We start from the raw sequence: 140,460 nt of genomic DNA, 5'->3' as shown, positions 1-140,460 counted from the left end.
CTGAGGGCTGACTCTCCCAACAGAATCGCTAATGCCACACGTCTGTACAAACACGTCAGCTCACCGCGCACCTTCTAGATCACCATCTCGTTTCTGCCTCATCACAGTCCTTGACCACGGGGATCACTGTCCCTATTTTGCAGACGAGACTGACATTACTCAGCTGGGTGGTAGAGGAACCAAGTCTCAAAACCAGATGTCTGAGCTCCAAATCCCTTGTCATACCACTGGGACTCAACTTACAAATGGGCCCGTGTGGGTGACGGCCAGAGCTGATCGTGCTGGAGTGTCATTACATTCACCTGTCTGTCCTGTGAGCAGGGATGGGGTCAGACTGCTCTTTATGCCCTTGGAGCTGGGCACTGGGGCTGGCACAGAGCGGGTACTATAGGAAGATGTATCAGGCATTCAGAACGCTACCACTTCACCAAAGGACACCTCTTAACCTTTCCACTGCCTCAGCCGTGATCTGTTCAGTCACCCCGCAAGATCAGCTGGTTAGGTGGCCCTGTGTCTATCTTACAGCTACGTGAAGAGACCCAGAGGGGTTCGGTGATCTGTCCAGAGTCACACAGCCTGTGAGGACAAGGGCTGGACTCAGGATCCAGGTACTCTGACACCCAGTGCCTGGCCTCCTCTATGACATTATCCCTGGTGCAGTTGGGCCCAGCAACCTTGGCCAAGGAGGATGATCTACAGGGAAATGGGCAAGGCTCCTAAGACTATTTCCTCCGTCTGGCGTGTCTTCTTCCCAAAGCTTGCCGAGATCCCTTCGGTGGAAGGCAGCGTGTGTAGACTCACGGGGAGGCAGTTTGGGGCAGAGGAATGCATTTTGCAGCCAGGCAGACCAGGCGCCAACCCCAGAGTGCCTCTCCTGCCAGGAGGCTTGCGTGAGCCCTCACCCCTGAGTCTGAGCCTTCCTCTGTAACATGGTGAGAATTCTGGTATTGCTCCCAGCAGGTCACTGGATGATTACACAAGGTAAGATGAAGACTCAGTCCCAGGCCTGGCACGTATTGGTGCTCACTGCATGTGGGTTCCTGTCCCCTAAAGGCTGCTTTCAGGGGCCAGGAAAGAAAAAGGAGCTGCAACACCAGCAGATCTGAAGGTGAGGCAGGGGCAGAGTTTAAAGAATCTAAAATGCACCTGGGAGCCTTGGATTCTTTCCTAAGGCACCGTCCAGGGCCCTTCCTGGGCTACAAATGCTGACTAGGATTTAGCAGGGAATTGGGAAGGGGGTTTTGGAAAGGTTGCAGAAGCCAAAGTAGGCTGAAGCAGGTGTGTCACCTATGACAGAATGAGGACAGAATGAGAATCGGGTAGGTGGGTCACCATCTTCCCCTCTTTCACCCCCCAAGCCAGGCAGTGACCTCGCCCTGCCCAGGTTCAGCTCAGGAGGCGTCCTGGCCTGGACTGCTGTAACAGCCTTGTTCCTAGCCCCTGCCTCCAACCGTCAGCCTTACTGGGCAACCACAGTACAATCCCAACAGAAGAATAGGACCTACCATTGCTCCCACTTAAAACCCATCCTACAAAGATGGCTTGCCAGACTAGAAGCCCATTTTGCTTCCAGGGCCCCATGCCTTTGCACAGGTTGCTCCCTCTGACGAAGACGACAGAGATGCCCTTCTTTTCTTTGACCATGCATCGTCCCCCTAGGCTCCCATGGCCTCTGGGTTGCTCACATCAAAGTATGATGCACTTTGTGGTTTGTGACCATCTTTGGATCTGTGTCCTGCTCATCTCCTGTATGGGGCCTGGCCACGTGAAAGGGGATAAACCAGATGAATGACATGTCCTGGACAGAAAGCTTCCTCCTGCTTGGTGAGGACAACACTGGCCCCAGCTTGCAGGAGACTTCGGGCTTTGCCAGGTGGTGAAATCAGGTTTAGGACCACAGTTGAAGCTGCCTCTGCTTTCTGTTGTCAGTGCAATCCCACACCACAGGCACACCACAAACCTCGTCTCATTTCGTTAGCACATGTAATTCATCATCTTATTTGGCATTCGCCACAGATCAGTGAGACAGGAACTACTACTCTTCACATCTGAAGGATGAGAAGACTGAGAATCAGAGGTAAAGTTACTTGGCCAAGGTCACAGAGCTAGGAAGCGACGGAGTGGGAGTAAAATCTAGGTTCTTGACTCTAACTCTGCCTGCAGACTGGTCTCCCAGTCTCCAGCACCGCCCACAAGCCAGAGGAAGTTTTCTTGGAATTACCAATCCCACGCTATTATGCCTGCTTAAACCCACCAGCAGCTCTCCACCACCTGCAGATTCAAATCCCAGCTCCTAGGCCCGGCATTCAAGGCCCTCATATCTGCCCCCTCCCTTCCCTCCCAGGGGAATTCCAATTCCCACCCCACCCCAACACCCACCTTGCATTGAGTCCACAATGCTGACCACCTCTGTGCTGTTATCAGAATACACAGCCACGCAGTGCTGTCCCCTCTGTGGGAGACACTTCCTGCTTACCCCTGCTGCTGCGTTCCAGCCTTCCCTTCCCGGGATGCAGGGGCTCCAGGCCCACCTCACCTCATCCCTCCCTAACTTCAAAGCCACCTCCCCTCCCCCCATTCAATACAGCAAATTACTGCCCGGGGAAAGCTCGAGACAGAATGGAGGTGCGTGTCAAACATCAAAGTGTTTCCAGGTTCTGTGGTCTCAAGCAGTCAGCCACAACAGAAAGGGAGGGGTGAAGTTGTCAACACCTTCCTTTCCAGAAGGGAAACTGAGGCAGAGAAAGGAAAGCGCCAATGTCTGCCTCCTTCCCAGATGAGTGGCTTGTGGCCCTCCTTCACATCTGCAGCATCCCCAAAACTCTAGGTTAAAGACTGGGTGGAGGGGGGTTGGGGGGGGCAGGGAGGGAAGGTGTTAGGGCTGTATCTCCGAGACTCAGGATCAAAGGCGCAGCAGGCTTCCACTGAGCGCTCCCTCTCGGGTCAGACCTAGGCTCCGCAAGTCTGGACTTATCTGAAGGGTAGAGCAGGCAGGAAGGAAGGAAGGATGGGGAAGTTCCTGAGTCACCTCCTCGTCCCGGCCAAGTGTGGGCGGCACCGCTCTCAGGCCGAAGCCCGCAGCGCGGGTAATCCCGACTGCACGCTCGGCGCCCAGAGGGAGTTCTCTCGCCCCCATCCAGAGCAGGGCGACCGCGACTCCGAGGGGCTGAGCAACTCGCCCAGGGCCGGACTGGGGGCCCGTGGCCGTCCCATTGGGAACCAGTAGGTGCCGGGATCCCAGAAGCCGTCGCCTCCCCACCTACCGGATCGGAGGGCTGGTCCCCCCATCCCCCGGGGGCGGGACGCCAGCGGAGAGCGGATCTCAAAGCGGAGCCGGGGGTTGGGGCCGGCCTCTCGCCAAGCAGACACGTCTCTCTCGGTCACATACACTCCCTCGGAGAAGCGCCCGGCGGGCAACACCGGCTGCCGTCTCCTCTCCTGTCTCCAGCCCCCACGCCGGGGCCCAGGACTGGCCGCTTACCTCTCTTCTCCTAGCTGGGTCGGCTGGGGTGTCCCGCACGCCCCGCCCAGCCGTGGCCTGGGCGAGTCCCCCAGCGCGGCTGACCCCCGCCCCCATCCTATCCCATCCCCTCGCGGCTCTAAGAACCCCAGGAGGTGAAGGAGGGGCGGGCTGCCAGCGCCCCGGCCCCGGCTGCAGCGGGAGGAGGACGGGGGCTGTTGCCGGAGGAACCAGGAGAAAAGTTTGAAGTCAAGTCGGGGGCCCGGGTGGACAGCAGGGGAGCGAGGAGTTGGGGCGGTGTCTGGCTCTCGGCGCGCACACACTCCACGGACATCCAACCCAGACACGTCGACAGGCACAGACCACGTACACGGACACACGACGATGAGCCCACCCACACCCACAACCAAATGCGGGCCCACAAAACGTGGACATAGGCACTAAACAGCCAGACAAAGCCACGGACACACAAAGGCTCAGGCAGATGCACGTCCCCGGATCCAAATCTACAAAGACCCACAAACGCGTGATGCACGTGTCCGCACAAAGACCCCAGAGGCGCCGGCCCCCGGCCGGCGTCCAGAGCCTTTGTCTCCTGGAAGCCCTCACCCCTTGGTACGTGTTCGCTACCCCGGCCCAGCGCCAGGCACCCCGCAGCCGCTGCCGACGCCCTGGATCCAGGAAAAGTTGAGGGGCCCGGGGCCCGCCCCCAGAGTCCAGCGCCGCCCGCCCGCCGGATGGGGCGGCGAGGTCGGGGTCGGCGGCTCCGGACCTTCGCCCTCAGCGCGACTCCCGCTCCTCCCGGGACCCACACCCACCTGGAAGCCTGCACCGCAGCCGCCTCGGCGCGCTCACAGAGGCGGCCCGGCCGCGGGCTCTCCGGCCGGCGCTTTTCTCCGCGCGGCGCGGCCCGCCCCCCGGCCCCCGGCCGCCGCTGGGAGCCCCCCGCCCCCGCCTGCCCGGCGCCCAGTGGCGGCTTGGGCCCGCCGCCCGACGACCTAGGGAGTGTCGCCAAAGTGCTGGCTTTCCCGGCGCGCGCCCGCCCCGCCCCCCGCCCCCCGCCCGCCTGCGAAGCCCTAGCGAGCCCGGGTTCCACCCTAGGGAGCGTCTCAAAAGTGCGCACGCAGCTCCCGCCCACTCCAGTCGGCCTCGCTCCCAGCTTCCTGCAACCCGGATCCCTGCCCCCTTCCCCAGAGCGCCTGAGCAACCTCAGCAGATGGCCGCACGGTCGGGAACATCTGGAGGTCGCAAGAGTGCGTGTGTGCGTGTGTGTGTGTGTGTGCGCGCGCGCGAGCCAAAGAGAGGGTGGGGGGACGTTAGTGAGAAAGAGATTGGGTGGGTAAGGGTTCCCTCTTCTCGAGTTCATCCTCTCGTTTTTTTAAATGAGTGAAAGAGGTCCAGAGACATTGGTGAGAAGTAGACCAGGAATCTGAAACCGAGCAAGACTGGCTGAAAGACGAACCCGCAGAGGGGAGAGAGACAGGCTTGGGCAGAAAAACTAGCAGGAGAGGAGAGGGAGAGCAGCAGACTTATTTGCTCTGAAGGGAACCGTGCACTTTGGTTGGATTTCTAAGAAGGGAAACTGCGTGTGTGACTAGGCACCACTTATTCCTCTGCAGCTCATCCTCTCTTCACACCTCTTTATGTTTATAAGGTCAGGAAGACATCCAAAAAAAAAAAAAAAACCATTAAAACATGGGGATTGGGAGAGGAATTGCCTGGTGGATGCATTCCCAATGTGGGGCTTGCGTGAGTTTGAGTCTCCCAGTCTACACACCTAGACAGGGGTAGGGGGCAGTTGTCAGGCAGCCCAGAGCTATCTGGCCCAGGGCTGGAGGGAGGCTTTGGTCTTGAACCCTGGACCTCCCAGGAACCCCCTGTTGTGGAGAGGGCCCCTGGGTGCAGAGATTGGGCAGTGTTCCCCCTGCAGTGGCCCAGATTTGCACTCCCAGTCTTTTTGCTTCTTATTGATTACCTTTTTTTTCTTTAAATTAGAAAAGTTGCTTGGGCTTGTGTGTATGTGCCTGCCTGTCTACCTGGAAGGAGGGAGGTACGTAGAGGGCTGGGGAAGGAGGAGTGGGGGCCGCGACCCCAGCCTCAGGGCAGCAAAATTGAATCTGCTACACGGAGCCAGGGTGCTCTTGCAAGTCCTCCCCTGCACCCAGTGACCGTGCAGGTCCTGCAGACGGTGCTCGCCTGGGCTGAGACCCCCAGACCCTGCCCGTTAGGGAGGGGAGGGGAGAAGGCTGGGAGCCTGGTCTTCTCAGTGTGGGACGGGAAGAGCTCTCCTGTCTCCTCTGCCTCTGGCCCTTGTCCTCCCCCAATTAGAAACCCAGCTGCCAGAACCGGGAGGCCAGAGGGCCAAGCAGCCAGACTCCTCATCAGTCTTTGAAATTGTACCCCAGGCTCCTTTGCATCCAGTCACCTCCTCACAGTCGAGCTCAGAATAAATGGGCCGCTGAGATTCAACTCTGCACCCCGTAATTGTTCTCTGTGCAGCCTGGTGCCCTCAGCAGGAGATGGAGCCCTTCCCAGCCCTTCTCCCTGCCTGGGGAGGAGACCCCCAAAAAGCATTTGGTGAGGGCCCTGAGCTTGGACAGGGTTTGGGTTCCAGCCCTGCCACTTCCCAGCTTTGGGTAATCTTAGGCAAGTCACCTATCCTCTCTGAGGTTCTGCGCCGCAAGAGAGGCTGTGATGAGAAGTAAACAGGGTAACTTAGTAAAGCAGTAAAACTTGTCACCGGAAGCACCATCCCGCAGTGTTAATCGCCAGTAGTATTATACCTAGATGTCTCCCACCAGGGATGGTGTAGAGGCTGGAAAGCCCAGCAGGCTTGAGGGGGAGGGGCGCGGGGAATGGCCATCTGACTCTCTGGCCCCCTTCCCTGTGGGGGAGAGGGCTTTCTTTCAGTGCAATCTCCCTGGGCCCTGGCCTGGAGACTTTCATCCTCCCCTCCCTTGATGTGGAGCTCTGGAGTGAGACTCCTGCTGAGCATCTGAGAAATGGAGATAAATACTCAATCAACTCCCAGGGAACTCAGGGGGGTGGGGGGGAGGGGGATGCTAACTCCCACTGCCCTTTGTATGCAGGGTCTACCGGCTGGGCTGGAGAATCCAGGCTCCCCCAAATGGCTTTTCCCCTAACGTACACATGATGAACAGCCCTTCACACCTTGGTTGGTGGCTGCAGGCAGTTTCGAAGCACTTCTGCATTCATCATTTCCCTGATCTTCCCTAACTTGGGCTTTGAATGGGAATGTCCGTCAGCCCCACCCACCTCCCTTGTCTGCTGTCTACACTGCAACAAAAATAACCTTCCTAAACTGCAAAACTCCAAAACTGATCATGACACTTGTCTACTTAAAACCTTTCAGTGGCAAAAGCCAAACTCCTTGGCTTGGCATTCAAGGCCCATGAGATATGCCCCCCCTCTTCAGCCTCGTTTCTGGCCACCCCCTCTTACACATTTAAAACTCTAGTCCTCTAGTCATCTTGAACTGGGGGAGGGAGACGAGGGAGGGGAGCACCTCTACATTCTTCAAGTCTCTACCAGATTCTCCTCCCCCAGGAAGCCCTCTGCCTGGCGAAGTTGGTCCTTCATTCTATTACGTTGCCCCTCCCTTTGTACATAGGCACTATCACTTTCCCGTTCCCTTCACCCTTCTGTAGTCATCCTGACCGTTGTCACAGGCCAGGGACTGTGCTGGTTGCTTTAAAGGTCACTACATCACTTAATCCCTGTGTGGTTGTTAATCACTTAACAACCCCACAGATAGATAGTGGTGAGGCCCAGAGAAAGAGATCTGTCCAGTGTCACACAACCTGTTTTCTGCAGAGCTAGAACAATAGTTAGGGCCCCAGTGCTCCTTGTACAATCCACACAAAAGCAAAATGTGGTATAATAAGACAGACCTCGGGACCAAAGTGTCCCAGATGCAAACCATTGCTCTATCCTCGGCTACCAATGGACTTCCTTCGCCTGAGCCTGTTTCCTTACCTGTAAAATGGGAATAAATAAGAAGCCCTACCTCACTGGGATGGAGGGAGGATCAAATGAATTAACACAGATGCAAAAATGTTGTACTCTGTCGGGTGCTGTGTACTTTTAATTGATTCCCTTGACCAGCCGTACTGCAACTGAGTTCTTTTTTCTCAGACCTCTCCAGACTGGAGGTCAAAGGCACCAGTAGTCCCTTCGATTGCCTTGCTCATTTCCCATGTTTTGAGAAAGCTAAAAGGTCTTTTTCTTTCCCTTATCGTAGCTGTCAAGCCCTGACCAGAAAACCCGCCAAATCCAATGTATTTCCATGAACCTCCCGGATCTCTAATTATTTTTCTTGCTGCATTTTCTTCTTTCCAGCTGTCAGAAGCTGGCAGATCTAAAGTTAATAGAGCCACGCGAGGCAATAATAGAAAAGAAGAGCTGGAAGACAAAGACTGCCTGTCCAAGCCCCTTCTGATTCCATAGGGCTGAGTTGGCTGGTGCTATGCTGTGTTTTTTAAAAGCTCGTGTGGTGATTCTGATGTTAGTACAGGGACTGGGGGACATGGCAGAACTCCCTAGGGTTTGCCAAGTCCTTCCACACACGTTTTCATTTTTGAGCCTCTGAGCACCCTTCTTAGGTCGTCTCTTAGCTCTGTTTTACAGATGTGGAAACTGAGCCTCAGAAGTGACCGCCCCAGGCAGTGGGAGAGAGCCAGGGCCTCAAACTGCCTCTGACAGAACTCCAGCCAGTGCTTGGCGGGGCAGAATCCTGTGCCTGGCCTTTGCCGGTGTCTCAGCAGTCACTGTGCCATGAACACTCTTCTCCTCCTGCCAAATCAAATGCTTCCCTAAATATTTCTCTCCCACTCTCCCACCTCCGTGCTTTTTCCCCTGCCTGGAATGACTTTCTCAGCTCAGTCTGCCAGCTGCAGTCCTCATGGTCTTCCAAGCCCGGCTGCCTCCTCCACAAAGACATTTTCATTTCCCCCAGTTTCTCTTCCTTTGAGCCTGGAAGCACTTGGTCTGTGCTTCTACGCAGCCCCTTCTCCAGCCCCGCCCCCTGCTGCCACTGGATGCCCCAACATCCCCAGCTGTTGGGGTTCCCTGCAGGTTCTGGCCGTGCCTCGCTGCCTCCCTGACTCTGTTCCTGCTGTGCCCCCTTACAGAAGTGCCCCTTACTCCACCCCATCTCTCACTGATTCAGAGTCCAGCCGAGTATCACCTTCTCCAGGAAGCCTCACCTGACTTTCCCAATCCTTGACTTGACCCTTGGAGGCCCTCCTTGGTGTGTCCTGGCATAGCGATGTTACCTCTGCCATGAGCAAGGTTGTTCTTTCATTTGTTTATTCATTATGGCAAGGGGCAAACTTCTGGGCTGAACTGCGGAGGTATGAATCCCAGCTTTAGAGTAGGGAAGTTCTAAAACTTCTCTCTCTGCCTTACATTTCTTCTTTTTCTCAAAGAGGATTTTATTTTTAAGTAATCTCTACACCCAATGTGGGGCTCAAATCTACAACCCTGAGATCGAGAGTCGAATTGAAGATTTCACCGACTGAGCCAGCCAGGAAGCCCCTGCCTTACATTTCTTATCTGTAAAGTGAGAAAAATAGTCTCTACCTCAAAGGTTATTGTAAGAATTAAATGAATTAATCCATGTAGACTGTGTAGAACGGTGTCTGGAATATAGTGAGCCCTTGATGAATGTTGGCGACTACTATTATGATTTATTCATTCATTCTTCAGCAAACGTTTGTAAAATGAGACAGGGAAGCTGAAGCGGGAGTCTGATTGTATGGCCCAGGAGAACCCAGTGTGCGGTATGGGAAGTTTGGCAGGCACAAAGATTTGTTTTCCCCCTGCAGAGGAAAAAAAAAAATGGAAGGTGGCATTGGCCTTGGGAGTGGGGAGGGGACCCAGTAGAGAGGGAGGCTCCCTCTACTGGACCCATGGATCTCTGGTGGGCCCTCTCAGCAGGAGACCCTGGTTTGCACAGAGGCCCAGGACTGTTAGTGAAACCTGCCAGGGCCTCAGCCTCCAGAGTTCCCAGTTTGGTGTTAGTGGTAAGGGGTCAGGAACAAATTGTCTCCTGAGCAGCTGCCAGAGTTGGTCTTCTGCCAGGAGGCCCAGTCCACATCTCAAGCGCTGCCTTTCCCTGCCATGGCTTCCAGGCTTCCTCTGACCCCATCCCTGCCTCCAGGGGCTAAGCTGACCTGCATGTTCAGACAGAAGGTGATGCACCTGTCACTGGAGAGTCAGCATGGAAGCCGAAGGGCCCTTGGGGATCAGAAACCAGGCATTCTACCCTATTGCCTCCCTCATTTTACAGGTGGGAGACTGAGGTCCAAAGAAGGGGAATGACTTGTCCAAGGTCACAGAGCTAATGAACAGGAAAGCTTCTAGACTCCCAGTCAGGAGTCTTTTAATCTCTTTACATTGCCACTATAACTACATATTTTTCCATTGCCCGTGCCATCCTTCCATCCCTCTATCCTACTGTCTTTACTCTCTGTCCATCTGCCCACCCACTGTCCATCCAACCATCCATCCATCCACCCATCCAGCCAGCTAGCCAGCCAGCAAGTGTTTACCTATCGAACTGACACATCAGGTCTGGTGCTGGGCTCCAGGAACCCACAGCTGGGGTGGGGAACACTGACACAGACATCTTTTGTTCCAAAGAGTTTTGGATGCTCTGATAGAAATCCGTGCAGAGCACTCACAGCAGAGGGGGCCAGATTCTAGTTGGAGCAATGAGGAAAAGTGTCATCAGAGAGGGGATGGTTGAGAGAGCGCTGCTGGGGATAGAGGGGTTGGGAATATGGGGTTCGGGAAGAAGTTAAGGGCATTCCAGCTAGAGGGGAGAGTGTGAAGCAACAGTGCTTCAGTGTGACTGGGGTACCAGGCATGAGGGGGCCTGGTCTGAGGTCTGAGAGAAGGCAAGTGAGTCACAGGGCCTGGGGCCCTATGTGTCGGCCAAGATGTCAGTCCTTGGTGCCACATGCATGGGAACCTCAGATGGTCTATTCCATTGTCAGGTGCTTATCTGAGAGCCCCAGTGAAGGGTGCTCAGGGAGGAGGGAAGTCTCTGGGGACTTTGTCCCCTTCCTGTTAGCCTATCTGTCTCCTTGACCTGCCCTACCCCCCATACTCATTTCTTCCTCCTCCTCTGCCCTTCTCTGTCCCTCTCTCTCTCCTTTTAGCCTATTAGTCCTTATCAATGACCTGGACCCTCCCCCCTTTCCTCTCTGTCTTCCTGACAAGAAACAGGTTGTATCCCACCACCACACTGTGCCGGCAAAGAGCCCCTGCCTGGAGGTCAGGACATGGGATTCCAGTCCTGGCTTTGTCACCAACCGACCTCTTAATAACAACATATTTGCAGGGCCGTTATCCAACCGGTGTCTCCTGGGCCCCTCGCTACAGCGCCCTCTATAGGGAAGATGTCTCATTTACACCAGGGGGCAGAAGGCTTCAGGACCAGGTCCTGTCCCTGAGGGCCAGTGAACTCTGGAGAACTTTGTTATCAGGCTTGGGTTACATGATTACGTTATTGCGTGCAAAGGGCTGTGTGCACAATTTATTACCTTCTGCCCCAGGACAAACAGAACCACAGAATGCTACCCCCACAAGTTGACTCTCAGAGAACATCAGAATCGTTCCTATCCATAAGCAAACAAGTTCTCTGTCAAAGGGGTTTTCAGAGTTTTTTTTTTTTTTTTTTTAATGACAGCCTATCATAAGAAATGCATAGTATCACACAATCAGGGACACAGGTACATATATGTATACGCAAAGCAGAAGCAAATGTTTGACAGAACAGTACTTACCCTTACCACATTTAATATACTCTGATATTTTCTTTTCTATCTTATTCTATTCCATTAGCTATAACAATGGTGGTCACAACCCTGTAAATTGATTTCACATCCCACTAACAAGTTAAAATGGGAAGTCTGAGAACCTCTGTTTTAGTGTCTCTGGAGTTTAAAGCCAAACAAGCCAAGAGAACAAAAGAATACCTTCCCCAGACTAGCTGCTCCGCACTCACCGCTCGCTCTCCCCAACTGATGCATTCACTTAGGGATATTTGCTGAGCATTTACTGACGATCCTGCCTTGCATCCGTTAAATTTCTTGAATGACAGTCTAGTTTCATTGTTTCCACTTTCTCACTCCCATTCATGCCCTCTAGAAAACCATAACCCGGCCTTTGCCACTGCTAAGCTGCCGACAGCGGCTCACCAACCCTCACTGAGTGACGTCTGTCATAGCTGACTCTGTCTTTCTCCTTGGCTTGCCCCTCTACGTTGTCCCCCACCACGGGCTGCCCCGTTGGTCCCCAGCTCTGCGGTTCCCCAGGCTCTGTTCTGCATTCCCCTCTGCCTCTCATTCGGCAGGGTTTCCCGGGGCGGCTCACCCCTGCCCTGCCCCATGCCTCCCGTTGCTGCCCGATGCTGAAGAACGCATTGTCTGGCGGCGCCGTGCGTGCCAGCCTCTCAGCCACCTGCCTGCTGGTCATCTCCATGAGGGAGTCCTATAGGTCTCACACTCCATTCGCTGGAGTCAAAGCTCCGGCTCGTACCCAAACCTGCCCCTCCTGAGCCCCCATCTTAGGCAAAGGTGTCACCACCCACCCAGGGGTATAAACACCGAGCCTGGGACCCATCCCAGACTCCTTACTCTTCCTCGTCCCCACAGTTGGCGCATCCCTGAGCTTCTCAAATCTGTCCCCTTCTCTCTGTTCACCTCATCTGAGCCGAGTCCAGGTGACAGTTTTTCTTGCCTAGACCGTGGAAATCACCTCCTTGAGGTCTCCTGCCTGCACGTCATCACCGTCAGACCAAGCTCTTTGGAACCGTGAGAGGGTTTCTTTTATTTATTTACACATTTAAAAAATTTTTATTTTAGTTTCAGAGGTGGAGGTGAGTGATTTATCAGTGTTATATAACACCCAGTGCTCATTACATCACATGCCCTCCTTAATGTCCATCACCCAGTTACCCCTCCCCCTCACCCCCGTCCCCTCCACCAACCCTCAGTTTGTTTCTTATGATTAAGAGTCTCTTGCGGTTTGTCTCCCTCTCTGATTTTGTCTTGTTTTTTCCTCTCTTCCCCTACGATCCTCTGTTTTGTTTCTTAAATTCCACACGAGTGAGAATATATGATAATTATCTTTCTCTGATTGACTTATTTTGCTTAGCATAATACGAGAGGGTTTCTTTTATTTTTTATTTTTTTAAAAGATTTTGTTTGTTTATTTATTTATTTGACAGAGAGAGAGAAACAGCATGAGAGGGGATAGGGTCAGAGGGAGAAGCAGGCTCCCCGCTGAGCCGGGAGCCCGATGTGGGACTCGATCCCAGGACTCCGGGATCATGACCTGAGCCGAAGGCAGTCGCTTAACCAACTGAGCCACCCAGGCGGAGAGGGTTTCTTTTAAATTGCAATAATGACCTTGCCTCTACTTGGTTTTAAAATCTTCCCATGACTGTTGCTTTTATGATGAGGTTGCAATTATTTACCATGACACATAAACGCTGTTTATGTTGCCCCGGCCTACTCCTCTGCCTCACCTTTCGCCTGTATCTCTGAGTTCTGGGACACACATGACCATCTTCAGTTCCTTGGACAAGGTGCCCTCCCTGCTCCCGGCCGCTGTCGCTCCTGTTCTCTAACTGGAACACTGGCTGAAGCCCATTGCCTCCTCTAGTCCCAGCTTAGCTGATGGTCGTTCAGGACGCCATCTCTGGCCCACCACGGCTGGTTCCCCTGTTCTGCTTCACGCTTCCGTAGCGCCTTCTGCTTCTTCTGTCATGGGCTTTACCACACTTTGTCATCATTGGCTCACGCTTGTCCTCTCTACCTCCCGACCGTAAGCTCTGAGAATCTAGGGGCATCGCTGTGCTCGCTGCTGTGTCCCTAGCCCTGAGCTCAGGACCTCGCATATAGTAGGCACTCAGTGAGTATCTGTAAAAGAATGGCCTTTTAGGGGCATCTGGGTGGTCAGTTAAGTGTCTGCCTTCGGCTCAGGCCATGATTCCAGGGTCCTGGGACCCAGTTCCGCATCAGGCTCCCTGCTCAGCCAGGACCCTGCTTCTCCCTCTGCCGCTCCCCCTGCTCGTGCGTGTGCTCTCTCTTTCTCTCTGATAAATAAATAAATAAAATCTTAAAAAAAAGAACAGGCTTTTAGACTTAATGTTGGAAGCAAAACAGAATCACCATGGTGTTAGGAAGGGACAGTAACCAGATGTTTGGTTACTGTCGATGGACTGTGACAATCAGAGTCCCAGGACATTAAAATCATGGAAGTATACTGCATGGATTCACAGAATGTGGATGCCTGGGACCAGAGGATATTTCAGTCCCTACCACTTGCCAGCTGTAATCTCAAGCAAGCTGATGAAGCCCTTTCTCTTCACTTTCCATTTGATTTTTTATAAAGTGCTGATAAGAGGCCCTGCCTGCCCTGTCTGTAGGGTGTGAGCAATGGGACCACGGAGACCGACTGTGAACGTATACCACTTGCTCCCTCTGATGGGGGCATTGGTGGTGGTGTCTGATCTGAGTCTCTTTGTAACCAAACAACTCTCCTGGGGTCCTGACTGGGAGACCTTGGTCGGGTTATTTTACCTAACCTGACTGTGCTTTGGGGGCCTGTTTTCCTCAGGGCCAAGAGGACAGAGCTCCTGTGCCCTGGCCTGGATACAACAGTGCTCAGGATTAGGGCCTGGGGGAGAGGACAAGCACAAGAATTCAGGAAGAATTCTCCACAATCAGGACAGGCTGAACGGTCTTAGAAACCTGGATTTTACAGATGGGGAAACTGAGGCTCAGAGAACGTAAGGGCTTGTCCAGGGTCACAGAGTATGTTGGGGCAGAGTCACAACTAGAATCCACTCCTATGGGCTCTGATTCTTCAGGCTTCTTCTTAAATTCCCAACCTCCCTAGGTCTAGACTATCTGAAGGCATGAAATAGCGTGCACTTCCATCGGGGTGCGGGCCCAAGGCCAGTGCTGGCTGGAACTCAGGTGTCGGGCCAGTTAGGTGAAGAAAGTTCATCAGCCATGGGCTTTGTGCTATCAGAGCAGATATCCTGGGAATGATTACACAAAGAAGGGGTGCTTCAGGCCACAGTGACCTCTGTGAGCCCGTGTCAGTGACCTGCCTGTGGTGGAGGCAGTGACCTCCCTCTCACCCCAGCCAGCTCCGAGCCCCACTATTTGGAGCTGCAGGGCAGGCCCGATGCCACAGAGGAAAAAAGGATACTTGTCCGTGAGCGTGCTTTCATTTTAATTTTCTGGTGGCAGTCATAGGAATTAAACACGTGTAGAGTATTTCTCAGGGTTCATGCTGTGGCCACCTGGATCTCACAACACAATGACCCTGGGAGGGGGGCTCGTGCCCTCATTTTACAGACAGAGGCTCAGAGACAGGAAGCAGTTGTCCAAGGTCACACAGTGAAGAAGAGGCAGCACTGGGACTTGAGGTTAGTTTTTGTGCTCCTGGCACCTGCGGGAGTGGCTCCAGTAAATAAAAAAAGTTAATGACTTAGCTGAAGCTTATAATGGGCTTGGTTATGGCAGCCCTTAGTAAACTAATATTCTCCTTATGCATCATGGAACATAGCCCCTTAACCTTTCTGTGCTTCAAAGTAGATTAAATGAGGTAATGCCTGAGAAAGCACCAGCACATAGTAGGTCCTTAGCAAATGCTGGTGTTGCGCCCCCCCCTTAGCATGGGGACAGCAGCTGGCTCTCTCGGTGGGGGCGGGGGGAGTTGGGATGTTACTGAGTCATCATGCCTCAGCATGAACCTGCAGGACCCCTGACCCTTGACCTGGCACTCATCTTTCCCCAGATTGGCAGTCCTGCTCTCAGCACCGCCCTTGGCTTTGACACTGGCTTTCTGACAGGCTGTGAGGTCATCAGGGTTCCCCGAGGCTTTTGCCTCTGCCTAAGCTCAGCAGCAAACCTGCTGTGAGTTGGTGGCTAGCTTGGCTTAGGCCCCAACACCAGGGCCGGGTTGGAAGGATAGGGAGGGTGGCTCAGGGGGCCCTCGGGGAGGAGGGGTTGACTGTTGCGTTGTGGTGGTATTTCCTAAAATACTTGCATAATGAAGCTCATCTGATACTCATAGCAAGACTTTCAGGTGAGCTGGGCTAAGGGGCTCCTGTTGACACGAAGAGAAACTGAAGCCCAAAGGAGTTAAGAGGCTCCTCCTAACTCAGCAACCCCATGCTGGAATCCAGACTCAGGCCCTGGTTCTTTCCATCAGGGGGACCCCTTGCTTGGGGGGCTGTGGGCTGTGGTGGGAAGTACATGGAGCCTGGCGTCACCAGATCGAAGCCCAAATCCCAGCCGGGTCAGGGACTAGCTGTGTGACCCTGGACAAGTCAGGGACTAGCTGTTGAGAGGCTCCAGGAGAGAGGGAGGCCATCTCTGCCCCTGGAACTCTCCAGGCCCGCAATAAATGGCAGCCATTGTGACTGTTTCATAACTAACTGCTCAGTAACTGTTGCTGAATCGAATTCCTGGAGAGCCAGGAAGTGTGTCTGTGGGTGGGAGAGACGTCTGGCACTTCCAAGGGGCCCTCAAGCCTTCCTTCCTACATGCCTGCTTCCCCCAGCGCCCAGCAACCCGTGAGAGAAAATGCAACAGACGGACCTACAGGTGAGCGGGTCTGGAATTTACCTCCCTCCGGCCCCTGTGCTGGCACCCGCCGTCCTCTCTGCAGTTCCTGGTTCGAGAAGCACTGTGTTACCTTCTTCACAGAGCCTGTCACCATCCAAACTTGCTTGGACTATTACATTTTCACTACTGTTTACCTCCTACCACCACTCCCCCCTACAGTGATGATCCTGCAGCAGGAATTTTGTCCGTTTTATTCCTGTTCTGTCTCCGGCACATGGAACTGTTCCTGGCACATGGCCAGAGTTTGGTCGTTATTTGTGGAATGAATGAATGAATGAGTTGATCCTTTGTGGTCAGCTCTTTGCTGCATCTGACGACGTTGCCTAAATCAGAGCCCAACCCTGTTTTCTAGAGGCTTCTGTTCCAGTCTTTTGGGGGTGGCAGACACAGTGACCATGGTGTGACCTGTGCTGTGACAGAGGGAAGGAGCCACGTGGGCTGGGGGAAGCTAGAGCAGGTGGCATCTGATCCACGTCAGGAGGGGCCGGGTTGGAGGGCCAGGGAAGCCTCTCAGGGAAGCCTCAGCTGAAGGAGTAAAAGATGAGTGAGACTTAGAGGGACAAAGGAGGGAACAGTTTTCCAGGCAGGGAACAGCATGTGGAAAGCATGGAGTCATGAGAGACCATGTCGAGTTAGGGTTGTTTGGTGCTGTAGAGACAGGATAGGGCCAATGAATGCCACGACTGGGAGGATGGGTGCTGGGGGTGGCAGGGGGTCCCTGAGGGGACAGCAGGGGGTCTAATGGGAGCCCAGCTGAGGGATGGGCACATCTGAGCTGTTTCCTCTCCCAGCTCTCAAAGGCCTCCCACCTGTTGAGAGGCAGACCTGCCCCCCTCCTGTCTGACTTTCCCAGGTCAGCATAATCTCCCCTCTGTAATGGTGTCTGTCTCTGCCTCTCTCCTGAGAGAGACCGGGCTTGGGGTCAAGGCCCATCTGGCCAGGCTCCTGTTGTGGTGAGGTCCCAGAACAGCCACTCTCCATTCTGAGCCCGTTTCCTCCTCAGACTCTCTGTGGACGGGTAATGAGTGCCTTGCAGGCCTCCCCTCCTGGAGTTTTGGTGTTTGAGCCAATGGAGCTGGGCCGGGAGTATGTGGTAGCTTTTCTAGCCAGAAGACATTGCCCCATGGCCCAGGAAATATGACTTATTCCAGCCTTGCTAAGGGTGGGGATCAGCCTTCTGGCTCCTTCTCCTCCAGCCAAAAACCTTTCAGCCCAGACAGCCATGGCAGAGCCCTGAAGCCAGAGAGATGGATGCGGTCTATCACACACTCTCTTGGTGACCTCCGCAAATTTCTGCCCCCTTCTGGGCCTCACTCTCCTCTTTTGTAAAATGGGTGTAACCGTACCCACCCTCTCTCTGCAGAGCCAGGAGACCTGCTCCTCTGCCTGGATGTAGTATTGGCCCACCTTGCGTACCTAGGGGCCTCAGTCTCCCCATCTGTCTTTTGAGGAGTTTGGGCTTGAGGGCCTCTGACTGGCTTTCCAACTCAGACCTTCTCCCCAGGCTCAGAGATTCTATGGATTCAGTTGGTCCTTGGTGATCACACCACTGCCAAATATCCACCCAGGTTCTGCTTGAATGCTCCCAGGAAACTCACAACATCTGCAACTCCCTTCTGCCTTTGGAGAGTTCTAGCAGAAAGGCCATCCTCACATGGTATCTGCCTTCCTCCATCCCCCAACCACTGGGGTCAGTCTGTCTTCTGAGGCTACAAAACTCCACTTCAATGGACCCCGGGCATTGGGCACCCTGGCAAGCTCTTGTGCTGGCTTCCAGGGACACAGAAGAACCAGAAACAGTCTTGGTCCTCTAGGGGATCATTGCCAAGTTGGGGAGACAGACCAGAAAGCAAACATGTACTTTCAGTAAAAGCTAATGATATGACAGAGAATTCTGGAACTGCTGGAGCAAGGCATGAGGGAGCAGAGGTGAAGAGGCAGGGTAGGAGTCCTAGGTGTCAGGCCAAGAAGTTTCCGTGTTGTCTGTGCTTGTCCAGCCAGGACTGGAGAAATGTGGACAAATCTACTGGCTCTGTCTGACCCCAGATTCAGTTATAATCCAACTGCCACCTACCTACCTCTCCTTCTGGGCACCAGGCCTGTTGCCTCATCAAATGTTCTCAATATCTGTCTTGTCGAATCCCCATAACAGCCTTGCCGAAAGGAAGTCTCATTCCCATTTTGTAGATGAGAAAACTGAGGCCCACAGCAATCAGATATCCTCCCAGAGTTCACATGATCAGTACACTTGGAGCCTGCTTAAAACCAGTTTGGTTAAATCCTCTCACTAGGTTGTGTTGCCTCTTATTTGTCCATCTGTCCCTGTCACGACCACATTTGGGGTTTCCTCACCCCCAAAGCCTGGCTGCTTGTGTATACCCGGAGCCGAGGGAGCTGGGCGGGTGGCTTCCAGTTGGGGTGGAGACTTTGGGCCTAAGTCAAGGGTCAGGAGGCTCATCACCCTAGAGGGATTCCAGGCATCTCTGCAGCCTGGGGAGGTAGGCCTTTGTGTGGGTGAGGAGGGGTTCTTCCCTGTACCCTCAAATTCTCCTCCCCCTGCCTTTGTAAAGATTTTATTTATTTATTTGACAGAGGAGAGCACAAGTAGACAGAGCTGCAAGCAAGGGGGAGAGGGAGAAGCAGACTCCCCGCTGAGCAGGGAGCCCAATGCGGGACTCGATCCCAGGACCCCAGGATCATGACCTGAGCTGAAGGCAGACGCTTAACAACTGAGCCACCCAGGCTCCCCTCGTCAAATTCCCCTTTGAAGGTGGCCCGGTCTGGGAGCCCGGAGTCCAGGCTTTAACCTGGCTGGCCCCTGACACACAGTGTGACCCTCAATGGGGCTCTTTCCCTCAGGGCTTCAGATGCCGTTTTTGCAGACAAGAGGAGGGGACCGGGTCTCCAAGCAGCACTCACGGCCGGAGCTGAATCAAACCCCATCTTGGTCTGATCTAGAAGGGCAGATGTGATTCTGAGTGTGCTCCCCCACCGTCTCCCAAGACCCCTCCCCAGTCTCTTGGAGATGCAGCTGGGCCCACCCTACATCTCAGCGGGCTGTTCTTTCATTTAGGAAAAAAGTTCCCGCAGACAGTGACGGGGACGGGGACGGGGATGGGAGGGGCAGGAAGGGATGAGATCAGTGTGGCCAGCTGCCTGCTGGTGAGGTGAATAGTCCTTGGGCCAGACAGACCATTAACCAGCTGTTTGACCTTGGACAGAGCTGTTAACCTTCCTGAACTTAATAATAGTACCTACTGTTGGGGGTTATTAATAGTGAGTATAAACCCGGGTTAAAGCGAGTGTGCCTGCAAAAGCCTTGGCCCAGAGCCCGGGATGTAGTAAGCACTCAACAGTGTGGTCTTGCTGACACCATGCTGATGGTGGTGATGGCGGTGGGGGGAGAAGGATGACAAGGACAGTCATATTGGACAGTACGAGACACCGTGAAGCCCTCCCCCACTCACGCCCCTGGGCTCTTCACTTTCTGTTTCTTCTCTCTGCCTGCCCTTCCTAAGACTCTCCTACTCCGGCTCCACAGTGCGTCTTGGGCTGCCGAGGGCCCTGGATCTGGGCCTGGATGAGGATCTCAGCGCCCTTGGACATGTTGGGAGCAGCATGTGCGGAGGAATGAGTAGAAGTTTTCCCGGGGGGGAGGTAGAGCTTGGCTAGAGTCTCACTAGAGGAGCAGGGAGGGGCTGGAAGAGGAGAGGAGGATTTCTTCTTCCATTTAAAGGCATTGCAGGCAGATGAAATAACGTGTGTGAAAGCAGAGGTGTGAAATGGCATGTGGGGCTTGGGAAACTGCGAGAAGCACAATATGGGAAGAGAGTGGAGAGCAAGCGGGGAGGGGGGAGATGAGAGCCCAGTGGAGGGGATGTCTGGGGCAGATCATGAGGGGCCTTGTGTGCCGATTAAGACATTCAAAATTCATCTTGAAGGCAATGGAGGGTTATTCTTTTCATCATGCAACAACATTCCTGAAGATCTACTCTACCCAGAGCACCTTTAGTGGGCACCGTGTACACTGCTCAGATGCCCACGCCTCCCCCCTCAGACTGGAGCCGCCATCCCGCTGATGGCTGACAGCTCACGGGCTGAGACTCCCCTCCCTGCCATTGCCTTAGGCAGAAGGGACCCTCCTCATCTAATGGCACTCCCCTTCCTGGGACCGGCCCGTATCTACTGACTGGTCCATAGGGGGGTCTACTGCCCAGAGCCCATGCCTCAATTTGGCCCAACTGTGAAAATTCATTCCAACTGAGGAGCTCCCTGAGAGGGTGGCTGAGGCCTAGGTGGGGTCTGCCTCACAGCCCAACTTGTCCCTCTGCCCAGTCCTGCTTAGGTCATTCCCCCACAGGTGTTGATTTTGAGCTCAATCCCCAATAAGCCTCCTGTCAGCCCATATTCATGCCAGAATCTCCTTCCCCAGGAACCCGACCTGTGACAGCCATCACTGAGGGATGTCAATGCGTGAGAATGAAATGTCGGGGGGGGGGGTGCGGTCCACGTGCAGAGGCCAGTGAGGAGGCTGTTCTGATTCAGCAGAGGACTGAGGAGGGCAGGAGGTGGGTGGGGGCAGGAAGGAGGGATGGATCTGGGGGACTTAGGGAATACAGAATCGTCAGACAGGGACAGACTGGGTACGGAAGCGATGCAGAGCAGCTGGGCAGAGGTGAGGCCAATCTCTGCACTGGGTTTAACGGGACCCAGTTTAATCTGGGAGTGGAGAGCATGCCATGCCCACGGGCCATCCAGATGGGGGTCCAGGAGGCAGGGCGGACTATCCACGATCAGGAGACGGATCTGGGATGAAGGTGTGGATCTAGGGGATAGCCAGCACCAGGCAGTTTATAAAGCATTTTCTCATACCCCTTAGTTTAATATGGGCACCAACTGATCAGAAGGGTCACCGGATCCTGGAGATCCTCTATGGAGCTAGAAGTTAACCCTTCCATTGCTGAATCGTGCTGGGCGTGGTGATGTGTTGGATGGAAGGGGCACTCAGGGGGCTCTGAGCACCAGCAACTTACCAAGCAGTAAGTTAGAATCTTTGCATGCCAGCTGAATATCTGGTTCCTCACATAATCCTCAGAGGAATCTGCTGAGGCAGATACTATAGTCCCTTCTTAAAAAGAGGAAACCAGGGCTCAGTGAGGGGAATGGCTTGCCAGGAATCGGCCAGCTCCCAAGCGGGAGGGCTGGAGTTGAACCCAGGTCCATCCGATCCCGCAGCCTACATCTGTAGTTGCTGGAGCGGGCATCAGAGCCTGAAGCTCTTGGCTCTGCAGTCAGGGCTCTCTTCCCATTGTTCAGATGGCCACTTCCTGTAGTGAATTCCAGAACTTCTCATCGTAAGCCAGTATCTCCTTCCAAGAAATGGTGCTGAGAATGTCCAGGCCTGTGGGGGAGGTGGGGCAGGATGGGAAAGTCTAGCACCAGGCACGAGGGATTTTCCAGACCTGGGGATCCCCCAGCTCCTGGTTTGAAGCCCAGGCATGTGTGGGAAGGTTGGTGGCCTCTCCAGTGCATAGCGCCTCCCCGGGGGTGGAAGGAGACCTGGGTGGCCGGCCGTGCCTGCCTTGGCTGGGGCCTCCCACTTCGAGCCTGTTTCCTTCAGGGAAACGGGCTACCTGGGAAGCAGTGAGCCTGGTTCCCGAAAATGCTCCTGTAGAGCCTGGCTGTTCACTCATTTGTTCACCCATTCATTTAACACTGAGCAACTGTTTAGGGAGTGCTTGCCACATGCTCTGTGTCACCTGGGTCCTGCCTCACCTGGGTCTAGCCTTAGCCTGTGTCCAGGCTGGTAGAGAAGTTGTGTGCTTGACCCAGTGACGCAGACTGGGGAGTGGACAAGGGAGGGATGCTCTGGTGGTCCCTGCGTCCCCTGGGCCAGCACATGGAGATGCGACTAAGGGCTATTGATTGATGGGTCAAGGGAGGAAGGGCTGAGGCTGGACAAAAGGGAGGCTTCCTGGCTGGCTTCCTGGAAAGCCCTACAGGGGATGAGAGTTGGGGTGGCGTCTCTATCCTTGGGGGTGCAGCCTCTGCCCTCAGGGTCTGACAGCCACCCATTTAGAGGCAGGAGGCTGAACTCAGAGACGAGGGGCCTTCCCAGATCTGGAATCTTCAGTTCTGCTATGGCTCCAGGTGGCCTCCAGCTGCCCAAAGGACATTCTGGCGATTTGCTCAGCTATGACCCAGAACACACTGAACTGTCTTGCTAAATCCTGCTCAGGGAGGAGGCGGGGAGTGGAGGAGGGAGTTTCTACCTGCAGTGCTCTGGTCTCCTGTCCCTGACGCCTAAAGTCCCAGGCACGGCTTCATAGGGTTGCACGGTGTCAGGTGTTTGAAAACATGACCTGGTAAGTTTTTCTTTTAACTTTTCCCATTTCCCCGTGAAAATGATTTTAGAAGCCAGCTCCTTACTCTTCCCCCGTCTCTCAGTCACGATCTCATCCTCATCCTCACGGGGCTCTGGTACTCAGCAGGGAGGACCGGTCCCCCTGTGACCTCCCACAGAGGACGTGACTGCATGAGGAGGGGAAGACGTCGAGGAGACCAAGCTCCAGGGAGCACCTACTATGTTCCAGGGCTTATGCAATGTGCTTTGCTTATCAGCTTCCTTTTTTGGAGGAGGAGACCGAGAGAGAAGGGGATATGTGCAAGAGCACACAGTTGATAATAATTACACTAAGACCAATAAAAATGATAATTATGAGTGAAACCATCATTTGAAAATCTGACAGTTTCTTACATTCAACCTAACACATGTTATTCAGGCACAAAGCCGGAGATTCTCTCTATATATTCTTGCAGGAGGAAACTCTCTGATTTCAAAGCTGAGAAATTGAGGCCGAGAGAGATCAGGTGACTTGCCAACATCTCCCGGCAAGCCAGCCGTGGGGCCAGGCTTTGAACTCAGGTCACTTTCCAAAGCCCCTCAATTCCCTGGCCCCAAGCCATGACCCACTTTGTCTCCTTTCCTGAAACTCTCGCTGACTCAGGCGATGGAAAGACACTGGCCTGGTAGTTGGAAAACTGGGTTGGAACAGGCTCTGCCCCAAAGTGGTAGGTGGCCTTGGGCAGGTCTCTCCCCTCTCTGGGACTCACGGTCCACATCTGAAAAATGTGGGTTTGAGTTCATCCATTTCCCACTGTGACCATCTCTGGATGTGTGCCATGCGTTTGGAAGGCTGGGACCTCGTCTGCCTCATTTGGGCCCCTAGTGCCTGGGGTGGCCATTCACTCAGAGGGGACCTCAGTGAACTTTCACTGACCATGGGGGCCGGAGGGAGCGAGTGTGGCTGCGCTGGGGGTGGGCGGCTTGCAGGTACCACGGGAGGGGCAGGGAGTTCAGGGCTGCTCCTTGTGGAGTAGAAGGCTGCCCGCCTGGTGACAGGGCCATTCCTCCCTGCCCAGGCTTCTAAAGAGGGAGATTCTGGGGACTCCTCTCAGCCTCGCTGGGGGGCTCATAGCCTGAGATGCCCCTCACCACAAAGGCCTGTGGCTCTTGAACTTTACTGGGCCTCCTGAAAGGTAGGGGGTGGGAAGCTTGCTAAGGGGCTGCTGTGTCTAGAGCTGAACTGCTACAGTCATTGAGGTCACCCAGTAGTCAGCCATGCCCCCCACTCCCACGCCAGAGAAAGCGGAGCAAGACCATGGGAACGCCGAGCAGGAGACAGACAGAGCTGCTGTCTGCCCACCTCAGATAACCACCCACCCAGCTCTGGGAGAAGAGCGAGAACAACACCAGTGCTTTCCACAGCCAGGCTCGGGGGAGGGAGGGAAGTCTGCCCCCCCCCAACCCCAGGAAAGAACTCACAGATGTTTTACACCACAACCTGTGTTGACCTAATTCATGAACTTCACGTGGGTCAAGTTGAGGGAGGCAGTGTGGGCCTTCGTCTTACCATCTGACTGGCCAACCATAGTAGCAGTGGCGACCATTTATTGGGCACTTACTGTGTGCCAAGCAAGATGCTTAATTCTTTGCATTTATTATCACATTTGATCCTCATGACAGTTCTGTAAGTTACTATTTTTATTCCCATATTACAGCTGAGAAAACAAAATCTTAGAGACATTATATAACTTGTTCAAGTTCACACATCTAGTAAGTAGTAGAGCTAGTATACAAATCCAGGCTATAAGACTTGGGCTCTTAACTACTCCATTATGCTAGTTTTATCCACCCATTTCTCCATCCACCCATCCATCCATTCATCCATCCATCCATCCATCCATCCATCCATCCATCCATCCTTCCATCCATCCAACCAGTTACCCATTTGTATCAGACAGAATCCCAGTAGAAAACAGATTTACACTTAAAGTAGGAGAGTTCAAGGTGGGCTTAATAGGGGCGCCTGGGTGGCTCAATCATTAATAGTCTGCCTTTGGCTCAGGTCATGGTCCCAGGGTCCTGAGATCGAGCCCCACGTCAGGCTCTCTGCTCAGGGGGAAGCCTGCTTCTCCCTCTCCCACTCCTCCTGCTTGTGTTCCCTCTCTCTCTGTCAAAATAAATAAATAAAATATTTTTTTAAAAAGGTGGGCTTAATAAAGGGACTATTTATTAAGATGAGGAGGTATGGTTTGAAGGGAAACCACTCTAGTGTCCTAGAGTTAGGAACAGCAAGGTTGATATTACCTAGAACCTGAAGGAATGAGGAGAGGGAGACATTGATGGAACTTGGGGAGAGAGGACCTGAGAGGAGCAGTTCCCTTTGTCAAGAGATATGTCAGTCTGAGACACCACACAGAGAGGGGGGCCTGAGGAATAAGTACCCCAGCTTCTTCCCTTCTTCTCTCTTCCTTTCTATCTCCTGCTGGGCTTCCCTTCACTGGCCCAACCAGAACCCAAAGGGCACTGCGGCCGGTTGATGCAGTCCCTTCAGGTCAGCCTCCGGGACACGGAGCAGATGTGGGAATGTGGTGAGCAGAGCTGGAGGGACAAACGGAAGACGTGCAGCACACCATCCATCCATCCACCCTCCACGTCTCTCCTGGCACTGTGCCATGTCACATGTGCTCTCTTATTGGTATGGGGATATTATTCCAGGCAAAACAGACATGGTTCATTCATTCATTCATTCATTCATTCATCAGGTACCCTTGAGGCCTCTGTGAGAAGCTCTGTTCTGGGTGCTGCAGACCCACAGAGGGGTGGGGTCCAATCCTGCCCTTGAATTGCTCACAAACCACTGATAGGTCAACCTGAGACGAGCTCTGGGCTGCCTGCTTCCTGGCATGGGTCTGGAGAGTTGGGGTGGGGGCAGTCAGAGGATATGAAAGCAGTCCAACTGTCAGAAAACCTATCTGCTGAATTTGACCAACTATTCTTAAGATTGTGTCTGTCTTTTGGGGATAGGAGCTGTCGTCAGGGGAGGAGAGCCCAGCCTAGGGACAAGGCTCAGTGCCTTGGTCTCACTAACAGCATTATGTTGTGACGAAGAAACAAAGCCCCGGCCACGTGGGAGCAAGTCACGAGCCTGGAGCTTCCATGGCTCCTGCAGGGTGTGGGGAGGTAGGAAGAGTCCTCTTACCAAAAGACCTGGCTTCTACTCCAGCTTAGCTCTGTACCTTTGAAGTGATCCCTGCCTCCACCCTGGACCTGCCTCCTCAGCTGTCCTACAGTTCCCTGCCTCCTAGAGGCTGCCAGGACCCACAGTGCTACAGTGTCCCAGCTGTGCTGTCCCCAGAGCTCTGACCAGGGAGGTCCCAGGTGAGTGCCTCTGGACTTCTGTTTTCCTTCTGGACCTTGCAGTTACTGCTTTACTTCCTGCACTCAATTCCCCCCCTCCTCCTGGCCCTGATTTAATTACTGTGCCAAACCCCTTGGAGGGGTGCTCAGACTTGCTGTGAGGCTAATAATGGTGCCAGCCATGTGGATCCAAGGTTGTCCGGGCAGGCTGGGGGCAGCTGAGAGCCCACCTGGGTATGTGAGGGGTGAGGGCTCTGCCTCTCCAATGCACTCTTACCTCCTAACACTTCAGTGTGTCTGATGCAGGGAGGCGTGATGCTCACAGAGTGATGTAGCCTCAGCCCTGGGGCCTCTGGCCAAGCACAGATGGGGACAATTTGTCTCTGACTTCCATCTCTGGTCTTCTTGTTTGCTCAGTCAGTTAATGGGCTTCCAAAATAATTTCTTACTATCTGCATCTCTATACCTGTATTTCAGTCTTTGTGATGTGCATGAGCCTCTAGAGCACAGGGCCCAGGCAGGGGCCCCTTTTGCCCAGATCTAAGATGGGTCTGATCAGATGGGAATGTGTGCCCTTCAACAGATGCCAGTGGGGACGGATGCTGGTGACCAGGGCCGCCAGCAGGAATGAGGGGACAGCAGGGGTGTTGCTATCACAGAATGTAGCGGACCAAGGATGGGTGGCTCCTTGCCATTGCCCTAGCACTATGCACCCTATCCACCTCCAGAACTCTGGCACCCCACGGCCCTGAATCATCTGAGAGAACCTTACCTGACCGGAGTTCTGTCCAGCAGGAGGAGAAGTGAAGCATGGAGGTCACACCCCTGCACCCAGGAGCATGGCTGAGGCAGCCCATCCCTCTCTCCAACCTGAGCCTTGTGTCACAGCTCTCCAAGGTGAGTGCCTCCCACTTACTCTATTGTAAGGAGCATCAAAGCCCCTCCCACCTGAAAGCATCACTCCCTTTTTGGAGTGGGGGTGCTGACACAGAACCCCTTTGGGCAGGACCATGACATCTCCTTTGTCACAGAGTTCTGCATCCTACCTGCTGGCTGCCAACAGCACCCTCCCCTCAATTGGCAGTAGGTGACTCCTCGGGGTATATACTCTTGGCTATGAGTGTGTGTGTGACTGTGGGCTTGATTGTGACCATAAGTGTGAGTGGGGCTTGCGTGTGAGAATATGTGTCCACAGGAGGAACCTCATTGAATTAAAAAGTCAGAGAACACTGGATGAAGACCCGTCAGGCGCTACTGGCCCATCAGCCTTTGAGTCAAGGTGTGCATTTCAAATGAGGACCCCAGCAGTTAAAATGAGGACCCCAGCAGTTAACCTGCTCGGTAGGCTGGTCCAGTGGCTCTGAGCCAACACTCCAGCCCTATTTTTTTTTTTTTTTTTGTAAGGTCTGTCAGTGTCAGGCAAGGAACCCCTCAGGCTGAAAGGTTTTGGGGGATGTTAATGTCAGGGTCCAAGGCGATATTCTGGGTTACCCAAAGCAAACATGAGCCCTTGTTCAGATTACACAGCAAAGACCATCACTGGAGCTGTCCATGTAAACGACCAAGCCTCTGACAGGAAAGGGAAGAGGGAGATCCAAACATGGAAACCAGAGGAAGGAGTGACCAGAACCCGATGGACTGTTGACTCTGAGACATCTGCACTTGGTCCTTCATGTACAACTCAAGTTTCTCTTCACCACCACCCTGGCAGGTTAGATTATTATCCCCACTTTTTTATAAAGAAAAGAGGCCGAATGACTTGCCCAAGGTCATGCAGCCAGTAAAAAATTCCACCCTATCACAGTGGCCCTTTTGTTCCCGAATGCACAGCAGAACTCCTACTTCAGGAAGTGGAGAGGAAAGGGGTGGGTCTGGGCCTTCCCAGAGGATGGAGTGGGGGTCAACATGACTCCCGAGATTCAAAGAGCCTGGGTGCAGAAGATGGACTGGGTGGGGGTTAGAGCACCCAGAGGCTTTGGAGTCAGTGTCTGCAGCCTCCTGGCCGGTATTCTTGGGCAGGTGAATTTACTTCCCCCGGTCTCAGTTTTCTCGCCTGTAAAATGGGGGTAATGATACGCTCCACTCTCTTCAGCAGATCCCCTTGAAAGTTGAAAGAGAGGCTGTGAGGAAAGCACTTAGCACGGGGGCCCGGCTCGGTGCTCATCTGTGGCTGTCATCATTAGTGCTGGGAGGGAGGTCCCCTGGGGTTGGCATGAGTGCCGCACCTGGGGAAGGGAAAGGGCAGGGTGTCCCCAGGAAGGAGAGGACCTGGACGGGGACCCAGGCTGCTTTGCTTTGTTCTCATTCTCATCTCAAGAAGCGATTCCCATTTCTACCCCCTCTAGTAACCTTTAAGCTTCAGATAAACAACGGAGCTGTTGAGAGATTTGCCTGGCCCTTCAGGCTTAACCCCTTGGCACCATCACCTTCTCCTCCTCAGCCTGGGCCCTGAGGACAACTCCTACTGAAGCTCGGGAGGGTGCTGGGGAGAGGGGAGACAAAGGGAGGAGCAGACCGCACCTGCCCCTTGCGGGAGGCGGCACCCAGCCTCCAGGGGGAATGAGTTCAGTAGGACGGATGTCAAGCTTCCAGATGCAGTGCTGAGCCCTTTAAGCCTGTTGCTTATTTCTCCTGCTTCATCGTGTGGCAGCCCAATGTGCAGACTGGCGTGCACACCAGCACCACTGACCATGCCCTCCGTCAGGTCCCCCGCACGCTCTCATCAAATTCAGTGGACACCTCTCGTTCGGTCCTAATCAGTGGCCCTCTTGGTGTCTCCGGTGCTCTAGACCTGCCCTTCTTCCTCAGACCCTCCCCTTAGTGCCTATGATTTGTCCCCCTCCCCTGGCTGGCTCTTCCCTCTTTCCTAGGCTATGACTTCTCGGTAGCCTCGAAGGCTTCTCTGTCTCCACGGCTCCCTCACCATGGCTGTGTCCAGGGCCTGTCTCTGGTCCCAGTCCTTCTCCACAGCACACGGTCTCTGTCCTCCTTGCTCTGACCACTCCCTGATCTCCCTCTCCGGCCGAGATGGCAATCTGCCCAGCTCCATACCCACCAGCCACCAGCCTCAGGGCAGCTCCCCTGCGATGTCCCTGCGCCCCTCACACTCCGCCTTTTCCGAGACGGGTTGCCTCATCCTGCCTTTTCTTTGCTCAAAACTTTTCACCTACGAACACTCTGGAAAACTATTTGGCACCACGTATTAAAGCTGAGCCAGATTCCACTCTTTGAAATACTCCCCCAAATGTGTACATATGAGCTCTAAAAGATACGCACAGGAACGTCCGCAGCACTATGCCACAGCGCCCAGACCGAGACTGCGCACGCGTCCGGACCCGTGACCGCACGCGCCTGGACCCGAGTCTGCGCACGCGCCTGGACCCGAGACTGCGCACGCACCCGGACCCGAGACTGCGCACGCGCTTCGCTCAAGCTACTGCTCTAGCAGCTGTTCCAATGACTCTCAGAGACACCAGGGAGTTCATACTGTACGATTCTACCTTCATCAAGTTCAAACCCGGTGAGATGAAACTATGGTGCTGGAAGGCGGGACAAGTGGTTAACCTTGGTGGGGGCGGGGGGGAGTGCATAATGACCGGAAGGGGCCTGGGGAGTACTTCTGGGTAGTGAAAATGTTCTGTATTTTGCTTGGGATGCCGGTTTACATGGGTGTACTTCCTGTAAAAATTCATCGACATGGACGCTTAAGATATGTGAATCTTTCTGTAAGTGTGTCAATAAAATATTCGAAAGAAAGAAAGAAAATCTTCTGTGGGCTCTTGATTGCGATCAAGATAAAACCCACAAGCTCCTTTCTGGCCTGGTAAATGCCAGGCCCTTCGTGATCTGGCCCCTGTCTTGCTGCCTCCCTCCGCTCCTCCACGCACCCTGTCCTCTGGCCCTAACAGCACCAGGGGCTTTGCCGTTCCCCAGAAGCAAGATGCTGTCTCTGGCCTCTGGGCTTTTGCACAGCTGTTACATCTGTGTGAATGCCCTTGACCGTCTATTCCATATGGCTACATCCGGAGGTCCTTCGGGACGTTCCCCTTTGCCTCAAGCAGTTAGTTACCCACCTCGCTGGCTCCAAAGTGCTTGGGTCAAACCTCTGTTCCAGCAACTTATCTTCTGTAGGATACAGTTGTTGCCCACCTGTCCTCTCCTGTGGCCATGAGCCTCATCTTGAATCAATGTCCAGCGTCTTCGTGCTTGTATCCCTAGCTCTAGCTCAGGGCCTGGGACAAGGTTAAGTGTGAATGACTTACAAAATTTAAACCATAGGTAGTCACACACGTAATAAATAATTTCATTGAAAAAAATAGACTCACATAAAGGGAGTACAAATTTTGGTTACGCACATATCAATAAAATATTTTAATATTTAGAATCAGGATGTCCCTGGAAAATCTGGGCTGTCTGGTTGTCATAGTCTTTCTTGTCACAGGGGGACCCAATGATAATCTAATTCATACTAAAGCATAAAGAGTGGAATATGTTTGCATTTAAAGAAAGCTCCCCAAAAAGGCATTTTACACAAGGGAATGACATTGTGACATACATATGGTGACACTTCAGGCACAGCGGCTGATGGGTGCTACTCTGAATGTCTATATGTACCTTAGTGGTCACCCTAGAATTCAGATGGGCTATGGGCTCAGGAGGACTGTCCTGTAAGGAACGAAGTTATATTGTCTTTAATGAGAGAAGCTCTAGGCAGAAAATGACCTTGGAATTCACGAGTGTGGCCTTTTTAAGAATGTGCTGCAGGGAAGGCCCCCAGATGTCCTACAAGAATGTGGGGTCCTCAGGGGGAAGGGGCAGTGGATCAGCATTTTCAAGAAGGCAGACACTGGAAACAACCTGGATCCCTGGCTCTGCGGTTACCTGGGAATGAGAAGTGGGAAAGGGGACCCTGAAAAGCTGCACAGCATGGGCTCAGGCTGTCAGGTTGTGAGGGGCTGCGAGGGAGGGAGTGAGGCAAATGCCAGAGCATGCATCTTCTGCCCGGCTCTGGGAAATGCAGCCACCCCTGGGTGGGGCCAACAGGGTGGTCAGGGATAGGGAGTGTGACTAGAGTGTAATTAGAGTGTTTTGTGGGCTGAAAAGGAAAAGCTGCCAGATCCCAGAGGAGAAAAAGGGACCAAAGTCATATCCACAGGAAGGTGGAGGCTGTACCCTGCCCCACCAGGACTGCCCATGGCCTTGGGCCAAGCAGACCTGCCAGGCAAGGAGCCCGGGCACCATGCACCCTTATCTGAGCTTCAAGTGGAGACGGTGGGGTGGCCCCTTGGAGGAACATGGGGCCTGGCAGAGGGCCCTGCTTTGGCTGTTGGATCAGGGACGGGGGGCAGGTGACGCCGGGTGGCAGACAGGAGTGATGGTGGCAGTGGCTGCTTGGGCACAGGGCTCTCTCACTGTGGGGAAAGTTGGGTTAAATCCTTTGTGGGTCAGTCACTAAGTCCCTTGTGTGGGAGACCATTTGGGATACCTGAGCAACTTTATACTTTAACTTAGAAAAAACAAAATATAAAATAAAAGACGATAGCTCTAAAGGAGAGGTTTGCTACATTTGACCGCCTCTCAGTTAGGAACTTTTTGTAAAAGGAGACAGCGTAATGGCAAAACTCGAATGACAAATCAAGAGAAATATTTGCCACAGAGGAAGAGATCAATGTCTGGAAAATAGGACTTCTGTAAATCAACAAGAAACGATAGGCAACCTGATAGAAGACCGGGCAAAGTGTTGGAACAGGAAAGTCATAAGAGAAATAAAATGGATTTATGCCTGCAAAGATGCCTGCCTTGCAGCTCCTCAGAGAAATGGAAGTTAAAGGGGAATATTGCTTGGGCAATGCCAAATGAAATTCATTTGGCAAATAAGAAATTTTGGAAAAATTTCAAAAATTTGACAAATTTTGAAAAATATCGATGATATCCAATGTTGATGAGTGGCAATGTAAGTTGGTGTAGACTTTTTGGAGGCCAACTCACAGACTCAATTCAGAATTTAGAATACTCATACCTTGGTGTATTTGACCTGGTGACTCACCTCTCGGTATCTACCTCAGAGAAACATTTGCATATGTGCACAAAGAAAAAGGTTCAAAGACGTGTATTACAGGATTGTTCATAATAGTGAAAAATTGGAGGTAAATATACAAGAACAGGGTATGATGCATTCATTCTCTGCAATACCATGCAGGAACGGGGGCATGCAGCCTCACACTGTGGTCCAAGAGAGGGAGTCCTGAGCGCTTGTTTTCCTGGGCTGTCCTGCATTCCAAGTAACCTGGAGGCTGAACTGAGAACAAGTGAGCAAATAGTCCTGGGAGGGTAAAGGACCTGGGCAGCAGAGGTTGAGGGGAGACCACGGGGCAGGAGGTCAGATGGGGAACAAGCGAGAGACTGTGGTTTTGTGAGCACCACCAGCCAAGGTGCAGCCAGACCAGCCAGGGCCACCACTGGGCCTGGGCTGGAGACCTCCTGTGAGGACCCCATCATCACCCTGGACAGGGAGATGGTATGGATTCCATCTGCCCTTCAGGGCAACCCAGCATCTGCCTGGTTGCTCACATTAGAGCCCCCTACACACACACACACACACACACACACACACACACACACACACACACACACACACACACACACTAGAGCCCCCTACACACACACACACACATTAGAGCCCCCTACGCACACACACACCTGGGGAGGCAGGTGGAGGTAGAAGAGACCTGAAAGATGGAACATTTTTACACAAGACAGACTGAGCATTACCTGAAGAGATCATTTACAACGGATCGGACCCAGCTTTAAACCACATTAGATGACATTATGTCATAGTTTCCTGCTAACCAAGGCAGGGTGTGGTTTGGGAGGAAAGTCAGATTAGTAACAAACAAAATAACTGAGCTTCGAATTTTGTGACCTGGATGCAATGCACTTTGTTCATTCTGTTGCCTCTGCCGGGCATGTCTCCCCTCCCCTCATCCCCCCCTCCCCACCTTCCTGGTTGGCTCCTACTCAACTTTTCAATTTAGCCCTATTATTCCTCTTTGGGGAACTACCCTTGAACTCCCAGACTGGCTCCACACCCCAGAGTTCCCCTTCATCACAGCATTAGCACAATGCGTTGTCATGCTTGCCTCTCTCTGGGGAAGGAAGGCCATCTACTATTCATCAATGTCCCCTTATACCTAGCACAGTACTTAGCACATGGCAGTTGCTCAGCCAATGCTTGTGGAATGATTCAGTGAATCACTGAATGAGTGACTGAGGGGCTGCTGTTCTAGAAAACCTGGAAACTGTGTGACCTTTGGCCAGACATTTTCCCTCCCTGGGTCTCTGTTTTCCATCTGCAAGGGAGTGGTGGTGAGGGAGCCAGGCTTCTCTCTCGGACAACCTTGCCCACCCAGTCCTTCTCCTATGCAGCCCAAGACTGCCTGGGGCTCTGTCCCTTCTGCCCACTGTGAAATATCAGACCAGAGAACCCAGTCTGCGTAACCGCCCTGCCCAGAGCCAGTTCAGGCCTTTGCAAAATCCTGCTGTTTTCTCTTTTCAGACGTGGCTCATGTCTGGCTTCCTCCCCACACCCTCCTCCTTGAGGGACCCTGACTGCTTCCAGAGGGGTGTGGTCCCTGCCTCTTTCCCAGAGTCCAGCAGGCTGTGGCCAAACCCCAGCTGAGGAGCTGCCTGAGGCCTCTCCCCATCCTGGAGGTGGGGGGAGTCCCTCTTCCCTTCTCTCAGCCTCTTCCTCTCCTTTTTCTCTGTGTGTCTGTCTCTTGGCCTCTGTGCTCTTTGTCTTTTTTCTCTCTATGTGTTCTTTGCATCTGTGTTTTCTTCTCTGTCCCTCTCTCCTTGTCTTGGTTTTTCTATGTTCTTCTTTTCCAGGCCCCTTTCCCACCCTAGTGGCCCCCTTAGTCTTCCCAGCCAGGTGGAGTGGTGCTTTAAGTTTCTCCCAGAGCTCCTTCCTGGCTCCTGACTCAACCCAGCCCAGGCCTGGCAAGCTTGAATTCTCACCCCACCCCTCTGCCAGGCAGGTGCTCCAGGATGGTGAAGGGCACCAGCACAGCCAGGGGGAGCCTGCTGGACCCATGACATCTTGGGGGAAGGAGGGAGTGGCTGTGACCCCTGGTCTGGGTTGACTTTTCAGGCCTGGAGATACCCCACCCCCACCCTGTGCAGAGTGGAGCAGCCTGGCCCCCTTCATGCCCCTGACTGCTCCAGGGCCCTGGCCGGGGAGCGGTCCCCCAAACAAGGGCTGCACTCATGGGCTCCCCAAGGGGGCTGCTTCCCTCTGCCACCTTCCTCCCACAGAGCCTGCTGGGAGCTGGGCTATTAGATACCAGGGCTGCTTCTGTTGAGAGGAATAAGAGCCCAGGACCCACCAGAGTGGCACGAGGGAACGCAAGAGCAAATGTGAGACTGGAATGTGAAACCTGAGGTGGGGATTGAGCACATGGGGTTTGTTGGGTCCTGGGCTCTGCCCCCTACCCATGGGGTAGTCTTAGGCCAACCATTTTTTTCTGAGCCTGTAAAATGAGACAGCAGATTCCCTCCCGGTGTACTGTTGCAAGAATTAAGTGTTAAGATACGGATCAAACACCTGACACTGAAGCCTCCCAATAAATGTTACCTGAGACGGAATCTGCATTCCAATCCCACCTGTGCCCTGTCGGGCTGGCACGGGGGTGAGCAGAGGAGGAAGCTCAGAAAGCCTCCATGTATAAATAAAGGAAGGGAGGAAGGGATGAATGCCTGAATCTCAGTCACCGACCAGTGGTGGCCTTGCATAAACAGCAGGTCCTCAGTAAAATGGAGAGGTCATCTTTACTTTGCAAGGTTGTTATAAGGATGAAATTAGGGACACCTGGGTGGCTCAGTCATTAAGCATCTGCCTTCGGCTCGGGTCATGATCCCGGGGTCCTGGGTTTGAGCCCCTGTGTCTGGCTCCTTGCTCAGCACAGAGTCTGCTTCTCCCTCTCCCTGCACCCCCCAACTTGTGCTCTCTCTCACTCTTTCTCTCTCTCTCAAATAAATAAATAAAATCTTAAAAAAAGAGAAGGCAATTAAGTAGGGAATGTAAAAGTACATAGTCAGTGTTCAATAAATCTCAATCCTTATAAATTATGATAATCATGGCGCAAGAATTACAAGGAAACATTCAGTATATAAGGATCAATCCTTATCCTTATATATGGGGCCAGTTGCCCCACTGAAACCAAACTGCTAAGGAGTGTGGGGAAGGGTCTGGCTTGCTTTTTAGTGTCCTTCAGGTTCACAGCAAACTGAGTGAAGGTGCCTGGGAGTTGTTTCTGTAGGCTGTTGACCAGGGCGGCTGCTGAGGAGCCAGAACTCTAAACCCAAGGAAGCTACAGCCTGGAGTAGACCCAAGTAGGCCAGGGTCGGGGGCCGTTCCTGCCAGTGAAGCTGGAGGCCAGGGGGGAGGCTATTTCTGTAACTCGCAAGCTTTGTCCCGTCTTGGTAGTGAGCTCGGTGGGCACATCCTGTCTCCAGGCTGGGCACCGACCCCTGCTCACCTGAGCGGGGGTGGGGGAGGCCCCACAGTGGCAGGCCAGATAGATCTGCCCTTACCTGATTTCTGGCTGCCCTTGAACACATCCCCCATGCAAACATACCTGTGCCTTGGGGCCCGCTGGCCTTGCCACCTGGGATGTGCTGTCCAGCCTTCTCTTTCTGTGACTCTCCTGCTAACCCTTCAGCGGCCAACTCTACTGTAACCGTCCCAAGAGCTCCCGGAGTCAGATGAGTCACTCCTTAGCTAGACCTTGGGCAGTTTACCTGACTCCGTGAGTTTAGTGTACTCACTTGTAAGATGGGACTGTTCATACCTACCTGTGGGTCACATGAGCATTTAGTGAGAAAACTCACGAGAAAGTGGGAAATCCTTGAGGACAGGATTTTCATCCCCAGTGCCTAACAGAGGACCTGACCCAATACAATGCGTGCAAAGGGAAGTGGCCCCCGGCCCCCAACAGCCACATTCTCTGAGCACTTACTATGCGCCAGGCAAGGTGGGGAGCATTCTCTGAGCATCATTCAACCACCTAACAAATACCTGGTGAGCTTCTACACTGTGTCAGGTCCTGTCAGCAGCACTTAGGTAATATCGATGAGCCAAGGGCACAAATCCTGTCCTCGGAGAACTTGCCTTCTGGCAGAGGGAGCAGATGACAAAGAGCAAACATGAGCGTTAGATGGTGACAAGTGCTGTGAATAAAAATAGAGCAGTGCTAGGGGGAGTGTGGGGAAAAAGGAATAGGTTACGATCTTAAATAGGATGGTTGGTGTATGACTCCTTCAAAGAGGAACTTTGAGCCAAAGCTTGAAGGAGGTGAGGGACTTGGCCAGTTTTACCTGTAGGGGCAGGGAGGGGGTTGGTTCTTGACCAGGGGAAGAGCTGGGGCAAAGGCCTTAAGGTGGAGCTGACCTGGTTTGTTGGGGGCGGAGAACGGAAACAGGAGAACATTAGGGCATGAGGCCAGGGTGGTTACTAGGCTAGTTCACCAGCCCTTATAGGCTATCAGAAGGACTTTCATTTTTGCCCTGAATGAGTTAAGGAGCCATGGGAGGTTTTGAGCATAGGAATGACATGATTTGATTTGATTTGATTTATCTAATACTTATTTTTGTAGAGATATACTTGGCATACGATATTGTAGTTTTAGGTGTATAATCTAATAATTTGATACATGCCAAATGATTATCACAATAAATTTAATTAACATTCATCGCCACACATAGTTACAAAAAATTGTTTTTTCTTGTGATGAGAACTTTTTTTAAAAAAGATTTTTATTTATTTATTTGAGAGAGAGAGAGAGAGAGACAGAGCAAGAGTGGGGAGGAGAGGGAGAAGCAGGTTCCCGGCTGAGCGGGGAGCCCGATATGGGGCTCGATCCCAGGAACCCTGGGATCTCGACCTGAGCCGAAGGCAGACAGACCCTTAACCAACTGAGCCACCCAGGGACTCTGTGATGAGAACTTTTAAGTTCTACTCTCTTAGCAACTTTCCAAATATACAACACAGTATTATTAACTATAGTCACCATGCTGTGCACGCCTTCCCCTGACTCGTTTATCTTACAACTAGAAGTTTGTACCTTTTGACCCCCTTCACCCATGACTTATGTTTTAAAATGATCACTCTGCATGGCTGTTTTGTGGGTTCAAATCCCAGCTCTGCCTCTTCGTAGCTCTCACTGGGCAAGACGTTTTACCACTCAGCTTCATTCTTCTCCTCTCTGTAAAAAAGCAGATTAAGAATATGCCTCCAACAGATCCTTGGCATAAATTCTTGTCTGCTTTCAGGCCTAAGAATAGCAGTCCTTCTGAGCTGATGGTCCCTTTCACTCTCGGGAACTTTGGCGGCGCTCCTCGTGCTGATTGGCTGCTGCGGAGCCCGACCCAAAGCACGTGACCAGCCAGAGCAGCGCATTGACCTTCAGGTAAGGGCAGCTTTATTTCTGTGCTTGTTGCTTTCCTACCTGCTTGAGAATTGTTTTCGAATGTCATGCCTCTTCCATAATTTCCTTTATAATAACAATTTTCCCTCAATTACAAAAATAATACATGTTCAGGTCAGGTATTTTGGAAAATGGACATGTAGAATACGGCATGGGGAAAATACGTGACTCAAAGATAACTACTGTAAGTCTTGTTTCTGGTAGAATTTCCATTTGATTATATATATGTACATATATAGACAAATTATATATATATATACACATATATACGACATATATGTAAGATATGTGTAGCAGTGAGCTACTAAACGTTTATTTTCCTTCTCCCACAATTCCTTTAATCCCATGCCCTTTCCCTCACCCAGGCTCCCAGGGGACTGAACCTTCATGCCACAGTGGAAAACAAATAATAAAGGAAGCAAATATTTGGCTTTTGAGGTTTGAGTATAAGCAACACATTGGAAGAGTAGAGGAAGAGTCCAGACCGGGCAGGAATGCTCTAACGGAGCGGGGGGACAGTGATGGAGGGAAGGCGAGGAAGTGTGGGTGCTGAAAAAGGGCCCTGTCTGTCTCCCTCCTGTCTGTCCCATCTGTCCCCCCGCCCCTGCTTCGTCCCAGGAAGTGGAGGTGTGGGGACCTGCCCCAGCATGGCAGAAGGGTGCTGTCGGACTCCATGAGCAGGGAGGACCTGTGCCCTCCCTGTCTACACATCCTGTGGAGGCCAGGGCACCTGAGTTCCTGGCGTCGCGCTGAGGTGCTGGACAGCAGAGCAGAGCGGAGATGACTGGGAGTCCAAGCAGATGGGTGGTGAGAGCCCTGCAGAATGTTCCCCAGCCCAGGAGAGGCTAGGGGAGGGAGAGGGAGGTCCTGGGCCCCCAGGAGGTTGTGGGGCATGATGGAGAGCTCCCGGGGTTCCCCTTGGCTCACGCACACCAGCGGGACCTTCACGGCGCCCTGATGCGGGGCTGTACCAGTTTCCTGTGGCTGCTGGCTATCCCACATTGCCACACACTTGCTGGCTTGAAACCACAGACATTTATTCTCTCACAGTTCTGGAGGCCAGAGCTCCAAAGTCATTTCGCTGCACTGAAATCAAAGTGCTGGCAGGGCCACACTCCGTCTGGAGGCCCCGGGGGAGAATCTTCTTGCCCCTGCCAGCCCCTGGTGGCTGTTGGCATTCGTTAGCTTGTGGCTACCCCTCTGTGCTGTCTTCATGCCTGTCTAATCTCCCTCTGGCTTACAAGGATACGTATGATTGCAGTTCAAGTCCATCTGGGTAGTCCACGATAAGCTCCTTCCCTCAAGATCCTTATCTTAAACAGAAGGAAAAATAAAACAATACATCAAACTAAAAGCCTTCTGCACAGTGAAGGAAACCATCAACAATGTGAAGAGGCAACCTACTGAATGGGAGAAAACATTTGAAAGTCATATATATGATAAGGGGTTAATATCCAAAATATATTACACCCACAACAACAAAATATGTAACTCCTACAACTCAGTGACAAAATGAAACAAAACAAAAAAACAATCTGATTAAACAGTGGGCAGAGGATCTGCACAGACATGTTTCCAGAGAAGACATGCAGATGGCCAACAGACACATGAGAAGATGTTCTATATCACTCATCATCAAGGACATGAAAATCCAAGCATAGGATTCATGAAATATCACCTCACACCTGTTAGAATGGCTATCATCAAAAAGATAAGAAATAACAAGTGTTGGCGAGGCTGTGGAGAAAGGGGAACCCTCATGCACTCGTGGTGGGAATGCAAGCTGGTGCAGCCACTGTGGAGGCTCCTCAGAAAACTAAAAATAGAACTACCCTACAATCCAGCAATTCCACTTCCGGGTATTTATCAGATGAAAAGGAAAACACTAACTTAGAAAGATATATACATTCCCGTGCTCGTTGCAGCAGTATTTATAATAGCAAAGATATGGAAGCAACCTGAGTGCGCTGATGGATGAACGAATAAAGAAGATGTGGTGGACGTGTAAAAAATGGCATATTTTTTGGCCACAAAAAAGAAGGAAATCTTGCCATCTGTGACAACATGGAGGGACTTGGAGGGCATTATGCTAAGTAAGTCAGACGTAGAAAGACAAATACTGCATGATCTCGTTTATATGTGAAATCTAAACCCCCCCCCCCAAACTGAACTTATAGATACAGAGAACAGATTGGTGATTGCGAGCAGTGGGGGTAGGAGGTGGGTGAAATGGGTGGAGGTGCTCAAAAGGTACAAAATTCCATTTATAAAGTCCTGGAGATAATAATGTACAGCATGGTGACTATGGTTAACAATACTGTATTGTATATTTGAAGGTTGCTAAGAGTAGATCTTAAAAGTTCTCATCACAAGAAAAAAATTTTTGTAACTATGTATAGGGAAGGATGTTAACGACCTATTGTGGTGATCATTGCACAATATGTACAAATACCAAATCATTATGATATAGACCTGAAACTAAAATAATGTTATATGTCAACTATGTCTCAATAGAAAAACTTACCTTATAAATAATAAGATAAAAATAATTAAGGGGCACCTGGGTGGCTCAGTCTGTTAAGCGTCTGCCCTCTGCTCAGGGTCCTGTGATTGAGCCCCTTGTGTGTGGGGGCTCTGCTCAGGGGGGATCCTATTTCTCCCTCTCCCTTGGCCCCTCCCCCCTTGTTCTCCACCCTCTCTCTTGGTCTCTCTCTCTCAAATAAATAAATAAGTAAAATCTTTAAAAAAATAATTAAATACAATTTTAAAAATAAGTAAAATTAAAATTGTAAACAATAATTTAAAATAGGCAAATCATTAAAAATCGTGAATAAGTAATAATTTAAATACACCAGTAAATTTCTGTCCTAGGTGAGAATGAAATAAAGATATCAGTCTTACGCTCTTCTCCGTCTCTATCCATGTGCGCACGCGTGTGCATCGTCCTTACATGTCTTGTCTCTGGTACAGGAACCAAAGAAGAGCTGAGTGAGGTGGGGCTCCAGTCGCTGCTGTTCTTTTGGTCTGTCTCTGCCTGAGTTAAGGCACCAGACTGAATGCATGAAATACACACAGAATAAAGGACAGAGAACGTCTTATTGGCCTCTGATGGGTCAGAGAGGCATCTGTAGGGTTTTTGGATAGAACAAACTGACTGAACAAAGGTTAGGAAGATTCCTTCTCTGTACGGGAACCTAAGTTCAGTGAGGGCCGGGGTCCACGAGCCCCAGCGCTTAGCAGAACTTGTGGTATATAGGTTCTTAGTAAATGCTGAAATTATCAGTGAATTCAGTTTGCCCACTGATGGCACTTTTCTACATTATCATGCCCCGTTATGTTTTATTCTGATGTGAAAAAGGGAAGGGGAAAAATCAGGAGCCTCTAGGGATGATCTGCGGTAGGGGAACTCATTCCTTTGGACCTCAGTTTCCTTTTTGAAATTATGGGATGGGATTTTTAAAAAAAGATCTTTATCTGAATCACATATTTTTCTATATAATGCAATATTCCTCTTTTGCCATATAAGGTAATATCCACAGGTTCGGGGGGATTAGGAAGTGAATATGTGTTGGGGGAGGGGGGCATTTTTTCTGCTGACACAGGGGCTAAAAAAGCTGCCTGGACCGAAGGGTCAGGTGGACAGGAACAGGCCTCGACCCCACAGTGCCGCCCGTGAGTACTGACAGTGGACTTGGCCAGGCTCATGGGATGTCTCAGGGGACATTCCCCCATTGTGGGCAGATGGCACTTGAGGACAGGGAAAAGGAGGTGGAGTTGGTTGTGTGCGTGGGGACCCAGAAATGACTGAGGTTAAGTTTCCATCTCACAGAATGGGGGTTTGTAATACAAATTAAATTTAGGTAGAAAAATGCAGTTACCGCTTTTTTGTATATATCTGAATGGTCTGCATTTGGAACCCATTCCATACACCCATGTATATACTCCCACAGTTAGGGCTCCTCTGTTCTCTTGTAGGCTAATTTTTCTTAACTTAATAAAATGTTGTAAAGAGCTTTCCATGTCATTAAATATTCTTCTACATCATCGTTTTCACAACTACCTTTAACACTCCACTAATTGATACACAATCCTATGTATACCTTATCCTGTATTGTTATAAAATCTTATAAGCCACTTTAAATCCCTTTTTTCTTTTTGACATTATGAGAAATCAATATACTTATGAATGTCTCACAAGGTTGTTATGAGGATTATCTATAATATATGTAAAATTTGAAATTGTAATCCACTCAAAGCTGGTCATACTTTTTTTGCCAAATTTACTTTACTCTTTCTTTCTCCCTTTCTTTCTTTCTTTCTTTCTTTCTTTCTTTCTTTCTTTCTTTCTTTCTTCTTTCTTTCTTTCGTTCTTTCTTTCTTCTTTCTTTCTTTCAAGATTTTATTTATATGAAAGAGGGAGCATGGGGGTGGGGGCAGGGGCAGAAGGAGAGGGAGAAACAGACTCTCCGCTGAGCAGGGAGCCCAACGCAGGGCTCCATCCCAGGCCCCTGGGATCAGGACCTGAGCTGAAGGCAGACACTTAACTGACTGAGCCACCCAGGCGCCCCTCTTTCTTCTTTTTAAAAGATTTTATTCATCTGTTTATTTGAAAGAGTGCATGCATGCATGCATATGTGCATATGAGGGTGAGTGAGGGAGGGAGGGAGGGAGTGGGGGGAGGGACAGAAGGGGAGGGAGGGGGACAAGCAGACTCTGCATGCTGAGCTCGGAGCCCAATGTGGGGCTCCATCCCTGGATCCCAGATCACCACCCTGAGATCACCACCTGAGCCAAAACCAAGAGTCAAACACTCAAAGAACTGAGACACCCAGGCGCCCCAGTTTATTGTTTCTTATGGCAGTAAAGGGGTTGCTCAAATTAGAAACCTGGGTGTCACTATGTCCCCCCTTCTCACCCTGTCCCTACATCTAGCCAGATCATGCCCTGTTCTGCCTTTGAAACTTCTGTGGGATCTCAGGCTCTCTGCATCCTCACAGCCCTCCCCTGGGTCAGGCCCTATCACTCCTCCTGGCCCTGTTGGATCAACCTCTTCCTTGGCTGTCTTAACTTGGGTTCTCCCAAAAGCAGGCCCTGAGACAAGGACTTGGATGCACATAGGTTATTTGGGGGGTGACCCTCAAAGTGAATCAGGCAGTGCAGAGAGCGAGGAGAACAAACACTACAGCACAGTCCCTCGGGGGCCTGGAGGTGTCTGCAGGGCTGAGCAGGCTCCCGGGCAGGCCCTTCTCTTCCTGGGCAGAGAGTAGGGGGAGGAAGGTGCTGCGGTGGGAAGCGTCAGCATGGATGAGACTGTTTCCTGAGGCTGCTTGTGAACTCGAGGTGGACCAAGGCGACCCTGGGCGGGACATCCCAGCACCTGTGACAGTGTTCTTCTGACTGAGTCTCTCCTCCTGCCCGTCTCCACTCTGCCTCCAGAGGGGTCTTGCAGAGACGCGGTGTCCCAGGCTGAACTGCATGAAAACAAGGAAGCAGGTGGAGGGGTGGTGAGACAGATTGGCTCCCACAGTGGGGCTCACTGAGGGACTGCACTTTGAGTTCAGCCCAAGCTGAGCTAAGCTGGGCCATTCTGGACAGGAACAGGCCACAGGTGAGTGAGCAAGCCTCGGGACTAAAAATTTATTTGGTTCAGGGCGCCTGGGTGGCTCAGTCGTTAAGCGTCTGCCTTCGGCTCAGGTCATGATCCCAGGGTCCTGGGATCGAGTCCCACATCGGGCTCCCTGCTCGGCAGGAAGCCTGCTTCTCGCTCTCCCACTCCCCCTGCTTGTGTTCCTGCTCTCGCTATCTCTCTGTCAAATAAATAAATAAAATCTTAAAAAAAAAAAAAAATTTATTTGGTTCAGATGAAATTGGAAAGGTCGAGTCTTCAGGTGAGAGGAAGAGGTGACCCAGGAAGCCCAGGGAAGCCATCTGGGAGTCCATGTGGGCCACGGATAATCCACATGCCGATAATGGAGAGTTTACCCTGGGCCGTTTGACCGTGGCATGAAAGGTATGAAGATGTATTTAAAGCAGCACAAAATGACAATTCATATCCATATATATATATATCTGTAAATCTTACCAGGAAAAAAAAGTATGCCACCCTTGGAATATTGCCACTGTCAGAAACTAAATGAATAAATGAGAGACTCATGTGTGTCATGAGATCAGCTGAGAAAGCAGCTGTCTGGAAGCCGGTGACTTCCCCAGCAGCCCCGGAACTGGCCTCACTGACAGGAATCTCAGAGCAGCCTGGGACTTGGTTCCCCATCTGACTGTTGTGTGGCCTTCAGCCAGAGCAGACCCTTCTGGGTCCTCTTAAGTGAACAGCTTTCTTTATGTGCTAATTAAGTAATTAGTTCAGCAGCCATTTTCTGGGCTGAGCCCTGGGACGCAAAGGTGGTTCAGATATGATTTCTGCTCTTGGATTCACCATCAGGAGTGGCTGAGATGGGGGACAGAGTTTAGTCCTGTGATAGAGGGAAGCACGGAGACCCCCAGGTGGCTTGATGAGTCAAGGGAGACTTACTGCAGGGGTGATGCGTGAGATGGCTCTTGACAAATGAACAGAAGTTTACTGAGTAGGAACAATGCAGGGACAGGGGGAGAGAGCAGTCCTTCAACTCCATGTATGGAGCACTTGCTCCATATATCAGACCCCCTGCTAGGTACGAAATGTATGAAAATGATGAACACAGGAACCCTGGTGTTAAGGAAGCTGAGACCCAGAGAGGCAAAGTGACATGCCCAGAGTCACACAGCATATGAAGGGCAGAGCAAGGACTTGGAACTCTCCAAGTCCTCACCTTTTCCCACCCTTCCTGGGCATGACTCTGGTGGATGGCCCTGGGTAGCTGGCGGGGACACGGCTCCTCATTCTAAGTGTACCCAAGCATGCTTTCTCCAGGCCAGCCCTTTCCTCCCAACTCCTCAGTACTGATGGATGTTGGATATGCCATTGATTTCTGTGCCTCTCTCCACCTCTCAGGTGGGAGACTGTGAAAATAGATGTCTCAGGTAAGTCCCAGGCAGGTTTCCAGGCCATGTGGTCCTGGGGGAGGATCTTGCGGAGACAGCTGGAGAAGCTGAGCCCAAGCAAACATTGGCATATCAGATGTGGTGGAGACAGAGTCTGAACTAGAAAGGAGCTCTGTGTCACCTGCAAAGTGCAGGTGGGGAGAGGGGGAGAAGGCCAGAAGCAGGGGGGATGGAGGTTCACATGGATGGCAGTTTTATGACCCAGCCTGGCAGTCAATGGCATCACTTTGGCTGTCCCTTATTAGTCAAGGCAGTTACAAGTGCCTGCCAGGTCCAAGGGGAGAGGGTATAAACTCTACTTCTTGATGGGGAGTGGCAAGGTCCTAAAAGAACATGAGGGATGAGAGATATAATTGCAGCCCTTTGGGGAAAATAAAATCTGCCACACCCACTTTGAGGCTTGTGTTTTGACTTTACAGTATCTTTTGATGAACAGAAGTTCTAAAGTCTCTAACAGTCAGCCTTCCTGCACTTTTCCCTTTATATTTGCATTTTTTAAAAAATTTCTTGTTCCATAAAGTAAGTTCATAAAGGAATGTTCCTCTGTTTTCTCCAAAAATTCACAACAAAAAAGTTGATTCTCATAGTTGAACTCGTAACCCATCTGGAACTGATTGTTGTGGACGGTGTAAGGTGCAGATCACATTTCATTTTTTGCAGGAGGATCCCCAGAAGTGTCAGTGCTATTCAGTGAATAGTCCTTTGTTCATTTGCAACGCAGCCATCAGATATCAAGTTTCCACACGCGCGGGGTCCTACTTCTGGGGTCTCTATTCTGCTCCATCGCTTTAGTTGTGGGTGCCAACACCCACTTTCTTAATTTCTGTGGTTTTCTGAAAGTCTCAGTAGCTGGTAGGGCAGGCTTCTCACCTTCTTTTTCTTTTCTTGGGAGTATCTTGGCCTTTTTGCTTGTCAATTAAACAAAATGCTAAAATCAATTTGCAAAATTCTCCAAAAGATTTGCTGGAATTTTTAGTGGGATGATATGGAATCTACAAATTGATTTGGAGATAATTGATGCTGATAACTGGTCATTTTTTATCCATGAATCTTAAATATGTCCCCACTTTTTAAAGGTCTTCCTTAATGTTTTCTTTTTTTTTTTTAAAGATTTTATTTATTTATTTGAGAGAGAGAGAATGAGAGACAGAGAGCACGAGAGGGAAGAGGGTCAGAGGGAGAAGCAGACCCCCCGCTGAGCAGGGAGCCCGATGTGGGACTCGATCCCAGGACTCCAGGATCATGACCTGAGCCGAAGGCAGTCGCTTAACCAACTGAGCCACCCAGGCGCCCTTCTTTAATGTTTTCAATAAAGTTTAAAATCTTTCTTCATAAAAGGGCTTGTATGTCTTTGTTAAATTGATTTCAAGATACATTCTAATTTTTGTTGCTATTATGAACTCATCTTTTGAAAAATTACACTTTTGAACTTTATGTTGCCAGTATAAAAAATGCTGCTGCTTTTTATGTATTTATCTTATCTTCACCCATCTTGCTAAACTCTATGATTTTAATTATTTGAGGGTCGTTTGTAGGTTACACGTAGATAATAATATCTGTAAACAATGAGAGTCTTATTTTTCCCTTTCGTATCTTTGTACTTCTCAGTTCTTCTCCTTATTTTATTGTGCTGGCTAGGGACTCCAGACACCAATTCCACAGAAGCTGTGACAGCAGGAACCCTTGTTCCTGATTTTAAAGAGGATTAAAAAAAAAAAAACCAACTCACTATTGAGTATGGTTTGCTGGTGGAGATTTTGTAGGTATTCTTTGTGAGATTTAGGAAGTTTTTCTGCCCTCTGAGTCTAAGAGCTGTTTTGTTTGTTTAGTCATGAGTGAACATTGAATAGTATTGAAGGCTTTTTTTTTCATCTACAGGATGAAAATACAGCTTTTCTCCTTTAATCCGCTCTTGCTGAATAATAGGTAACATAAGATTCGGCAGTGAATGACAGAAAAGCCAAAATAATAGCAGCTTAAACATAAGAGGAGTTTATGTCTCCCCCACATACAAGTCTGGAGTGGGCATTCAGGAGTAGTTGGGCAACTGTACTCCAGGAAGCCCTCAATGCCACAGGCTCTCCCATTTTGCACCCTGTCACCTGTCGATCAGGCTGACCCTCATGACCCAAGATGGCACCCCAGCTGCACAGGCTCTTGCTCAGGAGCAAGGGACCAGCCAATTGGCTCCCAGGAAAGGCTCCTGGAGCATGGTGCCATAGACTTTGCTTGTGTTTTATTTGGGACTTTAAAAAAAGATTTATATATTTATTTATTTATTTATTTGAGAGAGAGAGAGCGCAGGGGGACGGGCAGAGGGAGAGGGAGAGGAAGAATCTTAAGCAGGTTCCATGCCCAGTGTGGAGCCTGATGCAGGCTCGATCTCATGACCCCATGATCATGACCTGAGCCGAAACCGAGTCCGACACTTAATCAACTCAGCTGCCCAGGCGCCCCTATTTGGGATTTTTACAAACATGTTCATAGGTCCTATAGGCTTATAATTTTCCTTTACCACACTGACTCTGATTTTGGTATGGAAATGTTGTATGAATTCAGGTTATTAATTCCTTGAAGGTTTGGCATTGCTCCGATGAAAAATTCTTTATCCTGAGTCTTATTAAAATTTTTTATTTAAAAAATTTTATTTTTAATTTTATTAAAAAAATTTAAAAGATTTATTTATTTATTTGAGAGAGAATGAGAGAGAATGAGAAGGGGGAGAGGGAGAGAGAGAATACCAAGCAGACTCCCTGCTGAGTGCGGAGCCCAACTTGGGGCTGGATCTTTGAACCCTTAACTGACTGAGCCACCCAGGTGCCCCTTTATTAAAAATTTTTATTTTTATTTTTTTTATTTTATTTTATTTTTTTTTTATTTTTTTTATTTTTTTTTTTTTTAAAGATTTTATTTATTTATTTGAGAGAGAGAGAATGAGAGAGAGAGAGCACATGAGAGGGGGGAGGGTCAGAGGGAGAAGCAGGCTCCCTGCTGAGCAGGGAGCCCGATGCGGGACTCGATCCAGGGACTCCAGGATCATGACCTGAGCCGAAGGCAGTCGCTTAACCAACTGAGCCACCCAGGCGCCCCAATTAAAAATTTTTAAAACAATTTTCACATTTACAGAAGAGTTGCGAGTACACATAATGTATTTTTTCCCGCGTGAATATTTTAGTGTTTCCTACAAACAAGGGCATCTTCCTTCACAGCCACACTAGGACCATCAAAGTCAGGAAATGAACATGTGTACATTACCATAATCTACCCCTTAGGCCCCCTTCGAGTTTCTCCAGTTGTCCCAATCCTGTCCTTTATATCCAAAGGATCCAGTTCAGAGTCTCCTGTTATGTCTGTGTCTTAGTCTCCTTCAGACTGGAACAGTTTCCCAGTCCTTCCTTGACTTTCATGATCTTGATACTTGTGAAGATTATAAGCCAGTGATTCTTGCCTTGCCCTGGTAGAATGCCCTTCAATTTTGGTTTGTCTGCTCTTCTCTCATGATTAGATTCAGGTTTCCAATCTTTAGCAGGAATGCCAGAGAAGCGATGCTGTGTTCTCAGCGCACGTTATCAGGCAGCACATGATTTCAGTTTGTCTTATTACTGGTGCTGTTTGATCACCTTGATTGTGTTTGCCAAGCTTCTGCGCAGGAACATTACTCAGGAAACTATTCCTTTTCCATCTGCAATGAAAGAGTATTTTTGTGGGGAGGTATTTTGAAATGATATGAATATCCCGTTCCCCGTCAAATTCTCCCTTCCTCCTCCTCCCTTCCCTTCCTCCCTGTTTGGACTCATGGTTTCTTATTTTATTCAATGCCCTGTAATCTGTTACTATCATTATTTATTTTGATGCTCAAAGTGTTCCAGATCAGACACAGTGACTTCTGTGACTTTTGGATATATCCCCATCTTTAAGTACTTCCTCACTTTCCAGAACAACAGGCTCCTCTTATTCTTTCTGGGCCTCAAGAATAAGCCATTTCTACAAGGAGCCCTGGATCCTTTTAGAAGCCAAGATCTAGGTATTTGGGGTGCTCATGGCTATCGGAGTGTTACATCTCCCAGGTCTTCTCAGTGGAGAGAGCTAAAAGCATCTATCTGTGAAATTGAGTTCACCCCACTTCCTCCAATTCCACTCCCACACCACACAGCTCATTCTCTATTTCTCTTCCCATATTTGTGACTTTCTCCTCCAACAGTGAGGAAACCTGGCTCCCATTATCCTGAATATATTTACTTATTTGATACATACAACCAACCTCCCATCACAGCCACTGCCCCCCTCCTTTGTGCGGATGCCTTCCTCACCCTTTCTTTGCTTGGCTACCCAGGGCCGGGCCCAGTCTCCCGCATGGTCAACATTTGTTGAATTGATCCCCTCAAAGCTCAATCTTTCTTGAGTAACCCTCAGCAAGAAATTCAAGCTTTATTCTACAAAAATCTCTTTTAATTTTGAATTGTCAGTGAAAAAGAGACCATTGGTTTTCATAACTGGGAAGATCATTTTTTGTTTTTTTTCTTTTTCTTTTAATTCCAGTAGAGTTAATATGCAGTGTTATATTAGTTTCAGGTGTACAATATAGTGATTCAACAGTTCTATACATTATTCGGTGCTCATCATGGTAAGTGTACTCTTGATCAACTAGAAAGAGAATTTTTAATATAATATGAAATAAGGAAAACACACAGTTTAAAATGCCCTTAGAAATCTTATTCCGTCAGGGGGTGCCTGGGCGGCGCAGTCCGTTAAGCATCTGACTCTTGGTTTCGGTTCAGGTCATGATCTCGGGGTCCTGGGATCGAGCCCCGCATCGGGCTCTGTGCTCAGCGTGGAGTCTGCTTCAGATTCTTGCTCTCTCTCTCTCTCCCTGCCCCTCCCGCTTGTGCTGTCTCTCTCGCTCTCTAAAAATAAATAAATAAAATCTTAAAAAAAATAAATCTTGTACCCTTAGAATACATTTCTGGACTCCTGATTTGAGACCCTCTCCCTCAAATGCATGCAATACTTCCACATCTTTGTGAGCAATGTTCACTAAGATGGGTTACCCATTCTTGATAACTATGAATCATCGGGAAGCACGCTCACTGTTACAATTCTGATGCTCCTGCTCTGCATGGTCCCACCTCGAGAAACGTGGTAACTTCCGGCCTCTGTTGTTCACAATTATACCATCTCCTACTTTGCCGTCAGCTGACATTACTTAGACCTGCCAGGGTGCCCACCTCCATGTGCTCCCTTCTGGTAAGTGTGTGAAAATGGTTACCATCGCACTGGTGCTTCTTCAGCCCAAACCACACCCCCAGTTTCTCTGCCTTTACCTGGGACCGGGGGTCAGGTGGGAGGTCCTTGGCTCTGTGGGTCACTGCCAGACCCCCAAATGAGGGAGGGAGGTGTTCACTGCTCTGGGCACCTGGGGCTCCCTGCTTCAGCGGCCTGGTCTGCGGCCAGGCCCCAACCCCACCGGCCCCATCTTTTCTTGCTCCCCTCCCCTTTGGGGCTTTCTGTCAGGCTCTCAACTTTTCTCCAGGTTTCTTTCTCTTTTCACCATCTTTGTCTCCCGTGTGCTAAGCTTGATTCTGCCACCGGTTTGCTGGGCCTCAGTTTTCTCATCTGGAAAATGGGGGGAGGGTTGAATGTAGATGTTAAGGCCCCTCCTGGCTCTGCCATCTCTCTTTTCGCTCCCTGTCTACTTGTCGTATGCTCTTTCCTCTCTGCCTCTGATTCTCTGGGAGTCCCTCTCCCTCCTCTTTCTGTGACTTTATTCTCTTCTATGACCCTAAACATCGACTTCCTATCTTAATTTTCTTTCTTGAATCTATTCTTTCTCCCTCTCCCTTTTTCTCTTTCTACTGCCTCCAACTCTCTAGCCTCTGTGTCTCTCTGCCCTGTTCTCTGGCTTTCTACCACATCCCTGTCTATGACAACTTTGCTCTGAATTCTGTTTCTCCTTCTGATCACTGCCCCCCCTCCCCCGCTCCCTGCCCCACATTGCTTTCTCAGCCAATTCCTGAGCCAATGTTTCCGGGTCCGCACCCCTTCCTCGTCCCTGCCCAGGGTGCCTTTCCCACCCATGCCCTGGCCTGGGGCTAGGAGCTGGGTGCCCGCTGCCACGCGGCCCCTGCCAGAGCCAGGCTCCTCCCGATAATGGAAGAAGCAGCTGTGAGGCGGGCCCCAGGCATGGGGGCCCTGTGGGCTGCCTCTGTGTCAGAGAAGCGCCGTGAAGTCACACGCAGCTCTCTGAGAGGGTGTCCAATCCTGTCACAGCCCAAAGCCAGAGAGCGGGCACAGACACACACACAACCACACACACACACAGACACACGCACACACAGACACAGAGACACACACACACACACACACACACAAAAGACACACACACACAGACACAGAGACACACACAGACACACGCACACAACACACACAAACACACAGACACATGCACACACAGACACACAGAGACACACACACAGACACAGTCACACACACACACAGACACACAGACACACACACAGACACACAGACACAGACACACGCACACAACACACACAAACACACAGACACACACAGAAACACAGACACACACAGAGCCACACAAACACACACAGACACACACACAGACACATGCACACACACACAGACACACACAGACACACACACAGACACACACACAGAGACACACACACAGAGACACACACACACACACACAGCTGGGGCAGGTGCACGGGCAGTCATTTCTCATCAGGAACTGCTGCTGGCACTCAAGCTCATAGAAACCTTGCTTCCTCCCTTTGAAGTCTATTCTGGCCTTAATTGCAAGTTTCCAGCCCTCGGAATGTTCTCCCTGCAGACATGGATCAAGACTCAGTTGAGAGAGAGAATTCAGACCCGTCCAAGGGTTAGGATCTGGCTTCATTCCCATCAAACCCACAGGTTTTGCACCCTGCAGTCTGGACCCAGGCTTTCCAGAATGCAGGCCTCATAGACATTTACGGGGCATCTCCCGGCCAGTGCCAGGCGCGCCTGTCCCCCACCCCCCACAAGCCTCACAGCGGCCTCGGGAGGCCGGGGCAAATGTCCTCCATTTCACAGGTGAGGGGGCTCAGGCTCCCCAGGTCACAGGCCCATCGGGCAGAGTTTTCAGCCCCTTACGAGTCTGACCTGCCCCTGCGCTCTACCCGCCGAGACAACCCAAGGATGCGAGTGTGGCAGGGGGAGGAGAAGCCGGGAGATCCTGCGGAGCAGCTCTGGACGGCTGGCTGGAGTCCCGGGGAGGGCACAACAGAGAGAAGGTTAGTCAGGGCTTATGTCCCAGCAGCTGCCCTGGTATCGCCAGAGTTCGGCCCAAAGGCTTGAGATCGACATTTTAGGGGCGAGGGAGTGTTTCAGTCAGGGTTGGGAGCAGGCCACGTCACACGTCCTGTGTCCTTAAGGGAAGCAAGAAGGGCCCACAGAGTGGGCTCAGACGTCACAGCGGGAAGGGGCAGGCTGCCTGTTAGGGGGCGCCCGGCTGGTGGGCGGCCGGCAGAGGGAGGAGCGGCCTCCTTCCCCCACTCACTGCCCAGGGCCCCTTGACGGGGAGTCGCAGTGGGCTCCTCAGGCCTCCATGGCCTAGTGTCGGCTCTGTGCCTTCAGTTCTGTTCCCAGCCCTGTTAGTTCTACAGACCCTGTGCCGGGCCTGCCCCTGGGTACTGCCGACTCTCGGCCCCACACGCTCCCAGGCCCTGGCAGGGGCCCACGGGACAAGGGGGGCTCGCTTCCCGTCACACTGTTGCTCTCGGTCTTCTCCGTTCTCCCATCTACTCCTCACCATTTGCTGCTGGATTTTTGTCAGTGGGCGGGGCTCCACCAACCTGCCCTCCGTCGCTTCTGCCCTGCTCCGTCAGTGTGCGGGAGATCGGGGTGAAGCAGCCCTGGGCAGGCTCCACAACCCGCGCACATGAGGCCGGCGGTGGGGGGGTGGGGAGGTTCCCCAGACGGCAGGATTCCTTCCAAAGCATCGTTCCCACCTCCTTCTGGGCTTCTGCCCTCCACTAGGTGGCAACCCTCTGCATCCCTCCTGAGAGGAGATTTTCACAGGGGCCCGGCTTCGTCACCCAGTCTCCTGGTCCCAAAGACAGAGCTGGCCCAGAGTGGGACATCAGAAAACGTCGACGTCCCAGACGAATGAAGAGGTGAATCCCAACAAGCTGGATTCATGAATGGGATGTGCCCGGAGGAACTTTATCAAGAATGAATGCAAACGGGCACCTGGGTGGCTCAGTCGTTAAGCATCTGCCTTCGGCTCAGGTCATGATCCCAGGGTCCTGGATTGAGACCTGCATCAGGTTCCCTGCTCAGTGGGAAGCCTGCTTCTCCCTCTCCCACTCCCCCTGCTTGTGTTCCCTCTCTCACTGTGTCTCTCTCTGTCAAATAAATAATAAAATCTTAAAAAAAAAAAAAAAAAGAATCTTTAAAAAAAAAAAAGAATGAATGCAAAGATCCTGCTTGAGCCGGGGACAGGGAGTCCTGGGGCCAGGGAAGAGATAGACCCTCCAGGTAGCGGAGACTGTGGGCTCACCCTGCCAAGCAGCAGTGGGGGCTGCTGAAGCCTGAGTCGGTCTCGGGGGCCCCAGCAGGAGCAGGTTTAGACCAGGCTGGCCGAGGTCCCACCCAACTCTACATTGCCAGCAGCGCCTTGGCAGGTTCTAGAAGAAAAAGGGCAAAACAAAGCATCACTGCTCCACTTTTGGTTCCTCTCTCCAAAAGGGATGCTGATCCTGTGCAAGCCACTTTCAGAAATAGGAGCATGGCAGTGTGGACAGTATCCTTGCTCAGGACCAGGGCCGCGGTGCAGGCCAAGGGACCAGCTTACCACTGGGAGCTCGCTTGCTGTTGTGTGCTGGCCCCGGACACTTCGTCAGCCTGGCAAGGCCGCTTGCTCCTCCAGGGAAACATGGCATCGGGTTTCTGTTTATGCTTTTGAAGCCATCTAGAACAGGGCTTGGCCTTCTGCAGGGGGTCGCCTGTCGTCAAGCTCATTCTGAGGCAGCTCAAGCCCGGCCTGGTCCCTGAGATAAATCCCTGGCAGGGCTCAGGAGTGACAGCAACACAGAAAAATACACGCCAACAGAAAAACCCTTGAAGTACCCGTTAAGGTGGCAAATTCACACCCCGTTGCCAGAGGACGTGTGAGTCAAGTTCCACGTTAAAATCTTAATTTTCCACGCTACTGAGATGCACCTGGAGCTTCTAGGCTGGCTGTCGGGTGGGTCTTTGGTATCCAGCCCGGGTGGCAGGATGGGGGTTCTCTTAACTCAGAGTCTCCAAGAAACTCCTCCAGCCTCTGAGCAGCTTCCCTACCCCAAAACTGCCACACTCACCTAGAACTCACTCCATTCCACAGAATCACTTTTACCCTAATACAACTCTGGTCTCCTAGACATCTCCTTAGGATCCTCAGAGACCACCTTGTACTTGCTGGGTGGCCTCGGGTAGGTCAGACCAACGTCTCTGAGCCGACAATGCGCACTCCCTAGAGTATATCTCATCTAATCCTCATGACGAGCCTAAAAGGACACTAATTTTCCCATTTTACAAAAGGGAACAACGCTGGGTGTGAAGTACCCCCCCAAGGTCCCCATTAGTGGAGATGGACTCCTGGGTCTGTCTCTAGCCTGTGCTCTTTACTCCTTGTTCTTCACCCCACGGACTCTGGTGTGGTTCCCTATGTCTCTGTTCCTTTTATCTGCCAGAGCTGCCAGCAAGCTACCGGCCAGGCTCCCTGCAGGCTGCGGGGCCCTCCTGCGGGGCCAAGCCGTGCTCCTCCAGGCCAATGATTGGAGCCTTGGTGCCCTCTGCTGGATAAAGGCTAAAATACTAGCCCGAGTCCACATTGCCGCATTAATGTCTTCTGCAAAAGAACACTTATTTCTTCATCCATCCATCTGTCCAGCCTTCCATTCACCCACGCAGGTGCTGACCCATCCATCCGTCCATCCCAGTTTTGCTGATGTCGTGTAGCATCACCCTCACTCTCTGGGGCCCCCCGAAGCCCCCCAGCTCCTGCTCTACACCTGGCCTTGCACGGGCCTCAGTGATGAAGAGCAGGAAACCGGGAAGCCCCATGCCGTGTGCAGAGCACCGGCACACCCATTGTACCCTTTGTCTCTGCAACAACCCTGAGGAGGTTTAGGATCCCACCCCATTTAACTGATGAGGAAACTGAGCCCCAGAGAGGCAGCATGGTGCAGGAGAAACAGTCTTTAGGGACAGGGACTGATTTCAAAGCAGGGCTCTGTCACTTACTAATTCTGCCACCTCAGGCAAGCTTCTTTTTTAAATATTTATTTACTTATGAGAGAGAGCAAGCGAGCAGGGGCTGACGGAGAGGGAGAGAGAGGATCTCAAGCAGACTCCCTGCTGAGCGTGGAGCCGGACGTGGGTCTCAGTCTCCCCACCCTGAGATCATGACCCGAGCTGAAACCAAGAGTCGGACGCTCAGCCGACTGAGCCACCCAGGCGCCCCTGCCACCTCAGGCAAGCTTCTTAAGCTCTACGAACCTCAGTCCCTCATCTGTAAAATTATCTCACACAACTTCTATTTATTATGCATATGCTATGTGCCAGCCCTGGCTCTGGGGAGACAGCACTGAGCAGGCCCGGGACGGCCCCTGCTCCTCCAAACCTCACACTATAGAGGCTACAACAAGGCTTCAAGGAGACGGGAGCATATCACATGCCACATAAGTGACGGTTCATGTCACGTCATCATCACTGCCTCTATGCGGAACAGAAAGGGATTTGGGGATGCTTTGCTGGGAAGAGAAAAGGTGAGGGAATGGTTGACATGATGTTAAAAAAACAGGCGGCACCAATGGGAGTTGAGGGCACCCACGGAGTCTGGAGCTAGAGCGATAAATTGAAATCCCAGCATTGCCCCTTAAGATTAAGCTGTGTGATCTGCAGCAAGTAATAACTTCGCTGTGCTTTGGTCTTCTCATCACCGAATGGGGCAATAATTCAACCTATGCTTATTATCTAGCTAGTAAGTGCTGGACAGGGTGTTGGGGACCCAGAAATGAACAAGACAGAGGAGGTCTATCCTAGGAGTGTCAAGATTAAACAAATTATTACATGCCAAGCACCTAGAACAGCCCTAAACATAATATGCACTGTGTGTTCACTATTGTGATTATCCTGACTTTTGAGTATTTATTGGTACTTTATGTTTGTGACGCTTCTTGACTATCTGGGGCTGACGAAGGTGACGAGGGGCAGGCTTGTTCTGTGGGCAGAGTGTAGGACAGGGACCCGGGTGTCGAGGCCAGAGGGAGGCAGGACAGAAGCCTTAACAGCAAGCAGCCCCCAGCAGGGCAGCTGGTCCAGGGGCAGTGAGTGTCTCCAGTGGAGGTGTGCAAGCATGGGTAGAGATACTGCCCGAGAGGTGGAACTGAGGCCACGTAAAGCTCCTTCCTCAGCTAAGGGCTGCCATTTTTCCAGAGGACAGATGGTGTGGACTCTAAGACCCCTGTAAAGAGCCCCCTAAGATGGAGAGGAAGAGCCACCTCCTGGTCTCAACCCTGATGCCAGGCAACTGCCCTCTGCTTGTGACTCCATCTCCGCCAGGACCTGGGAGACCAGCGGAGACCTGACCAGCCCTCCCAGGAACAGCCTCCTGCTCCCAGACATGCCCCCACCCCTAGGACTTGCCTCCAGCAAGCGCCCAGCTCATGCTCCCTGGCACAGAGACAAACCTTCCCTGCCAGCCTCTGACCAAGTTGCAGATTCACGGGCAAAAGAAATGGCTGTTGTTGTGGTAGGGCCTCTAAGTTTGAGGATGTTTCCCAGCATTAGATAACTGGACCACACTCTGCTGGTCTCCCCAAGAATTCAGAGATAATATGCTCATAGAATGTATGGATGCGTCTTGCACAAGCCAGGTCACTTTGTGCAAGTTCCGTACCTTCCCTGAGTGTCAGTTTCTTCATCTGTAAAATGGGGACAATGATAGTAACGTCTTGAAAGTGCAAATGTACTTTCAATAGGAAGGTCTTGAAAATGCACCCTATGTGCCTCCCCCCACACCTGCCCTTGTCTTAGGGTAAAATCTAAACTGAGCCTAGTACTTGAGGCCCTTTTTCATTTAGTCCCTCCAGCCTCGTCCCTTGCCGTGTCCCCAGCTGCAGGAAGCCCGGTGTTCTCCATGCTCCCTTACTTCCAGACACGTGTCTCTGCTGGTCCCACTGGCTCAGCTACCTTCCTCTCCTATCCACGTGGAAAACTGGTACGGACTCCTGAGAACTCGTCAGGTGACACCTCCTCCCAGAGCCTTCCTTGCCTCTGCCCAGGCAGTTGGTCCCCTCCGCTGGGCTCTGTGTGCATCTTGCACTCTCTTCTGTCAGGGCTTTTGCCCCAGGACTTTCTCTCGGGAGGCAGACACCAGACCATGGCCCCATTAGGCACGGAGGCCAGGTCTGATTGCAGGGCCGGGCACTCAGGACAAATTGATTAAAGACTTAGTTGGTCAGATGAACCCTGGTGAGAGCAGGCCAGAAGGCTGTGGATCCTGGGTGGGCAGCAGGGTAGAATGTGTGGGGTCCTAGCTGGAGCCATCAGCCCTGGATAGACCACTGAGAGAAGAGTTTCCTAAGGTCTCTGGATGCCCAATGCAGGAAGATGGACTCCAGAAATAGGGAGTCTTCCAGATGGGTGGAGATTTGGGTCCAGGTTTGAGCCAGGCCTGCCCATGAGCTGTGTGTCTTGCCCCAGACCCTCTTTCTAGGCACACAGCCAACATCTGGATGTAACTGGCACTCTCTGGTCTCTGCACATTTGCCAGTGCTGCCCCTTTCTCCCTAGGTGCACTCCTGTGATCTGCTCCTGGGCAAACCTCCCCTTCTGCAAGACCTGGATGGACTAAAGCTATGGGTTCCTGACTCTCGGGGGTAAAGTGGCTGTACCAGCGTCTTCCATTTGCCCACCCAGACAGCACTTTACCTTTAACCACCGCTTTGAGCTCCAGGGGGCTGGCCTGTATGGACAACATCACGGGGGCCTCGCACTCCCTGGGTTCGTCCCTGCAGGGATGCTGCAGTCTGGGTGTGCATTTCCTCATTTCAAGGCAGCCCGCTGTCTTCTGGGCTCCGGAAAGCTCTCTCCTCCTGTTTCTTTGGGCCTGGGAAAGCAACAGTTCTGCTACCATTAGCCTCAAGTTTTTACAATATTCTTTACAGTACCCCCATCTCCACCTTGATAATAGGCCCTTGTGAAGGAGCCCTCCTAGAATTATCCTAATTTGAGTGTGCCTTCAGTTTCCTGCTGGGACCCTGACTGAGCACCAGGAGCTGCTTTAGGAAACAGACCCTTCAAACAGGATTCGGGAATTGAGTCGGTCTTGTATTTGAGCAATGCGGGGATAATCTCCTTGCTGAGGCAAACAGGAGGCAACTCACGGCATCTGGTAGTAGCGCCATGACTCAGATGATCATTAGTAGTCGAACGGGATGTCGTGCATTTGGAAGGCCAGTCGGTGTATCAGGTGCCTGTGGCACGTGGCCCTGTGGCAACAATACTCTTTATAAAGACGGTGGAGGCACCTGGCTTCTTCCTACAGCCCAAGAGAAAATATAGAGGAAATAAATGAAAAACTATGACCACAGAATTGAGAAGATGCGTACAGTAGAAGGCTCCCACGAGAGCTTGAAGGATTCCCTTATGCCCTGGGGTTGGGGGGGGTAGCAGGACCGAACCCAGGTTCCGGTGGTAAAGGCTGCAGAGTCACCGCATCCCCAGCGCAGGCGCCTCGCGTTAAGTGAGGGACTAACAAGGAAGGAGTGGGCATTGGGGAGACATGGCTGGGGTTGAGAATTTCCACCTGCAAATTCCCCTGAACCTCCTTTGCCAACAGAGGCAGCCCCTCCATACCTGTCCGAATGTACCGCCTTCTCTGCATAAAAGACTTCCAGTGGTCCAACCAGGAGCAGTCCTTCCAGAAGCGGATCCTTACGCTCCTCAGAATATATGCTTATCATTCTTCATGGCCTCCAAGCCCATAACTGGAGTGTGGCATGGAGGAGAAATACAAAGCCTACAGCACAAGAAGATTGTCTATACAGTGAAATTCTTAGAAGACTTTGTCAATCTATATTGGCAGGAGCCTGTGGGAGTGGATTCCAAGGATGTTAGACCAAGGGGAAGAATTGTAAGACTTGACTGGGCCAAATTCACTGACAGATGCCCTAGCCTGGTATTTGGGGTTTAATTTTTTCATTTGATCACCTAGAAGGGTTTTATTTATTTATTTATTTATTTATTTATTTATTTATCAGAGAGAGAAAGAGCACAAGCAGGGGGAGTGGCAGGCAGTGGGAGAGGGAAAAGCAGGCCTCCCGCTGAGCAGGGAGCCCGATGCGGGACTCGATCCCAGGACCCGGGGATCATGACCTGAGCCAAAGGCAGACACTTAACGACTGAGCCACCCAGGCGCCCCAAGCCATATTCTTTCTTGTGGACAACTTCTATCCATTTAGGAAGAAATTTATGACTTGCTCCTGGCCCCGGTAGAGACTGAAACACACTGCAAACACCCAGTGACCGTGCCACCAGAGCTGACAAGTGAACTGGGTGTTATCTGATCCCCTGAACAATAATATTGATATGCACAGAAGCACTCCTTAATAAAACGGAGGTGGCAAATGGGAGACCAAGGAGATGGTTCAAACTCCCATGGTACCTACCCCTGTTTTTTGCCACTTCTCCTTCAACGCGTACCCATGACCTTATTAGGAATTCCTTATCATCAGTTGGTGGAGGAGAAAGAAGTGCACCTGGTTCATGGATAGATACTATGATATGCTGTGGATGGCAGCTGTATTAGACCCAAGTGATGAAGGGAAATCTTCCCAGTGGGCAGAAATTCAAGGGGTCCCTCTCATTGTCTGTTTTGTGCAGAAGGGGGCGCCTGGGTGGCTCAGTCGTTAAGCATCTGCCTTCAGCTCAGGTCATGATCCCAGGGTCCTGGAATCAAGCCCTGCATTGGGCTCCCTGCTCGGTGGGAAGCCTGCTTCTCCCTCTCCCACTCCCCCTGCTTGTGTTCCCTCTCTTGCTGTGTCTCTCTTTCTCTGTCAAATAAATAAATAAATAATCTTAAAAAATTTTTTTTGTGCAGAAGGAGAGATGGCCTGAGGACCTAATTCACTTTGACTCATGGGTATTTGATAATTGGTCATCTGGATGACCAAGGTCTTAGTATAAATGAAATTGGAAAATTGGTGTCAATGAGGTATGTGGATGGATCTCAGTATCATCACAGGGTGTGAAGATACACATCCCACGTGAATGCCCCACCAGAGGGCATCTATGACAGAGGAAGCCCTCAGTACTTCAGTGGACAAGATGAGCTGTGGCTATCAGTCAGCTTCTTCCCGGCTGCCCCAAGTGCTCGTTCAATGGCCATACAAAGTGGCCCCGGCAGCCAGAATGGAGGCTGTGTGTGGGTTCCATAACACGGACTTCCGTGCCTCATCTGACCACTGCCCCAGCTCAGTGCCTAATCTGCCAATAGCAGAGGCCATGCCAAACACATAAACTGGCACCATTTCCCTCGGAGGATCAGCCGGCTGCCTGTTACATCAGATCTCTCCCTTCACAGAGGAGGCAACACTTTTTCCTACTCACAGAGATAGGACTGTAACTGTGTATGGATTTGCTTTTCCTGCCCACTGTGCTTTTGCCAGAACCATTATTCCTGGATTTACCATGGTGTCTTCTACAACAGTGATCCGACTAGGGGAGCATCTGACTGCAAACAAGCTGCAGCAGTGGGCTCACTGGTTGAGCTTCATCTCCCATCATCCAGAAGCATCTGGCCTGATGGAACTGTGGAATGGTCTGCTGACGCTCAGTTATAGAATGAGCTGGAGACACTAGCTTGTACTTACAGGATGCAATATATGCTTTATACTAGTGACCAAGTGTGCTGTCTTCCGATGGACAGAATGCACGGGTTGGAAACCAAAAAATAAAGAGCAGTGGTATCTCTCACTCTTAACCCACAAACTCACTGGAAGAATGTTTGCTGCCACCTATGCCTGATCTTGGACTTGGCAGTTTGGAGCACCTAGTTCCTAGGAGAGGAACAGTTTCACCGGAGGACGCAGTAATTCATCTTAGGAATTGGAAGCTGAAACTGTCCCTTGACCATTTGGGGATCCTCATGACCCTGAATCAACAGACAGAGAACGGAATTCACAACTATATGAGTCAAATGATGGGTCCCAACTGCTATGAGGAAGTGTCATTGTTGTCTTACAATGGGGCAGGGAGGACTGTGACCAGCACCCAGGACATTAACTGGGGAGCCTGTTAGTCCTCTCTTGCCACTGGGTTCTGGTCAATAGTAAATAGGGCAACCCAGTAAAGAGCAGGCCACTGAGGACTCAGTTCATTCGGGAATGAGGGTTTGGATCACTACACCAGGTAGAGACTGTACCACATACTTTCCCTTTGCCTGCCAGGTGATCTCTCCCCCTCCCTTACTCTGACCTGGGAGGCTGGCTTGTGTGGGAAACACCATCAAACCTCCATGCCTGCTGGTTTCTGCTTGGGTTTGACCAAGGAGAGACCTGGGAGATCAAAAGGAGTGAGGTCAAGAGATTTGTTTCCATTGCTGCTTCCCTGCAGGGTTGTCTCGAGCTGGCTGTATCCCTCAACCAGAGGTCATTGCCTCCATCAAGGCAGCCTTCTCTCATGACTTTATCCTCCTAGGGTCTAGTAACGGTGCCCGACCCCCCTTTGGGGCCAGGAATGGTAGCAGCTCTGCTACTGCTAACCACAGGTGATAGCACTAGATTCTATATCCTTTTGCTAACAGTTCCTTGGTAAATAAATCCTCCTTGAATTATCCTACCTTGCATGTGCCTCTGCTTCTAGCTGGGATCCTGACTGGTATAAACTTTTCTTTCTTTAAACACCCCCCTTTCCTGTATGACTCAAGGGCACTGAGCACTTTCTTTTTAGAATCATGTGATCTGTATCTGCATCTAGTAAGTGTTTGGTAATGGTGATGATAGTGATTATTGTCATTATTAGTGTCCATAATTTACTGAATGCTTTAACACTCATTCACAGCTCCCCTGTGAGATAGATATTATAATAGTATCACTGTGTTTATAGGTAAGAAAACTGAAGCTCAGAGAGGCTAAGTGACTTGCCTAGGGTTACTCGGAGAGAGAATGATGGGTTGAGGATTTTAACCTAGGTCTGTAGACCTCAGAGTTCCCTCCTGGTTACTGTGCCAGGATGAGTTTACCCACTCTGAGATAATAACTGATTCTTCCTTCCATTCAAAAACTGTCCCTAGTGATTGTTCATGGCCCAAGTGTCTAAGAGTCAACCTTCATTATCTTGGAGCAAATCATCTTGTTGCCTTGTTGTCTTGTATCAATCCAGCAGATACCCTGGGCTGGAAATCCTAGTATGTTTATATCTACCATCGGTCCATTAGTGCAAGAATGATCTTTATGTGACCTTCCTAAGAGAAGATTTTAGACTAGAGAACAGGATCCTGCCTGGGGTATTGCAGAGAGTGAGAGAGAGATGATAGAAGTTAGGGGTGGAGTATGGGGGGAAGAAAAGAAGATGGCTCTCCTCTCCCTTTAGCAAAGTCATAAAGAAGGTGATGTTGATTTTCATAGGGAGGCTTGGATTCTGGTTCTAGCCTTGACCCAGTTTGCTGTGGAATGAACTCCTCCAGGCTGTCAGTTTCTTCCACTATAATATGCCTGTGGTGGATAGATTCTAAGGTGGCCTCCACAACTCCTGCCTCCTGGCATTTGTGCCCTTGTATAACCCCTCCCTCTGAGTGTGGGTGGAACCTGTGACTTGCTTCGATCCAATAGAATATGGTAAAGAATATGGTATGATGCTACTCTGATGATTATGTTGCATTAGATTACGTTATGTTTTCTAAGACTATCTTGCTAGAAGATTCACTCTGTTGCTGGTTTTGAAGAAGCACGTTCTCATGAATCCTATAGACAACAATCCGAGGGAGTTTGGAAACAGATCCTTCCCTAGCTGAGCCTCCAGATGAGAACTCAGCCTTGACCAATGTCCTGATTGTGGCCTGTGAGACCCTAAGCTGAAGTCTCACTAAGCTGCACCCATACCTATGATCCACAGAAACTGAGATAATACACATGTGCTGTTTTAAGTCACTAAGATTGTGGTAATTTGTCATACAACATAAAAAACTAATACAATGCATGATTTTTTAAAATGCTGGTTAAATTTAAAAAATTGGGGATGCCTGGGTGGCTCTGTCAGTTAAGCATCTGACTCTTGATTCCAGCTCAGGTCATGATCTCAGGGTTGTGGGATCAAGCCCTGAGTCGGGCTCTGCACTCAGAGGGGAATCTGCTTGGGATTCTCTCTCCCTCTCCTTCTGCACCTCCCCCCACCCCACACTAGCCCTCGTGCATGCTCTCTCTCTCTTAAATAAATAAATAAATCTTAAAAAAATTATTATACTGAATGTTGAAGAAGATTTGGTGAAATTTGTATACCTACATTGTTAATTGGTATTAACACTACTTTCTCTTGTTATGCAAGTTCTCAAACACAAGCAAAAGTAGGAAGAATAGTTATAATTAACCCAAGTACAACCACAGCCTACATTCAAAAATTAAGATATTTTCATACTTCATTTATCTCTCTCCCTTTTGTATGATAATTTCAAAACCCCAGACATCATGTCACTTCCCTCTACATAATTCAAATATGCATAGTTGAAAACAAATGGCAAATTTCTTTACATAACCACCTTGCCATTAGTACACCTAAAAATCTTAAGAATAACCATGTATCAGCTACTGCTCAGTCCATATTCAAACGTCTCCAATTACCTAAAGAATACCTTGACATTAATACATTATAATATGAAGCAATATGTAACGAGTACCTTAAAAATGTTCCTATTCTTTGATCTAGTATGGCTATTCCTGAAGGTTTATCATAAAGAAAAAATTCAAAAGATGATAAAGGCATGATATCTATTAAAGAATTATTCATAATGGTGAGAAATTGCAAACAACTCAGATATATAGTATATGAGTCATGGTATATTCTGGAAAACACAGTCCTCATCAGTATATCAATAGTGGGAGAGTGATTACAAAGATGTTAGGATATGAAGCAGTTCAGACATTGGCAACAGTAGGAAATCTCTACCACCCCTACTGGGGAAGGGAAAAGGGGGGAAGGAGGTGGTAGTACCTGAGCCCAGAAATTGGAGCCACATCCAGAGGGTTGTTTGAAGAGGCCAGAACCAGAGAGACATAGCCATCACTGGGATACTTCCCACATGTGGGGGTGGGAGTGGGGGATCTCTGGCTTCTCTCTTTCTCCTTGCCTCCAGTCTCCTGTGAGTGTCTCTTATTGGCTAGATCCAGCCAGAAACCAGGGGCAAGTGATGCTGGGAATGAAGTTTTCAAGGGCAGCTCTCTGTGGGACAGAAGGCCCTCTCTAACCTCCCTATTGGGAGCCCAGTCAGGTTTGGGGAGGTCAGTGAATGGATCTGAGAGCAAACAGGCATAAGTCTGGCACATCAACAAGGACCCTAAAATCCTTCCAGAACAAGATTAGGGCTAAAAATATCCAACAAAAAGATAATTACTAACTTATGACACATCTACCCAGTGTGTTCCTTGACCATTGAGATAAATATGAAGATTGTGTAGCAATATAGAAAATACTTATACTGAATTATAATGCAACATGATTACCCTTCTTTACTTTTTCTTTTTTTATACCACTTATCACTTTGTAAAATAAAAAATAAATCTAACTATTTATCACGTGTATTGTGTATTGATGCCCTACTCCTGTTAGAAAGTTAGTTCTGTTAGGGGAAAAAAAACTTTGGTTTTTTTGTTTGTTGGTGTATCTTAAGTGAACAGTTCCTGAAACATAGTAGGTGCTCAGTAAATATTGTTAGTATGAATTAAGTGATGTGAACAAAGCAAAATACAACACCCACTTTACAAGGTTGTTGTAAGAATTAAATGAGTTGGGATCACTAGCACATGGTAAATATTTTGTGTACTTAGTAAAGGTCAATTTTGCCTAAGTAGGAGAGAACAGGTGGAAAAGGAAAAGTTGAAAATCCACTGGACTGTGGTATCTATTTCCATAGAAGGGTCCACCCCAAAAATGAAGATAGAAAAATCACCATCATAATCCCAAAGAATCAATGTGTTGTGATGAGCAGAAGCTTGGATGTGTAGTTGGCCCTGCCACTTACTAGCTCTGTGCCCTTGGTCAAATTACCTAACCTCTCTGGGTAGTATTTTCCTAATCTATTAAATGGGAATAACAGTAATACCTGTCTCACTGGGTTGTATAAATACTGCCCAGCACAGGGCTTGGCACATACTGGATGCTCAGTAATGCTGGTTACTTTAGCATTAGCCTATCTTTCTTTCCTCCAGGGAGTACAAGCCAGGCCTGGAGCTGTCCGAAGTGCTGAACACAGCCTCCCTCCCTCCCTCAGTTCCTTTGTCCTTCATTCTCCCCTTCCTTTCTCTGCTTGGCTCCCCAGAGCCCTAGGGCTTGAATAGATCAAATTTTCCAAGTGGCTTCTTCATGCCCCTGAGGGGTACAGGGAGGAAATGAGCCATATATGAGGCACTCCTTGGGCAAGAGGGCTGGGAAGCTGACAGGCAGCTGGCGCTGGAGTGTTAACCATGGGGGCTGTGGTGGGAATGGGGGCTCCCCAGGCCAGAACCTACTTGAAGAGCTTGACATCTGAGACCCTGGTGCAGCAACCTTAGGATCCTCAAAGAGACAGTGAGTCAGCCCCAATGGCACAGCATAGCACAGCATGGCAGGTGGGTCCTCAGGGAGCTGCCCTGAAGGAAGGCAAGAAAGGCCAGGTTGGGGGGGGTGTCAGCAGGGTGACCCTTGGCTATAGGAGCTGAAGGGGCCCTGGCTCTAACAGGAATCCTCTGCCCTCCTTCCTTGGGTTCCTACTATCTTTTTAATTTTGTTCATTTGTCTTTTAATGCAGCCAAAGGCATCTTTATCTTTTTGGGTTTGGATACTATGAGTTGATTAATTCCATGGGCTTGGCTCTATGAGCCAAGCAATATGTGCCTAATCATTGGCATCCATCTCCTAGAGTCTAAAAATACAAATGGTTTTCCCCAGAAGGGTGTTGAATTAACCCATTGTGCTGGGGGTGGGAGCACTGGCAGCTCACACACTCCTGGGGGAAGGGCTGACACATGGGACGTGGCCAGCTTCAGAGACAAAAACAAATCATTTCCTGATTTTTACTGACAACTAGAGCACTAGAGCTGAAGGATCTTTGGGTACCTACATCTAAACTAAGCCCTCCCTGTACAGATGGGAAAACCAAGGCACAGAAAGGGGTGTGGGCTCTGTTCCACAAGTCGGGAGCAGAGCTGGAGCTAAAAGTAGCTCCACGCCTGAGTTCTCTGAGTCCCTGCATGCCATCAGCTGCAGGATTCCTGGGACGCTCAGTGTGGCCAGCGGGACCATGGGGCCAGGGCAGCTTGCTGCTGCTTTGTGAGACTGAAGGAAATCCATATGCCTTCTGTGCCTCAGTTTCTCCATCTTTACACAGAGGGGTTGGTTTAGATGTTTAGCTCTTCAAGGACCCTTCAGCTGTGATGTTCTAGGTGTTTGATAAAATGGGGATTATTGTCTTTGGTTGGGAAGTAGGAAGCCAAGCTCCAATTCCAACTCAGCTCTAACTTTTGGCGAGAGCTCGGACATCACATGGCTGTTCCGCCAGAGTCAGTTTCCTCCTCTGAAGAAGAGGGTAAAAGGTCTCTTCTTGGGGGCCTCGGAGAGGACAAGGCAAAGTCATGGATCACAGGTGCTTTAGAAAGTACAAATTAGGGGGGAGGTGGTTGTCATTCGTATCAGGCGAGTAGGCTTATGTTTCCAACCGGAAACAATTAGCTCTCCGGGAGCCCAGAACAAGCCCAGCTGCTCCAGAGGGGATCATCCCGAGGGATGGGGATGCTAGGAGACCACTTGGCGCATCATGACAGAGGAGGAGGGAGGGCCCAGGGCGCTCCTCGGAGGCTGGCAGGAGAGCAGCCCTCCCCAAGTCCCTGAGCCCGGAGCGGGGAGAAGGGTGGCATCGCAGGGTTGGCCAGCACTGCTGACTGGCTACTCTCCCAGATAGGGCGGCTGAGCCCTCAAGGGGGGTGGGGGCAGGGCTGCGGCTGAAACTCAGGCCTCCACCTCCCTGTCCAGCTCTTTCTACACCACAGTAGCCTGGCCGCTCCCCAAAGATCCCAAGATGGTGATGACTGTGGTGGTGACAGTGCTGGTGATGATGCTAACTCTCCCGAGTAAGTACCCTCTTACTCCCATTCAGCAAGTACTACTTACTACTTACTTACCTCCCTACCATAAAGATAGCCCCAGTGTAGATACTCTATGCATTTTAGTTTTTGCCACAATATCTGCCAGATAACTACTGTCATCTCCACTTTACAGGCGAGAAAATAGAGGCCAGAGACGTTAAGCATCTCATCCAGGGTTAGGGACAAGTGAGTGATAAAATCAGGATTTATTCCGCTCTGTGATTCCAAGGACCTTCTTACCCCTCTGCACTGAACATAATTTCTTTTTTTTTAAGATTTATTTATTTGAGAGAGAAAGAGAGAGAGAGCGCGAGTGGGAGGGGCAGAGGGAGAGGGAGAGAGACTCTCAAGCAGGCTCTGTGCTCACACGGGGCTCGATCTCACAACCCTGAGATCACGACCTGAGCCGAAACCCAGAGTTGGACGTTTAACCGACTGCACCACCCAGGCGCCCCTGAACATAATTTCTAAGGACTTCCTCTGCACAGACCATTGCTGTTGGCATTGAGAAGGCATCCCTTTACTCTCCTGACCTACACTTCCAAGCGTAGGCTGCTTCCAGCTTGCCTCCCCTGGGAAGCCCTCCCTAAGCTCACAGCACCTCCTTATGGTCCTGCTTACTGCCTGCACTTGTGGTCAGCTCTTCTCTTGGCTGGAACCTACCTCCCTACCGGCCTGGCAGTTTCTTAAGGGTGAGATTGGATTTTATCCATATGGGGCACCCAGAGTGGAAGGCTGCTCGCTGCACTAAGGGGGTGGGAGGACTTGGCCGAGGGCTGTGCCTGGGGAATGGGCCATGACCAGGCTGTAGGCAGAGGCCAAGCAGAAGTGGCAGGGTTGCAAGGTGGACATCAAAGTCCTGGGACAGTGGGATGGAGTGGGGGGTGCTCTAGTCCAAATGTCCTTGTCAAGGAGGTCCTGTGTGGGGTGGAAGATGAGTTAGAGAGACTTGTTCTCATCCTGGCTCTCTGCCAACTCCATTCAGTCTCCCTTAGTTTCCTCATCTGTACCGTGGAGATAGAATGACCTTTGTCTGAACAAGGCTGAGCGGATTAGAGAGAGGACTGTGCACGTGTATTGTAAATCCACTTGCTACAAACATGCTTGCGCTATGGGCCCTGGAGTCCAGCAGAGTCAAGTGCTGGAGGATGGTGCTGGGCTTGAGGGGATGGGCAGAGGAGTCTCAGAGGGGCACCAGGAGAACTGGCCCAACTGGGATGAGTGCAGGAAACAAATAATAGGTTGAGAAAAGCAGGATTTATGGAACACCTAAGTACCAGGGACTGCACTAAGTGCTTCATGTCATGCCCACTTAATGGTCACAGTCCCTGCATAAAGTAAGCTTTGTTTCCCACATTTCTATAGAAGAGGGAAGTGAGGGTCAGAACCTCAGAGATGGGTCTAGGGCAACAAGGCGGGGAAGCAGTGAGACAGGGCTGGATAGCTCTGACTCTGGAGCCCACAATGAGTGACTGAGCTTCAGCCCAGGATCGTGCATGGGCATCACCAGGCTGTGAGTCGGCCTTGGGGAGGATGTTAGGACCCTTAAAGGGGGGGGAGTCTTCAGACATGATGGGTCCAGATCCCTCATTTTATCCATGAGGAGGCTGAGGTTCAGGGGAGCGGTGCCCTCTGCTGCAAAATCACGCAGGGAGTAATGGCAGAAAGGGTTAGAGCGCAAATCTTATTCTTGTCTCCCTTTCCCAGGACTTACAGGGGGGCTTGTACCCTGAAGGTTGGTGCTGGGTGCTGCCACACGAGAAGATGTGCCTGCCCTCCCAGGGCCCATGGGGGGCCACTGTCAGTCATCCGAGGACAGCCTTTTTCCCTCCTCTTCTCTCTGTGGTGCTTTGGGGTGCCCTCCTGTGGGTTGGCTCCTTCCCTGATCTGGCCCTGGGGGCAGGGACCTTCACCTTAGGGGTGCTGGGTCCCTGGGACTGTGACCCCATCTTTGCCCAGGCCCTCCCCAGTGTGGCTGCCCAACTGGCTGTGGACCAAGCCAACCAGGACTCCTCACTGGTGCTGGGTTCAAGGCTGGTTTCCGTGGTCCTCTCCACAGGCTGTGACACCCCTCATGCCCTGGCCACGTTCCTGGCCCACAAGAATACCACAGCTGCTTTTGTGGGCCCTGTCAATCCTGGTTACTGCCAAGCAGCAGTGCTGCTGGCTCAAGGCTGGGGCAAGACCCTCTTCTCTTGGGCATGTGGAGCTCCAGAAGGAGGAGGTGAGCTAGTGCCCACCTTGCCTTCGGCTGCCCACGTGCTGCTGTCTATCATGAGACACTTTGGCTGGGCACACGTGGCCATCGTGTCCTCCCACCAGGACATCTGGGTGGCCACAGCCCGGCAGGTGGCCATGACTCTCAGGACACATGGGCTGCCTGTGGGGCTGGTGACCTCTCTAGGACCTGGAGAGCAAGGGGCCACGGAGGTCCTGGAGCAGCTCTGCAGCGTGGACGGCCTGAAAAGTAAGTGTACCTGGGTGCCTTCCTCCTGTGGGCACAGGACTTAATATGGCCGTGAAGACACTGGCCTGAGCCCTTGACCACAGCCTTGCAGTTAATCTCGCAGCAGCCTGTGAGCTAGTCCTGTTGAGCTCTGCACTTTGCAGCTCAGAGAAGGTACGTAACTGGCAAGCAGTGCAGTCGGATTTTGAGCTCTGATTCAAGCGTTGGTTGTGGAGTGGGAGCCAAAAGCTTCCTTGCTTCCCGCCTGGCACACTGAAGGAAATGAGAGCGAAGCAGTACTTGAGCCCAGGAAGGCAGCTAGAGTCAGAATCACTTTTTTTTTTTTAAGAGTTTATTTTTAAGTGATCTCTACACCCAACGTGGGGCTTGAACTTACAGCCCGGAGATCGAGGGGCATGCTCTCCGACTGAGCCAGCCACTTCTTGCCTTTATCAGGCCCCTGCTGTGCTGAGTGCTGGGTCACGTGGGAGAACAGGACCTACACGGGGCGGGTCTCCGGGGGCAATGATGTGATGGAGAGAGGAATATACGCAGGTGGTTATGACAGAGAGGTCAAGGCCATCCGAGGGAACAGAGGCTTGGAGAATCTGAGAGGTTTAGGGCTGGGCCCTGGGGGTCTGAGGCTTCTTGGCGGAGGTGGCAAGTGCCTGTCTTTCAGGAAGTAGTCAGCTAGGGAGAGGCACGGTGGGGAGCCTGTAGGGCAGGGGCGGCGCCTGGAGAACAGAAGGGACCTTAAAGTTAATCTAGCCTGGGGTTATTTCAAACTGTGGCTTGTGGCCCATCGGGGTCAAGAAACTAGCGAATTGAGACTAGCAGTACAAAAAAAGAAAGAATGGGCTAGAAAGAGAGAAGAACAGAACTGAGTGGAAGAGAGAAAGTAGAATGGGACAAAGGTGGCAAGTATGAGAATGCGTGGCGGGCAGCAGGGGAAAGTGTGCTCGTCTGAGACTCCTGACGGCCGCCACCGCGCCCTCCACCTGAGGAAACTGCAGCCGGAGCCTGAGGAGGGCGGGTGGGCAGCCCCTGGGCTCGTGCGGCCGAGAGTGCATGCCAGGTGGACAGCGAGACCTGGCCCAGGGGTGCCCGCTGCCCGTTAGGAACAGGACGTCCCTTCTCTGAGCCCCGGCTTTCCCGTGGGTGAAATGGGGATAATGACAGCCACCTCACAGGGTCATGAGCAGCAACTGCTTGTGGCTGAGCGCTTTGTAAACACCTCATTCAGCCAAGAGCCACTGAGCCCTGCCTTGGGCCCGAGTCTGGCTGGGCTCTGGGGAGGAGGTGGGGAGAGGGTGCCCAGGCCCCAGCCGTGAGGAGCTCCGGTCTGGCGGGAGCTGCTTCGCTTGGGGGTGGGGAGGGCCTCCCAGAGGAGGTGACACCAGGCAGGCCTGAGAAGGAGAAGCTGATTGCAGGCGGCAATGGGGAGGAAGGCACTCCAGACAGAGGGAGGAGCTAGTGCAAGGGAATGGAGTAACATGTCCACGGGACTGGGACAACGGACAGCTCAGTTCTGTGTGGTCGGAGCTTGGCGGCAAGGGGTAGGGAACACCTCATCAGACTCCTTCTCCACCCCTGTTGCAGAGTATTGAGTTCCAACCAAATTGCCGGCTTTCAGGAGCCAGGAGGCTGAGTGGTTCAGGGCATATTCTTTGGGGTCAGATTGCCAGAGTCACACTCCTGGCCCCAACTCTTACCAGCAGTGTGACCTCAGGCAACTCACTAAACCTCTCTGGGCTCTAGTGTCCTCACTAGACATGGTGACATGAGGCTAATAACCCCCCCCCCCCCCCCCCCCGCCGCCTTGTCCCAGTCCACGCTTCCTCCCAGGTTGTGGTTATCAGCTTTCCCCGTGGCCAACTGCAGAACAGCGCCCCCAACTTATCAAACAAAGGGTTCTTTTGATTAGAAGCCAGAGCCAACAGTGCAGAAGAGATGGGGCAAAGGAAGCCCTGGTTCTCTTTCTTCCCAGTCCTGGTGAGTGAGTCTCTGAAGGTCGTCCCCTCTACGCCGGCACAGAGAGCAGGAGGCCTGTGGCCCATGGCCTACACAGCATGGCCACCCAGGGGCTCAGCAGAGCCCAGGGCTCCAGGCTCTGACTTCCACATGACCAGGGGGCCTCAGGCGCCAGCAAGGAGACCCCCCAGCCTTCCTGGGTGGCTCTGTTTTCCTGGATTTGCTAGAGAAAGGGATTGCAGCAGGAACCTGAGTGGAGACCCTTTGTTGGCTGAGGTTGTGGCCCTGGTCAGGGACCCAGGTGGAGAAGAGGAAAGATACAGGGGACCCCTACCTTGGATAGATGTGTGAGACCCTTGCCTTGGGCAGGGGCTCTCTTCTGTCCTGGGGGCCTGGGGATGAAATTGGCTGCCTTATCACCAAGGGCCTATCTCTCGCGAGAAGGCAGAGGAATGAGTTCACGGTAGGGGAGCTGACCTGAGAGTTAGGAGCACCTCTCCCGGGCCACAGATCCTGGGCATCAGGGAAGGCCAGCAGAGGCAAGCCTGACACTTCTCCCCCCCCACCCCCCAGTTGTGGTGCTTTGCATGCACTCGGCGCTCCTGGGGGGCCCGGAGCAGACCGCCCTGCTGAGCCAAGCGTGGGCCCAGGGCCTGGCAGACGGGAGGCTGGTCTTCCTGCCCTATGATACCATGCTCTTCGCCTTGCCCTACCGCAACCACTCCTACCTGGCTCTCCGCGACAGTGGACCCCTGCAGGAGGTCTACGACGCCGTGCTCACCATCAGCCTGGAGTCCGGCCCTTTGGACAAGGCCTCTGAAGCCGCCAGGGCCAGTGGAGAGGTGGCCGCCCAGCTGGAGCCGGAGCAGGTGGGTCCGTCCGGGCCCTGTGAGGCAGGCAGGTTACGTGCGCCCCCCCACATACTCTAGGCCTTCCTGGCCTTGGCCAGCTACCCACCCGGCCGGCCAGCCCCAGCTCCACTGTGGGCACATGACCTGTCCCTTATCGGACAAAGTGTCCCTGCCTAGTCCCTAGGTCTCTCCATCTCTAGTTCTCTCTCCCTCTCTCTCTCATGTCTGTGTGTGTGCACGTGCTTGCTTGTGTGTGGGTGCCTATTGATCGCTCTTGGCCCGCTTCGTCAATTCTCCCTCTCTTGTGACTTTTTGCTTCTATTTTTCTATCTCCAGCTCAGCGCTTGCAATTTTCATTTCTGGCCCAGCTGCTCTTTCTCTCACAAACATTCTCCCTCTGCATCTGCCGAGCAAATTGTGCAGAGCAGCAGGAGAGATGCTGGGGTGTGGGAGAATGGGAAGGTTTTCTGGAGTCACTGCTGTGAATCTGAGGGGGGCCAGCGGGGCGGGGGTGCGGCTGCAGGCTCAGCCGCTTGAGTCCCCCTTGGGATGTCTGTTTCTTGGTGACAAGAAGGCGACCGTGTCTGGAGGTGATGACAGGGATGCAGATGCTGATGGAAGGTTTTATAACGAGGCATTCATCTGGCAAATGTGCATTGGGTCTCTCTGCTGTGCCATTGGGCCAGGCCTCAGGGACACAGCAATGGATGAGACAGACCTGGCCGTCAGGGAGCTTCCATTAGGGTGAGACAGATAATATCCAAGCAACCATATAACCAAATTCAAATCATGATAATGTCGCCGAGAAAATGAAATAGGATAAAGTGACAGAGAGTGGCCGGGATGGAGAAATGGGCAACAGGAGTTAGGACAGGCAGGGGGGCCCACTGCGAAGAGGTGGCTCTTGAGCTGAGTCCTGAATGGGAAGGAGGCAGCCAGGGTGCAGATCTGGGTGAGGAGCGACCAGGCAGGGGCAGCGTTAGGTGTAAGGCCTGGAGGCAGAGTGAGCTTTGGAGGCTAGAGGAACAGGCAGAGGGCGTAGAGAGGCTGGACTGTCATGAAACGTGGCAATAGGGGTCTGAGATGAGCTTTGGGCCAGGCCATGTGAGGCATTTTATGCCAGGGTAAGGAGTTTCAACTTATACGTGAAATGGGAAATGATCAGCAGGTTTTAAGTAAGGAATAATTTGAGTCATTTTTTTTAAAGATTTATTTTAGAGACACAGAGAGAGAGAGAATGAGTGGAGGGGCAGAGGGAGAGGGAGAGAGAATCTGAAGCAGACTCCGTGCTGAGCGCACAGCCCAACCCTGGGCTCGATCCCATGACCCTGAGATCATGACCGGAGCTGAAACCAAGAGTTGGCCACCTAACGCCTGCACTACTCAGGCACCCCTTGATTTATGTTTTTTTAAAAAATCGCTTTGGGGCACCTGGGTGGCTCAGTCGTTAAGCGTCTGCCTTTGGCTCGGGTCATGATCTCAGGGTCCTGGGATCGAGCCTCGCATCGGGCTCCCTGCTCCGCGGGAAGCCTGCTTCTCCCTCTCCCACTCCCCCTGCTTGTGTTCCCTCTCTCGCTGTGTCTCTGTCAAATAAATAAAATCGCTTTGGTTGCCTGAGTGGCCTGAAAAGACCCGATGAAGCAAGGAGGCTTTAGGAGGCTCCTGTGTGGGCCGGGTAAGCAGTGAGGGGGCCTGGACCCAGGTGGCAGGAGCAGAGGGGGTGAGGAGTCAATTGGGTTGTTAATAAGTTCTGAAATAAAACCAAAAAGATTCAATGATGAATGGGAAGAGAGAAAGAGAGGAGTCGGGAATCAAACCTGGACTTGAGACACCAGGTGGTAGTTCCATTTCCCAAAGTGCGGGAGGAGTGGGGTTTGGGCAACAGAACTAGACAGAAACCTTGAAGAACAGGAGTTCCGTTTCAGACATATCAGGCAGGTTTGAGGTGCCTGTGAAGCATCGGAGTTGGGGGTGGCCACGGAGACTGTGACACCACTGAGTGGGGACTGAGGTCACGGTGGGACCATAGAGAGGGCTGCGTTGAGGGCAGGGTGGGGGTGATAATCCACATGATTGCGGCTGGCAGGGCTCAGAGATGTCTGGGAGTCGGTGCCATGGGGTTAAGGGGTTGAGGGACCTTCTCTTCCACAGGTGTCCCCGCTCTTTGGGACCATCTATGATGCTGTTGTCCTGCTGGCCCATGCCCTGAACCGCTCTCAAAGCCATGGTGCTGGGCTCTCAGGGGCCCACTTGGGGGACCATACAGGGGCTCTGAACGTGGCTGGCTTTAGCCAGAGGATCCGGACGGATGAGAAGGGCAGGAGGCTGGCTCAGTATGTGATTTTGGACACAGATGGTCGGGGAAGCCAGCTGGTCCCCACCCACATTCTGGACACAGGCACGTGGCGAGTGCAGCCCCTGGACAGGGCCATACACTTTCCAGGAGGGGCCCCTCCGGCACGTGACTCCAGCTGCTGGTTTGACCCCAATATGCTGTGCATAAAAGGTAATTCATCATCCATCCATCCATCCATCCATCCATCCATCCATCCATCTAGCTGTCCATCCATCTAATGCATTTTCCTCTTCCTGGAGTGCTCCCCACCTTGCCTGTCAGGCGTGGGACCCCTCTTCCGTGCTCCCCACAGCACCTGGGTGAATTGCTTTATGTTCATAGGGTGTGTGTCCCACGCTGGGGAGGACCAGTGTCACCTGTTCCCTAGACTAGCAGGTAGCTCACGAAGCTAACTTCCCCCAATTGTTTCTTTGCCCCTCGTCTTCCACAAATGCTGCTGGAGGACCTCCCACATGTCAGGCACTGTGCACAGCCCCAGGGATATAGGAGTGAATGAAATGATGTCCCTGCCCTCATAGAGCTGATGTACTTGAAGACCAGCCCCAGGGTCTGCTTTCCAGGGGCCTCTCTCTGGTGGCAGAGACAGGGACAGCTGAAAACAACACAACACAGTGCGATCAGAGCGATGAATGGGGAAGCCAGGGGCTGACGGAGCCCACAGGAGATCCTCCTCCACCAGCCCTGGCTCACAGACTTCACTGTCTAGCAGGTTTCAATTCATTCACTCAACACATCAGTCAGCAAACATTTATTGAGCATCCGCTGTGTCCTAAGCTCGAGCTGAGAATTGAGGATGCAATGGCAGATAAGACTCCTGCTCACAGCCAGCGCCCATGATGAAGCTCACCAGCTAACGGGGGACAGGGTAGGGCAGGTGCTCTGGGACAGGGCTCTGAGATGGGACACCAAGAGGTGGTGGGAGCTTGAGTAGCAGTCCCGGCCACAAGATGTGTCTTCTCTCAGGGATCCGAAAATGGCAACTCACACTCTAGCCCAGGATTGTCATGATTATCTCCAGTACAACTGATCAGACATTATGGATTGAGAGACCAGACAGCAGGGGCTTTGGGGCAAATGTGCCCAATGCTGCTGCTGACTAGCTGTGTGACCTTGGGCAAGTTGCATACCCTCTCTGGGTGTCCATCTCTCATGTATAAATAGGAACAAAGACCTAGCACCCTCAACGGCTTGTCCTTGTACGAGGGGCAAGGCAGAGCCCAGGAGCAGGGCTTGTACTTTGAGGAGATGGGAAGGGGCTGTGTGGTCACAGGTTCTCAGTGAAAACCACTCCCCCAGGGGGCACTTAGGAACCCCAGGACTGGCTGGACTTGTCCTGTCCACGGCTGGCTTCCCTGCCCCCTGAGTCTCAGGGGTCTTGCTGGCAAGAGGATGTGCCACGTTCTTTGTTTTCTCTGATTATCTCTGTCTTGAAATGTTAACCTTAGAGATTCATTCATTCACCTCTCCTTTCAGCCTCCGCCATATTCCTTGACTCCCTTTGGGAGCAAGATTCCTTGAAATGGTGTCCATGCTAAGGGGATTAAATGTCACTTCCTCTCTTCTCTTGCACCCTCTCCACGGACCCACCACTCTCGTAACAGGAGCAGCCATATCGAGGCCCCTGTGGCCTCCATGGGGCTGAGGCCCAGTGCTAGCAGTCAGTCTGTGCCTTGCTCAGCCAGGGAGCGGTCAGCTCCACTCCCTCCTCCCTGCCGCCCCGTCGCTCTCCAGCCTCCCCTCTCCTTCTCTGGCACCTTTCTGTTCTCCTGCAGTGCTGACCTGTTACCACCAACTCCTGTGGCCTCGGGGCTTTGAGCCTTTCTGTGTTCTCTCTGCACTCACTCCCTTGGCGTCTCATCCATTCTTGTGGCCCCCAGATTGACGTCTCCAGCCTGTTGGCTCCCACACTCTGCCTCTGCCCCACCTGCTACTGGACATGTCCAGTAAGATGCTACCTGCAGGTCTGGTGGGCATCTCAGACTTGATGTTGTCTGCCCCTGAACTCCTGGTCTGCCCCCCAGCCTGCTTCCCATCATCTTCCCCATTGCAGGTAATGGCCCCCCAACCTCCCAGAGGCGCAGGAACCCTCTGTCTCCTCACACCCCACATCTGGTCGGTCAGCACACCCTGAGGGCTCCATTTTTAGAATTTGCGCAGAAGCAGAGCTGTTCCCATTACTCACTGCACCCTCCCCGAGCCAGGCCCTCATCATCTCTCGCTGGATTGCTACCCTGCTTCTCCCTTGTCCTTGCACAACCTGGCAGGTTGGAGGATCCTTTGGAACCGTGATCAGATCGGGCACGCCCCCAGCAGAACCGGCAGAGCCGTGGCCTCACCCGGAGTCACGCCAGAGTCCTGGCCTCGGACTTCACAGCACCCTGGCCCCTCAGCTCCGTGGCCCGTCTTCCTCCCGCTCTGCCCTGCCCTCCCTCGATCACACCTGGCCGATCCTGCTTTAGAACCTTGACACTCGCTGCCCTCTAGGCCCGGAATGCTTTTCTGCGCAGGCTGTATGCTTGCTCCCTCGTCGCCTCCAGACTAAGCCTCAGAGCTTAGCCCCTCGGAGCCTGGGAGAGTGTTAGGATGGCGCGGTGGTGAGGAGCCCAGAGGCCAGAGCAAAACTGCTTGGGTTTGAACCCAGTCTCTGGCACTCAGACCGTTACTTCTCTCTTTCCTCTTCTGCCAAATTGTGATCATGACATACCTACTTCCAGAGATCATTGTGCAGAATAACCGAATTGAAATACATAATAGCCTCAGAACAGGTGCTTCATGCAGTACGATAGTATAAGAGGATTGCAAGGTATTTGCTGCTATTATTATGATGGACTTAACTCAGATTGGGGGCCTCAGCAGGGGGCAGACAGCAGTGCTGGTCCTCCAACAAGAGGACAGGAGGAGGCAAGGAAGGAGGAAGGGATGGCCCCCTCCCTGCGGCAGCAGAGGTCAGTGTCCCTTCTCCAGAACAGGGCTGGGCATTTAGCCTCCTTGCCCGCCTTAAGCGGGTGCTGGTGTTGCCCAAACCAAGTAGCCCTCCCAACCTTGCCCAGTGATCCTTAGCCGCCTCTTCAAAGCCAACTTCTGACGTGAGGGCTGGAGATTTGGAATCAGTGTAAGTAGGGCTCTCCTAACAGAGTGAAGGACAATGAGACTGGCTGCCAAAACAGTAAGTGGCCCATCCTAAGGAGGATGTAAAAAGTAGGACAGCAATTGAGAGGGATACAAAATTTTTATTCAGCACCTGCCCCATCCAGGCCCTGTGTTGGGTGCCAGGCACAGTGAGATGAAGACACAGGCCCTGCTATCAAGCTACTCTGTCTAGTGGGAAGGGACCTGCTATGCCAGGAGACAGAAGACCATAGTATGATCAGGACTATAATGGGACCTGAGCAGGGTCCATGGGGACCTGGGGACAGGGAGCCCAAGAACCCAGACAGAAACGCTAGGAATCAGTATCTGTGTGTGATGACCAGTCCACAGATAGGACTTTCCCACTTGGAGGCCGTTCTGAGCCGCATCCCTGGGGAGGGTCTGGGTAGGGGCTTCTGTTCCCATTTCCCAGAGGAAGGCCAAGGCCGAGGTGCAGGAGCTGGGGGAAGGGGGCTGCCCGCCTTGTGCTGTTGCTACTGTTAGGACTCACATCCGCCCTACTCCGCCCACAGATGCACAGCCCCCGGGCAGCCTCCTCGCTTTTGCCCTGGCCTGTCTCCTGGTGCTGGCCGGCGGGGCCCTCACTTGCCTCATCAGGTGAGACTCTGCACTGGAGCTTAATTCTGCCCCTCGGTGCCCCCCACCCTGCAGGGCCTCTCTTCCGTAGGCACACCTGGCCACCTGCAGGAGATTTTCCTATTCTCCACCCCAGCACCTCAGGACTGCCCAGCACTCCTGTCCGTCCTAGAGCCTCGGTCAGGGCCCTGTCGAGGCTGGGGTGCCTCCCGAAAAGGTCCGTTTGAAAGTTGGGGAAGAAGTCTGGGACCTTACACAGGTCTGTCCCTCGCTGAGCTTCAGGTTATGAACATGGACCAGGATGACTCCCTGGGCCCTTCAGCGTTGAAAACAATTCTTCCTGGGTCTGAAGTCCTCTGTGTTCCCTGAGCCTCAGCCATACCTGGGAGGGGTAGCCCTCCACGCCCAGCCCTCACCCCAGGCTCTGATCACCTCAGAAAGCCTCCAGGTAATTTGGGAACTCGCAGGCTAGGGACCAGCAGGCATATCAGGCCAGATGGCAAGCCCTGAGCTGGGGCCAAGGGTCTCTGTAGGAGGAAGTGCTCAGCGGTGCCCTCCCAGCCCAGCTGGTACTGCTGGGGAGACAGGAAGAGGGCTCCGGGGTCAGCGCAGGTCTAAGGGACCAGATCAAGGTGGGAGTGACATGTGTGCCATCCCTCTGCCCTGCACTTTCTCTTGCCTCCAGATTGGGCATCCAACAGCTGCGGCTGGTGCGGGGCCCCCACCGGATCCTGCTGACAGCCCAGGAGCTCACCTTCATCCATCGGCCCCCAAGCAGACGGGTAGGTGGGGCAGGCACCGGGTTGGCTGGGCAAGCCATTGACTGAAGCCTGGCCAGGCTCTTGACCACGACTGCTCCCTCCAGAGGCTGCACATGGACAGCGTGAGCGAATCAAGGAGTCCGGTGGACAGCGGGAGCCTGAGCTCGGTGGCCCAGGGGTCAGCCAGGAGCCTGCCGGCCCCCCAGGAGCCCACCAATGTGGCCCTGTACCAGGTGAGGGCCTCTGCCACCCCATGTCCAGGCCTGAGGAGCTGCAGTCAGTTTGGGAGAAGCCGAGGGAGCCCATGGCCTCTTGGTCGTCGGTATGCCCTACTCCTGTTACGGGATGGGAAACTGAGGCTTGAAGAGGACCGGTGACCTTCCTGGGTCCCACAGCAAATCAGTGGCATGGTAAGAGTGGGAAGCAGGACTCCCAGCTCCCAGTTCAGCATGGTTCGTGATCGGACCTTGAGAAACAACCGGTTCCTGGCCACTTGGGCCTGAGCACTCCCGGCATGGGTCCACCCCAGGGCTTCTAGCCTAGGTCACCGTCCCACCTGTTTCGGCAAGGGACAGTGAGATCCCAGGTCCCTGAGGCTCAGAGGTGTGGGCCGGCACCCAGCCCCAGACAGCCTCTGGGCAGAGCCTCGCCACCAGCTGATAGGGAGGCTGCAAAGTCAGAGATTAGACCAGCAGGATTCTAAAGTTGCTGTGGTTTCTCAGGTGCTGTGTTCGCAAATTCGACAATTCACTGTATCTCCCATTCTCATACTCGGTGACTCACGGTTGACGAGCCGGGCCAACTGTACAGGAAGCGACATGAGGCTCATGCTCCTTCTTTTCCACCTTCTCTCCAGGGGAATCCCATCTTTTTTCTTTTATGCTGAAAGGAGGCCTTAATGATGTACATAGCGTGTTTTGTCTGCTCCTCTGAGTTAGCTGACGGGCCGTGGGTGCGGCTGAGGAGCCAGAAACCCATCAGTGACAGGGGACAAAGGGCTGAGGCTGCAGCTAGCTCTGGGCCAGGCCAGGGCGAGGACAGAGCCGCATCCCGAAGCTTCCTTCTCACCCACCCTCCCCTCTCCTACAGGCCCTGGGTCACAGACCGCCCTCCCCAACCCCAGTCACTTCCCAGGCTTTGGGGTGTCATGGGTGCCTGAGGCCTGCAGAGTAAAGCTGACCTTGAGACTGGGAGCTCACATGCTTTATATGCACCAGTTGTTAGCCTTGCGTTGTGGGCGTGGGTCTCATCTTCACTTTCTGGAGCTGGAACACGAGGCTCAGAGAACCAAAGTCACTTATGCAAGGTCACAGAGCTAGACAGTGGCGGAGTTAGGACTGAACGCAGGTCTGTCAGCCAAAGCCGGGCCCCTGGCTTCGCCCCACCAAAGGGAAAGTCTAACTTTGGTTTCCGCTGGCTAGGCTCTGCCTGGCTCGGAGCGCACAGAAAGGATACATTTATGGGGAAGAAGCTGAGGCCAAGAAACACCGAGGGATTTACCCAAGGCCACACAGCTGGGGACCAGCAGCGGTAAACTCTTGTTCTTCCTTAACAGGGAGAGTGGGTGTGGCTGAAGAGGTTTGAAGCTGCCCCTGAGCTGCGGCCCACCTGTCTCAGCCTCCTGAGAAAGGTAGGGCTGCAGAGGGGGTGGGAGGTGGGCTGTGGAGCGGGTGCTGCCGGGAGACCCCTAGTGGTATGGAGTGGGCCCCACTCAACATAGAAGCTTCTAGCCTCCGGAAGGAGTCCTTCCTATAGTCACAGTCTCTGCCCCATGGCCGACCCCCCAACCACTATTATACACCATCACTGCCATCTTCACACGCCAGCGTCCCTGAAGTCACGTCACCACCCCAACATGGCCAACACCACGACCACCAGGGGCACAGTCCCTTCCATCAGTATCATCAACACCCTCGAAGGACCCCATCCCGTGCCCTCCAACCCTCCACCCATCCACCCATTTATTCACTGTGTACTGAGCACCACCTACGTGCCAGGCCATGTTCTGGGTTTGGGGCTACAGCTGTGGAGAAGAGGGACAGGGCTCCTTCCTTCAGGGAGCTTCCAGTCACTTGTTCATCACTAACCACATGAGCCCCTTCACTCCTGAGGTTGCCACCATCCTGAGAGGCACTGTGGGCTGGAGGACAGAGCACAGGATTTAGTCAGGAGGGTCCTAAGGAGAGTTCTGCCTCCGTGAAATGCTTAGCTTTCCTGTAAAATGGAACTAATGAAGTCCACTCCTGGGGAAGGATGAGGATTGGAGAGGACATATGAAATAACCTAGAACTGTCCCTGCTCAGCAGTGTGCCTTTGATAAACGGTGAATTTTATTATAATTATTTCCCACATGACCACCACCTGAAATCAAGTTTGGAAAGATTAAGTGACTGGAGGCGAGGGTAGGCATGTCCTGGTGGGCATCCTGCAACCAGAGTGAATAGATGTTTCTTAAAAGAAAGAGTCCCAGATGTGGTCAAATAAGTTTGGAAATTGCTTGAGTTAGCCATCGGGCTTTTCAGAACCTTCACTATGTTCTGGTTATCTGTGACCGTGTAACGAAATGTAGTGGTTTCAAACAACAATCATTTTTATGATATACTTGTATGGGTAGGAAATTTGGGCAGGGCTCAGCTGAGCAAGTCCTTGGTTCTATTTGGCATTGGTTGGGGGTCACTCAATGGTATTAGGCTTTAAATGGGCTGTCAGAGGTTGGCAAACTACGGCCCACAGGCCTGTTTTTATAGAAAAAGCTTTACTGGAACTCATGCGCATTCCTTTACATATTGTCTATGTCAGCTTTTGCCCTCACATGGCCGAGGTATTTGTGACAGAGACTGTATGGCTTGCAAAGCATAAAATATTTACGAACTGGACTTTTGCAGAGAGTTTGCTGACCTCAGGTCTAGAGGGCCTACAATGGCTTTACTTACACGCTTGGTCACTTACATGCGTGGCAGGGCATTTGGAAGAGTGGGCTCAGCCAGACCTGACTTTCCACTCTGTGTAGTCTAAGGGCCTCTCCACGTGGTCTCTCCAGCGTGATGACTCTGGGTAGAGGGACTTCTTATAGCCATTCAAGGCCCCAACAGAGAGGGCTCCAAGAGACAGAAAATAGAAGCTGCCAGTGTCCTAAGAACCAGACCCAAAATGCACAAGACCACTTCTACCATGTTCTGTTGGTCACAGCCATCACAGAACTCGCTCAAAGGGAAAGGACAGATGTCCCACCTCTTAATATCAGGAGGGTCAAAGGATTGAGGCCATTCTCAACTCACCAGATATATTAATATGATTGTGACTTATATTCAGGTCTCCCCCACTTAGTTGACCCTTGAACTGTTTTTGTGAGGAGGTCCACACCAAACAAGGCTTCCGTCTCTCTTGCTTGGACAAATGTTAGCATTGCTGGTTGGGTTGGAGCTCTCTGACCTGCTGGGCAGCCATCAGGGAAGCTGTTTTCTTCTTGAGGCTGATCCCTTCTGGTCTTCTGCCTCTCCTCATCAGTCCTTGAGTCTTGGGGGGAGAGAATGTACCGTTTTCAGGTACATGGTGCCACTTAGGTTGGGGAAACAGGTTAGATGCCTATACCATGGAGTTGGCTACAACTTACTTATTTACCCATGACATTTCCACTCAGTTTTTCACTTACTTATTCATCCATCCATCATCTGTCCATCTATCCATCCATCCATCCTCCATCCATCCATCCATCATCTCATCTATCCTCCATCCATCCATCATCCATCCATCTATCCATCCATCCAACCATCCAACCATCCATTTATCTATCCATCCATCCATGTATCCATGCATCCATCCATCCATTCATCCATCATCCATCTATCCATCCATCTAACCATGCATTTATTCTCCCATCCATCCATCCATGCATCCATCCATCCATCCATCATCCATCATCTATCCATCCATCATCCATCCATCCATCTATCCATCATCCATCCATCCATCCATTTATCTATCCACCCATCCATGCATGCATCCATCCATCCATCCACATATCCATCTTATCTATCCATCCATCCAGTATTTCTGGTGTCTCTCTGTGCTCTACCCTGTGCTGGGTGCTAAGCACTGGAGGCCCAGATGTGGGTTGTACCTGCTCCAGCCTTCGACAAGCCCCTGGGGGCTGCTACTGTGCCCATTGCCCCAACAGATGCGGGAGCTGAGGCATGAGAATGTTGCTGCCTGCCTGGGCATCTTTGTAGCCCCTGGGGTCAGTGCTTTGGTGCTGGAGCACTGTACCCGGGGCAGCCTGGAGGACCTGCTGCGTAATGAGGCTCTGCGGCTGGACTGGACCTTCAAGGCCTCTCTGCTGCTGGATTTGATCCGTGTGAGAACCCTCCCCGGGTCTGGAACTACGGGGGCCATGGGGAGGGCAGGGAGACAAGAGATGCTCAGATTTCCAAGACCTGGTCTCTTTCCACTTTGTCTAAGAAAAACTTGAACAGTGTGGGAAAAGGTGAGAGGAGGCAGGAAGGGTTTTTAGGGTCTGTGGGATTCTGAGAGGACCAGGGGCCCCTTTCATTCATCACAGGCCTTATGGACCACCATTATGTCCACTCCAGGGCATGCGGTATCTGCACCATCAGCATTTCCCTCATGGCCGCCTCAAGTCCCGAAACTGTGTGGTGGATGGACGCTTTGTTCTCAAGGTCACTGACCACGGTTATGCGGAGCTCCTGAATGTTCAGCGGGCTCCCCGCCCCCGGCCAGCTCCAGAAGGTCAGCTCAGGGGTAGGCAGGGGCCACCAGTAGGTTCTGAGGCCTCTGTTTCAATCGGATGCTTATGAGGCAGGGGGAGGGGGGAGATGTCCAATCCTTCAGCACCTCCCGTGGCGTGACCTTGAGCTGCCTCCAGCCCCTTGCCTGTGAATGGGGGAGAACAGAAGCACCTACATCCTCCTGGGCAAGGACACCACATGTGTGAAGTGCCCGCCCATCTCGGCCCAGCTCGGGGGTCAGTGGGTGAGGACGGTGTGGCCCTGCCCTGTGACCACAGAGCTGCTATGGACGGCTCCGGAGCTGCTGCGGACGCCGGGGGCGCCTGGGCGGGGGACCCTCAAAGCAGACGTCTTCAGCATCGGCATCATCCTGCAGGAGGTGCTGACGCGAGGCCCACCCTACAGCTCCTCGGGGCTCTCCGCAGAAGGTAAAGCACCCCTGTCCTCCTTCCTCGGCCTTCCCCTGGCTGGAGTCCCCATGTAGCTGGGGAGCCCTGTGGCCATCAGGAAATCCAGGCCTGGGAATAACCACACAGACACACTTGGCCTGGTTTGACCGTGAGAATTGAGTTTCTTTGGCTTAAGCCAGGCAGCCTTCAGCAGCTCTGCCAAAATGGCAGCTGACCAGCTCTGGGGCTGAAGACATTGGTTTCTGGGAGAAAACCTCCACCCCCTTCTGCCTCTTCCAGGGTCATTGCGGTGTCTGTGGGTGCTCATGCCCTAACCACCCCCCTTGCTTAGTGTCGACTCTGTGCTCATGCAGACCTCAGTTTTCCCCAGCTGTGTCACTAACTTACTACAAGACTTTACACAAATCACTTCCCCCTCTCCGAGCCTCAGTTTTCTCATCTTTCAAATGGGGATGAAATAAAAAATGGGCCAGACATCTGGCCCATGTCGGATGTGGCTAGGCCACTCAGTATTTGGGGGCTTGCTTCTCTGTCCAGGTGGGGCTCCTTCAAAAGCATCTCATCTCCTTCAAGGTGTGCAGGATCCTCACTCATACCTTCCTCATTATCACCTGGTCTTAGACATTTTCTTCTCTGACCCCAGTGCCAGGGCCCAACTTCAGAAACATTTCCTCCCCCTCTGGGTTGTTCTTCTAGCTGTCCCCCTGCTGCCTGTGTCCAGTCCCAGGGACCTGTCCCCACAGACAGCCTGGCATCTCAGCCACAGTGCAGGGCAGCGACAAAGCTGAGCCCTCCATCCCCTCCCACCTCCAGTGGATAATCTCATTCAAGGGAGGCCTGGCTCACTTCCTTTCTCCACCAAAGCACTGCTCAGTGAGTAATGAGCATTCCAGGCCCCAGATTTATGAGGTGGAGGAGTGGGAAGGAGAGGGGCCCTTGTCAGGCCATTTGTTTAACACTCCTCAGCGGCCTGGCCCCCCACATTTGCCCGCCAGGAGAGGGGAGACCGGCCAGACGGAGTGTGCAAGCCAGGCTGTCAGGGCACGGCCCCTTGGGCCTGGATTCCATGAGGTTTTAGGGGAAGGGACCAGGCCTGGAATCCTTGGATGGTCACCATTGGATTGGGCTGTCAGTCCAGGGCCTGCTCCTTCTTGGGCGGGGGGTGCCCTCCCTGATCTCAGGGAGGAAACGCAAAGAGCACAGGTACTGGGGGACACTGACCTAAGTCTGAAATCCCTTTCAGGGTCCGAGCCTCAGTTTCCTGATCTGTAAAATGGGGACCAAACATGGTCTGGACTGGACACAGGCAGCAGGGGGACAGCTAGAAGAACATACCTGCCTCCCAGAGTGGTTGTGAGGATTCAGTGAAATTCTTTACACAAAGTGCCTGGCCCTTGGTGGGCACTCTATAAATATTTGCCTGAGTGGTTTTAGGGATGTGCTGATGGGGGACCCCACATTCTCTCCTGACTTCCCAACTTGGAAGCAGACCCTCCTCGCTCTCAGAAATAACATCTTTTCAAGATCTTGTGTGTGTGTGTGTGTGTGTGTGTGTGTGTGGTGGGGGGTACCTGCAGCTTCCAGAATAATAACTGCATTATTCCACTGGACAACCTTGTGAGGGGGTGAGGGCATTCTTTTGGGATAATTGAGTGAGGCTCAGAGAAGGGAAGGGACTTCTCAGCGGGAAGCAGTGGGTCCGTGCTCTTGCTCTCAAATCTCCTGGAGCCATCCATCCGTGGAGCACATTCCCACAGAGCTGGATGGGCAGCCCCCTCCCGCAGCCACTGACATGGCCCCTCAGTCACGGTGATGCGGTGCAGACTGGGCGTGGGCAGCGCGCCCGGCGTGGTGAGGGAACGCGAGACCCAGCCTGGCCTGGGCTGGTGGCTTTCAGCATGTTCACGTACGAGGACTCCACTTGAATGTCACATGCTACTATTTGATTTTTAATATCCGCTCACCGAGACAATACCCAAAGACAGAATCTGCTCTGAAATCAGCAACACTTTGAAATGGATTTGTATTTTATTCATCCCAACACCATCTGAATACTTTTTGAAAAAGAGTTGTACGTGCGTGTGTGATGTATTATTGATTCCATCTGCATGCAGCTTTCCAGACCCTTTACCCAGAGGCCCTCAGGGTCTGATGCCTGCAGGCTGGAGGCCTCTGGGCGAAGAAAATCATGCAGGAAGAGATCAGGCTCAGATCTAGAGTTTTCTTCTTACCAGCCCTGTAGCTGTGCGTGAGCTACTTCACTCCCAGGAGCCTCAGTTTCCCTATCTGTAAAATGAGACAGGGACTCATGCCCTGTCCCCAACCAGGCATGGAGCAGGGAGGGGATTGAAATCCAGAAAGAAGTTCTTCTCAGTGCCATTAAGGGCTCCCACCTCCTCGGCCAAGAGAGGAGGGTCCTAGTCCTCCTCAGGGAGTAGCCAGCTGTACCCCTCAGCCCTAGGAAGTCTGTACTACTTTATGCCCTTTTTACACATGAGTAAACTGAGGCTCAGAGAAGTGACATAACTTAGAACGTCAGTGGGGGATCTAGAAGTCCCCTCCTGATCTCAGCCCCACTTCTTCCCAGTGCCCTTGTGAATCTCGCAGCTCCCCCAGTGTCCCCAATAGCTTCCCGAGGCGGAGCTTTTTTGAGCAGTTGTTAGATGGGGAAACTGAGGCACAGAGTGATGGCAAGTGGCAGAGCCAGAGCTAGAACACGGATCTGTTGGACCTCGACTTAGTCTGGTGGTCTTTATTACAGGGAGTGGGGATGGGAAGATCATGGCGGGGGCTGTCTTGGGAAAATAATAATGATGATGATAATGAAAGCAGACAGTCTTGTTTCTTACCCGGGAACTGGCACCAGAAAGTCTCCAGGTGACAGGGCTGGTGGAAAGAGCCACAGCGTCAAGGTCTCAAGCACATCGGTGGGCATTGCTGGCTGGCAGCAGCAGCTGGGCTTGGGGGTGGGGGAGAGCCTGCTAGGTTCTCTCTTTCCTCTGCACCCCTCTTAAGAAGGCAGTTTATTAAGCTCATTTCACAGATGGGAAGACTGAGGCTTAGCGAGATCTCTGTCTTGTCCACCATCTCCTGGCGACGTCGTAACAGACCCAGAATTCAAAACCTGCTCTTCCAGCTCCTAGCGTGAGACCCTTTCTCTGGTCACATCCTGGGCAATCCTGGGTCCGCTGGCCAGCATGCCTTGGGGTACAGAGCAGGGGAGCCAAGGAATACCCTCAGGGCCCGATACCTGCACCCCCAAAGGCCTCCCCTGCCTTCTCTCTCAGGACCCCAGGCCAACCCCTTCCCACGAGCCTTGCTGGGGACCACGAGCCCATCATGCACATGGTGTTTATTGCAGAAATCATCAGGAAGGTGGTATCACCCCCTCCCTTGTGCCGGCCCCTGGTGTCTGCTGACCATGGGCCACCAGAGTGTATCCAGCTGATGGAGCAGTGCTGGGAGGAGGCTCCGGAGGACAGACCCAGCCTAGACCAGATCTACACCCAGGTCAGTGCTCCCCAGGCCAGTGCTCACACGAAATGGCTCATTAGTTCACCTCACTTTGCCCAGTGGGAGCCAGACATTACCGCTGGAGCCAAGAAATCCTATGTAGTAAGGGTGCGCAGGCCAGCACCGCCATTCTTTTTTTTTTTTTTTTTTTTAAGATTTTATTTATCCATTTGACAGAGAGAGACAGAGAGAGAGGGAACACAAGCAGGGCGAGTGGGAGAGGGAGAAGCAGGCTTCCCGCCAAGCAGGGAGCCCGATGTGGGGCTCGATCCCAGGACCCCGGGACCATGACCTGAGCTGAAGGCAGACGCTTAACAGACTGAGCCACCCAGGCGCCCCCAGCACCACCATTCTGGAGGGCTGGGCCTGAGGTCCAGCCTCTGAGGAAAACTTTCTCAGAACCCTGTGTTCCAGGGATGTTTGTTGAGTGCCTTCCTAAGTGCCACGCCCCATGCTAAGTGTTATGCTCACTTCATTTAATCCTTATAATAGCCCTCCAAAGAAGTACCCGTATTATCTTGGCTTCCTAGGAGAGAAACTGAGGCACAGAGAGGTGAGGGGCTCCCCCAAGGTAACGCAGGGAGTGAAAAGTGGGGCTGGAATCCAAACTCGGGTTTGTCTGTCTGCAGAGCTGGTGCTGGAAACTGCGACCCTCCCTGGGGTCCCCGGCACCACAGCAGAGGCCCTTTGTGGCCGTGGAGGCAGCCCTGGTGCCCCTTGTCCGTGAGTGGAATTTGTGAGGGGCACGGGTGCATCCCCGCCCCCGGCCTGCCTTGGGAACTGCAGCTGGAGGGGTGAGGCAAGCCCGTACGAGTTTGCAGGGTGGAGGTGGAGTGTGTGGGCCTGACTGAGCTGGCTAATGGCTCCCACGGGACCAACCCATCAAGCCTGAGATGACAGCTTCGTGCCTCCCCTCCTCCCCTCCACTCCCCAGCCACGGTGGCACGTTGCCAAGGAGAGGCTCAGCGAGCGAGAGGGGCGTCCAGACAGGTGACGAGGGAGCGAGATCCAGGAAGACAGACAGGAGAAATGCACAGGTGTCCTCCGAGAACCCACCCCACATCCCTTGACTTCCCACACCCTCTCCCCACCTCAGCTCTGGCCTCAGGGGCGGTGTCCCCATCCCACAGAAATCTGGGTCTCAGAGGAAATGAGCTCTCAGTGGCCACGGTGAGGGCGGGTTGCAGAGCTAGGACCAGCAGCCAATTCTTCAAACACGAGCCTGGGATCTATCCAGGGATCAGAGACTGTGGTGGCCAGTGTTGGGTGACTGTGAGGAAAGATCCTGCCCAAGGCTCTGGGGCAGAGAAGGCAGGCACGGGCACGTGAGAGACAGCATGAGGGTGGAAACTGCATCACACTGTGGGGGCCAAGGGCCAGAATGCCTGCCTTCACATCTATGCTTCAGTTCACCTCCTTGACCTTGGGCAAGTTGATTGCTCTGTTGAGCTTCAACCTCCCTAAAAGTTGCCCAGAAAGACGAACTTTGGCCCCACTTGCCATACTGGAGTGACCATCAAGTGAGAGAACGAAGTTAAAAACATGATGGTTCTCTGAGAGAGTGAGCGAGGCATTAGAGAAAGAACGTTGACCTCGAAGCCCAAGGGCTTGGGTTCATGTTCACTTGACATTGTTCTGGGAGTACCAGCTGATGCAATTAAACAAGAAGATGAATATTAGAAAGGAAGAAGAAAATGATTGCTATTTGCAAATCCTATGATTGTGTTCCTGGGCAACCCGAGGGAAACAATGGAAAACACATCCCAAATTTTAAAATAATTCAGTGGGGTGGCTGCTGATAAAATTAACAGAGGAAAGATCTCAGTTTGAAAGTCAGTTCCACCCTTATGAGGTCCTTGGCATGTATTTTACCTCTCAGATCCTTTGTGTTTTCATTTGTATAATGGGGGCCTTCCTTGCGGAGGTGAGCTGCCCGTCAGCATTGTGTCCTTGGTGTCTCAAGGTCAGCAGCTGCCGTGCCCACCCCGACTGACCTTTAAAGCTTGCGCCTCTGCTTTTAACGGGCAATACAAAGTAGGTGGGCATTAGGGGCTGCTGCCGCTCCCCACCTTACAGATGTTTGGTATTGATGGAGGCTGGATATGCACACCTACACACACACGCCCGCGCGCACGCACACACGCACACACACGCATACAAATGCTAAGCTGCTGGATTTAGACAGGAGTGGACTCCTTCACTTTGACCATCATTAATTTGCGTCTCCCACTGACTGCACTTTGGAAAGCTGCGAACCAGATTGGGGAAGGTTCTAGTAAACCTCCTTAGGGAACACACTGCCATATTTCCTGCAAGTTTTTCATGGAACGTATGATTTATGACCACACATGAATGTCCTCTTATGAAGACCTATGTGAGTTATTTCTCTCTGTGCAGCAAAGAGCAGTAATTGTGTTTCTTTTGAGCAACCACCTTAAGGCTCCACTGTCTCATGGACTCTGTGGGTTGTGTAATCTCTATTTCCTTCTTTGCTTTGTTGCTAGGAAGCTCATATTCAAAATTGTGACCAACTTCTAGCATGCATTTTGCTGGACCAAAAGAGCATGCATTTATTCTTCTTTGGTCCCAGTATCCTTACCTATGTATTATTTTCTTTTGTAAAAAAGTTTTTTTGAACAAGGAGAGAAATGGAGAGGTAGAAATGATTATATACATAAATAATCTACATACATCGTTTCTATCTACCCATCTGTTCATCCACCTATCCATCCTTCCATCCATCATATCTACCCATCTGCCCATCCATCCATCCATCCATCTTTAAGAAGAACAAAGAATGTCTCTTCTACAGTGTTGTTGTGAGAACCAGAGCAGTGGTAATGCTATGCTGGGCATAGGCTCCTTTGTAAAGTCATCTCCCTGACTACCTGCCTCATAGAGAACTAACTCACTTTTCCTCCCAGCTGTCTGTGCTTTCTCTTGTTGGAGCCGCCATCCCTTGTCTGTTCCATATCTGCTCCCCACCAGTGGAGCTCCTCCGGGCAGGGACTATGTCTGCTTCATTCCTGTGGCTGAGATTTCCAACCTGAGAGTGAGTGTGCTGACCTTCATGGATGAATTGCGATTTTTGTTCCATTTTCAGTTCAAAAGCATCAATCAAGGCAAGAAGACCAGTGTTGCTGACTCTATGCTGTGGATGCTGGAAAAGTATTCCCAGAACCTGGAGGACCTGATCCAGGAGCGGACTGAGGAACTGGAGCTGGAGAGGCAGAAGACAGAGAGGCTGCTCTCTCAGATGCTCCCTCTGTGAGTGGCCCCTTAGGACTTCATTGTGCCTCTAGCCTCAGTGGCTCTGAGCCTGGGACCTGGGACAGAGTAAGTGCTCAGTAAATCTGGGCTCCATGAATTCATTCAATTTATTCATTGTTTATTTATCTAACATATTTTCACAGAGCCCTTATATGTACCAGGCACTATGCTGGGCTTTTAAGTATTAATTCTGCTACCTCGCTCCCTTGAGAGCAAGGAGAGGGCGCAGTGTCCCCCATCTGACTTCAGAGGAAGTAAAGTCCAGAGAGGGACAGGTATTTGCTGGAGGGCAGCCAGCACACAAGCAGACCTGACCCAGATCCTCTGATGCTCAACCCAGGCATTTCCTCCCGAGATCCCTCCCTCAGCTCCAAACTGTGGGAAGGGGGTCCTCCCACTTTGGGACTCTGGTCCTTCCCATTCCTTCAGGTCTGTGGCTGAAGCTCTGAAAATGGGGACAGCTGTGGAGCCAGAGTACTTTGACCAGGTCACCATATACTTCAGTGACATTGTGGGCTTCACCATCATCTCAGCCCTGAGTGAGCCCATTGAGGTGGTAGGCTTGCTCAACGACCTCTACACACTGTTCGATGCTGTTCTGGGAAGCCACGATGTGTACAAGGTGAGGAGACCAGGAGGCCGGTATTGCATCCCTCCTTCCTTTACTGCTCTATTTGTGTCGTACATTCACTTCTGGTCATTTATCTGTGTGTTTTTATCAGTTAGCTATTGCCGTGTAACAAATAATACCGAAACCCAGTAGTGTAAAATTATAAGCATTTGTTATTGCTCACAAACCTATAGGTCAGCTAGAAAGTTCTCTGGACTCAGCTGAACCACTCATATATCTGTGGGCAGTTGTGGGTGAGATAGAAAGTTCTGCTGATCTTGGCTGGGCTCTCTCACATCTCTGGAACCTTGAATGGGACAGCTCTAGCCCACATGGTCTGTCAACCTCAAGCAGGCTGGTTGGTATCATTCCCATGGTGTGGCAGGGTTCTGAGAGAGAAGGCAGAAACACAGAATCCTCTGGAGGTCTGAGCTGGGATTGGGCATGTGGCCATGTCTGACATATTCTACTGGTCGAGTAAGTCAAAAAGCCAACCCAGGGGCACCTGGCTGGCTCAGTCAGTAGAGCATATAATTCTTGATCTCAGGGTCATGAGTTCGAGCCCCACATTGGGCATAGAGTTTACTTGACAAAAAAGGCCAACCCAGATTCGAAGGGGAGAAAATAAACTCCACCTGTGCTGGGCAAGGGCCAACAGACGAGTCATCTCCTGTGCCTCCCCTCCGGGAGCTCTCAGTGCTGTAGATGAAAGAGTCAAAGTGATGATCAGGGCAGGCAGAGGAGGCTGAGTGGGCCCCCAATCCAGCTAGGGATAGATGTGTCGAGTAAAAAGCAAGAAAGTCTTCCTGGAGGAGGTGCTGTCTTCCTAGTGCTGTCCAGTCTGGGTGTGGTTGCTCCAGGCAAACCATGGGGGAATAATGTGCCAAAGCTCGAGCCCTAAGAGGAGGGGCCTAGTGAGATGAGGAGTACTGAATGGGTTGAAATGGCTGGACATGAAGTGGGCCAGTGGTGGAGGGGGTGGTGGCTGGGGGACACTGGAGAGAGGACCAGGGGCAGAGCTGTCAAGACCTTCCCCGATCTAGTCCCTGTGCATCTCTCCATCCTGGGTTTGAGTCCCAGCTTGGCCACCAGCATCCATGTACCTTCGGGCAAATGGCTTCCTCTCTCCGGACTTCTGTTTCCTAACCTATAAAACAGGAATGATGACCCCAGCCCTGGGGGGTTCACAGATGATGGGCGGATCCTAACCCTCTTGAAGGAATGCTGTGTAAACTGAGATTGTAAAAGTGACAAGCGTCCTATCCCTCCCTGCCTGCTGTGGGGACCCCACCCCAATCCTGTCCCTTATTCTCATCCAGTTGCTGGAGGTCTTGGGTTGCTTCAGACACAGTGGGGGTGGGATAGGGAGGGAGCTCCCCAGAAACCGCCATACTCAGACTCCACTGGCCTTAGCCTTCTTTTGTGACCCACAGTCCCCTTCCAGCCACAGCCCTCCAGGGAGGCAGGGATAGGGGAGGGCCAGGCCCTGGGGTGGAAGCCAGGATGGACAGGAGGCCTGGGCGGGAAGTTTCAGAGACAGTCTGCTGATAGCGCTATGTACAGTATCCCAACAACAATAATTGCCAGTACTTATTGAGTGCTTACTGTATACTGGACACTAGTCTAAGTGCTTTATAGGTACTAATCCATTTAACCATCCTAACAATCTGTGAGGTAGGTAGTGGTGCCCCTAATGTATAGAAGAGGAAATGGGTGATTAGGGGCTTATCTAATTACGTATTTCCAATGGGATGGGATGTGGAGCTGAGATTTGAAATGGGGCATTCTGATCCCAAGACCCCCCCCTTCGGGGGGCTCACCATCCTCATGACATGGACATCCTCAGGAGAAAGCCACAGGTTCATAGTGGCCTACAAGACCCTCCAGGAACTGGCCCCACCTACCTCCCCAATGGTATCACTGGCCACTCCACGCAGACCTCTGCACCCCTCACACGTGCTTTGCTCTCGGAGCCACTAGGCCTCTGTACATGTGATTGCCTCCTCCTGGGACACTGCTCTCCCTCCTCCTCACCTGGCTCCCTCCTACTCATCCTCTGGTCTCAGGTTAGCATCCTTCCCCTCCCAGACATGGTCAGGAGCTCCTGTGCGGTGCTCTCATAACTACCCCTGGATAGCACAGCCACACTTTATGGTTCAAACCCAAATCACTCTGTCCCCAGTGCTTGGCAATGTCCAGCGCATCGTAGGTCCTCTGGAAATAGATACTGACTGAGGAGCTCGCTGAAGCCCAGAGAGAGGAAAGTGACTTGCCCAAGGTCACACAGCTGGTAGGTGGTAGAGCCAGGAATCTGCAATGCCTACCACCACTGCCCGGCTCTGTCCACTACACCACACTGCCCCACACGGAGCCTCAGAGACCCGAGCCACCAACATTCCAAGAACGCAGCTTCCCTCCCGCTCCCTGCTCAAGAACCCACACTCCTGCCCTGGCCCCTGGTTCGGAGTGTTGTCTCTCATGCTGGCTGAGTTTCCCTCTTGCTTCCAGAGCCGCCCTAGCCCCGTGGGCCCCAGGAAAAGATGCCTCATCTCTCATCTCGTCTTGCTGAGCCCCGTGGCTTTGATGTGCCCTGAGTCACCCCTGGCCTTGTCTTTTCCTCTCCTGCTAATCTTTTCTCACACATGTGTCCCTCCCAGCTCTGAATCATGCTTTCTGATCTGCTCTGAACCCTGGCCAAGAGGTCTGCATCTTTCTGGCAGAATGAAATGAAATAAAACAAGGCCTGCACACCCCTCCAGATGTGGGGAAACAGGCAGCCTGTTGCTGACGATGTGCAAGTGTGTCTCTCATCACTCACACCATCCGCCTCGGTTTCCCCTCCAACCCCAGCAGGATCTGGTTACTGCTCTTTAATCCCGTCTGGGTTGGGAGGCAGCCAGGTGATCATTTCCTGGTTCCGCTGGGGTTTGTGATCCCCTGCCAGCGCACACTGAATGAGCACTTTATGGACGCAGCTCCAGCGCCAAGCCCATGTGGGCTACAGGGGCGGAGCGGACTTACCCCAGCCACTCAGCCCCTGCGGGTGAGACCGGCCTTGGCCATGCTGCCAAGCGGACCCTGAGCAAATCACTTGACCTCTCTGAGTCTCACGCTCCCATCTGTAAAACAGAGGGGAAAGTGCCTATGGCTTAGCATGGTTTCGCCAATCAAGCAATGTGAGAGGAAATGCTATGGCCCCTTCCTTCACCAGCGTGATGCCGATGCTGCCGAGCACCACCATGTGCGGGTGCTGAGGCCTCCCGCTGAAAGCACAGAACGGGGCAGGGGTCGGGGGTGGGGCCAGCGCTAGGTAAGCCTCTACAGAGGACTGGCCCAACCTAGGGACTATCACAGGGGATTTCGTGAACCCTTGCAATGGCCGGCAGAGGCCGTTATCCCTTCAGACGCAACACAGGTTCAGAGAGGTGAGTAACTAGCCCAGGGTCACACAGCAAGTCAGTGGTGGAGCTGGAATGCACATCTGTGTTTGCTAGTGTGGAAGCCTTTGCCCTCCCTTCTCCTCTGGCTGTGTTCTCCCATCTGCAAAAGGACCACACCTGTGTATACCTGTGTATACCCTTGCTTGCGGCTGAGTGCCCACGATCATAGGAGCCTTTGAGTGATCATGATTATGGATCCAAGCTCCTAGAGAGTGGGGCCTGTGCCTGGTCACCTTTCTGTCACTGGAGTTGTAGGGGTGATTACTAAATGACACCAAACTCTCCCAGCTCAGGTGGCAGGCAGATGGAGGGCTACAGGTCAGGGTAACAGCTTAGAGAAACCACCATGCTCCTCCTCCCCAGTCTGGACCTTGGGTCACCCAACTGAGGCAGCGCTGGGTCCCCAGAGCAGACGTACTGTCCCCGAACTGCAGCCATACGCTTGGCGGCTAGAAGCGGGGCCAGCGCACTGTAGGTCTCCGGGGCTGCCTCCGGGAGGCGGGGCTGACCGACACGCACGTGCTGACCACGTGCAGGGCAGTAGCAGAGGGAAACCCCACACAGCAGGCACGCTCCCCAAAACAGAGAGGGAACGGACCCAAGCCCTGTGTATCAAGAGGCAGCACAGCATACGGGCTCTGGCGCTGGACTGACCAAGTTCAGATCTGCACTGTGTGATGTTGGCAAGTGACTTAATTCTCTGGCCCACTGTCCCCCTGTGAGTTGGTAGGATTCTTGCGAAGGTCTAATGCATTGATATTTGTGAAGGGTTTGGAACAGCGTCTGGCATGTAATAGCTGCTATCCAAGTTCTTAAGCATTTAGTCCTTCCAACCTTGCCAGGCAGATCACGGGTTCTTCCTCCTGTGGGGAAGAAGTGGGTGGGCAGAGGGAAAGCTGGGCCTCACTCCTATTTTTCCCTCCCGGGGCACAGGGGTGGGAGGTCTTTCTCCTCTGTGGAAAATGTACACAGAGGGGACTAGCCATGTCCCTGACCCCTGCCACATTCACCGCCAGCCCACTAGCGCTGGGTGGACAAGAGCAGGTGATGGAGAAGGAGGGGGAGCTCACAGCCCCGAGGAGGGAAGCATCTGGTGACCTGGAAGATTTTACGGACTCGATGAAGTGGGAGCTGGGCTGATGGAGGGCTTGGATCTCAGCAGACAGGAGAGAGAGCATTTGAGGCAGAGGGGCCAGGCCATCAAGCAAGCACGGAGTGTCTCTGCGGACGGCAGAAAGGTTCCCGTTGGTGGAAGCATGGGGCACCAGGAGCAACAGCTAGGAATTAGTCAGGAAATTCTGTAAGTCATGGGAGTTCCTGACTGCCAGCCCACTGGGAGCAAATTATCTAAACAGAATGTGGCATGATTAGGGCAGATCACTGCCTGGTGGTGGGGTAGAGATAGATAGCCTGGGTAGGGGAGAGGTTTGGGGGGCATAGGGAGTAGGGCACAGTCCACAGCAAATGTGGGAGAGATTTATTGAATTACAATGCCCCCTTTGGGCAGGGGATGTATTATTATTATAATTATTATTGCCCACCGGGTGCTGAGGGAGAGCAGATGTGCGGCGCCAGAAGGACAGCTCTGCTCCCCAGGTCCAGGAGGTATTTGCTGGCTGCCGGAGATGCAGCGCAGGAACTGGACTCTTGAGCCTGGAGAGGGAAAGACTTGGGGGGTGGGGTGAGGTAGCGTCACTTTCTTCACCTTGGCTGGCCTGGCCGGTGGCAGAGAAAGCCACAGTACACATCTGGGTCCAAACCAGAGTTACCTAGAGGAAGAAGCAGCCACCTCTAGAAGGGGGAACTTTCCTATTAACAGATGCAAGCAGGCCAGGCCAGCCACTGAGGAGGCAGATGGGAGGCCTTTAAAGTCCCTCTGAGTTCTGGGATTCTGGGATTCTTTCATCTCCGACACCATCAGCCAAGGAAATGATGATGATGATGATGGTGGTGGTGACAGAAGTCTCCATCCATTGAGCGACTATAATGAGCCTAGTTCCTTTAAAAAAAATTTTGGTGGGTGCCTGGGTAGCTCAGTCATTAAGCGTCTGCCTTTGGCTCAGGTCATGATCCCGGGGTCCTGGGATCGAGCCCCGCATCGGGCTCCCTGCTCAGCGGGAAGCCTGCTTCTCCCTCTGCCCCACCCCTGCTCGTGCTCTCTCTCAGATAAGTAAATAAAGTCTTTTAAAAAACTTTTTTTTAGGTAACATACAGTGTAATATTAGCTTCAGGTGTAGAATTTAGTAAGTCAACACTTCCGTACAACACCCGGTGCTCATCACAAGTGCCCTCCTTAACCCCCATCACCTGTTTCACCCACCCCCCCCCCCAGCCACCTCCCTTCTGATAACCAAAGCCTAGTTCTTTCAATACTTTATCTTTAATGTGCAGTCCACCTAAGAGGAAACTGAGGCTCGCACAAGTGAAGTGGTCTGCCCAAGGTAAACGGCAGAGCCAGGGATTGAACCCACGTCTATATGATTCCCAAACCTACATTTTGTCTAGTACACCTTGGAAGGCATACTAGGTGTACTTACTTAAAAACGACCCCCCTGCCCGGGGGGTATATATGCGTATCCAATATGCACGTGCTCCTCTCCAGATGAAGGCCTGATCTGTCGCTGTGGCGTTGTGCAGACAGGGTGCCCAGGTCTTGCCGCCAGGTCACAGCCTGGGGCGGGAGGAGACCAGACAGGCACGGTCCGCTCCACTTCAGAACAAGGCGATTTGAAGTGTGCAGATCTAACTGTCGCTAGCGCACCTGGGGCGGGAGGCCCGATAGGGACGGCACTGTGGGCCAGAGACTTGAGGGGCGGTTCAGGGCTCCCCAGAAGGGCCTTGTGCGGGCGCTGGGGCAGTCCAGCGAGGGCGTGCTCTTGCACGGAGTGTGAAGGCTGTGGCTTCTAGGTGGAGACCATCGGGGATGCCTACATGGTGGCCTCGGGGCTGCCCCGGCGCAATGGGAGCCGGCACGCGGCTGAGATGGCCAACGTGGCCCTGGACATCCTCAGCTCTCTGAGGGGCTTCCGGATGAAGCATGCGCCCGACGTGCCCATTTACATCCGCGCTGGCCTGCACTCAGGTACAAACTGGGGGCCGTGGGGGCGACGGGCCAGACCGACTTGGGCTGGGGCAACCCCAATGGTGTGCTTCTGGCATTCTGAGATTCTAAAGCTCTACGATAGAAAATTTGACATTCCTCTTTTTCTTCTATTATTTGAAGGTTCTGAGATATTATAAGTCAAAGAATCTGTGATGCTCAGTTTCATTCATATATATACATACACGCACATGTTTTGTCTCAGCCTCTGTCAGAATCATCTGAGGCCATGCCGAGGAGCTGATAGTCTGATGGAAGAGGCAGGACAGAGACCTTCTGTGGTTATGCCAACAATGAAATGTTGCTGGGATGAGTCTAGGAGAGACCGAGGGGTCTCTAATACATGCTCCTCAGGGCCCCACCCCTTCCTCCCTCCATGGTTTCCCCTGCAGGATAAAATCCAAATTCCTGGCCCCTCCACAGCCTCCCAGGCCCTTGCTATTCCGTCCAACCTCATCTCCCATCACGTCCCCCCTTGCCACTCCAACCACGCTCAGCTGCTTGCCGCTTCCCCCAGACAGGTGGGCTCTCTGCCTCTGGGCTCCTGCCATTCCCTGCCCACTCATTCTCTCATCCTCCAAGACACAGCTCATGTAGCACCTCCTCCAGAAAATCCTCTGGGCTGGGTCAGACCCCCATCTCTGGGCTGGCACAGCTCTGATGCTTCCATCTGACAACACTGATCACAGCTTACATGCCCCCCCACCACGAGGCTGGGAGCTCCCCAAGAGCAAACACTGGCTCTGATTTATCTGTGCCCCCCCACCCCCGGCCCAGAGCCTGGCACAGGTATCATCTCTTCTCTGGGTACTGCTGGAGACTCCATATAGCTTCATCTTCACCCCCAGCTGGAGCCCAGGAGGTGGGGTAGAGACAGCAGGGGTGCGGGCGGCATGGGGAAGGGCAAGACTGCCATGGGAACCTCTCTTGGGTCCAGGACCCCCTGGAACTCACTGGGCACATCTGAGTTTCAGGGCCCTGCGTGGCGGGGGTCGTCGGTCTCACCATGCCCAGGTACTGCCTCTTCGGCGATACTGTTAACACTGCATCCCGGATGGAGTCCACAGGGCTGCGTGAGTGTCTTATATTTCTATCTTGCCTGGGTGAGGACTCTCAATGACCCCGGCAAGCTGGCTATTTGAAATAGTGCTTAGTAACCAAACCACCACCTGGTGGCAGTGTACCTTAGTTGTCAGTAAAACAACTACATGGAGATGATGTATGTCACTGGTTCTTCTAACTTTCCATGGGGCTTTTGTGATGATCTCATGGGAGAAGACAATGACTTGAGAGGCAGGAGGCCTGGGTCCTAGCCCTGTCTGCCACTGGCTTGCTTGGTGTCCTCGAGCAAAATACTCTTCCTCTAGTCCTTGGTTTCCACATCTTTATGACGAGGAGACCCCTCTCAATTTTTTAATGCCATTTTAGGCCCTTGCTGGCAGCAGAGGCCACTCTGATGGCTTGGTTAGAGCAGGTGTAAAAGTTGGAGTCCTAGGACCTCTGCTTCTGGCTACGGAAGTCGTGTGTTCCCTAATGTTGCTTGGTACGTATCCTACATGACTAGATGTACTGGCCCTAGTGGGGAGTCTTGCTCTTAAAAGAAAAATAACAGCTTATCTGCTCTGACTCAGCCTTCATAGACTTCCCTATAAATGAAAATTATGTTCCTACGTGTTCTGACTTCATCTTGAGTTCCTCTGAACACTCAATCTATGGAATCTGCTTTTCCTCGAGGCCTCTATTTTAGTGACCAAGTCTACCAGAGGGACAGGAAGGTCAGGTGAAGGGTGTTGTAGGAATCAGAATTGTGTGCATTACTGGCTGGCACTGGGGCTGTTACAGGTCTTAATGATATTACTAAACACCAGGTATGCTGCCCCCAGGTGGTGACTTGATTGCTACATTTCTTGTCAGCATACAGAATTCACGTCAGCAGAAGCACAGTCCAGACACTGCTCAGCCTGGACGAAGGCTACAGAATTGACATCAGAGGCCAGACAGAGCTAAAGGTAGGGGAAGTTTCTTTCCTGGAATTGATGGAAAAATCCCCCCCCTCCAAATCCAGTTTCTGTGGGCAGCTGGAGAGATTCTTACTCATTTGACTGATAGAGAAGGAAATACTCTGTCTGTAGTCGAGGATGGACCTGATCACCTGTCCTCATCATTCCCCAAATTCTAAAAATAACACTTCTTCCTGGGAACCACTCCCTCATTGACTCCTCATAGGAAGAAGGGCCAGAGTCGAGAAGTTACTTCTACTGATGACATACCTGGGCAGTAGGCTGGTGCCCAACATTAACATATTTATTGCCACAGCAATCATGAAAGAAGGCTCAATGTCCCCATTTTATAGTTGAGGAAATGAAATTAGGCAAAGTGATTCATTCAAAGTCACATTAGCTTGTATCCCAGATCTGATGTCTCCAAAGCCTGTGCTTTCTCCATAACATTGTCGGGTTCCTACTCATCCCTCAGAACCCTAGAGCAGATCTCACCTCTCACGGAAGCCTGCCCTGACCCAGGAACACCCATCTTTTTTTTTTTTTTTTTTTTAAGATTTTATTTATTTATTTGACAGAGACACAGCGAGAGAGGGAACACAAGCAGGGGGAGTGGGAGAGGGAGAAGCAGGCTTCCCTCTGAGCAGGGAGCCCGATGCAGGGCTCGATCCCAGGACCCCGGGAGCATGACCCGAGCCGAAGGCAGACGCTTAACGACTGAGCCCCCCAGGTGCCCCTGGGAACACCCATCTTCTCTTTCCCCAGTGGTAGCTACCATACCTTCTCTGTGCACCCACCCCTCCCACGACCTCCTTCTGCTGCTGCAGGGGTGACACTGGGTGATACCTGCCCATGAGCACCTCTGCATTCTTTTTTGAAATGTTAACATTCGATAAAGGTAATGGTTCAGTGTTCCCGTGAGTGAGGGACTTTTCTTCCTACCGCACTTCCTCTCATTCCCCCCATTCCTCAGGTACAGACAGGCCTGGTGGTAAGACCGGAGCAGCCCAGACATTTAAAGGCCCAGAACTGTGACCAGGCCCTAGAGATTGTGTGCTCGGTGGAACTCACCTCATTACACTGTGAAATGCCAGAGCAGGAGGGTACAGGTCAGAGAGGGGCAGCACCTTGTCCACTCACACAGCCTGTGAGCACTGGCATATGTGGAAGCCTTTACTATGGAGGTTACGGGAGAGTGAGCCGGAATAAGTCTTGTTTGGGGGAGTAGGCACGAGATGTCCTGAGGAACAGAGGATTCTGATGCCAGAGGGGAATGCAGAGAGGGGGTGGGGAGGACAGCACACCAACCACAGTTCTTCAGGACGGCCTGGGGGCTCCACAGGGCAATACCCATCCGTGGCCGAATCCATAGGCCAGCCAGCCCTGGCCCCAGTGACCCTAATGCCCCCTCTACTCCTAAGTTCCAGGCAGCCGTACCCCCATCCCAGGCAATGGGGTCCTTCGACAGTTTGGGAAAATCACAGATCATAGCATCTTGGGATCTTAGCATTCCAGATCTGCTGGTCATAGAATTCACGATTTATTATTCAGTTACTTCTCTAAGAGATAAATATTAATGCATGTAATCCTCACAGCAACTCATGAGGTACTGAGGAACAGAGAGGTGAAGTAAGCTGGCCAAAGTCACACAGCTAGCCAGGGATGGAGCCAGGATTTGGACCCAAACAGTCTGGCTCCTGGCTCCAGGCTGCTCTGCACGGAGCTGTTCGGAACTGTGCCCTTTCCTCCCGCCTTGCTCTCTGCCTGAGAAGCTGTGCTCAATCCCCTTTCCTCTCTCCTCCAGGGGAAGGGCATAGAGGAGACCTACTGGCTGGTGGGGAAGGCAGGCTTCCCTGGGTCCCTCCCCACACCTCTGGACATCAAACCTGGGTGAGTAAGAGGAATTTCCCCCAAAGCTCAGCCTTTTTTGTTTGAAGTTTGGTTTGTTCTTTTTCTGATTATAAGATTATCACCTGCCCAATGTGGAAAACTTGGAAAAGACACAATTCTTTAGCGATTAAATAGTCACCTCTTCCCACTGTTGAGAGACAGCCTTTGCTGACGCGTTGGTTGTGGATGCGGTCACGCTGCCTGGCTGGTCTCTCATTCTGATCTGTGCTCTCCATTCGGATCAGAGCACTTCGGAAACACACATCCCTCGCGACAGCATCCGGATCGCAACACGGGGCTGCGCCGCGGGGAGCGCCACCTGGCTCCTGGTGCTGCGCACGCGCAGTCTGCCCACTCTGAGCCGGGTCCCGGTGATGCGCTGGTAAAAAGTGACTGGGCGTTTGTCCCCGTTCAGACTCTTTCTGCAAATGAGGAATTTATAGATTAAAGGACACGCACATGTCAGGGGCCAAATGAGGCAGATCCTCAGAGAGCTTGTGCCTGCCTGGCACTTAGGCTCTTCCCTTTGTCCTCCGTCCTGTGTGACCCTGTGTCCTTCCCTGAGGGCAATAAGGGAGGGGTGGCGGGGGAGCTGTTTTACTGCGACGTGTTCTTCTCGGGCAGGAGCCAGTCCACAGAGGGCCCAGGGCAGGGCGGCCGGGTGCTGCCAATGGCTGAAAATGACAGTTTCCTAGAAATGAGAAGGTCCTGGGGCCCACGGGCCCACTGCAGGTGTGGGGGCTGAGCCCCACTAGGGTTTTCTGTCATCAGAACTTCCGACTGGCTCCCCTCAACTCTTCCAGGACGGCCCCGCACCCAAGACTGCCCCCACCTCTCAAAGACAAGAAGTGTGTGGGACGCCCAGCACTGAAGCAGCCCAAGGGGCCCGGCTAGCGGGGCCGGGGCTACGGGCGGGGAGCTGCTCACGGAGGCCGTTTCCTCTGCACCTGCTGTCAGGGTGCCCCAAGGCCATCTCGAGTGTCCTCCCCTTGACACAGAGCAGGGTCCAGCACAGCAGGGCAGGGGTGGGGGCGGGTGGGCCCACACTGGTGTGCCCACCAGGGTGCAGGACACACAGGGGCACCCTTTTTATAAGGCCACCCCAGCCTCGTGGGTGCAGAAGCAGCTTCTGCTCACAGAAAGGCCTCCATGCAGCCCAGGGTCCTTCCACTTCGCAGACAGTGTCTGTGTGGACAGTTTGCTGGGCAGCAGCGTGGGGTGAGGAATGCCGTGTGCCACAGCACCCTGGCTCACCCATCCGCAGGAGAACAGCTGTGGCCCTTCGTGTCCTTTCCTTGTCCATCAAGGTGCTCTGCTCCAGCCCGCCTCTCTTGGGTATTACAGAGCAGGCCTCCTCCGCCCTACAGCCTTCCAGGTCCCGCCCCCGCCGGGAGCCGCACTTCTCAGAAGGCCTGTCTGCTGATGGTGACCTCACTTCCTCACCCACCACTCCCTGCCCAGCCCCCGCAGTCTGACTTTCACCCCCACGCGCCCAGAAGACTCTGTGAAGGTCACCGGTGACCTCCATCCGTGTCACTAGATCTGCGGGCCAGTTTTACGTTTTCAACCTGACCCACAGCTCGGCAGCATTTCCCCTTTGCCCTCCCTCTTCCCAGAAATATGCCCCAGGCCTCCCAGCTGGGCTCCTTCCTCTCCAACTCACCCTCCTCAGGCTCCCCGCCAGCCAGCCCCGTGCCTCTCCCAGACCCTGAAATGCAGGGGTTCCCTTCCCACCCAGACGCTGCTGACATCTATCAAGGGCCTCAGCCTGACCCCTCCTCCGGAGCTCTGGGCTGTGGAGCGCTCGCTGTCCCTCAACAGATCCTTTTGGGAGCCCCACCTGGCAGCCTGGCCCGCCTCCAGAGCTCTCGCCTCGTGGGTGGCCTCGCAATCCTCCGTCTGAAAGGTGGAGGATGCTGTCCTGGAGTCCCCGGGGCTCTGCCTCCACCACACCCCCACCTGAGGGCTCCACCTGAGCACCTGTCTCCTGCCCGGGGCAGGGGCGGCTCACCACTCCCCCATCCACTGTGCCTCTCCACCCACCACCTGGCAGCCTGAGCGATGTCTTTTTTTTTTTCTTTAAAGATTTTATGTATTTATTTGACAGAGAGAGACAGAGAGAGAGGGAACACAAGCAGGGGGAGTGGGAGAGGGAGAAGCAGGCCGCCACGGAGCAGGGAGCCCAATGTGGGGCTCGATCCCAGGACCCTGGGAGCATGACGTGAGCCGAAGGCAGACGGTTAACGACTGAGCCACCCAGGCGCCCCTCGAGCAAGGTCTTAAGTACAACACGAACAGGATCCAAAGGAAAGTCCCCCGGTTAATACCCTCTGGGTCTCCCTACTGCTCTGAGGCTCAAGACCAACCTCTTTCCTGCTACCCTGGAGGCCCGCTCCTCTGGGCCTGGGCCTGCCCCTGGCCTGGGCTCTCTGGCCACCTTCCACTGCACACCACCTGCTCGGGACCTCCTTGCTGTTACCTTAATACACCCTGAACGTCTTTCTAACTCAGGGCCTTTGCACCTCTATCCCAGTGCCTTGGCCCGTTCCCTTGCTATCCTGCAGGCCTCAGCTCTGACGCCGCTCATTCAGCAGGCAGGCGGTTCAGATGTCACGCGCTAAAGGAAACCCTGCTGTCACCTCCTTCCCATCTCCCAGTATTGCACCCCCATAGCACTTGCCGCTTCCTGACACTTCTTTTTGATTCCTTTATGGAACTTTCCCCTGCTTACATAAGCTCCAGGAGATCTGGCCTGCGGCGGATGCACCGCAGGGCTTTCAGTGCCAGGAGCCCAGGGAAGGGGAGCTCTGAAGCTCCTGCTGGCTCCCATCAGGCCCTGGCCCACCCCAACCTAGGAGCGGGAATAGCAGGTCTGGCAACCATTTGTCATCCTGAGCTCGTCAGCTGATGACTTTTCCACTCCCCAATGGAAACTTTAGAAAGTGCTAGAAACGTTTTCATCTTCTTGGCTCAGGGAGGGAAGGGAGCTGAGATGAGTCCCAGGGAGTTCCACCTGACTTGGGAGCGTCCCAGGCCTTCGGGCAGGCGGGGGAGAATCGGCTCAGACCTAGCACGGAGACACACGGGACCCACAAACATAAGTGTGCCTACACGTGTGCACACCCACATTACATCCGTCGTAGGCATCAGATACACGCACACATGGAAATGCCACCACATGCCCTCTTCGTGCTTGGAGATGAGATCACAGACAGACCAACAGACACACACACACACACACACACACACACACACGGAATCTCTGCAGGAAGGGCTTAGGGGGACTTGGCTTGGAGTTGTCTGTAAGGCAGTTACCAAATTTTTACTTGAACTATATGCTCTAACATGAATTTTTTTTTATTTTTTTTATTTTTTTATTTTTTTTATTGTTATGTTAATCCCCATACATTACATCATTAGTTTTAGATATACTAACATGAATTTTTTTTTAAAGTCAAGTTTTCTAAAGATGCTTTTATCCTCACTTGCTGTATTTGCCATACCTGCAGAAGTTATTTATCTTTATCTATTTGGGGGTGTTTGGGGAAGCTGGTGAAGATCAGGGGAAGGGGACACAAGGCCCCCTCCCATGTCTTGGTGTAGCCACAACAGAAGGGCCCGCAGAAGTGCCTTCCTTCTCATGTCACAGAAACACTGCAGAATGGTCCCTTGTCTTCCCTCTATCCCTGCCAACCAGGCTCAAAAGTGTCCCCTGCCAGGTTGATGTGAGGCCCTGGCTGTCACCCAGAGCCTTGTTCTCTTCTCCACGCAAAGGTCATAACCCTAACCTACCCTCCTCCAGGCACATAAGGGAAGCAAGTAAGAAAATGAAAGTGTGTGCAGGGTGGGGGTCCAAGGTCCCTATCCCAGATATGCCTGGTACCCCAAGAGTCACAGAGCCCCTCAACCCATGACATTCTGGCTTCCTAGCAACCATCTGGAGCAGGGGATGGGGCCAGCTCCCCACCTCCTGGGAGGCTGCTGGACACGAAGCTCCACATGCACACGAGTCTACAACACTTCCCCTCTCTGAGCCTGGTCTGAGGATGCCCATGGCAGGTTTGCTGCGGGGAGCAGGAGAAGCCCAAGAAGCAGAGGGGCTCTTTGTAAGCATTTGGGGGCTCAAAATGCCCACCCCTGTTCTTCTGGGTGGTGGTCTTATTATTCTTGTTTCTCCTTTTCCCCTAGGGATCCCTGGCAGGACCTCATCAACCAAGAAATCAGGGTGGCATTTGCCAAAGCGCGCCAGAGCATGGCCAGGCCCGGGAGCTCGGGGAAGGCCTTCACTGGGCCCTGAGAAGGGGGACAGAGTGGAGCAGGGGCCTGTGCCAGCCCCGAAAGTCTCGTGCCTAGATATTCCCAAACCCTCTCCTTGCTCCAGTCCCCACAAAGAATTCCCTTGCTGAGCAACCTGGCAGCCAACAGGGTACTCATTACTAAGTGCCCTAGAGCGATATTAATTGATGCATTCCAGTATGAATCCTGTGGGTAAACTTGCCGCTTGACACAAAAACAATAAAAATAGAAATATTCCCTCCCTTTCACGCGGTGCTTTGTTCCTGACAAATGGTTTGGACTCTGAGAGCTTGTTATCATAGAGCTTATTATTCCTCACATCCAGAACACTCTTCCCACTGTATAGCTCAAGCGCCTGGCCCAGAGGCAAGTGGCACAGCTGTCACAGGGAAAAGCACGACGGGGACCAGGAGCTAGAGCCAGGCAGACGAGGGCCCCCGACTTAGAGGGACTACCTCCTGACGTCACCTCACGTCTCCGAGACTGTTTGTCATTTCTAAAATGGGTGTTGACGAGGCCCATGTAAGCCCTGTTCCTGAAACACTGTAAGTATGCGGCCTCCTTCCCTAACCAGCCTCACCGTCTGGGTATCTGTGAGCACTGTGCGGGGAGTCCAGGTCGCGGGCTCCCAGAATCTCAGGGGAAGGAAGGGTAGTGGAGTGATAATTCCTTAGTTCTTAGGAAAATGAGACTTCTGTCTTACCGAAAAAAAAAAAAAAAAGCAAACAAATCCACAACCCACTCATTAAATTGGCTTCTGACATCAAAGAGTGCTCACCAAAGCCCCCGGGCTGATTTCAGAGCAGGCAGACAGAAGCAGGTGGAATTCATTTCCCTGACTAAGGGCAGAGGGCCAGGGGCCAGGGGGCAGGTTCAGCCCTAAACAAACTTGTCCTTCTTCAAAAGACCCCTTGGGAAACAGAGCTGGCACTACATGGAACTGGGGGTCGTTAGAAAAATGTTCCGCTGGGGGGTGCGCTCGCAGAAGCTAGGCTGCGTGTGTGTGTATGCGTGCGTGCGTGTGCGTGCGTGCGCGTGTGTATGCGTGTGCGTGTGTATGCGTGCGTGCATATGCGTGTGTGTGCATGTATGCGTGCGTGTGTGCGTGTGCATGTGTGTATGCGTGCGCGCGCGTGTGCATGTGTGTATGCGTGCGTGTGTACGTGTGTGCGCGCGTGTGTGCGTGCGTGTGTGCGTGCGTGTGCGCGTGTGTGTGCGCGTGCGTGCGTGCGAGTGTGTGCGTGTGTGTGTGTACGCGCGCCTGCACTGGGGCATGAGAGAGGAAATGTGAGAGGCTCACGGATGATGTGTATACGGAGCCACGAACAGCTGTGTGGTGGAAAGTGCTAGACTCAGCTTTGGGGGACGCCACTGCCGTTCCTGACCTTGCATGACTTTGGGCCTAACCTTTTTACTCCCGAGTTTCTGGAAATGCAGAACGGGGCCGGTCGCCCTCAGCTCCCTTGTGAGAGAGCTCTGCGGACACAGCACACGCGGCTGAGCGGGGGACCCTACCTGCAGAGGTGTGGAGGAGCGAGGAGCCGCACGCGCCCAGGAGTGGGACACGCCACGGCTTTGCGTGTGCCCACATCTGTGACTGTGGTGTAGCCAAGGGGGTGGCGGGGACAGCAGCGTGGCCCTGGTTCCTCCACTGAACTCTGTTCTGCTTGTGGATTTTCTCTCCTCATCTGTAGAAGGGATGTGGGTGACTTCGAGGTCCCTCTGGGCGTGAGGCTTTGTGCACAGTGAGTCTCGGTGAGCACCCGTGGAGGAAATGGAGACCAGGGTGGTGGGCAGACCCAGGAGACCAGAAGTCCAAGCAAGAGCCAGCTTTCCAGTGGCATCCCAGGCCCCAGGCTCTCGGTGCTCTGGGCTCCTCACCGTACAGCAGGGACCAGGCCCCTGCCCTGCCTGCCTTACGGGGCTGCCGTTGGGTCAAAGGTGGCAATAGCTGTGAACACACGCCGTCACCTGGGGCGCACCCGTGTGTGAACAGCCCTGCGTGGCTCTGTGTACGTTATGTGGATGTCGGGGGTGAAAGAGTGCCGAGTAGGCGAGTGATGCGTCTACACGCGTGTGCTCGTCTGTGAACGTGTGCGTGTTGTCAGGGCGCGCAGATGTGCATTTATGCAGACACACGTGTGCATTTGTACATCTGTGGGCCTCGGGGTCTGCACACGTACTGCTTTAGCTGTGTATGTCATGCGTCCACGTGCGTGTGCGTCTGGGAGCAACGCCAGATCTCCATATATTCGTGCATTGAGGGCGTGTGTCCAAGTGCACGCCGTGTCCGTGTGCGGGTTGGTGACAGACTGTGCCTGGATCCAGCCATGGGTCTCCTTGCTCTCGGGCCCTCCGGAATGGTGGTGTGGGGAGAGCAGGCCTCGTCCTTCCGGCCACCCTCTGAGCTGCGCATGTTGAGAAGGGCTGAGGCAGCTCTATTCTCAGAGGTCCGACTCAGACCCTCCAGGGCAGAACCTGGGGACTCCAGGAGGCAACTCGGTCTCCAAGGCTGACACACTGCATATGAATAGATGCCCCCCCCCCCGGGGTTACTCGCCTTTCCCCAACCTTCCCTCATCAGCTGGGGACGCCATTGCTGAGGACGAAGGCCAGCGCCCGCCTTACTCCTGGATTGTGCCTCCGCCCCGGGGCTGGGCTCGTTTCCTCCATGCTGGGAGACATTAAGGCTTACCTGTTGCCCACGTACCACTACCAGCCCTGTGCCTGGAGCTTCCATGTGCATTGTCTCAACCACAACATTCACCAAGACAGAAGTTAATTGCCCATTTTCTGGATGAGGAGACAGAGGCTCAGAGGGGTGAAGTGATTGTCCATGCCTCTGTCTTCTGATAGGAGGTGGTTACACAGGGTGACAAAGGCCCAGAGAAATAGCAGTGGTCCCTGGAAAGCTCGAGAGGGGGCAGCCGCAGGGGGCACCCAGCTTTTCTGTGAATGGCGGGTGAGGACAGAACCTTCCTGCTGAGGCTGAGGAGGCTTTGAGGAGCTCACACTCCTCTCATGAGGAGCCAGCTTGGCATTTGCATGGGGCTTCCTTGCATCTGCCCTGGTAGAACCCCAGAGATGGGGCCCCAAGTCATGATTTTCATGGTGAGTCAGTGCTAGCTGGTCCCTGTGAAGTCCTCCACCTTTGCCATTAGCCTGGTGCCATCCTCCTGTCCCTTGGTTGGTTTCCAGCAACAGAACATTCTTGGCATCTCTAAGGAGTGGAGTACTCACGATGGCAGACAGAACCACAGGGCTCCAGAAGGTCATTGCTGGGCCTGGTGATCTGGAAGCATTTGGTGTATGGTTCTTCAGGCAGGCACAGTTTAGGACGGACTCCCTGGGAAAGCCAAATGCTCTAGGCTGGCCTTCTTCTACTCACGCTGGCTTCACACCATCTGCCCCCTTCCACTCAACGTTCTGGTCATGACAGACTGCTCTTCCCCAAGCCCCGAATGATGCCACATCTTAGTCTTGCTGTTTTCTCTACCTACACGTCTTTATCCTTTTTTCCAGATTTGGCAGACTCCCAAACATCATTCAAAGCCCACCTAGAAACTATCTCTTCCTGAAACCCTTTCTCAAACCGCCCCCTATATGGAATCAGTAATTGCATGCCTGACCCTCACTGGATGGCAGGAGCTGTATCTAGGTCATTCCTTTAGCCCAATGCCCAGGAGGAGGTGTGCAGTGGGAAACTGAATGGATGAACTAACTAAAGAACTAGCTAGCCCAGAGTCTTCCAGCAAACAGTCTCCCCTCTGCAATGCCAGTTCCTGAGCTCTCCTGCCTAGTTTCTCCTCTGCTCTTCTCTGTGTTGGGCTTGCTTAGTCAAATGCTTAGCTGGGACCCTGCACGCCAGGTATGGGCAGTGTGTCAGCCCATGGCTTCCCTTGGCTGCCCTGTCTCTCCTCACCACCACCCCTCCTGCGGCTATGGATGCTCTCACCTCCACCCCTGCACTAGCGTGGGTAGTCTTCCCTAGCCCCTTGCTTCCCACCCCTTCTGGGCAACTCCTCCTCACCTTCCACACCTCTGTTCCCCTGCTGCCTCCTCCAGGAAGCCTTCCCTGAAATCCTTACTTCACCCCTGCATACTGCAGGAGGGGCACCTCCTCTGGCCCCCAGTCCCCCAGTCCCCCAGTCCCCCTGTCCCGCCCTGTCCCTGCAGACTGGGGGCTTCCTAATGGCAGGGCTGGGTCTAAGCCCTCTTTCTGTGACCCCAGTAGGAGAAGAACTATAATAGGGCAGGGGAGGTAGAGGAGGCCACCATGGTGGCAGGTGAACCTCACTTTAAGGAAATCCACCTGCACGAAGATCCAGGTTTGCTCAAAGACTGTTTGAACTGAGTCTACGCTCTTCTAGGGGGGTGAAGTGACGTAGAGCAGGACGAAAGGGCCACACGTTACTGAACATGTGGTGTGTGTGTTGTGTCAGAGAGCTGGTCTTGTAGCCCTAGGCAGGGGGTGTCATCATCCCCACTGCCACTGTGTTCACCTGGGGCTGCGGGACGTCAAAGCCTGGGCTCTTTCCGGAGGGTCAGCCATGCCCCTCTCGTCCCAGCTCCAGCCCTGCACTCGCATAAGCCATTCCTGCTGGGAGCTTCAGTCTCCCTACTGGGATGTGGACAGGGTGGACTGAATCTTCAAGGTCCCTTTCCAGTTTCAGGGTGTCCTTGAGACTCTTCAGAAGTCCACTAGGGGGCAGGCAAGCTGTTCCAGAGAGAAGCAGGAGCCCCTCGGGCCACCCCAGGATTCCCTGCCCCTCCCCAGCCCCAGGCTCCAGGGGCTGACTGTCCAGCCAGAAAAGGAGGTGGGGCCCCACCTCACAGAGGAGTCCTGCTGGGGGCTCTCTCTGATGAGTGAGGAACAGTGAGAGGACAGCAGGTCTCAGTGTCCTTTCCCCATCTAAAAAGCCTGGTCCAAGTTGGCTTAGTCAGAGTTTTGTCCAGTCTCCAGACATTTGCACTCCTATTGAATAACACCTAGGTGACATTCACATGGCCCCCCATACCTTCCCCTGGGAGGCAGGTGTAGTGGTGCCCATGCATGGGCAGGAGAATGAAGCTCTTGTTGGCAGTTCTCTTCCATTGCTGACTTAGATCTCCTTCTGGGCTCCAGGCCCAACATCTGGCTGCCTGCTGGGCATCACCCCAGTAAGGCACAGATCACCTGACTGTGCTCTGCCTGGTCACCTGGTCAGAAGCAGGAGTGATCACCCTCCCTCCCCTGTCGTTCCCATGGCTCTCTCCCCAACCCCCATCCCCACCATCAATCCCCAAGTCTGTCCCACCCACTACACCGGCCTCTGCCTTTGTCCAGACTCCACTATTGAGGTACTCGGTGATGGCATCGACCTCCGGGCCACTCTCCTGCCTCCATTCCCTATTGGCCCACGCCATTCCCAGTCTACCTGCAGCATGGACCTTGCCATGTCACCTTCCTACATAGCATGTTCCCACTGCTGATGGCCAGAGCTCTTTACCAGGGAGCTCCTGCCAATGGATCCTTCCCACTCACTCCTCTGGCGCCCAGCCCTTTCCTTGCCTAGCCCCACCTTGTCCTCTCAAATTGCTCAGACCCTCAGTTTCAACCTAGAGGATTGCTATTATGAGGCATTCTTATTAGTAGTTTTAATAACCTCCTAATATCTGGACTCAGTGGCCTGGAGGCTAGGTGACCGTGGTGTCCAAATCCCAAATCCTAGCTTGAGGAACATCACAATATCCACTTGGCCCATCTCCCAATTGTCATCAGGTGCATGGCCCTGATGGGAAAAGATAGGCTGTGGGGGCAGTCTGTGTTTTCCCTCTGTGTCCACCTGGAGCCCACAAGCAGCACTTTGACTTAGCCCTAAAACCAGACCCAACTTCCCAGTGCATCGTGAGAAGTGGAGAGTTTGCTGGAGATCTCCCGGGAGCCAGAGAAGAGATCACATCACTGCGTCATACAGTTGGGCTTCGTGGACCCCTCCCAGCCCCTCAGGTCTCCCTCCAGCCCCCTCCCTCTCAGAGCCACCGCCCCTCCTTTCCCCCATGCCCCCCTTGCCTCCCAAGCACCTTATGGTCCCAAAGCAACCAGCACCCAGCCTCCGCATCCTGCTTCATTGGTAGCTACCCGAAGAGCAATTATAAAATTGATCAAAGGCCTAGGAGCCTTTTAAAGGGCCGAATCAGGCTCACCTGCCTGTGGGGAGCCCACAGGAGGGTCTTCATTCCACTGAAAAGAAGGAACCGATATGGACGGAATACCTGGGCTTTAAGCCTCACCATGATCATGCCAGGTAGACATTATTCTCCCCTTATTTTCGATGAAGCTCTTGAGACTCAGTCCCAGGTTACCCAGGAAGCCAACGGCAGAGCCAGACCTCGACTCCAAAGCCCCCACTGCGTGCGCCATCCTACCTGCCTTGTTGGCCACGGCTACAGACTACATGGAAAAAGCTGACGTGGCCACAGTGACGGCCTCAACCGCCAGTGACAGGGTGGGACCAGCCAAAGGAAATGGGGTGAGCTCTGGGGTGAGGTCCAGAGGAGCAGGAAGGTGAGGCTGGGCCCCGGGTGAAGCCAAGACCAGCAGCCAGGTGTCCGGATGGCGGATGGAGATGCTGAGTGGGCAGACATCGGAGTGTGTTGCGGACAGAGGTCAAAGTCTGTGTCTGCAGTGTAGTGGGGCGGCGGGAGAACGAAATAGCGAGGGCGCCAATGGACTCTGGCCATCCAGAAGCCTTTGCGGGGCCTTCCAGGCACTGGGCAAGATGTCTTCAAGGCAGGCAACCCTAGGGAGGATGGTTCTCTGGCGACTCTAAACATAGAGTGGGACAGAGACAGAGGGGGGAGGTGGCGGTGGGAAGATCAGGAGAGAGTGGGGGGCAGGGAGAGCGGGAGTGTGGCAGAGATCACTGAGCACAGTTGGGCGACAGCAGGAAAGGAGCCTCTGGAGGATGTATGTGGGTGCGTGATACGGAATCTGGTCCCTGTGAGTAGTGAAAGAGACAGGAAAATGGGAAATGTGACATGGGCTTGGACCCCCAGGGCCATCAAAGTGTTTTAAGCTGGGAGTGACCTGGTCAAATCTGTGTTTTGGAGAGACTCCATCTGGCCGCCACGTGGAGGATGAATGGCTGGATGGATGAACAGGAAAGGGAGACCCCGGGGCAGGAAGGTCTCCTGGAGGGAGGGCGAGGAGAGAAACAAGCCAGGCCGAAGGCAGAGGGAGACCCAGGAGCTTCCACATTTAAAGAGTAGATGGAGGAGGAGGAGGAGGAAGAAGAGGAGGGGCCAGAGAAGGGTCCGGGAGGAGGTACTAGAGAGGTGACATTGGAGCCAGGACAGGGCGTCACAGGGTGGCTGCCAAGGGGAGAGGGCGATTCGGGAAGGAGGGAGTGGGCAGCTGTGAAGCAGCCAAGTGACCAAGGGACCGAGGGAGCTGGCGATGAGCTGGTTGGACTGAGGAGGCTGGAGACAAGTGGAGGAAGAAGGGAGACATGTGGGGGGGGGGCAAGGGGGGGATGGATACAGCAAGGGCAGGTCTCGCCTGGAGACAAAAGGACGGGGCAGTAGCTGGAGGGGACGTGGGTCAGCCTGGGAGGGGTTTGGGAAATAGGGGAGTGTCCACACTGAGGGGAGAGGCTGCAGGGAGAGGGGCTGCCCAGGTCTCCTGAGAGATGGCCTCTGCCAGCGGGAAGCAGAGCCCGGCCCCCAGGACGCCAGGTGGGCCCTGATGCAAGCAGCGGGGAGGGCGGTTTCAGGGGTCTGGATCAGGCCTCAAACCCAGGTCTCCTGCCGCCAGCATACAGAGGAGAGGGAGAGCAAGCAGGCAGAAGTCACACAGCCCAGAAGAGGCCAGAGAACAGCAGTCTGTAAGGCTGAATACCCATTCCCAAGCTTCCAGACCTAGTGAGAGGGGCTGGCTTTTTGGGGACAGGGCAAGGCAGCCAGTGCTTAGGAGACAGGATCCAGCCCTCTGCCTCCTGCAGCCCCAGCCCGGCTTCTAAGCTCCCAGCCTCCTGAGCTCCCAGCACCCCACTGGGATGAAGCACAGGCTCCCTGGGAGGCCACAGCCGTCTGTCAAGCTGTGTCCTTTCCCTTCTTCCCTTTCACACCCCAGGAAATCGGCCACTCGACTCGCGTATGACCCACTTTGGAGAAAATCGGAGTCACAAGCAATGTGAGCTCACAGCCTAGTTCCCATACGCATGTGCACGTGTGCGCTGGGTCTGGGAGCCTGGGGATTTTAAGTCTTTGCCGCGTATATGGGATAGGAGTGTGTTTGTGGGCAATGTATGTGGTGCGTTTGGACTGGTGTTTGCAGAGGAGATATATATATACTGTGTGCTCATCATGTATGCTCAAGGCGGATGTTTGGGCTGCGTGTTCCCTGCGTAGAGTTAACGCAAGAGCTGAATTGTGAGGGGGTGTGTATCTGTGTGTTGTGACCATGTGACTTTCGAGGCTGTCTCTCTGGAATGTTTCCAACGTCTGTGGGCAGTATGTACCTGTGGGTAATGTTTGTGTAAGGGTGACGCGTGTTGTTTTCATGAGTCGGGGCCCTGTGTGTCCTGTATGGTCTGTGAGGGGATATACGAAGGCCGTGGGGGGGCGGGGCGTATGCTTTTGCAGGTGCGCTGTGTCTATGGGGGGAGCCTGTGGGTGTGAGGGGATGTCACAGGGGAAGGCGGGACAGCCCAACACTGCAGAGAGGGCCAGAGTTCTGGCTTCCTCGCTGCCATCTCTGGGCTGTGTGACATGAGCTAGTACTGCCCCCCTCCAGCCTCAGATTTCCCTCAAAGTCCAGTACTTGAGGTATTCTAGAAAGGCCTTCTGGTCATGAGGAAGGCAGTGTGAGTAGGACAGGAAGGGGTCACAGTGGCCTGTGCCAAAGAAGATGGTCCCAGTAAGAGCTGGCTGTGCCCAGCCCTCTGCCCCCTGGCCCATGCTCCAGAGGCCCCACCTGTCCCCCTGCAGAGTGGGAACGCTGCCCACTCTCATTGCCCCTGGGGGCAGCCACAGATACACGTTAGACAGGCCCCCTCCCCACACCTTCCAAGCACAGCCAGGGCAAACTTCACAAATCACTTCACTCCTTCCCCGAACGAAACCAGCATGAAGAAGATAGAACTGCTGCCAAAGGAAAAAAAAAAAAGCAAACAATAACCAGCCAGAAATCACAAGCAGTGCCATCGACTGGATGAATGCCACGGGCAGGCAGGCACCAACACAAAGGAGCTCACTCTTCAAACAGCCCTAGTTGTCCATCACTGCTCCACTTCACAGAGACGGAATGTGTTCAGAGAGGTGAGGCCACCGGCCCAAAGTCACACAGCAGCGGGCAGCACACCGGGTGTGGGCGCCCTCTGCTATCTGGGCTGCTTCTCTCCCTCAGCTTTGCCCTCCTCAGGACACTCCTCCTCCCACCCAAGAGGGCAGAAAATACAACGTTACACACAAGGGGCACTGTGGTAAATTTAAAGAGGTTTAGAACAAGTGCTCTTTCGGCTAAATAATGTTCCAACCAGTGACAACACGTTAGAGAGTTAAATGGGTCGGGGATGGAGCCCTGCCGCCTGGACTCATCCGTACTGGCTGTGCAAGCTTGAGTTAATCACTTAACCTCTCTGGGTTTCCTCGTATATCATCTATATAAAATGGAGGAAATGACAGTAATAATAACAACAATAATAATAATAATACAATAATATTTACCTCACTGGGTGTTGTAGGATTAAACGGGTTACAACACGAAAGCTGCCTGGGCCAGCCCATCCCCTTCCCAGCTCGAAAGTATACACACGCCTCACGCTGGTCTCAGAATTTCACTCATGGTGAGAAAGACTCATAATCCTGGTAGCCATAGCTTCCCATTCCCTGCCTTCACCTGGGCAGCTCCGTGAGGAGGGGCTGTGGTCACCTCCGTCTCACAGAGGATGAAGGCCGCCCCTCACCCTCACAGGTGCGGTGCTTCTCCACGGGCGGCCTGCCGACGGGCAGCACCAGCGCCACCGGGGGTTTGCACAAGCTGAAGCTTCTGGGCCCCACCTGGGACCTACTGAACCAGAGCCTCAAGGGTACCCGGCAGTCTGTTTTATCAAGCCCTCCGGGATTCTGATCGTCTGCACAATTTGAGAGGAGCTAGGCGAGGCCTCTGAAGAGCCTGTGCCGTGAGCCCCGGAGTACCTCATGTGGGGCAAGTCAAAGAAAGTAGGGTGGGGGAGGGGAATCACCGCCTCAGCACCCTCTTGGGGCCTTGAGTCTGCTCTTTTTCTTGGAGTGGAAGTAGAAGAGGCGAGCAGGATTCTCTGAAACTTCAGGAGGTGATCTTTATCTGTGGGGGTCACCTGAGTACGTGCGAGCCAGTTTCTGGAAGCTTGGGGCTTTGACCCCCTTCCCAGGGGAAGACAGGAGCCCAGAGCCTGCTGGGAGCTCAGCACAGCGGGAACCTGACTTTCGGAAGGGACCTCCAGGGAAACCCTGGATGCAGGGTACGCCCACCATGGGATGCCTTCCCTGGGCCACAGCCCTTCCCCTCACGGGAGCCGGGCCTTGTCTGAGGAGCCCAGGGCCCACCTCAGCCCTGGGCCCACTGCACCTATAGCACTTGGGTCCCTCTACCTCAGCCGCTCCCAGTCATTGTCTCCTATCACTGGGTGCTTTATCTGCCAACAACAGGTCCCTTCAGTCAACCGGAGAGTCACAGCCTCTCAGGTGAGGAAGACGACATCAGTAATCATATTGACCCAACAACCCCTACTCCACTCGGCTTTCCACAGTATCATCTCAACACCTCAACGGTGAGGTGGCAGAATGAGAAACTGAGACTACCAGGAGAGAATGACTTGCCCGCGGTGGGCCAGCTCGGCCGCCCGGCCTCTACCTAACGCTGTCCTCAGGGGCACTCATGTGCCTGCTGTCTCCCCCTGGGCTTCGCTCTTGGACGTGACTCCTTACGACATCGTGGACTATAACCCAAGCCCATACCAATAACTCTGGATCAGCAAAGATTACATGGGGTTCAACCTTCAAATGGTTAAAATGGAAGAGAAAGTTATGTGGCTCAAAGGGACAAACCTTCAAGTTCCCAGCAGCCTGGGTGCTGCAGAGACCTGTGGTTTCACGGTCCACGGCGCAGCCCAGTCAAGCTCTGGAGACGCTTCTGATCCTGCCTGCGTGCTTCGCCCAGTCTCGACTTTTCTCATCTACCATCCCCCCTCTCCCCTGGGGCCTCCCGGAGCCTGCAGACTCCTCAGAACCAGTTCTCGATGACCAGGCTCAGAGCCCGGAGCCTCCCGTGTGGCTGAGGAGGGGTACACAGGGCCTCGCCTTCCCCTGCATTGGTCTCTCGTAGTGCTCGGGCCCCCACTGAGAACAGAAAACTTACCAAGCTAGTCCCTGGCCATGCGTGAGGGCCTTGGAGTCTGAGGACTGAGATGGAAATGGTTGCTGTGCCCTTTTCTGTCGTGTGACTATGGGCAAGTCACTCCATCCCTCTGAGTCTCGATCTTTCTTTTGTGAGAGGAGGGCAACAACAGTCCCCACCTCATCGGATGGCCGTGAGGAGGAGAGAGTTCCAGTGTAGTACCTAGCACCGGGCCTGGTCTTGCAAGCCCTCATTACTCCCATTTAACACATCAGCTATTTCTCAGAGCAAGGGACACACCTCTTGCCCCTTTATAAGTGCTTATTTCCCAAGCACCCAACCTGGGCTTTTGGCTCACAAACTCCCTACAGCTGACGTCCGGCAACATTTGCTTTCCTCTCCTAACGTGACTCCAGGACTTGGCCCACAGCTGGCACGGTCTGAACCCAGTTGCCCTAGGAAGCAAAGGGGGGGTTGGCGGTAAAAGAACTGGGGAACCCAGGGTTCTGCCCCAGAAGGCAGGGCCCCAGGAGGGGCTGATAAGGGACTTCCTGACTCCCAGGGGCCCACAGAGGCGCTAGGCAGGGGCAGGGAGTGAGGACGGCCATGTCCTTGCACTGAGATCTGGCCTGGGAGTACAGAGACCGGGGTTCAATTCCTGACTCCAAAGCTGTGTGACTCAGGCCAGTTACTTAACCTCGCTGAACCTGTTGCCTAGTCAGTAATTGATAATAAAGACACCTAACTGAAAGGCTCTTTGTGGTTGTTTTTATCCTGATTTGCCACATGAGATGAAAGACTGGCCCACAGTGGGGGTTCAGCAAAGAGCAGTGGAAACCAAATTGAGGGCCCAAGGTGCCATGGTCCTTTCCACTTTAGTTTTACAGTTACATGGGGACAGCAAGGCTCAGGGGTTTAGAGACTTGCCCAAGGTCACACAGGATGTGCACATCACTGCCTTCCTGGGCCATCCTGTGTGGTCTCAGGGGCCACTCACTCTTACTTGAGACTTTTGGGTTTCATCTTGGTCTGAGGTAAAGCCCTCCCAGGGAGCCTTGAGCCCAACTTGGTGCCTGAGAGGGTCTTCTCAGTTAAAGGTGGTAGTCCTAAGGACACAGGAAAAGACGCATCTACTATCTTCACTGACAGAGGGATGAGGGAATGGAAGCATTTTCACAAAAATACCAACACAGTCCAGACGGAGCCGCCCACTGATGGAACTCCCTATTCCTGGAGGTGCGCGAGCTGGGACTAATCAACACTGGATGGCAAGCTGGACTTGGTGGCCTTTTAAAGAAAGCCACCGCCCCCCCCCCCTCCACATGGCTGCCAGGCAACCCTGACCCTGCTCAGTTCCAACCTCTCCCCCTCCTTCAGATCAAGCTCAGACTCCCGGACTCGGCCTTCGAGGCCTCTGGACTCAATCATCCTATGTTCTCATCTGCCTCCCATCTGGTCTGGGAGCTCCACAAGGGTAGATCCCGGACGCTTTTATTCCTCAGCTTTCTGGGGCCCATCAGGGAAGGGAGGTCATGTTTACTGAGCAAGGACCACGGGCCAGGCCTCTGCCCAGGTACCTTACACACATGGTTGCATTTGATTCTTTACAGCAAGCCACGACGTCAGATGATATTATTAGCCTCACTTTGCAGATCCTCAAACTGAGGTCAGAAAGATTAAGCAACTTGCCAAAAGTCACACAGCAACATGAGTGCTGAAGAAGTGAAAGGACAAAGGAAGGGGTGCTGAGCACGTGGTGTTCTTAGCTTTTAGTCCCCCGTCCCCAGGGGCACCCACAGCAGGTAGGCACACTTGGTTGCCCATCTATCTCCAAATCTTGGGGAGCCCCATCCGGACACCGAGTGAGGTGGAACTCCATGAACTAACTAACCACAACCACAGCCTTTGGGGGTATGTGGGAGGCAGACCGCTGTCCCCCAGCTCGTCACAGCTCCAGCCCTGCCCTACCCCCAGACCAGCCAAAGCTCTGTGCCAGCCCAGTGATTCTGCTTGGCAGCAGCTCAGGGAAAGATGAGCTGGCACTCAGCCGGCCTGGGCCTGGATATGTGGCGGGAGCAGGTCGCATGGGAGACCCCGGGAGATGCCTGCCTCTGGCTCAGCCGTGCTCTGCCCATGCTGCAGAGACGCTGCGCAGCACTTTCTGGACATCTGGCCCCTTGTACAAGGATCTGGACAAGGAAGCCAGCAGGCTACAGCAGAGGTATCACCAATAAAAACAGCAACAAGTTACCTAACATCCGCTGGGTCCAGGCCCCAGGCTGGCTTCCCTGTACTCTGCTGGCTTCCACCAACCTCAAGAAGTAGCTGCTATCTTCTTCACTTTAGAGGCAGGGAAACAGAGGTTCCATTCGACCAGAAGAGCTCTAGGGTCCAGAGAGAGGGTTGGGGTGACCAGCTGGGACCTCCATGAGCATAAATCTGAGGCCTCCAGTGGCTGAGAGGGACGAGGGAGGTTTGGACATCCTTCCCTATTCTGCACCCTTTCCTACCCACACCTTCATTGCAGTTCAGGCCCCTCCTTAGGGAAGACTTCCCTGATCTCCTCCGCTGAGGCTAGGTTAGGCCCTGGGCCCCCTGCTATCACACTTTATCCTCTCTGGACTGTCCCCACCTGCGCAGGCCTGTCCCCAATGTGAGCCAGATGGGAGGAAGTAAAGATGGCAGCCACTTAGGGATTCAGGGATCCCAGCTTCTAAGCCCAGCTTTACCCTGATTTACCATGAGGCTTTGGGGGGTCACTTTCCCATCTGTAAAATGGGGCACCCCGTGTCACTGTCAGGGCTGGGAAGAGAAACATTCTATCCTTGGAACCAGGGCCCAGAGGATGGCCATGACCTTTCTCTCCCAGGTACCCCCACCCTCGGGTCAACACCTAGCAGGGCAGAGTACCTGTGATTTGGGAGAGCCAAGGCATCTGGGAGAGGGCGTGGCTTTGGGGGAAGATGTGCCTCAACCTCTAATGCAAAAGACAAGAATACCACCATACTACTTTCCCTGGACACTTTAAACCTACCTAAGCAAGATGGTGCCTGAAAAGAGCATCCAGATCGGCCTGGACTTAGCTTTGTGGACAGACTGGGCTCAAATACCCGCTCTTACAGGCTGTGCGACTTTGGATGTGCCGTGTAACCTTTCTGAGACTCAGTTTCCCTAAATATAAATGGGGACCTTACTAGTCCCAGACAACTGGTTTTTATTGATATTCGCTGTCCCATCCCTAGCCTCACTTTCTCCATCTGAAAACTGGGGACTTTGATGGTACCATTTCACAGGACTGCTTAAGGGTCCGGGAGATGAAGGGGGAAGGACAGCGCGGATAGGAGAGAGCACAATCAGAGAGGGGAAGGGACCTGCCTGGACTCGTCAGAGGGGATGGCCGCGGTGTGGGGAACCCCCTCTGTGGCCGCCCCAGGGCCAGAGAAGGGTCATTTCCTTCCGCGTTCAGCCCCGCCGTCACCTCTCCTGTTTGCTCACCCTAAGTGCGGCGGCGCCGGCAACGGGAAAACGGGGCCAGGCCGGATTTCCTCTGCGGACCTGCGGGCTCCTAGAGCTCCCCCCGCCCCACTCCCGCCCCTCCGGACCCCGCGGGGCCACGAGCTGCACGTGCGGCAGTCCGGGCGGCCTCGCCCGCCCCGCGCTTCCTTAGCGACCCCCCTCCCTCCCGGCCCTTTCATCCCGCCCCCTGCCACCCCGCCCCTTCCCAGCCGGGGTTCCAGCGGAAAGATGCTTCAACCCCTCGCGCGTTCCGGAGAAACCGAGTCACGCGGGGGCGCGCCGGCCGGGCGCTAGGACCCCGCAGCTTGGCCGAGGGGGGGGGGCGTGGTGGGGCGGGTCGGCGGGAGAGGTATTTAAATTGGAGCCCGAGCCGCCCCCTCGCGGGTCGGGTTCCCGTGGGGCAGTGGAGCAGCCGTGGGCCTCCGCGGGCCGTGACCCCGGGGTCTGGCGCGGGGTGGGGCCGTGGGGGGGCAGGTTTGCGCAAGATGTGCCGGGGCTGCGCGGGAGAGGAGCGGCGGCCGCGCTGAGCCAGGTAGGAGCCGCCCCGCGGGCGAGGCAGCCGGCCCCTCGGGGAACCGGCTGGCCCGCGCCCCTGGAGAGCGCGGGGTGCGGCCGGGCCATCCCGATGCCCCCCCTCCGCCCCCCAGTAGGCCCCTCCCGCCGCCGCCCCCACTCCCCGCGCGGAGCCAAGCGGGACCCTGTCTCAGCTGATCTTTCCCGCGAAGGGAGAGGCCGGCGTTCCTATTTGACAGATGGGAAAACAGCGGCCAAAAGGCCGGCACTTACTTGCTTGGGAACTCACAGCTAGTCAAGGGCAGATCAGGATTTGAATCCAAGTCTCCTACTGCCCTCGGACTCAGGCGGGCCGGCGCTTTCCATCCCACCGCACCAAATAGCTTGCCCATCTCTGGGTGGGGACTGGGGGGGCACCCACCTCTCCCTGAGGGGTTCTGAAGCCGGCCTTCTTCATGAATGGTAAGATGTGAGGGACCCCCACCCCCACCCGAGCTGCCTGAAATTCCGCCATCACAGCTACATTCCTTTGGGTTAAGGTCTAATTCCCCCGTGGGATGCACATGTCTCCAGAATGGGGCTTGCCCTTAGTGATTCACTGCTTGGTATGAACGTCCACAGCAGCTCTCCCAGGACCCTACTCTGCTGGTGACTGGGGCTGAGAGGAGGGAGAGGAGCACCCCAGAGCCCAGCCCTGTGAGCTTGTCTGTTTATGTGTATAGGGGTGGGGGTGGGGGTCATTGGAGGTGGTTAAGGAGGGAGATCTTGGCCTGGTGTAGTGGAAACATTTGCTTTGGAGGCAGACAGACCAGATTCTGACTCCAGCTGCTATTCACTGCCTGTGTGACTTTGGGTAAGTCACCTCTCTGAGCCTTGTTTTCCTCCTGGGCACAATAAGAGTAGTTCTATAGAGGAGGGAGCAGGCAGCTCAGCACCTAATGGAGAAAACACAGCATTTGGGTTATGTAGACCCGGGCTAACCCCCACCCCCTAAATGCTTATGAACTATGGGCTAAGTCACTTTCTGAGCCTCAGTTTTCTCATCTGTAAAATGGAAATTATGGTAACCACCTTATTGCATTGTGACTTCAATAAGATAATACAGATCAAGTGCTTAGAACAGTGTCTAATGCCCTGAAATAGTAGGGACAGGCTTATTATAATAGTATAATAGGCATTGCCTTCCCCCCATCCCCCCACTATTTCTCTCTCTCTCTCTCTCACATACACACACACACACACACACACACACACACACACACACACACGGATATTCTCTGGCATTTGGGAGGCCAGTCAGAGTCCTAAAATGTCTCCTGCCTTCTCTTGCCTAGGCTACTAGTCGGCAGGCCTGGGGCCTCCCTCCTCAGCGTGCCTCACCTGGGCCGTTCGGCCGTCCGGGTCATTGTCCACGATGTGTCCAGGACACCTTCACAGCCACTCTCAGCTCCATCATCACAGTGGCTGGGGGAAGCCGGTGGCAGAAGAGCCACCAGGCGACCTGCTGCACAGATGGGACACTGAGGCACAGGGAGCACGGAAGCAGTAGTGTCCGAATGTCAGCCTGGGTCTAAGTGACCACAGTCCTCCCTCTTGAAAGGGAGTGGCCCTCACGGGCCACACAGTGAGTCGGGGACACTACTGAAGGGGGCCCGCAGATGAGATGCCAGGGCAGAGGTCCACGGGCTCCGGGGACTTCTGCTGGATGCACAGGTGCCCACCTTGGGGGTAGGGTGAAATTTGACAGGCGGAAGAGGGGCGTAGTGAGGACTCCTTTGAGCAGCCCTGCCTTCAGGTTCAGAACCAATCCAGGTCCTTCCTTGTCCTAACCTCACAGCCCCCTGAAGTAGAGCTTCTACCCCTCACTTTGCCATTTGTTCAATAGATGTTTGGTGAGCACCACTTAAGAGACCCCTGTTCTCATAGAATCAGAAATAAATGAACAGGAGGGGCTCCTGAGTGGCTCAGTTGGTTAAGCATCTGCCTTCGGCTCAGGTCATGATCCCAGAGTCCTGGGATCAAGCATCCTGGGGTCCTGGGATCAAGCACCACATCCGGCTCCCTGCTCAGCGGGGAGTCTGCTTGTTCTTCTCCCTCTGCCCGTCCCCCTGCTCCTTCTCTCTCTCTCTCTCTTTCAAATAAATAAATAAAATCTTAAAAAAAAAAAAAAAGAAAGAAATTAGCAGGAAATGATCAATGCAAGGAAACAAAATGTGTGGGAATCTGGGGGATAGCATTCCAGGCCCTGAGGCAGGAATGCACTTGCTATGTTTGAGGAATGGTGAAAAAGCTAGAATTTGGTAAGGGCAGGACAAATGGTAGATGTGGTCAGGGAGGAGATTGTGTAAAGCCTGGATTTCATTGGAGGTTCTCAGGCAGTGAGACCCATGCTCTGATATATGATTTAAAGACGTCACTCTGGCTGTGTGTGGAGGACAACCTGAAGGGGGTCAGGGTGGAAGCAGGTGTTGCTGCTTTCGAGACCCAGGGTTGTGGTGGTGCCTCAGTGTGGGGCAGCGATGCAGGAAGGAGGTAGCAGACTCAGGGTCTGTTTTTCAGGCAGAACAGACAGAACCTGCTGATGGGGGGGAAGGAGTATGGCAGGGAGATGAAGACAGAGTCAAGAAGGACTGCTCTTGCCAGTGTCACCTTGTGTCAGTTCTCAGTGCCTCCCTGGCCTGCCCAGTGGTGTAAGATCCCAGCAGATAGTGAGTCCTCTTTGCCCTGGGGCGCCTCCCTTAGGAGCCGGGGTCAGAGGAACGAACCATGGAGTGCTCAGTGCTGTGCTCACTTGAAGCTCAGCGTCTGTGGGAACCTGGAGGATGAGCTACCCAGACTTGGGGAATCAGAGAAGGCTTCCTGGAGGAAGCGATATCTAAGCTGAGACCCAGAGGATGAGGAGGCATTCAGCACGAGAGGGGGTAGGAAGTGAAGGCTTGGGGCGATGCAAAGGTGCTCACAGAACTGAAGGAAATAGAGGCTGCCAGAAGCCAGAGCGGGAGAGGGGAGACAGTCAGCCATGAAGCTGGGGGAAAGAGCTGGGGTGGGCAGGCACACTCCCCAAGGAGTGTAAAGGTCCCACTGGAGGTTTCCATTCAATTGTGAATACACTAGCTTTCAAATGGGTTGTGATGTTCTGCTTCTTAAACAGCAGAACCAAATTTCCTATGAACGCAAGAGGTGAGAGAAGAGCAGCTGTGGGGGGCAGGGGGCCCATGGCCCCGAGCTGAACCCAGGGAATGGGGTTGAAAAGACACCACTGTGGCCCAGGCATGTGTGGACCAGAAAAGGCCTCAGAGTAACCATCTTAATTTAAAATTCATCACCAGGACACTAGGGGATTCCAACAGTCAAAGACTCAGTCCTCAAAGATCCTATAGATGCTTCTTCTTCTAAAGCACCCTTCAGAGTTGCAATTCAGCACTCATTTATCGAGCACCTGCGGGTGATGTTCTAGAGTAGAGGTTAAGGGTAAAGATGGCGTGGGCCTGCCACTAGTGAGCTGTGTGACTTTGGTCATGTTACTTGATCTCTCTGAGCCTCAGTTTCCCCATCTGCAAAATGGGAATGGTAATCATAAAACCAAGTCCTTAAATTACTGTAAGGATTAAGTGAGTTAATACCTTGAAGTATGGAGAAGAGTGCCTGGTGCATAATAAGGGCTCTGTAAAGGTACTTTCATACAATGCATCTCATTTGATGTTTACCAAAACTTAGCAAAGTTGGCATTAATCTCAAAGGAGGAAACTGAGGCTCAGAGAGGTGAAGTGACTTGTACAGGTCCCATAGCAGGTAAGTGGAGGGAAGGAGAGAGCAGTCAGTTATGGGTGACTGAGTCCAGTGCTCTTGGAGGGCTTTATGTGTCCTGCCTCGTGAACACTCTGTATGCATTCTGGTCACTTCTGTGCATTTATTTGTGACCCCAGTTCCCAGCACAGAGCCAGACTTGAGGAAGCATTCAGTTAAGGTGTGAAAGAGAGAGAGACAGAGAGAGAGAGAAAGGGAGGGAGGAAGGAAGGGAGGAAGGAAGGAAAGAAGAAAGGAAGGAAGGAAGAAAGAAAGAAGAAAAGGAGAAAGAAAGAGAAAAGAAAGAAAGAAGAAAGAAAGAAAGAAAGAAAGAAAGAAAGAAAGAAAGAAAGAAAAAAAGAAAGAAAAAAAGAAAGAAAAAAAGAAAGAAAGAGACTTGATGTGTACTCCTAGCACTTGGGCCAAGTCCTCAGTAAGTGAGCCCCTCGCAGCACTGGGCTTTGACTTTGCAGTCCCCCTCAACGCCACCTTGGTTGTACATAGAGAGAACACCAGCAGGCCCGAGTGGCCCCCTGCGCTGGTGGTAACTTCAGTGAAAGTAAAGGGCCTGGAGCCTGCTCCTGGGGAAGTCCGCAGCAACAGTGCTGGGGGCAGGGCAGGCCTCCTGGCGGGGCTTCCTGTCAGGGCTCCAGGCCCAGCCTTCAAACAATGGCAGGGACTCCAGAATCAGAAAATCAAAAGAAAAAGGGCAAAATAAAAGTCTAGGGGTGGGGAGATTGAGGAATTCCGTTTGGGGCCTAAGAAACTAAGATGGGGGACCTGCTTAGGACCTGGGTGGAAATGCAGTCAGAGGCCTAGCTCCCCACCTGACCCCACCGCAGCCCTGAGCTTGGCTCCAGGCAGCCCTTAGAGTCCCTCTGTCTCCCGCTCACCCCCTGCAGGCAGTCTTCCCTCAGGTAGGGTCTGTTGAAACCCAGATCTGACCAAGTCACCCACATGCTTCAAAACTCTTGCTGCCTAGCTCCTTGGCCTGGCACGAGAGGTCCTTTGTGGTCAGCTGCAGACCCCAGCATCCACGGGCATTAGCGGCACCTTTGGTCCAGCTCTAGCTGTGATCTGGGGCTCGCTGAAGGCAGGCACGGGCAGGATGGGAGCGATGGGGACTGGTAGAGGAAAGGAGCCAGGGGTCTTACAATGTTTCCCTTTCCTCCCCACCCTCTGCAGAGCCATGAGCCACCAGATCCTGCTGCTCCTGGCCGTGCTGACCCAGGGCCTGGCCACCTCCCAACAGCGAGACAAGGTGCCCTGTGAGATGGTAAGAAGCCCTGCCCAGGCGGGATAAGCCCCCCAGGGTGTCCTACTGCCCCAGGCCCACAAGCCAGAAGTCAGGGGAGTTAGAAGAGGAAAGGGAACACATTTAATGCATTTAACCCTTGCATTTCATGAGTACCTACTAGGATGTTTAAATACTTGATGTACTCTTCATCCTGTCAGTAAGTACCATTATTCCCATTTTATAGAGTTGGAAACTGCAGTTTAGAGAGGTTAGATGACTTGTTCAAGGGCATTCAACTAGGACCAGTGGGGCTGAGATTGGACTCTATTTCCCCCAGCTGCCCCTGCAGGGCAGTGGACCCTCGGGGTGATCTAGAATATATGTATGTGTGGGGAACTTGGGGTGGTCTAGCCGGGTCCCTCATGGCCAAATCCCCTTTCCTAATAGGTCCTTGACTTGGGCCCGTCTGCTGCTTCCCTGATGGGATGCCTCTCACTCATTGCTACCCAGATCAAATCCTGCCTCCTCCAGAGAGCCCTGCCCGACCCCTCCCAGGCTGATCTGGTTCTGTGTGCCGTTTTCTGGACTCTCATACTGAGCACATGGGGTAGTTGGTGAATGGGTCCAAGCCTGTTTCACTTGGTAGACCAAGAACTTCTTCAGGGCAGGGACAAGGTTTGATTTACTTTTGTCCCTTTTTCTCGCCCTTGGCCAGGGAGACTAGCCCTGAAGTCACTGGGGCCCTGCAGGATACAGGGAAGAGGGACCACGTAGGTCCCCTTATAAGGTTGGGCAGTCACTGAGGTCAAGGCGGGAGTGGGGCTGGGGAAGCGACAGGCCCTCCAGCAGCCCCACTTGGAGCCGGGACTGGAAGCTTCTGACACAGGTGGGGCAGCTGCCTCTGGGAGTGCTGGGAGGCAGGGGCCTGCAGCCCTTCCCTGGGGTTGGCCGTGCCCTGCTCTTACCACCTCCCTTCTTGCTCCTCAGAGCCCTTCTGAGATTCCCAGATCCCAGAATAATCAGCAGAGGAGGCCTCAGACATTCCCAAATGCAGCGCCACATTCTGCCTGGGGAGAGAGGCTCAGAGAGGTGAAGGGCCCAGACCAGCCCACAGGCAGAGGGAGGCTGGGTGAGCTTTGGATTCTGGGTGGATGATAGGCAGGAAAGCACTTTCTGAACTACTGTGGAAGATCAGTACAGGGATTATGATCATTTTCAAAATAGTAAAAAGAAATTGCCGCACACTAAGGGCTCGTGAGGTGCCCCACCACACTGAAGGCTTTCTCTCGTTTTATCCTGCAAAGAACTCCTCTTTTCAGCGGAGGAAACCAAGGCTCAGAGAAGAGATGTGACGCACCAGGGTCATACAGACAGGAAGTCCCAGAGCTAGGACATGAACCCAGCTCTCCCGAGCTTATGCTGGCCACTGCCGGGTACTTCTTTCTACCCTGTTGCCCTTCTATGCACAGAAGGCCAAATGGAGTTGGGTGGCAAGTCCTCTTCCTTCCTTAAAAAAAAAAAAAAATGGGGGCAGCGGCATCCTGGCATCCCAGAGAGAGTGAGTAGAAGGTTGTCAAGGGTATCTCTGAACTTGGCTATGTCTGTCATGCTGGAGGCTCCGCGCTCAGGGAGCCGTGGGCGCCTTTAGAAAGAGTTCTGAGAGCGGCCCTGGCCTTCAAGCTTCCTTCTGGATGGGCAGCCCGGTGTTGCCCTGCCGACCAGCAGCCCCCACTGGGCCTCGTGGGCACCAGGGTAGAAAGCAAGTCTTAGGCCCTGGGCTTGGCCAGCTTTGTGTCCTGGCTCAGCTCTCAGGGGCTGGTGTCTTGGGAGCCTTTGATATCCGGAGATGAAACGGGGTGTGGGGTCTCGTGGATCCCAGTACAGTGCCCCCCACACAGCAGATGCTCAGCAAATGCTGGCTGGTACTATTTACCGTGCAGAAGGAGTCAGCCTGGGTCCTCGGCTGGCACCAATAGGAAAAGGAACTTGCGCTGGTACTCTGGAGCCTCTGACTAATCTGGGGGAAGCTCACCCCGGGGTTCAACAGGGTAACTAATACGTGCCAGGATTAAACGAGGCCAGGGCTCTGTGCACTCAGCCACGGAGCCTGCCACAGAGCTGGTGCTCCATGACAGGTGGTCCTGCTATTCCTTCTGCTGTTTCTTCCTTCAGTCAGGATGGTCCAGGGAGCTGAGGAGAGGGAAGAGGAGGCCATGCCCAGTGGCCTGAGCTGGTGGAGAGGTTGTGAGGGAGGAAGTCAAGAGCCAGGCAGAGCTGGCAAGGTGGCCGGGCTAGGCTTGTGGTTTAGAGGGGAGCCCAGGTGCAGTGGTATCCGTGGGCTTCTGAGGCCTCGAGGAAGCTGCTTGGTTGGAGGTGGTAGGGCCAAGTCCCTGGACTACCAGGAGCGGGAAGAGTCACACAGGTGCCTGATGAAGGCAGTTCTGTCCCCCTCCCCTCCCCCGCACTCCCCTTGGAGCTCTGGGGAGGAAGCCAAGAGCTGGGCCAGGCAGGGAGCACCCCCAGGCTGGTGTTCCTGCTTGGGGGGGGGGCCCTCCGCCACTCACTGTGACCTTGCACAGGTCACTGCCATCTTCAGGTTCTGTCTCCCCATCAGGGAAGTGGGGGAGCCAGAGTCTTTTTACTCTAATGGTCACTTAGAAGACATGGATTGTCTCTTTTCTTTCCTTTCAGAAAGGTGCTTGATTCAATCCCTGAGTCCTTTACTAAGCCAGTGATGTCCGTGACTCTTTCATTCATTAAAAAAATGTACTGAGGACCTTTTGTGGGCCAGGTCCAAGGTATCCACACCAATCACACCAATCCCTGTTAGCTCTGAGCTCCCTGCCTGGCAGGACCCACACAGACTGTCACAATCAGAGGCCAAAGCTATGAGAGAGGGAGCACCGGGGTGGTGAGAGCCCAGAGGAGGCCCCACCTGCCCGGCTCAGTACACCAAACACCAAGTTTCCCCTGCAGATCTGGGGAGGGGGAGGGGGAGGGATGACCAGCGCAGGGAACAGCAGGGAGGAGGCCCAGAGGTAGGTGTGCGAGGGCACAGAGGGCAGTGGTCAGGTGTGCTCACTGCCTATGCGCTGGGCTGGAGTGGGTTGGGAGTGGGTTGGGTGGGGAGAGGACGGGTCAGCAAGAGCCACAAACAGCCTTGAACCCTGCTGAATGTCCTGGATTTTGCCCGGGAGGGGTGGAAGCAGAGAGTAGCACAGAGTGAAGGCTTTCTTTTAGCCGTTGCCAGGCATTAGGCAGGTGGAGGGGTCAGAAGGGGCCGGTGGATGTAGAAAGCCCAGGGCGGGAGTGGGCCTGAGCTGGGTGGTTGTGGAAGTCAGACCCTTTCCTGAGAAAGGCTGGATTCCTGGGGTCTTTGAAAAGGTGAGAGGGAGACTATATTTGCACAGAAAAAAATCAGGCTCTGGAAGGCACATGTGCTTAGAAGGATGAAGTTGGCCTTTGGTTGTGAACAGATATGGGTTCAAACCCCAGCTCTGCTGCTCCTCAGCTGGGTGACCCCGGAGCCCCCCCCCCACCCTCTCTGAGCTTGGGTTTCTGAACAGAGGGGTGATCATATTTGATGTGCTTGCTCTTGTGAGGCTCCAGGGAGACCATGGGCCTGAACGTGCTAAATAAAATGTAAAACGCTGAGTGGGTGCTGGGGAAGGGTGCTACTTTCTGGATAAGTAGCCCGGAGTGGTAATGGGACTTGGTGAGGCTTGCACAGCAAAACCATAGTCTTGTCACCCAAGAATGTGGGTTGGGACCCTGGCCATCTTTCCCCTGGCTTCCTACCCCCACTCCCATCTCCAGGGGCCAATCTGGACCAGGCCATGGAGGGCCAGGCCACTGATGGAGGTGGGGTAGGTGGAAGCAGCAGAAAGGAGGTCTCAGCTGGGGGTCCGTGGCGAGAAAGGCAGGCACCGGGACCCGGAGCTCTGCCCCATGGAATGAGGGCTGGAATGAGGGCTGAGGGTAGGAGGCCAAAATAAAAACCGGTGAGAGGAGTGCAGATTGCATTTTGGAAACATTTCTCCCCAAATGGTTTCTGGTATAACAGCCGCTGGGTAAATTTAACTATCTGGGCCCATAAAAGGAACCCAGAATGTGACCCAGGAGGCCCTAGGTTCCAGCTCGACCCTGCTGTTCACTGGCTTGGGGTCCCTCCAGGTGATATATGGCTCAATTTCCTGTGAAATGGGATAATAGTCAGTATAGGGTGTTTTGTGAGTTCATTTGTCTTCATATCTGTCTTTTCTGTGTCTGTGTATCCATCAAACTTCCTTAAGTCCCTCTCTGATGCCCCGCACAGTACTGAGTGCCAGAGATGGGGGCAGGGAGCAAGATAGGGATCATCCAGATGTGGGAGGATTGGGCTTGGGGGGAGAAATGTGGAGCACCTTGGGAGCCAGAGGAGAAGCCTAGCTAAGCCTGGCTGGGGTTGGGGAGGGGCTTGAGGCATCCTTCCTAGAAGGTGTGTCTGGTTCCACCCCGTGCTGTACCCACTCAGTCCCACTGCTCTCCCTGTCCTCCCCAACCCACCCCAGGTCGACAAGGAGGTCTCGTGCCAGGGTCTTGGCCTGCTCCAGGTCCCCTCGATGCTCCCACGGGACATCGAGGCCCTCGACCTATCTGGAAACCAGCTGCGGAGCATCCTGGCCTCACCCCTGGGCTTCTACATGGCCCTTCGACACCTGGACCTGAGCACCAACGAGATCAGCTTCATCCAGACAGGTGTCTTCCAGGCCCTGCCCCACCTGGAGCACCTCAACCTGGCCCGTAACCGCCTGGCAGCGGGCACCGTGCTGAGCACCCCTGGTCTGGGCCCCCTGCCTCGTGTGACATCTCTGGACCTGTCGGGGAACAGCCTGTACAGTGGCCTGGTGGAGCGGCTGCTGGGGGAGGCGCCCGCCCTGCGCGCCCTCTCGCTGGCCGAGAACAGCCTGACCCGCCTGGCCCGCCATACCTTCTGGGGCACGCCTGCGCTCGAGCGGCTCGACCTGCACAGCAACGTGCTCATGGACATCGAGGACGGTGCTTTCGAGGCCCTGCCCCACCTGGCCCACCTGAATCTCTCCAGGAACTCCCTCACCTGCATCTCTGACTTCAGCCTCCAGCAGCTGCGAGTGCTTGACCTGAGCTGCAACAGTATTGAGGCCTTTCAGACGGCCCCCGAGCCCCGGGCCGAGTATCAGCTGGCCTGGCTCGACCTGCGGGAGAACAAACTGCTCCACTTCCCCGACTTGGCCGCGCTCCCGAGACTCATCTACCTGAACGTGTCCAACAACCTCATCCGGCTCCCTGCAGGGCCACCCCAGGGCAGCGAGGGCATCCACGCACCTTCTGAGGGCTGGTCGGCCTTGCCCTTCTCGAACCCCAGCCGGAACGCCAGCAGCCACCCCCTCTCCCAGCTCCTGAATCTGGATTTGAGCTACAATGAGATCGAGCTGGTCCCCGAGGGCTTTCTGGAGCCCCTGACCTCCCTTCGCTTCCTGAATCTCAGTCGGAACTGCCTGCGAGGCTTTGCGGTGCTGCGCGCCCGCTTCCTGCCTTGCCTCGTGCACCTGGACGTGAGCCACAACGCGCTGGCGACGCTGGCGCTGGCCTCCAGAGCGCTGGGGTCCCTGCGGACGCTGCTCCTCCAGGACAACGCCCTGCAGGACCTGCCCCCGTACACTTTTGCCGGCCTGGCCAGTCTGCAGAGGCTGAACCTTCAGGGAAACCGGGTCAGGCCTTGTGGGGGGCCGGGGGAGCCTGGAGCCCTGGGGTGTGTGGCCTTCTCTGGCCTCTCCTCCCTCCGCATCCTGAACCTGGTGGACAACGAGATGGAGCGGCTGCGGGCGGGGGCCTTCCTCCACACGCCGCTTACCGAGCTGGACCTCTCTGCGAACCCCGGGCTGGACGTGGTCACAGGGGCCCTGGCAGGCCTGGAGGCCTCCTTGGAGGTCCTGGCCCTGCAAGGCAACGGGCTGGCCGTCTTGCAAGTGGACCTGCCCTGCTTCAGCTGCCTTAAGCGTCTCAACCTTGCCGAGAACCGCCTGAGCCGTCTGCCCGCCTGGACGCAGGCCGTGTCCCTGGAGGTACTGGACCTGAGGAACAACAGCTTCAGCCTCCTGCCCGGCAGCGCCATGGGGGGCCTGGAGCCCAGCCTCCGGCGCCTCTACCTGCAGGGCAATCCGCTGAGCTGCTGCGGCAACGGCTGGCTGGCCGCCCAGCTGCACCAAGGCCGTGTGGACGTGGACGGCACCCAGGACCTGACCTGCCGCTTCGGCTCCCGGGAGGAGGTGGCCCTGAGCCACGTGCGCCCCGAGGACTGTGAGAAGGGGGGGCTCAAGAATGTCAACCTCATCATCATCCTCACCTTCGCGCTGGTCTCGGCCATCCTCCTCACCACCCTGGCCACCTGTTGCTGTGTCCGCCGGCAGAAGTTCGGCCAACAGTACAAAGCCTAGAGAAGCCGGGAGGCCTGCCCAGGTGAGCCGGGCAGCCGGAGCACAGCCGGGGGTGGGGACTGACCCAAGGTCACACGGGGAGCCCGGGTCGGGGCACGCTGGTCTCTACATCCCAGCCCAGGGCTCCTTTCCTCATGTGCTGCTGTCCTGGTAGGCGACCCACTTCCCAGGCCACACGTGTGGTCCGGCTGTGGACGCCGGAAGTTGGCCAGTTTCAGGAGTGACAGAGAGCAAGGTCGACCTGCCCGATCAGCAAATCTCGGCCAGGCATCTGTTTTTGTGCCCCATCCTGCTCCGGTGGAGGAGACACACCCCTGCCCTGAAGCAGCTCCGAGTCCTGGGGGGGAGGGGGTCGCGAAGCCACGCAGTGACCGCGCAGAGCGGAAGGCCAGGGCTCCGGGACGCTGCAGCCCCAGCTGGCGCCGAGAGTCCTGCCCCGCCAGGCCCAGAGCGCAGCAGGGGCGAGACCAGGGACACTTGTCTGAGACGTGTCCAAGCGGACTGTGTGTCACAGCTTCCCATAATGACTTTCAGCTTCTCTGGCGCACGAAGAGCTTGTGAGCGGAAGAGCAGCCGCGTGAGTGGGTCCTGGATCCGGCTATGGGGCGGCAGCAGTTCCTGCGGAGCCTGGGCTTCTGGCCCCAGGGCCGACCATTCCACTTCCTGCTCCGAACGGGCTCTTTCCCTACCCAGCACTCTCGGGGTGCGCATACTCACCCCAGTACTGCTCTAGGCCCCCAACTCCCTACGCAGGCGCCCTGGTCTTCCCAGCGCCCCACCCTGGCTGGTGAGCCAGGAGTTAGAACCTTAGGTACCCGGTTCTGTTTGGCCCCAGGCTTGCCGGCAGCGGGAACAGGTCTGCCTCTTCATGACAGCCCTCTGAGGTGGGGATTAACCATTTTACAAGAACTCCAGAACTCTCCCTCCAGGGTCCTGCAGCTAAGAAATGCCAGACCTGAGATTCAGGCTCAAATCCGCCTGTCTCCCCGGCCTGACCTTTGCCACTGCGGGGGCAGTCGGCTGTTAGGTGGACAGGAAATGGCCCCATATCGAGGGAGCAGGGCCTGGGAGCATCCCGTGCCGCAATCCCCACCCACTCCTCTCCCTCCTCTCTCCTGGGCAGGCAGACACAGGCTGCCTCCTTCTCTGCCTCAGTTTCCCCTATTCCCTCGTTTGCAGACTGGTGTGTGTTCACCTTTTGCCCTTGCGTTCCCTCTTCCTCCATTGAGCACAGCCTGGAGTTTGAGACCGGGGAGTCCAGCCTCCCCGTTGCACAGATAGGGAAACTGAGGCTGAGGAAGAGACTGGCACTTGCTCAGAGCTTCACAAGCCAGTGGTAAAGCCCGTGACACAAGTGGATTCAGACCTCATTGGGGGTGTGAAGGGGATTTGGGGGCTGGACCTGAGTGATTTCCTTCTCTCCCAGCTGTCCTATCACAAGATAACACTGGCTCCAAACGCTTTCGGGTCCTCGTCATGCAGGGGCTTTTTCCCCCTACCAAAGTGGGTAGAAAAGCCCATCTAGATATAACCCCCTATTCCCCATGCCCTTGGAATCATGGGCTGTCCAGGAAACCCTGGGGTCAGCCCAAGACCCTCTGTTGTTGTCTTCACTATCTTACCCATACTTGGCCCGTGGTCTGGCTCATGATGGTGCTTGGTAAAGTGTGAGACAATGAAAACACCCTTCTCTCCGCTCCGTTTTATAGACAAGAAAACTGAGGCCCAGAGAGGGTCAAGGACTCAGGGAGTCAGTGGCAGAGCCGGGGCTAGAAGCTGGTGTCCTGGCCTTAGCCTGGGGCCCTGGTGGCGTGTGGGACAGCCAGGTGGACCCAGTCCTGGTTGGGATCACAACCACAGGTGCTCACTGCCCAGAAACACTCTTCCCCAGGCCTGGAGGGCAAGGTGTGGGCCCCTTCAGGCCTGATTTTTGAAAACACTACACAATGCTGCTCTCACCTCAAGGAGCCAGGCCGCAATTCCCGCCTGGGGACCAGCTCTTTGTATAACCCACATGAATGTATTAAAATATAATTTTGGAGAAACAGTGTGGCCTGCCAGCTTCCTCCTTGCCGCGGATCATTGGCATCACTGCGTCCACTTGGGCTCCCTCTACTTCCATCCCGGTTTTTGAATGCTGATGGTGAACCCCACTGAGAGGAGACTGAGGCTCTGGGTCCTCACCACCCTGGACCGTGGGGCCTCAGCCCTCATTCCCCTGCCACACCTCTGACCCTCACACTCAATGGGTCCTGACCCCACCCAGCCCTTCCTTCTTGGGTAGCTCCTGTTCTCACCTTCTCTCTCTGCTCAGCCCCCTGCCTCATGGTAGAAGCCGTGCTATCTGTCTTGCCCACCCTCTGGGGCCTCCCTCTGCAGCCTCTCTTCTCTCTTCACGTCTTCCTTTCACACCGTGGCTGTGCTGAAGTCTTGCCTACCTGAAAAATAGTAAAAAGACCCTTAAACCACTTTCCCTTTCCTTCTCCTTACTTGCTGGTGAAGTAGCCCCCTCCTCCTCCCCTCCATTCTCAACCCACCCCAGGTGCCTTTGCCCTCCCTACCCGCACACTGCGCTGGCTGAGGTCACCAAGGATATCCTTTGCTGAACTCTGTGTTCTTTCCAGACTACCTCCTTGACCCCTCAGCTGTGGGGGTCTCTCACCCCATCCTCCCTGTCCCCCATGCCCTCCCCTCGGCACACTCTCCTTGGCATCTAGGCACCCCCGCCCCACTGGTTTCCATCTTGCTCTCAGACCGCTCCTTTTCGGACTCTGCTATGTGCTCATCTTCCTCAAGGCATCTGAGTGGTGATCACCAGGACTCTGTCCCAGGCCCTCTTCCCTCAGGAATGTCATCACCCTCATTGTCGTAGCCACTCCATTGCTCTGATGATGCCCATATCTCTGTCTCCAACCCCAGCCAGCCCTGAGCATCCAGCTCTGATAGACCTGATACCCAGAGGCCTCCCCAGCTGGAGAGCTAAAGGTCTCCCAGGGGCCAGAGAATTGAGCGAGTGGTCAGGCTGCAGTTCAAGACTGACCTTGAAGAAGAGCATTCCTGGTTTCTGGAAGGGAACTGGAGGGTGACGGTGTGGGCTGTGAGGTCTGGGTGAAGGGACAAGAGCCACCTCACCCGTGGTGGGGGTGGGGGTGGGGGGCGGGTGAGGGCCTCTGAGGTGGGGTCACGAGGGCAGGGAGTTCCCCCACCCTCCAATTTGCAGACCCCTGTGCCTATCCTCCTGTGGCCCTGTCTCCCCTTCTCAGCTGCCTGGCACCCAGACATTACCCCCTTTGTGGGTGCCTATCTTCTCTTCCCTGCCTCCTCTCCCACAGGCTCCAGCTCAGTAATGCTCCACCTCCTCTAGCCCCAAACATCCTGGAGATTTCTCCAAGGCAGCTTCTCCGGGCTCTGACCTCTCACCTCCCAGTTCCTACTCCAAAGGAAAATTTTAAATGCCTATTTCATAGATGGGGCTGGGGCTGAGAAGGCACGTGACTCAGTGGCCTGGCCCACAGTAGGTGCTCAGTGAAGGCCTAAGGGAAGGCCACAGCATAGGCCGAGCTCAGCCCAGGGCTCTGCGGACCTCCACACCAGCTGGAGCCTACCAGGTCCCTGACCCCTTTTCCTGGCAAACAGGGGAGTTTGCTTACCTGGCCAAGACTTCCAGCAAGGCAGAAATTCCTGTTTTCAGCCAAACATGGACACAGCTGCCAACTAGATGATCAGAGCATCCGGCAGGCTCCAGGGAGAGGGGAGGCCCTCGTCTCCCCACGTCTCAGCCTGCGGTGCCGGGTCATCCAGCCCATTCAACTCAGTAAGCTGCTATGGCGCTCCTGGAGGCCCATGGGCCTGGTGGGCACGAGGGGAGGCAGGCAGCACTCACGGCCCACTAGCTGCCTTGACTTCTCAGTCCCCTGGGCGGTCACCCCCCCACAACATGGCCCAGGAGCCACAGTCTGCTTTCTGTGCCCCTGTCCTTCAGGCAGCTCACAAGGGCCCCGCGGTCCATCTCTCTCTGGCTACCTCCAAGCCTGTGCTCAGAGCTGACAATTAGTGACCACTTCCGGGTCAGCCCTGCACCGAGCACTTGATGTACATTGTTATATGTAATTCTTGCCATCTTTGAAGAGATTTCTATTATTATCAACCTCATTTTAAAGAAACAGAGGCTCAAGTTCCCACAGTGGTAAAGCACCAGAGCTGAGACTGGAACCCGGGTACGCCCTGCTCCAGAGTCAGTGGTCTTGACCATGGGGTTCCCCACCTCCCAACACCAGGCTCTCTCCCATCTCCTCCATCTGAAATGTCTCACCCACCCGGACCCACCTGCCAAACTCCTGTTTCAACTCTGGCCTGTACCACCTCTTCTGGGGAGTCTGCCCTGATTTCCCTCCACAGCCCCAGGCTGCTGTGGGCCACAGCGGGGGAGATCCCTGCCTCATCTGCCACCAGACTAAGAGCTTCTACCTGAGTCCTTTCTGTGTCCCCAGGGCCTGTGAACCAACACAGAAGGTGAGTTCAGAAAAGGTTTCCTGAATGCAGGACCCTGACCCTGCAGGACTTAAACACTTATGGGGATTAAGATCAGCCCTCAGAAAGAGAAGGGGGCGACGGCTTCTCAGACAGATGCAGGGGACGCAGGGGACACAGAGGGGGATGCAGGATGTGGGCAGCCTGGCCAGTGAAGAGGCAAAGGAAACATCTTCTCTCAACATCCTCTACCTCCCATCACTTTCTTTTGCCTCTGGGACCCTGTTTTATCTTCTCCTTCCTTTCCTCCTTCCCCGACTCTTCACTTCTCCTTTCCCTCCCTTGGTCGTCTCCACCAACCCCCCCCCCCACCCAGAAGCAGTTGGGGCTGTGGTGGCTCAGAGTGGGGAGGGGCAGAAGGGAGGGAGGCCAGAGCTGTTTATAGGAACTGGAGCAGCTCCATCCATCAGCTCTGTTTGGAGCGGGAGACCAAGCATAATAAATACCTTGGCTCCTCCCCAGCTGTGCTTTTCCTGAACTTGGCCATTCGAACTCCAAATCTCTCTGGCCCACTGGTTCTCAGGACCCAGCTCCCACCCCACCCCACCCTCCTCCCACCTCCCACCAAGCCGCCTCTGGGACCAGAAACGCAGGGCTAAGTCTAGGCTCTGCTTTGGCCGTAAGGGCAAGTCCTGCCACTTGTCTGTGCTTCCACTTCCCCATCCCTAAAATGGGGTCATAATCACTGCCCACCAAACGCACAGTGCTGTTCACTCTTTAGGCCTGAGTGGCTTGAGCACCCGCTCTGTGCTGGGCCCCGCAGGGTTCCTGGGAACAGTCAGACAGGGCCTCTGCCTATTGGGTGGAAGGCGAGGCCACACCACATCACAAGCAGGAAGTGGTCAGCACCATGAGGGAGGTCCAGATTTTGTGCTCGGGAAGATTGTTTGCAGCAGGGAGCGGCCCTTCCAGCTGGAGGAGAGCAGACTTCGAGGACATCTGGACTGGCCAGGCAGGGAAGGGTAGGATTTCAACACTCGGAGGTGGGGAGAGGTTCTTCCCAGGCAGAGCGAACGGGAACCAGCAAACTTGGGTCTGGACGGGGCAGAGAGGAGTCTCCCGACTTTGTCCTCTCTGGTTCTTTAGCACCTTCCACCCCAACCTTCCAACCTTCTGGAATCTTCTTTCCTTCCCTGGAGAGCTTCCGACTCATCCAAGTTGTGGACGTGTTCCTGAAATTCTGCAGTCATGTCCCAACCACACCCACCCCGCACACACCAAAAGACACCCCAGAAAGTAGAAGACCCAGATCAGGGGAAACATCACTGGCCAATAGCACATGTTTCTGGAATGAATAAGGGAATACATGCATAAAGGAATGAATGGAAGAGTGAGTCAATGAAGAGGAGAATAAGTGAGTAAGTGAATTACTACATTCAACTGACATTTATTTTTCTTAAGCCCCTGCTACACACCACGTTAGGTGCTGTGCGTACAAGGTCCCGCCCCTCGCCGTACTCGCTGTCTGCTGGAGGAAACGGATGTGCACACCGGGCCGTGGGCGCACACACGCGCACACGGATAAGGACAGAATGGCTATGCGGGGAAACGAAGGGGAGGTGTAACTGAGATGTCCTCTCTGAGGACGCCAGCTGTAAGCCGAGCCTGGAGGAGGACTTAAGAGGAGAGAGTGGATAGGGGCTCCTGGGTGGCTCAGTAGTTAAGCGTCTGCCTTTGGCTCAGGTCATGGCCCCGGGGTCCTGGGATCGAGCCCCGCATCGGGCTCCCTGCTTGGTGGGCAGCCTGCTTCTCCCTCTCCCACTCCCCCTGCTTGTGTTCCTGCTCTCGCTATCTCTCTCTGTCAAATAAATAAAGAAAATCTTAAAAAAAAAAAAAAAAAAGATGAGAGAGTGGATTAATAACAGTCCTTTTCGCCTGTTGCCCTCATTCCCGTGGATTTGCCAAAATGCCCAGGAGAGTAAGAGCCACACTCTAGATCCTGAGGCCAATTTTCATGTCCTGAAAGCAGCCCCCTACACTGGGACCCTCTGTCTTCTCTCCCTCTCAATGCCTTGGCTGCCCTATTCTAGAATCATGGAGAAAAATATGGAAGGCCACATATAGATTGGTGGGAGGGATGACCAAAGGAGGGGTCCCAGGAGTCAAGCATCGTGGGGGGAAAGGGGCTAGGCTGCAGGGTAAGAGTCCCCTTCCAAAGGCCCTTGCTTTGTATTTGGGGGAGGGGGTGGGGTGGGGACAGGTAACATGGGCTTGGCTCCCTCCTCCATTCCTGCACCACCCATATTAGCTTGCACCAACCCTCCTCTTTGATCCTAGGTAACTTGAAACATTCTCATATCTATGTGTGTTTAGTAACACCTTCTGTGTGTTTTCTCTATAATTATCATTGATAGACACATTTAAATTATATGCAAATACACATGCATGTATCATTGTTTTATAAAAACAGGATCATGGTAAATACATTTTCCTGCATCTTACTTTTTTTATTCAACAGTACTTCAAAGAAATCCACCCCCAAGCAAACTGATATAGCTCTAATTCATTTTTTTAAAAATTTTATTTATTTATTTGACAGAGAGGGAAAGAGAGAGAGAGAGGCAGACAGGCAGAGGCAGAGGGGGAAGTAGACTCCCCGCTGAGCAGGGAGCCCGATGCGGGATGACCTGAGCCGAAGGCAGACGTTTAACAGACTGAGCCACCCAGGCGACCCTAGCTCTAATTCATTTTTGACAGTACATAATATTCCATAGTGTGAATATTCCATAATTTATTCAGCTGTTTACCACTTGATAGACATTCACTTTTTAATCTTTTCTTGCCATTGTAAACATGCTGCGAAAACATCCTTGTTCATATGCCCATATCTCTGGGAGTTGTACTTTTGTCAGATAAGTTCTTACAAGCAAAATTCTAGATCAAGGGATAGATATTATATATATGATATAGATGATTTTAATAAAGCTTACCTTTAAAAAATACAG

The 140,460-nt window shown here is 53.4% G+C and overlaps 3 protein-coding genes and 1 long non-coding RNA gene across 13 annotated transcripts in view; 3 read left to right on the top strand and 1 right to left on the bottom strand.

Moving 5' to 3' along the window:
• The window catches only part of TSKU (tsukushi, small leucine rich proteoglycan), a 17,186-nt gene extending 12,805 nt beyond the window's left edge, over positions 1–4,381 (bottom strand). The window contains exon 1 of one of the 4 annotated variants that reach the window (XM_036082872.2): positions 4,279–4,381. Coding sequence is in view for 1 of the 4 variants with exons in the window: in XM_036082868.2 (XP_035938761.2) it covers positions 3,264–3,288 (25 nt within the window). In the remaining 3 variants the exon portion in view is untranslated. The other 3 variants (XM_036082871.2, XM_036082869.2, XM_036082868.2) reach the window with 3 other exon arrangements.
• A 21,142-nt stretch (positions 4,382–25,523) lies between these two features.
• LOC118529859 (uncharacterized) lies at positions 25,524–40,443 on the top strand. Of its 5 annotated transcripts, none has more exons than XR_013442478.1 (7): positions 25,524–25,858; positions 26,566–26,734; positions 27,356–27,548; positions 29,116–29,357; positions 32,037–32,145; positions 37,163–37,299; positions 37,936–40,443. It is a non-coding gene; the product is annotated as an uncharacterized LOC118529859 (long non-coding RNA). The 5 variants fall into 5 exon arrangements; XR_013442479.1 differs by having other exon boundaries at positions 27,356–29,357; positions 37,936–38,124; positions 38,562–40,443; XR_013442480.1 differs by having other exon boundaries at positions 27,365–29,357.
• A 26,224-nt stretch (positions 40,444–66,667) lies between these two features.
• LOC118529855 (guanylate cyclase D-like) lies at positions 66,668–106,316 on the top strand. The gene is made up of 19 exons (XM_036082858.2): positions 66,668–66,719; positions 68,470–69,201; positions 71,725–72,020; positions 74,154–74,508; positions 78,021–78,105; positions 78,770–78,866; positions 78,950–79,078; positions 80,401–80,475; positions 83,023–83,199; positions 83,435–83,591; positions 83,869–84,018; positions 87,362–87,510; positions 90,617–90,780; positions 91,213–91,405; positions 97,741–97,915; positions 98,908–99,006; positions 99,848–99,942; positions 101,738–101,823; positions 106,012–106,316. Exons 1-19 carry the CDS (start codon positions 66,668–66,670, stop codon positions 106,118–106,120), a joined length of 3,375 nt encoding a protein of 1,124 aa, XP_035938751.2. The 3' UTR covers positions 106,121–106,316.
• Positions 106,317–121,336: 15,020 nt separating this feature from the next.
• LRRC32 (leucine rich repeat containing 32) lies at positions 121,337–135,032 on the top strand. Of its 3 annotated transcripts, XM_078058572.1 has the most exons (5): positions 121,337–121,526; positions 122,842–123,220; positions 126,479–126,569; positions 131,081–133,007; positions 133,520–135,032. In XM_078058572.1, the coding sequence occupies exons 2-4, from the start codon at positions 123,171–123,173 to the stop codon at positions 132,983–132,985; spliced, it is 2,046 nt and encodes a 681-aa protein (XP_077914698.1). In that variant the 5' UTR covers positions 121,337–121,526; positions 122,842–123,170; the 3' UTR covers positions 132,986–133,007; positions 133,520–135,032. The 3 variants fall into 3 exon arrangements, with proteins under 3 accessions (XP_077914698.1, XP_035938754.1, XP_035938758.1); XM_036082861.2 differs by lacking the exon at positions 122,842–123,220 and having other exon boundaries at positions 121,338–121,526; positions 131,081–135,032; XM_036082865.2 differs by lacking the exons at positions 121,337–121,526; positions 122,842–123,220 and adding an exon at positions 125,296–125,726 and having other exon boundaries at positions 131,081–135,032.
• The last annotated feature ends 5,428 nt before the right edge of the window (positions 135,033–140,460 follow it).

Source organism: Halichoerus grypus, chromosome 11 (assembly GCF_964656455.1).
Source record: "Halichoerus grypus chromosome 11, mHalGry1.hap1.1, whole genome shotgun sequence".
Lineage (NCBI taxonomy): Eukaryota > Metazoa > Chordata > Mammalia > Carnivora > Phocidae > Halichoerus > Halichoerus grypus.
This window is presented reverse-complemented; position numbering and strand designations above follow the sequence as displayed.

What these genes read in the sequence shown, in the direction of transcription:
- LRRC32 (XM_078058572.1), top strand. Translation starts at nt 123,171, where the DNA reads ATGCCAGGGCAGAGGTCCACGGGCTCCGGGGACTTCTGCTGGATGCAC. An exon ending in GACTTCTGCTGGATGCACAG is followed by an intron (nt 123,221 to 126,478) that starts GTGCCCACCTTG and finishes CACCCTCTGCAG; the next exon opens with AGCCATGAGCCACCAGATCC. An exon ending in ACAAGGTGCCCTGTGAGATG is followed by an intron (nt 126,570 to 131,080) that starts GTAAGAAGCCCT and finishes AACCCACCCCAG; the next exon opens with GTCGACAAGGAGGTCTCGTG.
- LOC118529855 (XM_036082858.2), top strand. Translation starts at nt 66,668, where the DNA reads ATGGTGATGACTGTGGTGGTGACAGTGCTGGTGATGATGCTAACTCTC. An exon ending in CAGCGTGGACGGCCTGAAAA is followed by an intron (nt 69,202 to 71,724) that starts GTAAGTGTACCT and finishes CCCACCCCCCAG; the next exon opens with TTGTGGTGCTTTGCATGCAC. An exon ending in GTCTCAGCCTCCTGAGAAAG is followed by an intron (nt 80,476 to 83,022) that starts GTAGGGCTGCAG and finishes TTGCCCCAACAG; the next exon opens with ATGCGGGAGCTGAGGCATGA.